This window comes from Eurytemora carolleeae, unplaced genomic scaffold (assembly GCF_000591075.1).
Source record: "Eurytemora carolleeae unplaced genomic scaffold, Eaff_2.0 scaffold1210, whole genome shotgun sequence".
Lineage (NCBI taxonomy): Eukaryota > Metazoa > Arthropoda > Copepoda > Calanoida > Temoridae > Eurytemora > Eurytemora carolleeae.
The window spans coordinates 1-106165 of record NW_019397111.1 but is presented as its reverse complement, the minus strand read 5'-3'; the positions used below and the strand labels follow the sequence as shown (position 1 = coordinate 106165).

General features: G+C 32.4%; 13 protein-coding genes across 22 annotated transcripts; 4 read left to right on the top strand and 9 right to left on the bottom strand.

The window, feature by feature from the left end:
- Nucleotides 1-560: 560 nt before the first annotated feature.
- Nucleotides 561-2935, top strand: LOC111711947 (uncharacterized). The gene is made up of 4 exons (XM_023486433.1): nucleotides 561-672; nucleotides 957-1020; nucleotides 1651-1697; nucleotides 2340-2935. The coding sequence occupies exons 3-4, from the start codon at nucleotides 1693-1695 to the stop codon at nucleotides 2866-2868; spliced, it is 534 nt and encodes a 177-aa protein (XP_023342201.1). The 5' UTR covers nucleotides 561-672; nucleotides 957-1020; nucleotides 1651-1692; the 3' UTR covers nucleotides 2869-2935.
- A 4763-nt stretch (nucleotides 2936-7698) lies between these two features.
- On the bottom strand, nucleotides 7699-24339 carry LOC111711942 (O-phosphoseryl-tRNA(Sec) selenium transferase). Of its 7 annotated transcripts, XR_002767350.1 has the most exons (19): nucleotides 24255-24339; nucleotides 23647-23741; nucleotides 23011-23138; nucleotides 22507-22555; nucleotides 21714-21763; nucleotides 20240-20298; nucleotides 19970-20034; nucleotides 19434-19528; nucleotides 18399-18494; nucleotides 18053-18129; nucleotides 17016-17104; nucleotides 16547-16640; nucleotides 14747-14913; nucleotides 12989-13108; nucleotides 11729-11813; nucleotides 10263-10358; nucleotides 8634-9310; nucleotides 8350-8392; nucleotides 7699-8071 (listed from the first exon to the last, which is right to left on the bottom strand). XR_002767350.1 is itself a non-coding variant. In XM_023486424.1 (17 exons), the coding sequence occupies exons 1-17, from the start codon at nucleotides 24295-24297 to the stop codon at nucleotides 9228-9230; spliced, it is 1491 nt and encodes a 496-aa protein (XP_023342192.1). In that variant the 5' UTR covers nucleotides 24298-24339; the 3' UTR covers nucleotides 7699-9227. The 7 variants fall into 7 exon arrangements, 2 of the variants coding, with proteins under 2 accessions (XP_023342192.1, XP_023342194.1); XR_002767346.1 differs by having other exon boundaries at nucleotides 8300-9310; XR_002767349.1 differs by having other exon boundaries at nucleotides 7699-7896; nucleotides 8300-9310.
- On the bottom strand, nucleotides 24303-29238 carry LOC111711946 (acylphosphatase-2). The gene is made up of 4 exons (XM_023486432.1): nucleotides 28902-29238; nucleotides 26483-26562; nucleotides 25903-25979; nucleotides 24303-24960 (listed from the first exon to the last, which is right to left on the bottom strand). The coding sequence occupies exons 1-4, from the start codon at nucleotides 28992-28994 to the stop codon at nucleotides 24869-24871; spliced, it is 342 nt and encodes a 113-aa protein (XP_023342200.1). The 5' UTR covers nucleotides 28995-29238; the 3' UTR covers nucleotides 24303-24868.
- A 238-nt stretch (nucleotides 29239-29476) lies between these two features.
- LOC111711943 (geranylgeranyl transferase type-1 subunit beta) lies at nucleotides 29477-55744 on the bottom strand. Its single transcript, XM_023486427.1, has 15 exons — nucleotides 55740-55744; nucleotides 50902-50906; nucleotides 37351-37357; nucleotides 36577-36663; nucleotides 35730-35777; nucleotides 35419-35461; nucleotides 35072-35134; nucleotides 32844-32953; nucleotides 32238-32287; nucleotides 31901-31939; nucleotides 31142-31218; nucleotides 30881-30939; nucleotides 30413-30616; nucleotides 30259-30351; nucleotides 29477-30023 (listed from the first exon to the last, which is right to left on the bottom strand). The coding sequence occupies exons 4-15, from the start codon at nucleotides 36653-36655 to the stop codon at nucleotides 29845-29847; spliced, it is 1044 nt and encodes a 347-aa protein (XP_023342195.1). The 5' UTR covers nucleotides 36656-36663; nucleotides 37351-37357; nucleotides 50902-50906; nucleotides 55740-55744; the 3' UTR covers nucleotides 29477-29844.
- Nucleotides 38311-43628, bottom strand: LOC111711945 (U8 snoRNA-decapping enzyme). 2 transcript variants are annotated; one of them, XM_023486431.1, is made up of 9 exons: nucleotides 43181-43270; nucleotides 42986-43063; nucleotides 41792-41851; nucleotides 41352-41437; nucleotides 40552-40643; nucleotides 39862-39947; nucleotides 39362-39448; nucleotides 39058-39106; nucleotides 38311-38542 (listed from the first exon to the last, which is right to left on the bottom strand). In XM_023486431.1, the coding sequence occupies exons 3-9, from the start codon at nucleotides 41800-41802 to the stop codon at nucleotides 38504-38506; spliced, it is 450 nt and encodes a 149-aa protein (XP_023342199.1). In that variant the 5' UTR covers nucleotides 41803-41851; nucleotides 42986-43063; nucleotides 43181-43270; the 3' UTR covers nucleotides 38311-38503. The 2 variants fall into 2 exon arrangements, with proteins under 2 accessions (XP_023342199.1, XP_023342198.1); XM_023486430.1 differs by lacking the exon at nucleotides 42986-43063 and having other exon boundaries at nucleotides 43181-43628.
- On the bottom strand, nucleotides 45530-51491 carry LOC111711944 (uncharacterized). Its single transcript, XM_023486428.1, has 8 exons — nucleotides 51381-51491; nucleotides 49485-49610; nucleotides 48837-48933; nucleotides 48484-48555; nucleotides 47688-47815; nucleotides 47014-47155; nucleotides 46144-46284; nucleotides 45530-45724 (listed from the first exon to the last, which is right to left on the bottom strand). The coding sequence occupies exons 1-8, from the start codon at nucleotides 51470-51472 to the stop codon at nucleotides 45671-45673; spliced, it is 852 nt and encodes a 283-aa protein (XP_023342196.1). The 5' UTR covers nucleotides 51473-51491; the 3' UTR covers nucleotides 45530-45670.
- Nucleotides 51483-59698, bottom strand: LOC111711936 (segment polarity protein dishevelled homolog DVL-3). Its single transcript, XM_023486419.1, has 14 exons — nucleotides 59598-59698; nucleotides 59167-59225; nucleotides 58522-58734; nucleotides 56882-57010; nucleotides 56629-56764; nucleotides 56177-56281; nucleotides 55647-55731; nucleotides 55131-55265; nucleotides 54452-54544; nucleotides 53540-53626; nucleotides 52798-52882; nucleotides 52340-52406; nucleotides 51562-51734; nucleotides 51483-51487 (listed from the first exon to the last, which is right to left on the bottom strand). The coding sequence occupies exons 2-14, from the start codon at nucleotides 59222-59224 to the stop codon at nucleotides 51483-51485; spliced, it is 1371 nt and encodes a 456-aa protein (XP_023342187.1). The 5' UTR covers nucleotide 59225; nucleotides 59598-59698.
- Nucleotides 59699-60216: 518 nt separating this feature from the next.
- Nucleotides 60217-64173, top strand: LOC111711935 (F-box only protein 9). The gene is made up of 7 exons (XM_023486418.1): nucleotides 60217-60421; nucleotides 61344-61396; nucleotides 61466-61524; nucleotides 62129-62202; nucleotides 62670-62760; nucleotides 62972-63035; nucleotides 63972-64173. Exons 1-7 carry the CDS (start codon nucleotides 60419-60421, stop codon nucleotides 64171-64173), a joined length of 546 nt encoding a protein of 181 aa, XP_023342186.1. The 5' UTR covers nucleotides 60217-60418.
- Nucleotides 64174-65334: 1161 nt separating this feature from the next.
- On the top strand, nucleotides 65335-74686 carry LOC111711937 (F-box only protein 9). 3 transcript variants are annotated; one of them, XR_002767345.1, is made up of 10 exons: nucleotides 65335-65438; nucleotides 65891-66011; nucleotides 66533-66568; nucleotides 67039-67091; nucleotides 67678-67774; nucleotides 68737-68828; nucleotides 70189-70234; nucleotides 71560-71696; nucleotides 73738-73842; nucleotides 74412-74686. XR_002767345.1 is itself a non-coding variant. In XM_023486420.1 (9 exons), exons 3-9 carry the CDS (start codon nucleotides 66533-66535, stop codon nucleotides 73790-73792), a joined length of 516 nt encoding a protein of 171 aa, XP_023342188.1. In that variant the 5' UTR covers nucleotides 65335-65438; nucleotides 65891-66011; the 3' UTR covers nucleotides 73793-74686. The 3 variants fall into 3 exon arrangements, 1 of the variants encoding a protein (XP_023342188.1); XR_002767344.1 differs by having other exon boundaries at nucleotides 74343-74686; XM_023486420.1 differs by having other exon boundaries at nucleotides 73738-74686.
- A 1967-nt stretch (nucleotides 74687-76653) lies between these two features.
- Nucleotides 76654-80681, bottom strand: LOC111711938 (superoxide dismutase [Cu-Zn]). The gene is made up of 6 exons (XM_023486421.1): nucleotides 80580-80681; nucleotides 79994-80154; nucleotides 79403-79457; nucleotides 78623-78737; nucleotides 77680-77810; nucleotides 76654-76871 (listed from the first exon to the last, which is right to left on the bottom strand). The coding sequence occupies exons 1-6, from the start codon at nucleotides 80582-80584 to the stop codon at nucleotides 76709-76711; spliced, it is 630 nt and encodes a 209-aa protein (XP_023342189.1). The 5' UTR covers nucleotides 80585-80681; the 3' UTR covers nucleotides 76654-76708.
- Nucleotides 80682-81494: 813 nt separating this feature from the next.
- LOC111711934 (extensin-1) lies at nucleotides 81495-81869 on the bottom strand. Its single transcript, XM_023486417.1, has one exon. The coding sequence runs from the start codon at nucleotides 81867-81869 to the stop codon at nucleotides 81495-81497; it is 375 nt and encodes a 124-aa protein (XP_023342185.1).
- Nucleotides 81870-85448: 3579 nt separating this feature from the next.
- LOC111711939 (uncharacterized) lies at nucleotides 85449-89952 on the bottom strand. Its single transcript, XM_023486422.1, has 8 exons — nucleotides 89911-89952; nucleotides 89566-89588; nucleotides 89016-89060; nucleotides 87611-87661; nucleotides 86865-86901; nucleotides 86430-86539; nucleotides 86236-86344; nucleotides 85449-85657 (listed from the first exon to the last, which is right to left on the bottom strand). Exons 1-8 carry the CDS (start codon nucleotides 89945-89947, stop codon nucleotides 85578-85580), a joined length of 492 nt encoding a protein of 163 aa, XP_023342190.1. The 5' UTR covers nucleotides 89948-89952; the 3' UTR covers nucleotides 85449-85577.
- A 14331-nt stretch (nucleotides 89953-104283) lies between these two features.
- Nucleotides 104284-106142, top strand: LOC111711941 (uncharacterized). Its single transcript, XM_023486423.1, has 4 exons — nucleotides 104284-104681; nucleotides 104879-104954; nucleotides 105067-105240; nucleotides 105401-106142. The coding sequence occupies exons 1-4, from the start codon at nucleotides 104287-104289 to the stop codon at nucleotides 106028-106030; spliced, it is 1275 nt and encodes a 424-aa protein (XP_023342191.1). The 5' UTR covers nucleotides 104284-104286; the 3' UTR covers nucleotides 106031-106142.
- The last annotated feature ends 23 nt before the right edge of the window (nucleotides 106143-106165 follow it).

Sequence of the window (106165 nt, the reverse complement as noted above, 5' to 3'; positions counted from 1 at the left end):
TCATATCTCGGGCAATATTGAAAGCACAAAAAAGGCAGACCACATTTTGGAAATGGCAGGACAAGGGAAATTTTGTGATTATTATCTCTAGAAATTTACTTCTAAAATTAGGTTGACAAATAAACACAGCAAATTATATCAAAAATCAAGACGACATTTAAGTCGTCCTGCATAATGTCATGTTTCGTGGGACACCCTGTATATCGGATCGTCGTGTATGTATCAATTCAATGAAGACGACTTTATATTTCGATTTTGATTTCTAACAATATTCCAATCTACAGAGACACATAAACAAGGATAAGTGGTCAATTAACAATTTCTTTAGCTTTGTTAACGTGTAAAATGGGAATTTGAAAAACGCTTGTCAGGAATCAAAGCATATTATTAAAAAGTCGTCTTCATTGTATTGATATGAAAGGCGCCGATCACTGTACACACATGTATTGTATCCCGAAGATTGCTGTCGCAATAATCATAATGTTGATACAATAAAATTTTAATTAAATTTTTGAGTTGAAGAATTTTTTACTTAGATATTTAGATTTTAAAGATAGATAGAAATATAAACAGATAGATAGATAGGTATAGAGACAGATTTAAGTTGAAACTTGGTTTTAAATGATTTCATTTTTTAGAACCTCAACAAAATCCTCCTGTGTTAAACGGCAGGTAAGCAAACACTTTCATTCTAGAAACATAAATCAAAATCAGAAGCGCATTCAGGAGGAAGGGGGGGGGGCAAGGGGGGCTCAGTTAAATGGATTGTTTTCAGGGTTTTTAATCCCAAGAGGGTGCTCAGCCCCCCTAAAGAAAAAAAATAAGCCCCCCCCCATGGACAAATTCCTGAATACGCCCCTGATTAAGATTCTGCTTATTTTATTTAGAAAACTTTTCTCCCGGATACAACTTTATTTTGTCTCCCTGATGAAATTTTTTCCAAATGTATTTTCTAGACTAAGTGAACCTGTTCCACCTGGAGAACCAGGCGACGAGCTACCACTTCCAGAGAATAACCAGGTATAGCCAACAACAACCACCCCTCCAGTAACTAATGTTTGTAATGGAAGTAAGTTTTATGCAATTGTGCGTAATTCCGCGCAACTGTGCTTGCAAATACGAAAAAATTGTGTGCAGGTTATTGCGAAAATAATTTTTACTTCTGTTTTCAACAAATTTTGTGTGTACCAATTATATTTTTGATTTTTGATAATTGACCAATCTGATTCTTCGGCAACATATAACCTTTCATATTTCTAGTTCATGGCATATTAATTTTTATTTTTTCTCACCCCCAGCATATTGATTTTCATTTTTTCTAGTGCCCCACATATTCATTTTCATTTTTTCTAGCATATTAATTTTAACCAACTGAAGATCTAATTCTCCTTATTTAACCCCCTGCACTGTCATATTAATTTTCATTTTTTCATAGCCGCTGACAAAGTGATTCTCCTTATTTCTAATTCTAGCCCCTGGCATATTAATTTCCATTATTTCCACCAACTGACAAATTAATTTTCGTTATTACCAGCGATTACCAGCGCCTGAAATATCAATTTTTGTTATTTTATGACACAGCACTGACAAATTAATTTCATAATTTCTAGCACTTGGCTTATCATCTTATTAATATCATGTATCGTTTAGAATAATGGCGAACTAAGAGGAAACACCAGTACTGAACGTCATATGAGGTAAACTTAATAATAAAAAAATTATATTTGTACAAAACTTTGTAAAAGTAAAGCTGTCATAAATACCGCGATATTTTGACCATTACCTTTTTTCAAAACCTGCTGATAAAAATTCCGGGAAATACTGAATAATTCTTGCAAAATATTAATCAAATCACAATAAGTTGTGTATCAGTTTAAAGGATTAACCCTCAAACTGATCCAGAATTACAGTAATTGCCCTCCTAACTTCAATTGATCCTTTAGTCTCTAATGGTAGTTTTTTTTCTCTAAAACCTTAAATAAATTTTCTTAATTTCCCCCATAATCTTTGTTGTATAAACCCGCAAGCTACATTCACATTTAGTTTTGTTGAGACACAGGTTTAAAGGGTATTGCTGTGAATCAGACACTTTATTTATTTTTGTCATCTAGTTACTCTAAATTTTAGAAAACGCTATTTTATATTAAATCATAGTAAACAGATATATATAGTTCCATAACATCTCCCACCAAAACAAACTTATGAAAATTCAATAGATGTTTTAGTTTTGTGCTATTCTTTAGGTTATAAAGACTGTGTTTGCTTGAACCTTGTATAATTAGTTCTATAAAACCGTAATAATATTTTTTAATCCTATAAGCTAAAGATAATATTTCTAGGAAAAAAATCTGTTTGGATTACAGCGCCTCCTCTTGCTCCAGCAGCGACAGGAATCAATCCTGCTTTGGATCCTCCTGGAGTAAAGATCAAAAATCTACAAAGTGGATCCAAGTACTCTTTAAAAACTCTCTAAACTCCCCGCAATCTGAAGTGGACAGAAAATGCATGGAAGAAGATTTGATAAACAAGGAGAATGAGGAGTTTATCAGAAACCATAGCGATGAAGGACGTCTGCAGTTCAGATACAAAGGACCTGTACAGACACAACCCTTGAGACGCCATCTTGGATTCAGAAGAAAGGGAAACAGAAAAGGTTCAATGTGTACACACACCCTCATCTCTACAGAGAACGGGTGTTTAATGGTGGATCAGAACTCGGAAAGATTGCCGCCTCAACAATCAAGAGTTAGTTACAACAAAACTTCAATCAGAAGGGTGATCTCCAATCCCCTGGAGTATCAAACATTTATTAACAGAAAAAGGCCTCTGTTTAGAAGTTCTGTATCCTACGCACCAAATATTGAATGAATGTCAGTTTTGCTACTTTTGATATTGTTTACTACGTCAACAAAGTGATTCTGGAAATTTTCTAAAATTATATTGTTTTTCATTGTATATTACTTTTACTTTTATGTACTACTTGCAGCCAAAGGTTTAATAGTATACTTTTATTGGGAAATGTGTGTGTGGGGGGGGGGGGGCAAATCTTAAAGGAAAATATCATATTTTGTTAGAAGAATACAAGAATTTCATTAGATATAAGATAAATTAATGTCGTCAATGCTGTGATAAAATTGTTTGTTTTGTATCATTGCAAATAAATTTTTCCCTCATGCTTTAAAATAACAAATTGCTTGCATCAAATGAAAACGGGTATATTTATAGCTGTTATCAATCTTTACTAAAGTGATAAAAAAGCTCTGAAATAGCTGTAAAGACGACTATATGACAATACTTAAGTGCAGTTGACATTGTTACAAAGCAAATTGTTTCACTAATTAAGTGAAATGGGTCTTTTTACACAATTTCTGTGTCGCATGTTCATTGGAATATTTAAAGTCGATCATAACTTGAGTCTAAAAGTCGTCTTCCTATTCCAGAGATTTCTGGTTATTACTGTATATAATACAAATATAATTGTTTAATAAGAAGCAGAACATACTTGCTCAATTTGAGTTTTGAAAACATAATGTACTCGCTTCTAACAATTTTTATTTATCCCTATATCACTGGAACCTGATCGTGTAAAAGATTAATAGTTACCATTTTGGCCGTCTGAAGATCTAGTAGAATTTAAATCTGATAATATCAAATGTCTCTACATCGGTTTTAATTTCCAAATCCTTGTAAACAGCTGAAAAAACCTCTTCTTAAATATATATATATATAAATATAAATGTAAATGTATATATTTTTTCCTCGTAACTAATCAATCATGAACCGTTTCTGTTGTATTGTGATAAATGAATATATTTAGTGTACCTGTCCTTCAAATACAGTTTAAATAAATGTTTAAAATTTAATAATATTGTTATTATTTTCATTGTTGTAATTATTGTAATTATTGTAATTATTGTTTGTTGAATTCACTTTTGCATACAAATATAGTTTTGTTAACCCATAAAGAACTATTGATAAGCTGGTTTTATAACAAAACAAAGTCTCTTTTTTAAAATAAAACTGGAAGACACTGCAAATTAAAGACAAAGACAACACTACTTGTACAATTTTGTGACCTTGTAGCTCCTCTAGTTTTGAATTTACGAACAATTGTAAGAAAAACCTTATTTATACCTGTATTAGTTCTCCTAACAGCTCTACAGCTAGAGTAGTTCTGATTAAAAACTTAAAGGATTTCAATCTCACGTAAAATCTTACTTGAGGAATGAGGAGTTATAATCATTTTGCGTTATTCATTCAGCAGTATGCTTTTCCGATTTTATATAAAATGGATCAAATTGATCATATCGTGATTTGTAAAAAATGTAAAAGATTAGTTATGTTGACTTACAGGAGCCTATACTTTGCTTGTAACACAAGTAAATTAATTAAATTCTTATTGATTACAAAAATTAATTTACTAAGAAATAATTGTAATTTCTTTATATCTTATTTTTCGTTAGTTTTCCCGATATGGGGCTTATTCTGTAATAAATCAGGGTTGTTGCAAGATTTCTTATGTGCAGGGTAAAACCAACTAGGTTGTATAGTTGGTTCAAAATGAGCCTTCATGAGACGACTTGACCACCCTTTCACCACATTACCAACCCTATGATTAAGGTTTCCAGCGAAAAGGAAAAGTCGTTTCATATTTCATTTCATATTTTTATTCAACTACAAAGCACGAGATAATACAAATAAAAAAACACAATTTACTATGTAGTTTGGACCCGCCTAACCAGAGTAGGTTGTTTTAATTGGTTGGCCCACTATAAACGAATGAGAATTGCAGATAAAAACAATGTACATTGTACATTTTAAACATAAGAATGATAATAAATCAGGTAAAAGGTAAGGAGGAGGTGAGGGAGTATAAAGAAAAGGGAGGATACTCAGCGTAAGGGTTGGAACAGAGGGTAACATAAGTTATTAGAATCATGTTTATGAACTACAGGGTGAAGAAGATAGTAAAGACTAAGTTTATCCACATGATACACAGTTTTTTTTTTTACAGATATAATTTGCATAACTATCTAAATAGATCTTGGCGACTTTTCTTTTGAACGATTTTGCAGATTTAGTTTCTTTAAGCTCTAATNAATCCGGAATATAACTAGACAATCTGGGTCCAATGTTCACAAAAAAGTCATTAAAACCCTCTGCTATTTCAGCAGATCCCACAAAACTTTTTTCATCATCAGTGAAAATATCAGGAACTGAATGACTTTTTTTCTTAGAAGATATAATAGAGTTCAGTAAAGACCAGGTCTTTTTGATGTCTTTTGAGTATTCTGTAAATTTTGAAGAAAAATAACTAGTCTTGGCCTTTTTTATTGTTGTGCGATAAACAGAATTATATTTTCTAAAAGTTTCTAAATTGTTTGTAGTTGGATTCAGGATTTTTTTCTTAAATAATTTTTCTTTTTGTTTTCTTGACACTAGCAAGGCGGATGTGAACCAAGGGTTAACAGAATTTTTATTTTTGTTTGGTTTATATTTGATAAATGGAAAGCTTTCTTCATAAATATTATTTAAAGTGTTAGAAAATTCAGAAAAGGCTGTAGAAGGATCTTCGCGAAACTTTTTTTTTTTTTTGACCATTTCGCTTCATTTTCGGTATACGAAAATTTTTGCTTTTTTCGTGAAGTTTTGCTTCAATCTGTTTCGCGAACAAATGCGAAATTGCAAAAAAATACGAAAATCGCGCGAAAAAATAATACGAAAATTTGGCAATAAAATTAAGGTGTTAAAATTTTAGCTTTGAAAGTTGCGAAAATTCATCAAAAGAGACGAAATTTTGAGAATAAAAGACTCATTTTTAAAAAGGGATTTATCCGCGAGCCCAATTGATGGATTAACACAAAATATAGATACAGATTTAAGAACGACTAGGAGACGTCAGACAATTCATAGATTTACTTGAAAATACTTTCTCTACCGTTAAGATATTTCTTAATCCTTAAAACACAACATAAAATCTACTATGGGAAGAACAAAAATAATTTGGAATATTATAAATTCACCCTGTTTTTACATGATTATGATTATGACATAATCAGAGCAGAGAATTCCACAAGTTCTTAAGAGCAATTAATTGTTGCAGCTAAAATTTTCACATTTCGAGAAAGAGTTTATTTTATGAAAAGGGTAAATGGCTGTAAAGATGTGTCTATAATGTCTCCGAAAGATGAACAGTGAAGACGGACAAGTTTACTATGTTTGTATACTGCAATTTTCTTGTTTTACTAAGTACAACCGTATGCAGTCAAAACATAAACAAACAAAATGTGAACATAGCAGACGAAACTCTTACATATTACAGCTTTCTCAGTAGGTATCACTATACTATTTCAAAGTATTAACTGAAAAGTCGATATCGAATTCGTCACTGAATTCCCATGTTTAATGGGACACCCTGTAAATTAAGATTGAATTCAATTGAGCCAAAATCTCTATTCGAGAAGGTTGAAGAGTATTTGCACTGGACGTGAAAAAATTAAAAGCAAAATTAAATCATAAATAGTAAATTGCAAAAAGAAAAAAGGCAAAATTTCAGTTGACCTAGGGATTAGATCCTTCACTTCTCATGTCTATTAATTAATATAGGGTTAGCTACATAGGCGACTTGAAAGTCGACTGAACGGAATTGAATTCCAAAGTGAATAAATACTAAAGTGGACCAAACTCATAGTTGGATGACGACATTTTATGTCCCAAGTATTTAGAAATATGTATATATATATATATATAAATTGGTCTGTATACGGAGTGTACAGTACAACAGAAACTGGACTCCCTTTGTTTACAAACACTGACTTAGAATTTGAATTTAACTTAATTAAATATAGATTAACGTAAATTAAGATTTCAGAAGTGAATTTTAGCCATTTTACTGCACAATAAATAATTTCAGACAGCACAATAATCCCTGCATGCATAATCTGTATAACAAGGAATGCAGAATTTGTGAAATCGAAAAATAAAGATCTTCGAAATATATCTCTTGGTCTTTACTTTTTTGACAGATTTAAGAGTAGTTGAGAACTAGACATAGCTTTAATGATATTAAGAGAGGCGTATTCAGGTTATTTTTTCCAAGAGGGGTTTACATTTATTTTTCTTTTTAGGGGGGGGGGGGGCAAAAAAAAACTAAGCAGTTTTAAAGATAAATTCTTATAGAATTAGAATTGCAAGCCTGACAGGCAAAATCAATGAATTTATTAAGCGACTATATAGTATTTGCATATAAAACACAAACAAACATTTGAAAATTTTCAATTTTTGATTATGAAAATTTTGAAGTTCTAGCTGAAGACGACATATACATGGGTCCTTAGTCTATTTTTTCTAGTCTTTACTTTCCAAATGAAATATTTTCATGCAAGTATTTCCAAACCAAATAAAACCTTATGGCCCAACCTGTCGTCATTGCCTTAGTCTGTTCCACTTTAGTATTTATTCACTTTGATTGAATTCAAGGTTCCACTATCTATTACATGTTTATTTCATTGTCTAATCGATCATAATAAAAAACGACTTCATTTTAAAGCAACAGATAAAATGTAATCTTAAAAAAGTCAGATTTAATAAATTTAAGTTCGTCATTAAGAGTCTCATTCTTTTAGGGTAACCCTGTGGAAAAGGAAATTCACAGAACATCCCCTTTATTAGTCTTTTTTATCTATCCTTCAAACCTACTGAATTCACCAACTGTATATTCAATAATAAAGAACATGAATTAAACTTGTATAACAAGACAATAACAAGATATGTAGAAACAATATGATCAATTACTTCAAGCGCACTGGGGTTTAATAATGATCTCTTAGTAAAGTCAAATGCAAATAATTGTTCTAAATATTTCACAAAACATCTACAATCTTTCTTAGTGTCCAACTGAACTTGATCGTTATTTTTGTATGACTTTATGGACTATAATATAAAAGACTCTTGTTCTTAACATTTACAAAATGTAGTCTTAAATGTAGTCATCGATTGCGTTCAAAATTCACAGTTTTCCCAAGAAGACCAAATTGAGGTATTTACGGGATTGAACGTAATTTCAAGTGACCTTAAATTAAAAGATGAGCATGACCCACTTTACCACCTTTTATGATTAAAATGTAGAAGATATAGTCTTTCTTCCTCTTTGAAAAGTGTTTATCTAAGACCATTTTCTCCATATTGTTTCAAATTAAGAAATACGCAATATTCATTAAAAATAATCAGTTTTTCAAAAGGAGACGATGGATATCTCTTACACCCATATAAAACAAAGCTTTACAAGTTAATATATTACCATTGTGAATCGGCCGTGCCCCTTTAGAGATGAGAGTCATGTGAAATTACGTCTCTAGTCCTTATATCAGCTATATAAGCGATCAGGATTCAGCTGTTTAAATATTGAATGTGATTAAATGCATATCATTTAAAAAAATCTAACAACAATTTCAATTTCTGACTTAGAACCAAACTTTTCAGAGAATACAAAAATGACATAATACAAAAATCTTTGTTTTAACTAACGATACATATAAATCCGAAAAAGTGTTGGCACAGGTTCTGGACATAAATAGAAAAAGAGAAAACCATTTATAAGTCTAAATTCTGATATGCATGGTTTTAAACTGTACTACGACCAGAAAGTAATATATGAGTTGAGCACGATAGATAAATATTAATAAAAACTAAAAAATTAAACTTAGCTTATCGTTAAGAGTTCTCTGCCATTATTTATGATAATTTTAATACATATTTTCTTATAATTTTTCTCTTTTAAACTAGCTAGCAAAAATCAATAAGATAAATGGAAAATTTCCAAAAAATGAATTATGTAATTTTAGCTTCTTTGAAGCATAAAATAATCTTAGGTACTCCACACAACTTTAAATTTTCTGACTGGAAATACGAATTTATAGGAAGGAGTTTGATTAAAAATAAACCCGTGATAAGTTTATGGGTTTATTGAACAAACGCAATAATAGGTTCTATTCTAGATATTATACCTAATGAATTTCTCAAGTCTTTGGTAAGTGCGGTCGAAATCAATTTTTCCTGGAATAAACATCGAATAGAAATAAAAACGACACCAATCGAGTTCTAATTTGATTCGAATGAATATCAAACAACCCTTTCATATTCACGAACACACTTAACTGATACGCCGTTTTGGGGTTAAATGTACCACTAATACTCAGTTTTGTTTGCATGTCTTCCTTACAAACTGTTTAAAGCATCAGCTCTCCTGTTATTTGTTCTAAGTTATCTAATCCGTTATTATGATTAGCTGTCGTCACCTCCTCATCAGGACCTTAACAGACAAATTTGATTTAAATTATCATTTAAAATGTATTATATTGCTGCTATTTCAGTTTCATTTGGAACCCTTTCATTTAAGATACAAAGCGTACCATCTCATATTAGATTATCTCCAAGATTTAACGCTGAAATACGTACATAATACTCGAAAAAACTGGTGTTTTTTGCGTGCAAAATTTTATATAAAGTTTATACCATTTTGTAAGATGATTCAATCTTTTTAAATTTTCTGATTATAGTTCCAAAATTCGCAATTTAGAGCCATAAACGATCCGAAATTATGTGGGACACCCTGTGTGTGTAAAATATTTTCTTATATAGCGAAGGCGACAAAAATCGAAACAGCGGAAACTTTCTAGAAACAATGACGTTACTGAGCGGAGAGAGGTTGTCTGAAAACCTTCTAGAACCTTCTCTAGGCGAAGTGATTTCACCTATAGCTTCTAGTTTAAATGCCATACACACACATTGATTTCTCTAGAACCTTCTCTTAGCGGAGTAATGTTTACATAGTGTGGTTTCTAATTAAGATGCAGTACGCCTTAATTTCTCTAGAACCTTCTCTAAGCGGAGTAATATTTACCTAGTGTGGTTTCTGATTAAGATGCAGTACGCCTTGATTTCTCTAGAACCGTGGAGTAATGTTCCCCTAGTGTGGTTTCTAGTTAAGATGCAGTACGCCTTGATTTCTCTAGAACCGTGGAGTAATGTTCCCCTAGTTTTGTTTTGTATCATNAGTTTAGATGCAGTACACCTCGACTTCTTTAGAACCTTCTCTAGGCGGAGTAATATTTACCTAGTGTGGTTTCTAGTTTAGATGCCGTAAACATTGATTTCTCTAGAACCTTCTCTAGGCGGAGTAATATTTACCTAATTAGGTTTCTAGTTTAGATGCCGTACACCTCGACTTCTTTAGAACCTTCTCTAGGCGAAGTAATATTTACCTAGTGTGGTTTCTAGTTTAGATGCCGTACACCTTGATTTCTCTAGAACCTTCTCTAGACGTTTTATAAAAGAATCAATATCCTCTGGATCCATTCCTAAAAAAACGTTTAATTTGGTTGTTTTAACATAAAATAACAGTTTTTCCCAATCTCAGATAAAATTATAAAATTTAATTGGATTAATATTCTAATATAATTTATATGTCTCTTGAAGATACAAACTGAAAACTAAGTGACAAATTATAAATAGTCTTCATTTTACGCGACATTCCTTCTCAAATCTAAAAACATCATATTTCACTTAGTCTGGGCTTTCCAAAATGTGATCTGCCCTTTTTTCTATTTCTTTACACTTCTTCCTTCTCAAAAATCGATGACAACGCCCGTTATTAGATTTTTTTTTTTTAAAGACACCCAGAAGCTTTCTGAGACATGAAAAATTAAATAATGTCAAGGAAGTTAAAGTGATCCTATATTTTTAGAGTTACATGACCGATTCACGATGATACGCTTTAATTTTTTATCTCAGCTACAATATGGAGAAATGGCATTTTTCTAACTTAAACAGAACGTTTCTGTTTATGTATCCAGTTTAAAGTACAAATTCTTTATTCATTAGTTTTCAAAGAAACGATGATTTCTCTTTTTTTATTTTTCGCTTCAGAATCAAACAAAGAATGTAAGAACTAATGCACAGTAATATTCTTCAAAGAATTGTAAAAATATTTTATATAACGCAATAACTTTGATTAATTTTTTTGGGTGAATTTGAAATTCAACAGATATCTTAAAAACAGATTGTCTATATTAACAGATATTACCGTTATAATAATAATACTATATTTATATATATATATAAACCATAGAAATAAAAATTGTTATTAATATGTTTATTTATGTTTTATTTTTATGTTCTTGGCACTACAGCTTGTTCTCACTGAACCTCCTAGTGTTAGGGTTTCCAAATTTTTGTTCAATCTCTTTCGCGAAAATTTCGTTCAGGCAATAAAAAAGTGAACGAAAAGGAAAATTTTCGTTCATTTTCGCGAAATATGTTTGAAATTTTCGCAAACTTCGCAACAATTTTCGACCTTTCTTTCAAAATTGCATTCTTTTTGCAAAATTTTCAACAACCCATTTTCGCGAAAATTTTTTTACTAACAATTTTGATAAAATATTAAGAATTTTAGAATTTTTGTTAAAAAACTTTTTGGTTAAGAACTGTTTACTTTATGTCAAAGTTGAAAACTAAATTTGCTTATTTTTACATCCCTTACACAATACAATAGTAGTCGTTACAGAAATATTTAAATAAAAATTTAATCTCAGAGATTATTTACCATAGATTCACATTAAACATGATACTCAGTAATTTTTAAATAGTCATGTTCAGTTGAACACCCTAGAAGACACAGACCCCCCCCCCCCTCCCACCAATTTATTAAATGATTGATCAAAATATTTACCAATAGCTGCTGCTGCAGTAAGATAAGCATTAAAAGGTCGACCAGTGTGTCCACCCCACCCTTCAAACCTGTACCCCTCGATATCCTGATATAAACAATCCATCAATCAAACATGTACCCCTTGATATCCTGATATATCCAATCCATCAATCAAACATTAACCCCTTGATATCCGGATATAAACAATCCATCAATCAAACCCTAGATGTCCTGATATATATATAATCCATCACTCAAACCTGTACCTCTCGATATCCTGATAAATACAATATATCAATCAAACCTGAAACCCTTGATATTCTGATATAAACAATCCATCAATCAAACCCCTACCCCTTGATATCATGATATATACAATCCATTTATCAAACCTGTACCCCACGATATCCTGATATGTACAATCCACCAATCAAGCCTGTATCCTAATATGAACAATTTATCATTCAAACCTGTACCCCTCGATATCCTGATATATACAATCCATCAATTAAATTTACCCTTTAAATAACTTGATATAAACAATCCATCAATCGAACCTGTACCCCTCCATATCCTGATATAAATACAAAACATTATACAATCCATCAATAAAACAACCAATAAATAATTAATGCATCTAATGGACCAATTAATAATTGACTCCAATTTAAGCAAAACGCAAATCATTTTCAAATAGTTCTAACATTTCTCAAATTAATCCATAAAAGTAACGTTCAATCTTTTGAATATTATTGTACAATCTTTCAACTAATCTTTGAATCAATCATTTAACTAAGAATTCAATCAATCAGTCAATCAATCATTTAATTAATCATTTTCAATCGTTCAATCAATTATCAATCAATCATTTAATCAATCATTTAATCAATAAGTTAATCAATCATTTTATCAATCATTTAATAAATCATTTAATAAATCATTTAATCATGCACTTAATCAATCGTTCAAAGAACCTTACAATCAATCAGTCAATCAATCATTTAATCAATCATTAAATCAACCATTAAATCAATCATTTAATCAATAATTTAATCAAACATTTAATCAATCATATAATCAATCGTTTAATCAATCGTTCAATTAATCATTCAATCAATCGATCAATCAATCATTCAATCATGCATACAATCAGTTGTTTAATTAATCATAAAATCATTCGTTCAATTCATCATTTAATCAATTACTCAATCAAATTAAATCCTTCAGCAACATTATTAAAAAGCTCAAACCTTGATCTTATTAATAAAATAAAATATTCACCTTAGAGGTCATTGTGACAACTCTGGTGCCTGAGACTCCGCGAGTAAACAGCATAGAACCCAGATGAGTGGCAGCCTTTCCCTCACTCCCAACAGTTAGAGCGATAGATATAGTGTTATTCTAAACAAATATAGTGTTATTCTAAACAAATATATTGTTATTCTTAACAGATATGACGTTATTCTAAACAGCTATGTGTTATTTTTTTTTACAGATATAGTGTTATTTTTAACAGATATGGTGTTTTATCTAAACAGATATAGTGTTATTATAAACAAATATAATGTTATTCTAAACAGATATAGTGTTATTCTAAACAGATATGGTGTTATTCTTAACAGATAAGGTGTTATTCTTAACAGATAGAAACAAATGCAGTGTTACTATAAACAGATAACGTGTTTTTATAAACAGTTATAGTGTTTTTATAAACAGATGTGGTGTCATTCTAAGCAGCTATGGTGTTATTCTAAACAAATAGAAAGCTATTCTAAGCGGCTATGGAGTTATTCTGAGTAGAAAAAGAATATTAAAATATTTTCAATCCGTGCTTAGGATCCATTTAAATTTGATGCAGATCCGGATCCGGATCCTGGATCCGTACTGGAAAATAATGGATCCGGATCCAGGTCATTTCTTTAAGATTTACTAAATATTTTTTAGCAAAAAAATAATTTTCAAATTTTTGTAACAACAATAGTTAGGTTGAAAGTGTAATAGTCATTTAATTTAGTTGGTATTTTCCTTGCATTTTAATGTTATGACTTCGATTTATTTGGATCACCCTGTAATTGTCCTATAGTTTTAAAAATTACTGTCAAGAAAAAAGAATTAGAATTGTTAAAAATTTTAGGGTACCGTTCTTAATCTGACATTCCACTTTTATAAATAGAGGACCACATGAAAATACGTCATACTGGTCCTTTAAGTAACAAAAAAACGACTTTAAGAAATGATCTTTGAAAAGTGGAGTACATGGCCTGTACAATTAGTANCTGTAACATATGAATTGATCTTTGAAAAGTGGAGTACATGGCCTGTACAATTAGTAAAAGATTAGCGTGTCTTCATCACTCTATATACTATAACCTCGTTAGGTTTAGCGGAGAGAGATCGTATAACATGAAACATTTTCAGTAACAATAATAGTTGAAGTAGAAAAGAAAAGGTCAGAGGGTATAAACATGATTAAAGGAGCTTTCAGGGGAAAACGGAATAAGAAAGTTTAAAGGCAGGGATGTATATTTCCCTTAAAAATCATTCCCCCTCTTTTTTTACAAAATCATTAATTTTCCCTGCAAGTTAAAAATGGGTTTTTATATGTAGCATAAAAAACATTGAAAACTGTTCGCTCTCAAACACCAAACCTTTATATGAATGGTAAATAAAACTTGGCAAAAAGAAAAGGAAACTTTAAGATTTATTTTTCGTAAAAGAATTGAAAAAAAAAAATATTTCGGAAAAGAAAAAAAAATTACAATTTATGGATTCATTCATATGGATCCGTTTTATTACGGTACGGATCTAGTGTCCAGTACTTAATGAATCCAGACTGCTATGAAAGTTATAATTTTTTAAAACTGGATCGAAAGTGTCGCATCGCCTTTGTCTTTGGTTTTAATTAACTTCTATATGTTTGTAGCCCTAGACATAAGCATAATTTAGAAGTATTTGGCTTAAATGTTTAAGAAGTAAAAATTCTCATTAATTTTAGCGTGTGAGCTAGCCACCTTTAGATGACTGTGTAAGTGTACTCACCTTGGTCTTGAGAAGGTGTAGTCCAAACCTCTCAGCAATCCTCTCCATCCTTTCCTGGAGCAGGAGGAAGTTGTTCTTCCTGGTGGCGAGGAGGGTCTTGAACCCAGCAGCTCCCAGTCCCAGGAGGGTTATAAATATATCCAGGCTAGGGGTCCCTGATCCACGACCTAAATACAATAAATGGGGGATACAGTCAGTATCCAATAATCGTTCAAACGGCTAAACAAATTGGGCATAAAATTGTATAAATCGAAATTACTTTTCTTGCTAAATAATGATTCGATACCATTTCCCCTGTTATTATTACAAAACATAATAAAACATAAACATTATAAACTTTGTGTGCTGGGTTGTCCCCCCCCACCCCCCCTATGATCCTTTCTTCTTCTTTTCCTCTCTAATCTTCAATACCTTTTCCTCTATCTACTCCTTTTCTTCCTGTTCCTTTAATTTTAAATAGTTTTTGATTTATTTTGTTTTATTTAAATTTAACATGTATGAATCGCTGCAGAAGGGCCTCTAATTCAAAACAACCAACAATGGTTAGAGAGGCCCTAGCTAAATTTGTACCTAAAAACCGGAATTAAGGATATTACCCACCATAATACTGGCACAATTTATATTGAAAAACAGGAATTAAGGATATTACCCACCATAATACTGGCAAAATTTGTATTGAAAAACAGGAATTAAGGATATTACCCACCATAATACTGGCACAATTTGTACCTAAAACAGGAAAACATACATTTTTTTTTCAAAAATAAAACGAGGAAAATGCGGAGAAAATGTTGTTTTATTTTTTATTGTTTACATTTTGAAAATACATACTTAGAGTTGATTACTAGGCTGACCTCGATCGAAATCACAAGAAAAAAGCTCCAAAAATAAAGGCGTGACCACTGACACAAATTTTCAGGGGGGGGGCCCCCCCTGAAAATTTGTGTCATTTTCTGGGAAACGCGCTTATTTCCCTTTATACTTCTGAATGAATGACCAGGAAGGATAGAAGTTAATATTACCTGGTTATTTCCAGTAAATATATCTAGTTAGGCTTTTCTTGTAAAAAAGTAGTTAAGTGTCCTATTTTTCATATTAATAATCTCCCATAAAGTTGGGTTAATACAATATATGTTCAAAAATCAAAAATGTACGAAACATAACAAATTTTCCATTTTTGAAACGCTCTTGACCCAGCAAATTCAAAAATGCAAAATTTTCTAAACCTGTGTGTATTTGAGAAAATATGAAAATTCACGATAAATGAGTCTTTAAAGTTTTCCATACTTTATGAACAAATGAAAATGAGACGTGAAAAATCGAAAAAATGAAAAATCCGGGAAATCGATTTTCGACTTACGCTCAAATAATTGGTTGTAACAAAAAAGTATGAGGCCTAGAAAGAAAATTTTCACATCATGAAATAACTAAAATATAGAGCTTTCGAATGACACCTTGATCGTAAAAATTGAACGAAAATTGTTTCCTCATTTACTAATACCCCTACTGCACAGTTTTTTTGAGACACCCTGTAGTTGAGAGAATTATTTTTGAAAAACCTGTGCTTCCGTTAGACCTAGTTTAAAACCAATGACTGGAAGAAGGTCTAAATGTAGATTTAGTCTGGCTTAGAAAAATTAAGGAATTCAGGCATAACTGTGGACTCAGGCAGTAGGTATAAAGCCCAGCCTAACGTAACAGGCAAGTAGGGTCATAACAATTTGAACAGCAAAAGGCAAAAACAAGATACCCCCCCCCCCGATGTCCGACTTTTAAAAAAAGTTCCAAGGCAAGAGTTACCTGGATAGGTTTGTCCGACCTCAGCTATTATCTTCCGGTCAAACCCTGCTATAATAGCTCCTCCCACCGGCACAAGATAATTCTTATCTGTACTCTAAAAATATCTAATATATCTTATCTATAAAGCAGAGTGTCAAAATGTAGATGTCTGTATGTACAGGGTCTACCAAAATGTATATGTCTGAATGTACGAAGTCTACCAAAAAAACGCTCTTAAAGGAACAAAGTCAATTTTTACATTAGCCATATCTAGTGCGAGGGGGGGGGGGGGATATATATATTTTTAGTGTTTTACTTATCTTAAACATTTTAATTGATTAATTTGGGCTTAACATTAGGAATCCGTAAAAAAATTGTAGATTTGCGAAAATATATCATTTTGTGAGAATAGTTTTCTAGAAAATATATCATTTTGTGAGAATAGTTTTCTAGAAAATCCCCAGAAACGTCACCAATTAAAAATGTTTACCTGGACGAATAGATCCAGCCGGCCAACCCTGGCAGCCTCGTCGATAAGAAAACAGCATTTACTGCTCTGAACTCCGTAGGCGTTATTCACTTCAAATTATTTAAAAATTATTAAACATCGTTAACATGAAATTCATTCTTGATCTTTATATTTTTTTTTCTAAAAAATAAGCTGATAAGAATTTTCCAAAGGTGGAATTTTTCAGAATAATAAAATGTTTGATGATCAATTACCATGATTCAACAAATATCTAAATATCTATACCTTATTATCAAGAATATTCTGATTGGTATCAAAATAAGACCAAATCAAATGATTACTTTTCTAGAAAATTCATCAGGGGTGGATTTACTAAGAGTTGATCCCCCCCCCCCCCAATTTTTAAAGTCAGTTTGGTAGCGCACGGTCGCACCCAGATTTTATGAGCAACCTTTTTTAACGAGAATTCATCTTTTCAAATTTTTTCTTCCCTGTTTTAATTTTCTTGGATTCTCTTCCCAATTACTACTTCCCAGGAATTAAATCCTTTCCCTTCTTTATGGGGAATACAAATGAAACTAAATTGAATTTTCTTCCCTCTTGCTTTTTCTTTTTTATTTGAGCTTCCGCTCTCCTCTTCACACTTTTCCTTTATCCTGTTTTCTAAAATTTACCCCCCCCCACTTCCCCCTTTGATCTAAGACAGAGGCAACAACAACATTTTAAATTTGCAGTTTTTTATTCTAACCGTACCATTATCTCAATCACCTGATAAACATTTGTAGATTTTTTAATGTAAGATTCGGCATTTCTTATTTAATTCAGAGAAAACAATACAAAAATGTACGTAATTGTACACCAAGTGTACAATAGTAACATTTCTTAATTTTTTCATTAAATCTTTTTATAAATAAAGTTCTTTATCCCTGAATTAATAGAATCGGAATTTATATGCGTTTCTTGTTGCTACCTCAAAAGAACTGAAGAATCCATTCTGAGGCGTACACAGGCGTACAAAGTCCTCTTGTGTACGCCCCTGAATCCATTTAGTGACTTACCTAGGTGCGGGATATTATTCTCTTTGCAGATTTTCCCGATTTCAGGTAGATCGTCATGAGCTCTCGGGGCAAAACAGCTGTTACGGGGTAATAATTGTAATGTCAGCTAAACTATAAAACATTTCCTTTTCAATCATCTTGAAAAGCGAGAAAAAAGTTCGGAAAATATTTCAATTTCATTGAACTCAAAATTTAATTTAATTTGTCTTCGTTAGACCGAACCTTGGTCCATGCTTTTTTAAAATGTTCATAAACCAAATAAATAAGAAAAAGGTGGGGAAAATTGCTCTTGCATTATGAAAATTTCATAGATTTAAAATTTATAAATTTTAGTTTATTACTCTTCCTTGTTGTCGAGAAAATACATATAATATTTTCAGCTCCAAGTTCATCAACTTTCAATTTTAAAGCGTGCAGGTCAGTCTGAAGCTCGTCATCCAACCTGGACCATCAGACAACAATATGGACCAATCATACAACAATATGGACCAATCATACAACAATATGGACCAATTATACAACAATATGGACCAATCATACAACATTATGGACCAATTATACAACAATAAGAACCAATCATACAAAAATATTTAACGTAATAATCTTACAACAATATATACCTTCTCAAATACTTAATTGAACAGCAAAACAAACAAAAAATTATAAATTTATTAAGTGGCTTGGTCGCCCTATATATTTTCATATAAGATAACGAGCTTGATGATTAGATATTCAATGAAAGAAAAATGAGAGATAAAACTTTTAAGTAAGAAATCAGCAACAACTATGGATAAGGGCAAAAATGCATAACAATACATACAACAATATGTACCACAATATGGAGTATGGACCAACCAAATAACAATCATACAACATTATGGAACAATCACATAATAATATGGACCAATCAAACAACATGGACCACTAATACAACAACATAGATCAATCAAACAACAACATGGACCAATCAAACAACAATATGGACCAATCATACATTAATATGGACCGATCATACAACATGGACCAATCATACATTAATATGGACCAATCATGCAAAAACATCGACCAAATACTAACCTAAACTGTGGATCATCGTCCATCATTCAACTATTTGGACCAAATACTAAACTAAACCCTGAACCAACATACAACATGGACCAAAAACTAAAAACTAAGCCTTGGAACACCACACAACTATATTAACCTTAATACAAAACTGGAATATGGACAACCTTACTGTGATAATATGGACCAAATACAAAACTAAACACTGGACCCTCATACAGCAATTCTAAACTAAAAAATAATCTAAATCAAATAAACCAGAAAGTAAAGAATAGGCATCCAAAATGTTAAAATATTTGTTTGTCCAAACTGTTTCCTTTTAAGCTGAAGTATGACTGGAGTGCAACCTGCAGTTAGTATACTCTTGAAACAAGACTTCTGATCAATCCTAGACCAGAGAACATACCTAGCCTACAATTAATCAGATAGTTAGCAAATAAACCAAATTGGACAAAGGATATAACCACTAACTAGTCTCCTGGAGTATTTAATAACTCTTGTGATAATAGAGATAAATGGTGTTAACTATGTCCATAAAATCTTTCAACCCATAAGGTGCAGGAGGCGTAAATACGGAGGGGGGAGGAGGCTGGTATGGTTTAAAAGTTTTGGGGCACCCTTCCCCCCCTTTTTACGCCCCCGATGAAGGAAAAAAATTTGAACATTATTTCTGTCCTAGAGTCTCTAATCTTATTCTAATATTTATCTCTGATATCGCTTACAGTCCCAGTCCCAATTTTATTTAAATGTTTTGACGTCGTTTTTAAATCCTACGACGAATCTAAGTTATATTTTTATACTGAAATCTGTCTTGTCTTAAGATAAGAAAAATTATAAAACTAATATTTTTACCTTTGGTCTTTTCTTTCTAAAATACAACATACAAAGAGTTAGAGCCATCCCGGTAGCTGTTGGAACTAAAATTTATTTTTCTAAATAATGACAAAGACAACAACAACGACGATGACGACGACAACGACGACAACAACAACAACAAGAACAATAATAATCAGATTAAAATCTGATAATACTGATAATATAATAATAATGATAATAATTATGACGACGACGACAACAACAATAACAAAAACAACAACAACAACAATCATATTAAAATCTAACCTAAAAAGCACTGTTTGACCCTACTAACTCCTCCAAGTTTTAAAGTATCCAGCAACATACTAAACAAAACTTCTTTCAAAACTTTTTCCCCAGTTTTATTAAAACCAAATCAAATATAAAATGTAGAGATTTTCCAACAGCACAGCATCCAAGTTTCAGAATTACGGAGTTTCAAGTTCACGACAAAATTTTGCCATGTTGCCATATTAGAGCAGTTTAGATTTGCCAACCTAAACTATAATTTGACCAATAAACTATATTTTTGAGATTCTTATTCGCAGAGTTTGGTCTTCTTGGAAAAAATAAATTTTCTGGGAAAAAGTATCAAAATAAGGTGAAAAAAGTCTGAAAGTGGAATTTCCATTTTTCTAAAAATCTTAAAAAAATATAAATGAAATTAGAGCCTTGAGTTGCTGTATGGTTAGAATTTTTTTTTGGCCAAGCAGGGGTTAGATGGGAAATGGAATTAAGTTGTTATTGAACTTTCATAACCTTTATCTAAGAAAAGAAAACATTATTGTTTCCACAGAAATAACCAAATTGAAAAATAAGCTGAGTTCTCTATTTGTATTCTCTGTATAAATGAAATCATTCATTTGGAAACGTCGCCCCGGAGATCGAAACTTTTGTGTGGTTATTGTTAATCTTAAAAGCTTGATCTCGCTATCCAATAAGAATCAATGCTTTATGACCATCACGGGATGACGAAGAGAAATTAAATTTATCCGTAAGTCTGCATGAGACGGAGAGTAATACTTGATCACGAAAAACTTTAATCTGTTTAGCTAATATCTAATTTCGAAAATAATTAACTTTTTTTAAATAACAAAATTATTGACAATTCTTTTCTTTTTATTCGTTTACTTGGTTTTCTTGGTTATGAAAATCTGAACAGTGTCGTAGGACGCTGATGTTTTTGCATGCAAACTCAAAAATATGTATTGTAACTGCAAAATTCAGTTTTATAAAAATCCGAGCAAAACTGCGCTAACCTTTTGTTGGAAAATGAATGGAATAAATCATAATAAGTAATGTACAATGAAATTATATTGAAAGACATTAAATCATTCATTATTTGAACATAATATAAAAGATGTGAAGTTCAATAATGGAATGCATCTGGATATATTTTACTAAATAATTATAAATGAATAATGTCAGTAATTAAAACTTTTCATAGGAAATTATAATTGATCGTTGAGGTAATTGTTTTGTTCGGATAAAAGTGTTTTTTTTTTTTAACTAGGAATTAATTCCTGACAACTTGTTAAAAAGAAGTGTGGAGGATTAACAAGAGAGAACAGCCACCTTTTATTTAAATAGCCGGTGTAAATGTTTTCCCCATCCTTTCTCTATTTAAGGCGTGGTTTTAATCTCTAATATCACACGTTGTTTAGAATTCCCACAACCCGCACTTCCCCTGAAAGATTCTAGTTGTGCCCATTAACAATTAGCATGTCAACATTAAAAATACCTGTTTGTGAGCTTGTTAATGATGCTTGATCCTGCTGCCTTGGGCTGGACCTGATAAACATCAAATTCAAACTGTAAAGGTGACGACGACATAATTTCAAGTGAACCACCATTTTAAGAGTTACAGACTTGTTTCACAACATTAACCATTTAAGTTTTATTTAAGTAACTATGAGAAATATATACAATAGTTAAAAAAAAAATACAATAAAGAATTAACAAGTTATAAAAAGAAAAGCAAAACTATCTTTACTTTTATTTTGCTACGAAAAAGATTAAACTTTTAAAGGTTCCAATGTGTACTATGTGTACTGTACTGGGTACCATTGTGTACTGTGTAGCCGGAATGTAACTCAGAACTCTAAAAATGGCGAGTTACGTGAGATCACGTCAATGCTAAAGAAGAGTTACATGAAATCACGTCAACACTAAATCTCTGAAAATGATGAGCTCCGTGAGAATACGTCAATAGTAAATAAAAAAAAGTTTTCCTAAAATTGATGGCCATTAGCCATACCGAAAAACAAGAGTTGAGGGACTCTCAAAATTAAAATATATCTTTTTAAATTAAAGCTTTTTAAAAAAAATCAGCCTTTCTTCCTCCTAACTTTTAAGGACTTTTTTAAAAATTACTTTTTAAAGATTTTTTCATTCTTTTTAGTGAATACTTGATTTTTAAAATGAGAAGAATAGTGTTTTATTAATTTTCAATTCAAGATGATTTTGTAAAAATAAATATAATAAGAAAAAAAAATTAAATAGCAGATTTTTTTTCTAAATTATAAAGTGTTTACCTCACAAATGTCACCTGATCTACCAATACCATGACCAAGACCAAAATGTCTAAAATTCAAAGGAATCAAGTCCTTGCCACAAAACCCCAATTTTCTAATCCCTATACCCTTGCAACCTGATGAAACCTGATGAAACTTAGATTATTTGAGCTAACAAAATTGTTTGAAATAACTATAGGTCTTCAACATTGAGGTGCAAAGATATAGGGATTAGAAAATTTGAGTTGGTGGCAAAGACTTAAATCTTCTAAGTAAGTTTTTGTTGTTTTTATCTTGAAATTATTTGCAATTAATTAATAAAAAGAAGATAAATTATTGAAAATTTGTCCTTTTTTCTTGTCACAACCAGTGATAATAAAAATTTTAATTATTAGTTGTGTGTTGAAAACATGCAAGGTTTCTCATCTTTCTCAAAAAAAACTTAACCTGGGACCAACTTTCTGAATAGAACACAACCGTAATTCGACCTTGCCTTGCATTCATTAAATCTGGTTCCTGGTTTACCTTCTCCTGACTATACCCGAGTATATTCTTGCCTCCCTCTCCCCAACCCCACAGTTGGAGGGGAAGTTGTTACTGTCCATACTAGACAACTCTAGCAGAGTTTGCTCTATATCCTGATCACTCCAACCCTGAATAGTCAAAAGAATTTAAATAAAATTTACATAATTCTTGCTTTTAAAATATTTGCGTTTGTTGCAGATTAATCCGTAAACCTTTCTATTGCGTTCATGATAAAAATAAAACTTTGCTAATTTTTTCCTTTTTAATTTTAGAGTTTACAAAAAAAATCTAGAGTTTTGGTGGCTCTTTAGTTTTTACCCCTAAATATCTAAATTTTACTAAAAATCACGCTGTTTTTTCAATAATCAAAAATCATTCATATTCCCCAATAAGCTATATAATGCAGGAAAAAACGTACTTATCTATAAATCACATAGTTAGGATTATATTGAAAACCCAAATAAAAAAATTATTACTTTCTTTGAGGATTATTGTACACTTAAATCTTTTAAAAATTGATTTCTTTTGAGTTTAAAAATTTGGGGAATAAAATTTTTAAAAATTTTGGGGGAAGGGGAAGTAAAAAAATTGGAATAATAAACACCCCTAAATCTTTTATGTGAATAGAGAACAAACCTTGTCCGGGAGTTTGCCTTGCTGAAGCAAGGTGGCAAGCTTTCCCTGTCGTACACTGCTTGCTTCAAGTCCTTGCTTGGCATAGGTCGAACCAACTAAATATAAATAAAAGAATTAGAAGGATAAACCACCATAAATATTATTATTATTAAAAGACAGTCCGTTATTCAATGAAATTAGGGCGGACACTCCCGTCCACCAAGTGTATCAATGGCTATGATCCACATTATCCCGATCTGCCACTGCTGGGCTTCTTTGGTTTAAAACTGGTCGGTCCGCTCGGAACAAAACCATTTCTGGTGTTCTTCAGGTTAAAAGTTTTCTGCTTTTCAGCACGGTGGTATTTGGTAATGTACATACTTCGCCCCCCCCCCTTCTTAAAGCAAGCTGAAAACCGGCTCTTACCAGATTTTCCTTAATCAGACAAACACTGTCCAATAAAATAACACAATAATAAAAATAATAATAATGATAATAATCGCGTGGTCAACCCTTAATCCATAGTGAAGGTGCTAAGAAAGCATACATTTTTTGAAACGCTTAATATTCCAGTTTTGATCAAAATATAGTAAAAAATGAAATTGACAAAACAAATACCGACATTTTACCTAGATTCGATGCTAGCTCAGTAAATTTTTCATTTCCCGCCATTTTTATCTGAAATACGAATGAATAAAAAAATTATGATTAATAACTTCAAAATATAATAACTTTTGCAGATCCGGAACTTTAGTACTACATTATTTTTTTTCCTTTTTTTCCTTTTTAAACTCTGCTAACGTCGACCAAACTGTTCCATCAGAGAAAATCTCGTGGCTTGAAATTTTAAAATAACAATGGTTAGGTTGAAATAAGAAGAGGCTTTGTGTAACCGTCAAATTTCTCATTATGGAATTGAACCCGGTCATTAAGGGTCTGTTGTTGTAATTTAAGTGATAACCATGCCATGATTCACAACTGTACCCTTTAAACCTTTATCTGATTTTCGTCCTTGTAACAGCAAGAAAATTCGAACAATGTAAACCACTGAGAAGTAGAATCTGCAAGTCATTTATTTAGACAAACCACTACGAAGTGCTTATCGTACGATAATAATTTACTTTTATGGATGCAACATTTCCTTCTCTTGTCCATAGAAAACTGTTATGAAGAGACGGAAAGGGTTGCTTGAAATTAAATCTTGTCCTTTTATGCATTTTTTTTTCAACGGACAAAAGCTAAGCTATTTTAAGATTTTGAATTCTTGGAACGAGTACTTATCAATGTTTTGTTCATTACAGAACACAGCTTTGTCTATCCTGGAGTTTGGCGAGCCTTCAATGGAAGTTAATATCATCGTTATTATTATTATCAAGGTTTAAAAAAGTGTTCAATCATATTTTGTACCCAGTTCGCAGTTTGCACCCTTCTTCAGAAGTGTTAATCTGCACTTTTTGTTTTTAATTCATCTCAAGTTGAAACTTATGTGTTGTGAATCTCGGGATCAAGCATGCACCCTTAACTTTAAAGAAGATAAGATTGGATCGAGATCAACCGTTCAAAAGTTCCAACCTCTTCGAATCTTTGATTTTTATACTCGTCAAAACCATGAAACACAAATTTTAAGGACTTTTCTTGGGTTTTAATGGCGAATTTTCAAGACGTTTAACGAGAACACAATACACACAAACGGACAAACTAGCTAGGCAAATCAAATCAATGTCCTATGTCCATACTTAAGACTTGAATTGACTATACTAAATCAAGTCCGAAATTAATGAATTTGAGCCACGTCTCAAATCCGCCAAAAACCGGTTTTAATTGAGCGCCGGCTTAAATCTTATGGCATTGAATACGATTTTAAGTGGAACCAACCGTATTTGAGCCACGTTTCAAATTTAAGCCGCGGCTCAAATTCTTCAATTCGGCCTCAGGTTTACAATTTGTAATACTCAACTTGATCAAATAAGTGTTTTGACTTGGTAACTTGGTGCAAAATCCAATCCACAAAAAGAAGATGACATATGTAAAATTCACTTTAGCAAACACATTTCATTTTTATTTTAATTTTAGTTTTTGCCCGGTAAATTAAATCTGACTTTTAAGGACTTCCACGCTCAAACCAAAGTCCCAATTCTAATTTTTCTTTTCCTCAAAGTTTACGTTTCATGAATGGTACAATATTGAATCTCAGTGAGTGAATTTAGAAATTAATGTCAACCCGAAATGAAAAAAATATTTAGTATTGAAATGATGAAATTTGGAAAATAACTCTTCCTTGATTTTTCAACCAATCCTTCATTTGTTCAATACACTCCTCCTCCCCCTCAAGCTCACCGGTAACTGTCAATTCTCTTAATAAAAAATGTCTTAAAATAGGGAGAATAAACCTTTATAGACGAAAATAATTCCCCCCAACCAGCGAAATATTCCTGGAATTTTCTTTATCCCGAAAGTTTAAAAGGAAAATAAATTTAAAAAAAATTGTTTTCTTTATTTTAACTACTCGTCATATCTCCCATGGCAAAAAATGTTAATTCTAGAAAAAAATATGTTTGTGGAAATAAATCGAAAAACGCATTCCGGCTGTTTGTTTGATAACACAGAAATGATCGTCTGTGATTGTAAAAAACAACATTTATTCTAATATAAGATATTAAATATTAGAGATTTTATTAATATTGGGAAAGTTTTTCAATACAGTAAAAAAGTTTCATTTTTACTATTTGAGAATAGAATAATAAATATTTTACATCAATCAATAATCAATATGAACAGTTTATACCTCGTGTTTTTAATAATCAATATGAACAGTTTATACCTCGTGTTTTTAATAATCAATATGAACAGTTTATACCTCGTGTTTTTAATCCATCCTTTCAGTTTAAGAGATTTAGCTTTCTTCTCGGTATATTTCCGAAAGAAAACTCCTTGAACCTTAAACAAATCAACGAATAGTGTAAAACCTGTGGTTAGTTTAATCTGAAGATAACTTGTTAATCCTACAAATATTAAATCTACAGATTCCCCCCCAGCTATCCTACCAGCTGTATCCGGTACATGTGTATGGTGACATAATAACTGTACAGAACTCTTGTGTACATTACTATCTTGGTGTACTTAAGTAGATCAATCAGTATCATGGGTAAGGTAGTCATACAATTCTAGCTTCTGTACCTTCCTACGTCATAACCCGGTACAGGGCACAAAGTTGACACTGGTCCTAGAACTGTCTTGGGATAAGATCTGTTGTAGGCGAGTATACGCATAATTGTGATTGGCATTTCTTTGGCGGTCTGAGAATTCTCCACCAATAGTTTTAATCAGTGACGTCAGAGGGTACAGATCTTCCCCCCGTACCGTATCGACCTTTCATTCGTGCGCGAGCCTCGTAGCGATACCCTATTCCAGTACCCATGATCAGTATGGTGGAGCCAACCATCACTGGAGATGGGTTAAATATTTTTAAAGAATATATTTTTATTTTTGCGTTTTGTTCGCTCGCGAAAAATACGAAATTTTCGCGAAATAGAAAATGAGAAAATTTCGCAAATAAAAGAAAAATTTCGCGAAAAAATACGAAAATTTCACGAAAAAATGCGAAAATTTCGCAATAAAATAATGCGAAAATTTCACGAAAAAATAAGGCGAAAATTAAATTTTCTTGTAATTGGCTGGCTCATAATCACGGTTGAACATATGTATTGTGGACGGACAGACAGAAACATAAAACAGATAGCTAGTGAAATCAAAGTGAAATCAAAATCTCTTTATCAAACATTTATATACAAGTATATATATATATAAGTAAAGGAAGATAAATTATTTGTATGACATAATAAAACTTCAAATATTGAGCTATCAGAGAAGAGAATTCCACAAGTTCTTTTAAGCAATCAACTGTTGCAGCTATAAAACTCATGGTTTTATCGAAATTTTTGCATTTCTCGAAAATATTTTTTGCATTTCGCATTTTTGCTTTATCACAAAAAAAATTTTGCGAAAAAGTGCGACCGAAAATTTTCGTATTTTTTCGCAAACGTTTCGTTCGCTGGAAAGTAAAACGTCCTAATATCAACCCATTAGTAGCAATATATGACCTATACAATAATCTCAAAATTTATCAAACTTATCAACTCATTACACACTGGTTAAAACCGTGGACATGGAAGAAAATAGAATTGCTTAAAACTCTTGTATCAGATAGGATAATTATAGGACGATTAAGAACCGAAAAAATTCTGTTGCAAGCTCTTCTTCTTAAGGAGCGGAATAATGTTTATTTTTCACTAGAACAATAGAGATGTATAAATTATATTATTTAAAGACTTTTGCAGTAATATATAAAATTTTTCTAAGAAAATAACCAAAACACACAAAAAAAATTATACAAAAATGTTAACTTGTCATTTTACTCTCCAAGATAATCACAAAATAACTCAAAAACCGGAGCAGTGTTCATACCAAACCATATATGTTTTGAAATCTTTTTCCATGGGTTTACAGTTTAGCTTGAACACTGCTCCGATAAAGGAAATATTTACTAATTAAAAATTTTAAAATTTGAAGCAAAAAGTAAAATTTTGGCGTGGAAATCATATCCTTAAAAATGTAAAAACAATGTTAAATTTTTTTAATTCTTTTATTTACGTTTTTATCATTATGTCTCAAAAGTGGCAAATTTTTAACTGTAAAGACAAAAAAGTCGGATGTCCACAAAAAGGGCTTTTAATTCCTTGTTTTAAATACTTACGGAAATCCAAAATTAAGAACCTATTTTTAATATCAAATTTATTTTTTTTGGTCATAACCTTTAATTTCCCTAAGAGGGAACTAATTAAAATATTTTGAATTTGGTTGAGCCATTTGTTTGATATAGAGGCGCAAACATTGAATAAAAGTATGATTCTAATTCAGAAATAATCACCTTCATAAAAAAGCAAATTCAACGTTTTTTATCAAGATCGCGAAATATGGATATTGGATAGCACCCATCATTTTTGCAAAGTATTATTTATTTATTTAAAACACTAAATTCAACATAAAATATTAAAAATTTAACAAATCATAAGGCAAACTTATTTTAAAAATGGATTAAGTAGTTTTTTCTCTCTCTTTCATAAAAAAGAATATATGTATAATAAATTAACAAACAAATTGACATTAATGAGGGGTTTGAGGCTCGTTTTTTAATATCTATATCAACATGCTTTGATTAAAATGAAAAAAATGACCCCACAAAAAGCATGATTTTTCAAAGTATAAACTAATCCCACCTTTCCAAACACTTCAAATTGAAGATGTATCAATCTGGACATTTTACTATTCAATCTTTTTCTGAAACATTTCTCATTAAACATTCTAAACATGACGTTAAGTTTAAAGTACAAAATGAAGATATTCTTATCAAAAGAAATCGTTTTGAGAATTAATAATTAACATAATTATAAAATATGCGTCAAGTTAAAGGGAATGTAAGCGTAATTTCAAGTGACCCTTTATGGCAGTGCACGGTTCAGAACAGTATCATTAAAAACTTTGCCTGATCAAGTATTAAAGTTGATGGCAATGTTAATAATGTAAAAAAATTGACTGCAACAGTGAATTGCGCATTTCTATTTACTAAAGCAGGAAAACATATAGAAACTAATAAAATAAAAGATTTTTAAAGCTAGAAAATCTAACAAAATCTTTCAAATTATTGGTGATATAAAGGTTTCAAGAGCGAGCTCCATCGGGTGTTTCCATCTTAGCACAGGGGTCAATTGTAACTAGGCATACAGTTTTGTTAAGCTAATTTCATAATTTTAATCTTTACTTCAAATTTAATCTTTAAACTTAAAAGTTTCACTTTACCGTCAATACTTTATTTTGTCATGAAAAATCAAACTGTACCGAATACAAAATATAATTGTACTTTGTGTAAATAAATTGGTTTACAACCAGGTGTTTTTAATAGTTAAGTAATTTGAAGTTTTCTCATCCTTTGCTTTTTCAATAAAACCTATATTTAATAATTGATAATGTTTGATATGTAATGAATGTATTGATAATTGGGGTCCTAGAAATCCAAAACTGATAAAGACTTGTTCTTGAGAGGGGGGGAGGGGGGCAAAAACTTTAAAAATGAAATAAAATCAGTGTCAATAAAGAAACTTACATAAATTACAAAAACCCATTTTAATCGAAATGCTAGATGAAAAAACATTATATTTTAAATCAAGATTTCCATTGTTTGTGCAATGAGAGTAAATGTTGTTTAGCTCTGAGTGTGATATTAAGAGCAGGATCTACAGGGTTGAGAGAAGGGAGAAGAGGGGGTTCTGCTAGAGAGAGTCCAGAGAGTCCTAAGTAGGTGTGGAGAAGGTCGGGGGACATATCCGTCCCCTTAGCAAACCCTGAACAGTGAACAGTTAACATTACAGATTTTCAATCTTTGAATTATTTCCTTAAAGTTCCAAATTTCCTAAGTTGGTTAAAAACAAACAGAAATGAAAACAATCAAAGAAAAAAGAATATCCATTTAAAAAAAAATTAGTGAAGAGAGGGCGTGGAAATAAAATATAGTCTAAAAAAGATATAGAAATTTAAGGTGTGAACCAACAATCAAGAAAATTTTACAGTAAGTGTTACCTCCAGTAATAGGATCCTGGGTGGTAAGAACAAAGTTCTTGATTTCACTCCAATCTATGTAATTTGAACCTTCTAGAATTTTCAGGGCAGCACCTAGAATTACATTTCAAGAAAATATTTTAGTAATTTCTCCGAAATTTATAAATCAGCCTACCTAACCAAAATGTGTAACAGGTGTCCTCTGCTTTATTTGGACGGCCTTGGAACCCGCTTATCTGGCGGTTAACACACCAGCGCTTCAGTCCAGCAATCTTGGACTGTGGAAGACGATCCAAGGAGTCGAGCAGAGAAAGCGCGGCAACTGCGCAGTAGGTAGAACCACCATGTGCTTCTAACCACGGACCTTGACCAATTCCGCCTGAAAAGGGTTTCCTTAAATTTCCTTTATTATTTCAGAATAAAACATTAATTCCTATAAAAAAAAAGAAAAAGAGTTTTAAAATGGTTGACAAAATAAATTCTCACAGAATGTTTAATCGCTACAATGGGTTCTTGGCTAAAACAGCTACTTTACCAGTAAATATTATTGCAGGCGATATAAATATAATGAAATATGGTTTGAAATGATTATTTTTGCTTATTTTCTGATACAGATCAGTACAAAATTATTTATATTTTTTACCTTCATACGATATGCTTTCAGATATATATTTAGTTGCTCTATCTACATCTACGCCAGTTCTAAACCATCAATAATAACAAAATTTTAATTTGCAAATTTAAAAATTTTAAAAAGTGCATTTTTTACGAACTCCACTTTTAATCATCAATCTTTTACTAGCTGTAGCATGTAGAAGTAATTTTAAAGTTGGGTTTATCCAATCCTCATAAAATAATTTTACGTAAAGAAAATATAAAAAGTAAAAAAATCTGCGGGATCAACCTTAAGTCTATTAATGATGAAATTGCAGCAGCGCAATAAAGAAATCTCATATCATTCTCTCCTCCTTCCGCGGCATCCTGTCAGAAAACATGTTTTATTTCATACCTCTTTAACCCTATCACGATTTGGGTGATTCCCTTCTCCCCCGGTGGTTTTTCCTAAATAACTTTAAAACGGCTTACACAAGAACGCTGAAAGGGTAGGGTGGGAGTTTAAATAAAAATCAGGAATTATCCATTTAAACTTTTTTATTAAATATTTAAAAAAAATGTAATAACATTGTAATATTTGTCAAAAGTAAAAATAATCATTTCTGAAAATTGTTCCGACCTACTTTTTGATTTTTTAAATCCTCCCTTGGACCTTAACCATTGAAGATAGAGGTCTAATTTTATTTTTATGAGCAGTCCATGAAAAGTTAGAACTACACTTCCCTTTCTCAAAACCATATGGGAAGGGGGGGGGGGGGTTCTCCCCATTTATATAAGACAATAATAAACCTATCAGGATAGGGTTAACTAAATCATGAGACTAGAGTTTCCATTTATTCCGGATCAATTTGGATCCGTCAAGGTCTTACTTCCTGAAGCTGTCAAGAATTATAAATCAGGAGACCTAATGTAATCTTAAGATCGTAATACTTAAAGAGGTTCAGGTCGTCTTTACAGTCTATTTTTTGTCGGTTACCCTGATGAATATTTTATATGACAACAGAGTCTTGATTAAAATATAATTTCAAATATTTTCAAACATATTTTCCTTAAAGCTTCCATCAGGTAATTGAAGAACACTGATACCCTAAAAAAATATTTTGCAGCTGATCATTTCACGATATAAATATTATAGAGAAAATTCTTCTAATGTAAGAAAGTTATATTTTAGGGGACTTGTACAAAATTAATCTGTATCTGACAATTGTTTTCTCTGAGATAATTAATAATTTTAGTTAAAAATTAATTAATTTTTTCAATTCAGCAAAAATAATTCTAGTAACTAGGCAGGAGTTATTTTTAACCTGTTAGGAAAGAACAGTAAATAGATAAAAGATTAGTTTTAAACTGACTTGTAAATTATCTCAGAATAGTAAAATGTTTACCTTGGCTATATTTTCTCTATCAATTCGAGAAAGGTCGTCTCCAAGAATAACTGAACCCAAAAAATAATTAAATATTCCAGAGGGCAGATTTTGTGAATAACTAGAAGCAGTTGAAACAGGTGTATTGGGAAAGTGGTTTAAATATAAATACCAAGTGTACTTAAAAATAATCTAAATCTCCTAATCATTCTTATGCCCACCACTTTAACATTAAAAAATAAAAAATAAAAACAATAAATTCAAGATATAATTAAAGATTTTTTTTCATGAAAAACAAAACTATTTTGATCCCATGATGAAGTTAAGACCGGAATATTACCGTTTAGGAGCGAATACAGGAAATTGTCTGGAGGAGAGGGGGGGGGGCTTAACCTTTAAAAATTTTCCCGAGGAGGGGGGAATGGGGTTTGCCCGTACAGCCCCCCCTTTCCAAGCCCCATGCCCAGGTTTCCAAGAGAAGAAATAAACGAATAAACCGTACTTGGTCAAAGAAGTCTACAAGACTAGAAAATAATTATCACACTTTAGACATTAAACACAAACAGTGGTAAGAGAGTAGAATCTACAGAACTGACATTCTAAGTTTTATATTTGTTATTTTTTTCCCTAGAATCGCCAAGGCAGTGTAGGTCATTGGAATGTGGGCGAAGTCATGAATATGTGTCGGAGAATATCCAGGTTCTAGTTTCAGAGTACTTGATCCACGGAAACCACACCTACATTCATTTTATTGTAAAACCACACCTACATTCATTTTATCATTAAACCACACCTACATTCATTTTATCATTAAACCACACCTACATTAATTTTATCAGTAAACCACATCTGCATTAATTTTATCATCAAACCACACCTACATTCATTTTTATCATAAAACCACACCTACATTAACTGTCTCAAAAAACCACACCTACATTCATTTGACCGTTAAACCACACCTACATTCATTTTATCATTAACCACACCTACGTTCATTTTATCATAAAACCACACCTACATTCATTTGATCGTTAAACCACACCTACATTCATTTTATCATTAAACCCCACCTACATTCATTTTATCATAAACCACACCTACATTCATTTTATCATACAAATTTTCATTTTTTATAGTTAACATTGAATAATAAACGCATTTAATTTATAAAAATCTCAAAATCAGTTTAAGAATTGTAACAAAAGTTCCAGTCATAATTATGTATTCATGTTTAACTTTTTAAAACTGTGACAAGTAGAAGTCGTACTTAGCCACGTTGAAAATTTCATCGAGAAACTGTTTTAAACCTGAGAAGCAGTTGTAAGGATCCATTTAATTTTGATGCAGATCCTGATCCTGATCCTGGATCCGAACTGGAAAAAATGGATCCGAATCCAAATCGGGATCCGGATCCCGGTCATTTCTTTAAGATTACTGAATTTTTTTTAACATACAATAATTTTCAAATTTGTTGTCTTAATTTTTTTTCGTTTTTTTATCCTAAAACTTGATGAACCATTCAGAAATGAGGAAAGTTTTATAATATCTCTTTTTCCAAAAGTTAAGATTTGGGGTTTAGGAGTAAAAAAGTTTTTTTTTTGCAGTTTTTGGTTGATATTTTACGGTGGATCCGCATATTTTTGTGGATCCGGATCCAGGAAACCAAAATCTTGCGGATCCGCATCCTAAGCACTGCTGAATCTTTACTCTAACAGATAAAATACATCTTTACAATTTAACAAATTAGCTTGTTGAAGTGAAATTTGCTTTGGTTTGATCCGACCTATCATTGTTCTTAGAATACATACATAGTACACCTTTGGAGTTAAATCTTACAAATTGTGATGAGTGAAAATATGTAAAAACAATTATTTAAAAAACAAAATTGAAATTTTCCAGGTTTATTCATTTTTATTTTAGAATGCGTTTCATAATCATCAAGTATGTTTAGTTCAGGTTTAACGTTAATCTATCTATCTATATTTAGATTGTTTGTTCGTATCCATTAAACGTCTAAAGAGCCCATTTATTTTGTGGTAACTCACAAAAACACATGAAAAAAATGTTTACATTATCTTTAAAAATGTACTAACAGAAAAATCCGCAAACATTTGTTTAATTGGTAAGCGAAGAAAAAATGGCGACTTGACTTTTTTGTGTTAGCTCACATGACCCCAAATAAGGTTTGTGTCCGGTCAAACTTTCTAAAAAAAGAAAAAAACGAAACACACTACAATTTTTGGTAAATCCAATTTTCCATATCTGGTCTATATTTTATAATCAATTTTCTTAAATTTTTGTTTCCAATATCATCGTTAAAGCATGCTGAGTCTAAAACTAAAGAATGCGCGAAATTAAGTTAAGGCTTAAAAGTTCTGTAAAATAATGAGTTACTACTTAAATATTAAACTTTCTCAATTTAACCTTGAACGGAAATTTGAATTTCTCGGGAAAAAATCTCAACCATCGCTCATCAGCTGTTTTAGTTAATTTAAAAAATCCGAAAACAAAACATATTTCCAGTTACAATCGTTTTTTGGGTATATATGCAAAAATTAAATTATCTAAATCGTGAAATTTCTTCAACAAGGTTTTCACTTTTAAATATATCGCAAAGTAGAATGCCGCTCTCTCAGCTAAATGATAATAGATTAATAAACAAATAGGGAAAATGCAGGATTTCAAGATTTTAACCCTGGGGTTAAATTTTAACTCGTCGATTTTTGCGAGTTAAATATTTAACCCCAGGGTTAAAATTCAGGTTTAAATTAAGTGAGAAGTGGTATTTAAGCTGAAACTTAAACTTTAAGTCGGAACTTTTCATTCTTTAGTTTTAGACTCTGGTTTCCTACCTGCTCTTCTTATCTGTATCAATGTTGATTAGATTATTGTAAACCCAGGTAATTATATCCTCTCTAAACCAGTTTTAGGTTTATTTATGATGGCAATGGTCGAGTGACTTGTCGACTTAGACAGATAAGGACTTTTCAAAATTAATTAATTAACATCCCTTCGGAAATTATCATGCAATAACTTTGAAATCTTAATAACTATAGAGTTTGTGGTAGGACTAAGTGATGAGGGGGAGGGGGGGGGGGATTAAATCCCTATTTGAGAATTAAGCAAATAAATGGAAGTAAATTCGCACAAGAATGTAGAATTGGGAGTGAAGCCAAAACATTAAAGTAAGACTGATTTCCTCATGTCCTCTAACAAATTCAGTCTACCCAGAACATCCAGACCTAAAAAATTGTGCAAATCTTAAGAAATAAAACATCAAAATTGTATTAACTGTTTACAAATTTACTTTTACTGAAATACTGTTGAATAACAAAATTGTTAGAAAAGGAAGTTCCATTTTTACTCTTCACCTAATTGCCTGACATATTTTGAGGAAACCCATGGGTACCCCTGGGGTGAATTTTTAGATTTTCCCCCAATTCCACGAGCAAAGTATTTGCATTTTTAGATTATTATCATTATGGTGCAAGTTTATAAATGATTATCTACCTGAAACTGCAAAAAATGCTATAGTGATTCTCTGATTATCAGCTGATCCTAAAATATCAGAAATTAGTCTTAATTTAAGTTCATGGTTTAGTTGAATGAGTTAAGGAAGTATATGCTCTATATATTAATTTATTCTTCGTAATTGTAAAACTCAATTTTTGTCGCGGATTTTTTTTAAATTAGTGCATTTTTAGATATATTAAATGTCGACCATTTATTCCTGGCAAATTTTTAATTTCTAACCATTTTTTAAGCCGTTTTGACGTTTATTTGCTACAGACAACAGACAGACAAGCCATATGAATTTATGAAAGGCCAATTATTAAACAAATGTTAAATAAAATACGGCGAATTCAAGAAAATTTTTTATTTCTGATTAAGTTAAGTGTTTTAAAATAATATATTGACTTTTAGGGATGCCCTACTCCCCCTCCCCAAAGTTGAAGTGAATTTACTAAAAAAGAATTAGGTGAGGTCTTATGGCTGGAGTTTTATCATTTAATCGGAATTAATTTAAAAAAAAAATAGTAAGCATTTTACGGTCTTTAGTATCATATTATTCACAACTCCTTAGAGATTTCTCAGAACAGAACTAGCAATTAATCACTTCAAGTGAACAGATTAAGATAAATGCACACTTCCAAAAGCTATAGGAGAAATATAATTTAGATGAAGGGGGGGGGGGGGTTGAATTAAAAAATATATAAAATTCCTGAATAAAGTTTTAAATCATTACAATTAATGACATTTCTTATAAAAAATAATCTTTTAGGGTTTCAACATAATGTTCAATTCTTAATTCAGACAAAAATTTAATAATTCCTCAATCTGGTTTATTGTTTTCAACCTGATGATCCCGGGAGTATTTTTAAGGTTCTAAGTAAAAATTTTGCATGCTTGTCAATCAATAGATCATCTTCCGCCATTTTTTTCTGAAAAATAATCATAATCATTTATCATATAAAACGAACGGCAACATTTCTAGGATATTTTTCTAGGTTTCCCTCGTCAAAGATTAACATAATTCTCACAATTAAGAAGTAATTTTTCCATTAAAAAATCTAAATTAAAGGTTTTCGAATAGTATACATCGAGATTTCAGAGAAGCAACAATTGGCTCTGGTTCGGCGCTACTAAAAGTACCCAGAGATTTAGGGTGAGAGAGAGAAAATGGCCAACTAGAAAAACTTTAATGGAAAAGAAATAAATGGAACTTCAAGAAACATGGAAGGGCTGCAGAAATCTTTTAACGCTGTATTAACCTGGAGAATGGAGGTTTTTACCTACTTAGATACAGATTTTGCTACTGGCAGCTTTTAATATACTTCCAAATAATAAGCTGGAGTCAGAATTTAAAGAATTTAAGCTGCGGCTTAAATTTAAGCCGCGGCTCAAATATGGTAGGTTCCACTTAAAATTGTATTAATATTTTCAAGATTTAAGCCGGCGCTCAATTGAAACCGGTTTTGGGGGCGCGGCTTAAATTCATTTAATTCGGACACTGGTTAGCTGTTGTTAAGTATCCGAACTCGTCGGAAAGATGTTAATTCTATCGATTGAATCTGGTTCAATGTGTAAGGGAGCTCAGAACAGTCAGGTTCTTATAAACTCTTTCCAGTTTCTTTTGGCTGAATAGAACCCTGTGTGGAATAACATTGCAGTACACCCTACATGTAAAATAAGAAAATAATAGTGCAGAAAAGGAGGGGGTTCTCTACACTTCTCTTTCCCTCCCTCTTGCCAGACACAAGGAAAATATAGAAACAGGAACTATGTAAATCCTGGATACAGACGGGAACAGAACTCGCTAAACCTTGGATAGAGACAAGAACTCTGTAAACCCTTGATAGAGACAAGAACTCTGTAAACCCTTGATAGAGACGGGAACTCTGTAAACCCAGGATAGAGACGGGAACTCTGTAAACTCTTGATAGAGACGGGAACTCTGTAAACCCTTGATAGAGACGGAAACTCTGTAAACCCAGGATAGAGACAAGAACTCTGTAAACCCTTGATAGAGACAAGAACTCTGTAAACCCTTGATAGAGACGGGAACTCTGTAAACCCAGGATAGAGACAGGAACTCTGTAAACCTTTGATAGAGACGGAAACTTTGTAAACCTGGGATAGAGACGGGAGCTCTGGGAACCTTGGATATAGATCAGAACTCTGCAATCATCGAATTAGAATCTTGATGGGTGTGCACCATGCACTATGATACCAGTTTATACTCTGCCGGCTGCAAGGAAAAGATAGATGTAAACGAGGTTGTATTCTGAAGCACTGTGTCGGAGATGAAAGAATCAAAATTTTCTTATCCTATTTGTCATTATTATGGCGAAATGCTGACAATGAATATCCTCAGAGTTTTCAAACCCTGCTTAGTACAGAGAATTTTTTTTCCTGAACCCTCAATCAGTTGAGTCAGACATTCCAGCTGGCAAAACTGAAAACTGCTGATCACTGCTCTTATAAAAATTTTGTTAAAAATTTGTAATTTAAAAATAAATTGTACAAAAAAGGTTTTGAACCAGATATTTTTGGTTCTTTAATTTTAACCATTCAATACAACTCACTCTGATCTATTGCTTGGATATATTTATTTCATTAAATGCAAGTGTGCCTGAAAAAATGTTAAATAAAAGGGGGGGGGGGGCCGTTTTAACTTTTTAGGTCTGTTTATATCAGTGTCAGATAATAAGTTGAGGTGTTCAGAGGTTCAAGGGTTCAGGGTGTAGGGGTTCAAGGGTATAGGGATTCAGGCTTACTACTGGCTAACACTCTGTACTGAGCCTCAGTGCTTCTCCAACTTCCTAAATAATAATCGAAATAGATAAAAATTAAACTCTTTAAATTATGAACATTCAAAAACCTTCCCTGGGGTAATGTAAGGTCACACACATTTTTCCCCCGATCAGTTCAGGCGTTTTTACGTTTATTGGATTTATTGGATAGAAAACAGAAAAACAAGCAAAGTATAATTACTTATCCCCATGGACAAAACGTTACCTATAAAACCTTCAAAGAATTTTTTAGAAAGGAGGCGAGCTACATCCAAAAACAAACGAATATATGTTATTTCATTAAACTTTAAATAGCAGAAAACATAAAAATTATTGAATTGGAGCTATGTCGCTGAACTACCTTCCGCCAGTTTAAATCTTGAATTACTAATTAAAAGTAAAAGATTCATGAGGATTTGAATTGGTGACTCAGGATTTAAACCAGCAGTGGGTAGCTCAGCGACCTCTCCAGAAATTGAACAAAAGATCTGTCTGAACTCGAGACATTGAAGGCTAAGCCGAATTTAGGTTTAGTTGAAAAGTACCTCAGAGGAAAGAACGTTTTTCTCTACCAGACATTTAAGAAGCTGTTCTCTATTTTGATATTTTTATTTTATCATGTTCATTTAGTTAAAGGGTATCTTTACGTAATTTCAAGAGACCTCCATTTAAAACTTCGGCTGGACAAAAATTAATAAAACATTTTAGTTTTGTTTTTCTTTCAGAAAATTGATAATTGCCAAGTATGGTTTCTTTGTAAAATTTACTTTAGACAAGGTTAAGTTTTGTAAAAATAATGTAAAAAATATTGAATAAAGTATTTTCATAGAATCAAATAAAATATTATTCCTGGAGTTTCCAGAAAAGTTATTCTTAAGAAATTGAGGAAATCCACTACGCTGACCTCTCTTGTTTTGATAACTGTACAACGGAACTCTGAAATCAAAAATACACATTGAAAATGTCGATTGGGAATACGACAAAAAACATTGTACCCCAATCAACCCCCAAGTATGTTTTGAAACAAGCAGCCCCCTACCCTCCCGAAAATAAATTTAGATTAAGATTTTAGACTGTGGAGATATTTAGGAGTTATGTGCAGTATTGTACAATAATAAATATTTTAGCAGAATAATTAATACAAATCAAGGTTTTCATTAATTTTAGAATTATAAACCCCTCATTTTTTATTGGAAAATATCTACTCCATGATCATTTATCACAGCAACTCGGATAAAAAATTTGTAATATAAAGATCCAAAATATCTTGTTCCTGTTTACTCAGACAACGGTTTAAAGGGTAAAATAAAATTACGTAGAAAGTTCCTTCAAGATCAAACAAACTGTACCTGATATGCCCTAAAATCTCAACACCGAACTCGGGTGCTTTTTCTCCCTCTTTTTCCATCATAAGAAATTGTTCTCTGCTCACCTCCTAAATACAAAAAATGTCCCAAAATCTTAGACGGTCTGCTGGAAAAAAATAAATTTTTTTTAGCTACCAGGATCTCGACTAGACCTGGTACCTGGTGACAAATCCAGCGAAATCAAAAGACAAATTTTTTTTTAACAAGTTATGTATGATTGATAAAAGGATGAAAAAACGTGTACAATTAATATACTTNTATAAAAAAAATAAACATTTGAAATTTCGTCTGTTCCAATAAACCATGCATAGATCTTTATCTGTCTAACAGATGTGTAACAGAGTTTGTATCTATATTATTTCCAATATTAAACGAACAACCGCAAATATTTTACCAATTCCTGAAATTATCAAAACAATTATGTTGGGTGACCTTCTAAATGTATGGACTTGGTTTAACTCTCCCCTCCCCCCTTCACGTGATAAACTTTCAGTATTTTGTGAAACACCCAGCACCTCCTGTAAAAAGACATTGTTTTATTTAAAAGTCGTCTTTTATGAAATACATTTTTCAGTTGCTAAGAGAGAAACAATTCTTCAAAATATATAAAAATTTTCTCTCTTTAACTGAATAGTCCAGAATTTTGAAAACCCATAAAACTGAAAACGATACCTTACAGAAGAAGTGATTAAGAATCCTTCCTTGAGCTGAGTACCAGGCCCCCACCCAATCTGATTCAAGGAGTCCCAGATCCATCCCTACTTCTTCCTGTAACACCAACGTTTAAATCGTCAATGTATAAAAAAGGAAACAAAATTTTCTTGGGTTTCTTTCTGGGACTGTAGACGTAATTTTCAGTTACCCTTTATTTTTAGAGTGGCATTTCCGATTCACAACAGTACCCTTAAACACTTTGTCTGGTCAAGTATGAATATGATATCTATTAGCCATGTTTTAGATTATAAAAACTGATTATTTTGCATTGTGGTTCTCTACAAAGTGACTTGCGCATTTCTTCTATAGGAATAAATATGCAAAACTTAACACTTCTAAAGCTTTAAAATCCACGTTATCTTCCATCTTATTGATCAGATGAAGGGTCAGATAAATTGTAAAAATTTAAAAACAAATAAAAGTAAAAAATGACAAAGCCACATTTCCATTTAAACGTTCGGTCGGGGTGAACATAATGATAAACAAAAGGGAACCCATTTTATTTTATTTTTATGATCTTGGAGGGATTTTAGAGACAAGGATCTCAAAAATCTTTTATTATTTATTAATTATAGGTTGGAGGGGTTCAAGGGTATAGGGATTCAGGCTTACTACTGGCTAACACTCTGTACTGAGCCTCAGTGCTTCTCCAACTTCCTAAATAATAATCACACTTCCAAAAGCTATAGGAGAAATATAATTTAGATGAAGGGGGGGGGGGGTGACCTATATGGAAAATAATATAAATGGAGTTAAACCTTCCTGAACCTCCCTGTTTAACCCTGTCTCTGCATTTTCTCCAGGATCCAGGATTCCCCCCGGAAATCCAAGTTTTCCATCAAACCTAAACAAAATATTTAATTGTTCTTAAAGCCGATTTAATTATGCTGGTTATTGATACAGCTGGGTGTATGTTATAAAGTAGGTCGGGTTTTCATCCTTGTTAGTTAGTGCGCGATTTGATTTTTAAGAATATATCATCTAGGAGTGCAGGGTCAAGCGGAACAGAACATTTAAAAAAATTATTTTATTTTCTACATCTAAACTAGCTTTAACATATTATTTATTTCGGTAATACATGCAATAAAGTAATATTTTAATTGGGTTGTTACATAAGGTAAAATTGTTTCATGAAATTATACGAAAATATCCATTGAAAACTAAGCCAGGATTAAAAATAAATCCTTTGGTTCCTTACCTCATATGCATATTTACCAAAGCTCTGATTTTATGTTTTTCCCACAGTTTTGCTTCAGTCCTAATCACAAGAAGATTTAGATAGTTAAAATATAGAGAGTATAGACAGGTTTTATTAGCGTTACAAGTATTCGTACTATCATCTTGATAATTAGCGTAAGAGTATAGACTGTAGATAAAAAAGCAGATCAGCACCCAAATTAGGTGGTTATTTATTTGAAGTACTGATGTTTGAACTATTGGTCGTTTGAACGTTTGAGTTTTGTAATTTTGAGATTGGTATGATCCATCAAAGAATGGTTTGAATGAACAATAAAATATTCCAAATTATTATAATATATTCAAATGAACAAAAAATAGTTCGAAAGAACGTAAAAATAGTTCAAATGAACCAAAATAAATTTAATAGAGATAGTTCAAAAACAAAAATATTTCATATGAACCCAAAAATAGTTCAAACGTGTGTATTAATTAGGGTTAAGTTAGAACCAAAAAATAGTTTAAACGTGTGTATTAATTAGGGTTAGGTTAGAACCAAAAAATAGTTCAAACCTGGGTATTAATTAGGGTTAGGTTAGGCTATGATAATTTCTGGACCGAGCACTCCAGCGAGTACGATCAAATAAACATAAAAAATAGTTCAAATGAACCAATAATTGATTAACGTTTATTTCTATATGCTTCAAAAGGCGAGCATCTTAAATAATGAACCAATAATTATATTTAAAATTTATGTATTATTTTTGGGTTTAGGATAGGTTATGACAATTTCTGGGCTAGCGCTGCGGCTTTAACAGGTTATAGGGGGCCGAGCGAAGCGGTTACAAGTTCAAATGAACAGAAAATAGTTGAAGTGCACCAAAGATTGGTCTAATTTTTTTAGTTCTTGTAAACTTTATTTATTTAGACTCATTTATTTATTTAAATTTTTTAAAGCTTTATTCATAATCATTTAAATTATTTTTTGTTCATTTAAACTATTTCATGTTCATTTGAAGTATTTTTGTTTTACGATTATTTCAATAGAACTTTTTTGTTTGTTGTTTGAACTACTCACGTGGTACCACGTTCAGTAGCTTAAACGAACAATTATAGTTCAAATGCACAATAGTTCAAGCGGCGGTAGTTCAAACAAGATAACATCCCCAAATTACTTTCAATTTGCTGAGATCACCCATGTATAATAATTATTTACTCGGCAATCCTAAGCAAGGTGCTCAGTTCTTTTGCCTGTCCTGGTCACAGCGCTCGGCCCAGATACTGTCAACCCAACCTATCTCTCGGTAATTAACATGAACAGTTTAAATGATTCATTTAATAAAAATCGTTCACTAGGACAGACCCAATTAAAGTCTGCGGATGTATTATAATGAGTGTATGTTCAGGTAACCTGGAGAATATCATAACGTGAGCTGCTTGTCTTTCCTCAGCAGAAATCTTATAATTCTTGTCTACAGGTTTAAAACTAGTCAAATCCATGAATTCAACGTTAAAAGTCTTCTAGGACTTTGCTTAATGAGTGATTAAAAACTTTTGATTAACTTGATGATAAAATTGAGAATTGCCAATACCGACAACAAGGAGTTTAGAACGCGGCAATGGAGCGTAAAAATGTTTTTTTTAAAAACGACATTCAAAATGATCGTTTTTTCAGCAGACGTAGGTCCATGGATGGTGTATTTTTGGACCTACGCCCACCCCCTCTACTGCCCATCCGACCTACAAGCACGTGGTTTTAACAGCTGTGATAGGTCCGATGCACTGTAGGTCGGATAGGCACGTTAAAAACAGCATATTGGTGCATCCGACCTACTTTAAGCTGTCGCTTCGACACGACGTTTATAGATATGAATGTTTCGAAGGAACATCGGACGAGGGGGGGAGTCCAGAGTTTCTCAAATAGTAATCACCGCCACCCAAATCTGTTTCGCGGCAAGCGCGCTCCTCAATTGGTAATCTCCACCATCAATTGAGGAGCGCGCTTGCCGCAAAACAGATTTGGGTGGCGGTGATTACTATTTGAGAAACTCTGGACTCCCCCCCTCATCGGACATGCATACCACTCTTTATATGAGGGTCACTTGAAATTACGCATGTATTCCATTTATGTATAATTACATCGTATGATAAAAAATACTTTAAATAATTCGCACTTTTGCCCTTAGCTAAAGGTTTCATTAAACAAGTTTTAATCAGAGCTGAAAACTTTAGAATGGGATATCCTTCATCCCGATCTCTTAATTAATCTGGAGATTAATAACAAGAGAAGAACAAGCCTTAATCTGCAAATTAATAAAAAGAGGAGATCAAGCAATGATCTTGTTATCCACCATTCTAAAGTTTTCAGCTCTGATTAAAACTTGTTTAATGAAATAAATAGGAAGTGTGTATATTATCGAATGTATGAACATGGTTAAAAAGGTATAATTTTTTTTTTAAAGGGGGTTTTTAGGGGGGGGGGTCGAACAACATTTTAGTTTTGCGTGCTGACGCACGCAAAATGTGCCCCCCCCCCCCCTACACAAATGCTTTCGTACGCCTCTGGTATGAAGTATCATAGGACGGATGTAATACAATCACAATTCGGTTCTTGGAAAGGACTTTGCACATATAATGTCATACCTGAGAATGATTATTTGGTCTTCTACTCAGAACGGAACGTAACGATACTAAAAAAAGGAACGAGAACGGAACGATTTAGCTGAAGGCCCTCGTTCTAGAACGGAACGATTTAAAAAAAGTCGGAACGTGCCCAGCCCTAATACAAATTTTAATATGCAATAAATACAACAATATCTATATGGAGCAACTACTGGAGAAAAAGAATATCTTTAAAAAAATCAATAATCCGTACAAAGCTTTTGAATTGCATTTCTTAGCTCTAAAATTTCAAAAATGCATTATTTTGCTAATTTGTAAAATTTTTAATGCTTGTAAATCTTTCACTGAGTGAAAAAAATTTCAGGACTCGAGCATAAAAACCTGATATTAATAATTTATTAAAATTTTGGATAGGTTATCATCTCTATTAGCAATGATATTGGGGTTTAAAGTATAGCCATTTACAGCAATTTTTTAATGTAATCGAATAACGCATCTTACTCTCTCTGAAATTTAACGACAACATAAAAAGAAATTTTAAGGACGGAAATGCCGTAGGACCGGAGAAACAGTACACCATATTCTCGATTGAACAGATGAATGAAAGAATGAATAACAACCAACCCAATATAATTCTAGATTAAGAAAAGGATTTAATCCAATTTCATTTTGACAAGATTTTTTTGTTGAAAATTTTCATGCAAAAATTATTAATTTGTCAAAATCAATGAAAATAGCATTTTTCCGGGGAGAATAAAAACCTAAAAATTTGCACAATTTGAAATAAAATCCGTACAATTTATGGGTAAAAAAGTAAGTTCATTCGTTCAAGAAAAATGATCGGTTTTTAAAAGTTTATTACGTAAAAATAATTAGTTTAGTATAAAAAGTTCAGTTCATAAAACTGAAATATTGTTCGTGAAGTAAAAAACTAACATAATCGATACGATCAAGATCATTCGAACGCTTTAAAATCGTTCGTTAAAAAAAACGATAATTTTTTTATTTCTCTGAACAATCTATTTCGTTCATCCATCGTTATGTTCGTTTTCAAATGTTCGTTCGTTCAAAAAACGATGTCCATCTATGCAAGTGAGTTGATAGCAACCGATCGTGCTCCATTTCTGATGTGCAATGATTAGTTTACATCTATTTTATTTCATCACTCAAGGTAAGAATTCACTAACATTAAATATCTAAGCGAGAAAGCATGAACAATGGAGAAGATAAAACAATCTGATGTGCATTAAAAAAAGTTATTTTTAGTTGCGCACTCACTTCATACTTTCAGGGCCTGTATATACTTAATCTTGTCTTGAATTATCGTGCTCATCTGAAAAAAAGGTTTTGTTATTATTCATATTATTTTGCTGTCCTTTTTATTCGTATTCTAGATTTCAAATATTAGATCAAGTTAAAATATATCTAATCTCTTCAATGCTTGATCTTGATATCCAATGCGGGGAATTTTAATTTGAGGAGAAATGCTTAATCTCTCAGGTAAAGTTATCAGGGGTAAGAGGAATTAAAATAATCCGTAGATCTGCAAATATGGAGATCAATGCTTGATTCACTACCACACAATAGTTCTAACTTCCATGCTTAATTTGCCCCAACATTTGGTAGATTTCCACACCCGTGTTCTTCAAGTTTTTCCTCAAAATTTGCAGTTTTTACAATACTTTATTTCTCCTTAACTTAAAAATGAAATTAATCTGGAAGAAACCCTGACTGATATCAATGAACCACTACCTGTTGCTCCTGGACCAGATAACTCTCCTTCATCTTGAGAACTAGGTTCTGCTTCTCAGCTCCGAGTAGGTCGGGTAGGTTCACACTAAGACTGGAGAAGGAGTCAACCAGGCACTCAGATTCTAGCTCGGAGATGTACTTCTAAACAAACCAATATAATTCAAACAAAATTGAAAACATGAACTCAAACTTTCCAATTCCATTATCTTTGAAAACTGATGGTGTAGACATATGCTAATTTTAAACATAGATTATTTGATCTATAAATTTTTGTCCTACCAATAAGAATTTTTGAATTTTTGTTGCGACATTACAACGAGATAGATTTTTTTTCTGATTTACTAACCAGCTACATATCAAGTTTTGCGTTATTAATACGCAATTGCGAATGGAAACCCTAGGTCATTCATAATGCATGGTTTAAAAAAACAGAATTCATAGTTTGAAATATCAGACGTCTACGTCATCGGGTTGCAAAAATAGAGTGATTAGAAAATCCAAGTTTGCGAGGAAAACTCGACTTTATGTTCTTCTTATATTAGCCATTTAAATGATATTGCGTTTAGAAGGACTGTGCTTATTGTTTTTTTAACAACTATGTACATATTTTCAAAATATTAAACCTATACAAACGATAAGAAAAATGATACCCAAAATTAGATTTTGCCTCCAGTTTAAAAAAATCTTGCAAGTTATACATATTTTAAATAAAATAATTTGTTAGGTTTTTAAGCGGGGCCTTTCGATAAGGGGACTAAAACTTATTATTTACTTTTGATTCAATGAAAAAACGTGATTTCTCCAAGAAACGGCGAAAGGGAATTAAGTTGTTTAAGATATTGGTAGTTCAGACAGGTTTCCCACACAAACCTTGTAGTTCTCCTGTAGAGTCTGATGAAGAGTCTTCCCGTGTTCTTCAAGTTTATCAAGAAGTTGATTGAATTTAGGAACTGCTGAGCCAAACTTGGGACTCACAATTTTCTTCTTATTCTTCTTGACGCCTTTCTGGGATCTGATAAGACAAAAATATGATTTTTGGGATTGAAATTTGGATTCTAAGAGTAAAGCTTCTCTAACTTTGACCTGAGTTGGGAGAGAATGAAACCTGAGAGTACAGCAGCTGCTCTAATATAAACCTGAGTAGGGAGAGAAAGGATCCTGAGAGTACAGCTACTCTAATTTTAACCTGAGTTGGGAGAGAATGGATCCTGAGAGTACAACTGCTCTAATATTAACCAGAGTAGGGAGAGAATGAAACCCGAGAGTACATCAGCTGGTCTAATATTAACCTGAGTAGGGAGAGAATTGATCCTGAGAGTGAGAGTACAGCTACTCTAATATTAACCTGAGTAGGGAGAGAATAGATCCTGAGAGTACAGCTGCTCTAATATTAACCAGAGCAGGGAGAGAATGAAACCCGAGAGTACATCGCTCTAATATTAACCTGAGTAGGGAGAGAATAGATCCTGAGAGTACAGCTACTCTAATATTAACCTGAGTTGGGAGAGAATTGATCCTGAGAGTAAAGCTACTCTAATATTAACCTGAGTAGGGAGAGAATGGATCCTGAGAGTACAACTGCAAGGCAGAAGGACTCAATATTGAACTGTTGGAGTTCTAGCACTCGCCATCTTTCTCCCAAATAAGTCTCAGTCAACAATACCTCCTTTCCCTGGAATATCAATTCATAACTGTATTTTTTGTTAAGAGGAGATTAATCCAAAAATTTAGTTTTCCCCCTTCAAATCATTTATTAACTATTAATTACTACTTAACTGGGAGATTAAGGGAGGATAATTAAATTGAGGGGAAAACCACTTAGCCGAGGGCCTCCAAGACCTTTTTGGGGTTCTAAACCTCACGAGCGTTTTCCCCTCAATTTAATTATCCTCATGAAAACTCCCGGTTAAGTAGTAATTTATCGTTTAATCTCCTGTTCAACGAAATAACCAACCGTGGGGGATAAAATAATAATGAAATCAATAAAACTTTCAATTATGATTTTAATTCTCTTATTTCTTACTAATGCATATGGAAGAATATTTAATTTCTTGATCTAAATCTTGAATTAAATCTGTATGGATCACAGAGGAAGGATCAGTAATTATCCTCCCTGTAAATAGGGAGGATAAGTAATTATCCTCCCTGGAATTAAAAAAGGAGGGAATTTAAGGTTGGTTATTTCGTTGAACAGGAGATTAAATAAACAATTCATACAGAAAATGTAGAACCCAATGGAATTAAAACCCATCCATTGGTGATTATCCAGACCAAGACTTCCAAACATTTGATTTGTTTTAGCTTAATTTTATTAGATAATAATTATCTTTGTTAAATTACCAAGAGTTCTTGATAGGAGGTGAACTGTTCCAGAAGAACATTGAGAATATCCACAGTTGATTCATCCTCAGTCTAAACATATTTTTAGATTTCAGTGAACATTTTTATGAATTATCCCACAGGGCAGGGGGCGATGATTTTTAAAGATCTAGAAAAAAATTCAAAATAAACATCAATAGACAAGTTTTTTCCTTTTTTATACTTTTTACCCAAAAAATTGAAATGATCAGTTTTCAGGCAAAAAAAACAAAGGTCTTATAAGACATGTGGAAATTCAGCCAGTAATTCTTAAACTGAAGGATCAATAAAATTCTCACGAGAATCCCTTTAAATAGAAGAAATACTTGCAATACCTGTGATACAGAGTATATATGAATGCTGTATACTGCAGAGAGAAAAGATTTTGCTACAGACACTTGAAGGCTTGGTAGATAGCAACTTAATCTGGATCTGTGCATAAATTAATCACGTGTCTGTGCTATTTAATATTAAATAAAAAGAATAAAAAAGGGGCTTTGCACTGAACTATTTCTTAAAAGACTAAGATTGATTCAGTCAGTTTGGACCTTTTAACCAGTGGCCGAATTTAAAGAATTTGAGCGGCGGTTTAAATTTAAGCCGCGGCTTAAATATGGTTGGTTCCACTTAAAATTGTATCATATGTTTCAAGATTTAAGCCTGCGCTTAATTTAAACCGGGTTTTGGCAGATTTAAACCGCGGCTTAAATTCTTTAAATTCCATCTCAGATTCTTTTTATTGAGTTTGTTTGTGTTACATTGTGTAAAATGTTTACTTTGACATAACATACAATTTAAAACGAAAATGGACAAATCGTCTTTGGTCGATGTCTTACTTTGCCAGGGTTTAATTTCTTGTCAAGTCCCTTTAAAGTCCTGAACATTTAAAACACGATCCCCATTTCTAATGGTAGGACACAATTGTTCATTATCAGGGAAAGTTTGAATAATACTTTTATTTACTTCAAGTAGAAATGGTCTACCTATAGGGAGCTTGAGGGGTGCTCATCAAAACCTCTTCCTCCAGTTTCTGACTGCATGATTTATGCTGCTCTTCCATCTGAGAGAGAAGAGTCGAAATATCCATCTCATTTTCCACATTCTTAGAACTAAATAAAATCAAAAATTATTCCTCGACTATCTTATATGTAATGAAGTACAAAATAATTCAATTCCTACTTATATTCGATTTAAAGCGTCTTGTAGGACTGAAAAGAAACGGTGAACAGAAGAAACATTTTTAGCAGTGAACACAAACACATTTAAAAGAGATTGAATCAGATAATTTCAGATCTTGATCAGGATTTTAACTGAATTCAAAATGTGTGCTATGATTCCAGAGCTGAGATTTAAAAAGTTAAGCCTGACCTTCGTAAGCTCAAGGATTTGTGGAGTCTCAAGTCTTTGGCTGGATTCTGATTGGTACAGATTCGACCAATAAGAGATGCATTCGAAACTCTCAGATGTAAGGCATTAAAGTAAACTAGATCATAAAGTTAAACTACAGATCATGTTTCGTCATACAAATATCTAGGTATAAATTAAGAGCTAAGCCTCTTCATATATAGTGACATACTGATTCATTGTCTGATTTTCACCATCTAAGAAGATCCTCAGTACATCTACATCATTCATTGTTTCCTGCCTGAGCTTGAGTTCCTGTAATTTGGCCTCTAGAGTAGAAGTTTCCAGGTCTATTGCATTTCTGAGTGGCAGCATTTTTTTACAGTGCAGAGCAAGGAGTATTTTGTTGTCGGATCCGTCTGAGCTCACTGGGCAAATTGTGATCCTCTCTCCTGTCTCTGCTACTGTGTTGGCTGCTCTAAATTCATCTCTATTCCCAAGACCAACATCATACACCTGAGCCGTGTTACTATGTCTGATCCTCGACTATTTGACAGGAATTTCGCCCGGGACCACCATTTCCTCAGGACTGCTAGTATTTTAAGTGATACCAGCTTCTGTATAGAGCCTTGTATCTCTAATTAATGCCTGAAATGCAGCAGTTTCAAAGTTATGTCTTCAATTTAGTGATTTCGTCTATATTCTTGATATTCAAGGTCACTGGATTGTCTTTATTCCAAAGCGTGAAGGCTTTGACTAGAGGGCGTCCTACAAATGTCTCTTTAGGAACCTTAATTTTGCTGCTGCGACGAACAGTTTAATAGGTTTCCAGCCGAGTTCTGTGTACACTATCCTGTTTGTACAAGAAAATGGTATTTTTAAGATTGTGCCCAGCTTGGTCTGAATATGGCTTTCAAAGCTGTCAGATTTGTTTAGTCACCGGGATGACTTCGGCACCGTATAATATTGCTGGCAGAGCTACACTTGTCCACAGAGCTGATGCTGTCTCGACTTTATCTAGGTTTTCTGGGTTGGTCTTTAGAGTTACATCTTTACAAGTGCTCTTGCTCTTTTATCATTAATTTATTCCCTCTCCTGTCGCTGTTCTTGCTGGTGAGATGTATTGGTTTACTACCAAGTATTTCCTCTCCTGTCGCTGTTCTTGCTGGTGAGATGTATTGGTTTACTACCAAGTATTCCCTCTCCTGTCGCTGTTCTTGCTGGTGAGATGTATTGGTTTACTACCAAGTATTTATAATATGCTAAATGTTCTATTATGTCTGACTAATTGACTTCACGATCTTCCAGTCATTATCTTGCGTGATGATGTTAGTCTTTATGGCTAATACCTTCACCCTGAAGTCCCCACACCAAGATTTAAGGATTGATTTTAGGATCTTTAGTTCTTGTGTTGTTTACTTATAAAATCTCAGCTCTAGATAAAGCATTGTTCTTATTCTTTTGCAGACCTCTGAATTGATTTTATTTCTATCCCAAACAAAAGTTTACTCTCTGCATTATGTAAAATGAATTACCTGGGAGAATCGTCGCTAAAATGTTGCTGGACATCATCTGTGAGGTTTATGGCAGAAACTATACCTCGTAGAATCTGTTGACGCAGGCGCATATACTCAACTTCAAGCTAATCAATAACAATTGTTTATTATTTAACAGACGAATAATCCAACCAACCAACCAACCAACCAACCAACCAACCAACCAACCAACCACCCAACCAACCAACCACCCAACCAACCACCCAACCAACCAACCACCCAACCAACCACCCAACCGCCCAACCAACCTGAACTGTACTGGCTAGACTAGGACTAGAACTAGTAAGAGTTGTAACACTTGGAGCTCTTCCATAACCCAGATCTCGGAATCCACTGCAAACCAATCAGACAATATAAATATAACACACAAATTTTTTTTTTTGAGTTTCTCATAAAACCGTTTAAAAAACGTATTAAGTTCCACTGAGCTTAATTTGCACGGAACTGGTAAGTTCAGTATGTTAATGTAAATTTGGCCTTAAATGGGGATGATTGGGTCGCAATCGAGAGCTTAAGTGATTAGCTTTCAGCATATACCCCCTTTCATTTTTCCTTTACACTCCCTTTAATTAAATACAAAATTCAAGGTTCTATCCACACGTGACCTAACATGCTTATTTAAAACCCCCACCCCCCTTCCCCTGCTAATTCAAAGAGAAAATTTCCCTACAGTTGGACTCAGAAAACTGTAGAATCCAAAGACGACGTCTAGTTACGATTTCAAAAAGTTTAATTACATGAAACATAGCAGTTGTGTAATGTACACACATCGAATTCACTTAATAAGTTTTTTTTAACTATTTGCTTTTTAATAACATCAAAACACAAAAGATTGCTAAAAAGTCGTCTTTCTATTCCACCGTTTAAAAGGCCTTACAGTATTTTCCTAATTTTTTTGCAATCATTTTTTGCTCAGAGAATTTAAAATGTCGTCTTTCCTGATGGAAGGTGGAGGCTGGGGCATCTCTAGTCCCCGTACTGCAGCAGTGTGTGCAACCCAAGCACCTAAACCATAATATTTTCTAAAAATGTATTAAAAACGCTTAAGACTTAAGTGACCCTCCTTGCAAAGCTGGCAATGCCCGATTCACAACAGTCCCGTTTACAGCTTTTTCTGATCAAGTATGAAATAGATTTTAATGTTTATATTTTTAAATACTGATTATTTTTAATTGTGATCTCTCTACTAAAGTGACTTGCGCATTTCTACTGCAGGAACAACTAAATGAATTATTAAATACGACATTATCTTCCAGATTATTGATAAAATAAAGGTTTCAAATTCATTTTGAATCGATCATTGCTATCTTAGCATGGAGGGCAACTTGAAATGAAGTTAGCGCCCCTTTAGACAATACAAATAAGTTTAGAATCCCGGGGACAGTCCGTAGCTAACCTGGATCAATTGGTCTGACTGGTTCAGTTTTAGGAACTTCAAAGTAATCCTTTGGATTTGCATCCCAACATTTCGCGACAACCAACTAAACATAATATATTCATCCACTATATCAATTAGATACAGGGTTACTCACAAAGGATGAGACTTTAAAGACGACATGAAACCCTTATAATAAAATGATTCTAAGGTTAAATGAAGTCTTCTGTTATAAAAAAAAATCTTTTCATACTTTATGGGTAACCAAGTGATCAAAATTATTTTGTGAAATTATTTTGTCATTTTTGTCATTTTAAGGTTTCCTGCAATTGTAAACATGATTTAACTTTTAAATAGTTACATTTTTATAGTTTTAGATCGTCATAAGGTCTCATTCTTTGTGAATAACACTGGAATTAGTGAAGATATCCGTATTATCAACGTTAAAAGAGAGGAGGGTCTCAAATACTAGGAAATAATCACAATATGTTTCAAAGTTTATTTTTGCATCATTCCCAGTCTCAGGAAATTATATTTTCACAGAAACTATCCTCAAAACAAATAAAGGAAGAAAAATATTTTGGCGGACAAAATAAAATTTTTACGGAAATACAGAACAAATTATCAATTGTAATTAATTATTAATTAAAATCCTTCTATATTGGGAACACTTCTTGTTGTTAAAGAAAAGGGATTAATTTTTCCATGAACAAATAATACGCCCTCACGAGTAAATAAAATGAAATACATTGTTTAAAAATACCTTAATAGGTCCAGGTTTTTGAACAACATCCCTCAGTACTCGAACTGCCTCATCATTGCTCATATTTTCAAAATTTATGTCGTGAACCTAGAAACCAAAAACCATTTTTCACAAAAATATGACATTAACAAAGGATTGTTCAATGCCAATTATTTCTAAAATTCATGAAATACTGCAAAATCACAAATATCGACTTTAATCATTATATTTTTAATCTAAACTAATCTTTTGATCTGCATTCTTATTTTATTAATTAACATGACTTTCTTGCAAAAATTGTTAGCTTTTAATCGTTGCTCTGAAAGTCGGCCATTTTTAATCTTTTTAAAACTTTGGCGGGTTTTTTATTCTGAATGGTCGAATTTTTAACAAATATATTTTACAGGAGTTTTTTTTTCATATGTGATGTTCCATTAACCTTCACTGGGGGTATGTGAAGTACCACAAAAAATTTGGGCCCGATCGGTTTAGTCCTGTTGACGTTTACAAACAAACAGAATAAATGCCGCGGAATTAAAGACGACTTTAAAAACATCGTTTCCAAATAACAAGACGATGTAGGTAGGGCTGTCAATCGTTTTGGATAGTTTTGAGAAAAAAATCAATAGAACTTTTAAGTATTATGTCAAAGTTTGCTTTATTAAACTTTGCAATATCTTTCTCCTAAGAATAATGAAAATGGAATAACGATCCAAAAACGATCCAAAAGCGATCGTTGCAATACGTTCGTTTTTGCATCGTTTTTAAACCTTTTTTCTTTCTTTTATTGCCATGTATCTTCGGTCAGGGTCAACATTTGACATAAGAAAGGCAGATGTTTAGTATAAAAAAAATGAATTACATTGTGACGAATTTTGATCCTAAAAGACAAAAACGAGCGATAAACGAACCAACTGAAAGCACATCACTAACCTGTAGGATCATATCTCCAGGTTCAATTCTTCCATCTAAAGCTACTGCACCTCCCTTCATAATACTTCCAACATAGATACCACCGTCTCCACCCTGCAACAACGTATATACAAATAGAATATGGAATACGAAAACGACTTCACACTCAAGTTGTGATTTTAAATAGTCAAATGAACCTGAAACAATTATCTGTACAGATTTTTGAACAGACCCGTTTCAGTTGATAAGCTGATGTTCAAGCTACCATGGTTTAACTACTCCCATTTCTTTTTGTTTAGTTTTTAGATTACTCCAAGAACATACGATTTCTGAAAGTGAAACATTGTCTAACTAGTCCACAGTTGATCTGTTGGTTATTTTCTACGAATGTTTCCTTTTAAAACTAATTAGCATGGGACAGTTGGGACTACATAATAACCTTCTCGAAACTTCCATCCTGAAGTACAAAATTTGAGATTAACCTTTTGCACTAACTCTCAAACAAATAATAGTTCAAGTGGAAAAATTATTTTTGAGAGGATAGATTTATTTTTGCTTTAAATGCTTGTCTCTGTCAATCCGGTCTAATCATTTCATGATCCGAACCCAATAATTTTACGGTCTAGTAATTATACTGTATTGAATTGACTCGTACCGGCAGGTCCAGGCTACCCAGAGTGTAGTCAATCCGCAGATGTACCTGATTAGATTGTCCAACAATAGAGATGCCGAGGAAGTTGACGGTGTCCATGTTCAAGGTGACCGTGATGATGTTCAAGCTCAAGGTGGAGTCCGTCACACTGGAGATAGAACTTGCTCGGGACAGGTGGGTCGGCTGTAACAGATTTTATAAAATAACACTCAGGTTTGAAGTGTAAACAAACAACATGTTTTAAAGTTTAAACAAACAACAGGTTCGAGTGGAAACAAACAACAGGTTCAAGTGTAAACAAACAACAGGTTCAAGTGTAAACAATCAACAGGTTCAAGTGTAAACAAAAAATATGTTTAATTGTAAAACAACAATAGATTTAATTGTAAACAAACAGATGTTCGTGTAAACATTTGACAGGTTTGAAGTGTAAACAAACAACTGTGGTTTTCATGGGTGGCATATCCCTCAGGTTTACAGTTTGGCGCATTAGTATTGGATTTTTGAGATTCAATGAACAACGACCGGCACTTCAGCAGTTATATAATAAATATTAAAATGTACCTTTTTGTGTTTTAATCTTTTCTGTTTCCGCATCCGGTTTGCATGCTGCCGTGATACAGATGTTGCCTCGGTTGAAGTGGTAAATCTGGAAACAATCAATCAATCAAACGTGTAGACTTATAATTAAATTGATCAATTTTAACTCGTAGATCAAGCAATAAATTAATCAATTAAACTAGCAGATAAATTCATAAATAATTAAGTCACTCAATCAATCGTTCAATTTTTCAATGTAATAATTAGACAGTATGTACCAAAAGAAGATTTACTTTGAAAACTTTTCAAAAAGAACCTAAAAAATCTGAACACAGTTTATTGCAAAATTACAAAATATCCAATTTACTTCAGAAGAACTATGAATCAAAATTTAAGGAACAGTTCATTGCTATCTTGTCCAAATGCCAGAAAAGCTGCTATTTTTATTTGATGATACAAGATATACAAGAATTAATAACTACCAATCCAATTATCAACTTATCTACATTTTGCTGAACTGAAATTTAATTTTTCAAACAGTTTGTAAAACGAACCTAGATGAAGCCATGGATTCATTATCCTCGGTATCAAAATAAGAACTGTCAATCTCGGAGGACAATATTGAAGACGCATCATTTCGGAATACTCCACCTTCAGCCCTGAAATATTAAAAAATAGTTTAAAAAAACCATAAAATGATAATATTAAATTAATATTATCTAAAAAAAGTACTCCTAAAAAACTAAGATTTTAAATTCAGAGGGTTATTGATCTACTTAAACTAAGACCAAACAAAGAATTTATCACGTTAGTTCTCAAAGTTAGCTTTTAGTTTGATTATGTTAATAATGAACTTACACTTCGATATGGGTTTAAATCATACCCAGGGGAAGTACTTTCATGAAAATGCATCTTAAAATTTTTTCTCTCTCTCATCTAATGCCCATCCNATCAAATAACATATGCAAAATACTTCCAATTACATAGCCTTAACGCCTGGTGTCACCTGAGTCTATGTGAGCGACCGTTGAGTGGCATTCTATGCTCGTATTTCCTGCGACCGATCTGACTCACGGAGGTTATACTAGATTCAGTGTCATCAAATGTATCTGTTCTCAGTTGAGAACTCTCAATGTCTGTTCCTGAATCATAGATATATTGGTTTATTTAATTAATAAATCTTTTTGAATTTCGACAATGTTAATATTAGTTTTCATAGTTTTTTTATAGTTATTAGGGGGGGCGGTTAAATACAATACCTGTATCGTCTGGCCATCCTACGTCTATAGGTATAGGAGGACCTCCATGGAAGGAAGGAGGCCTGGTTTCTCCTACTCCAGGTCCTCGTTCAACACCAGGAGGAATACTCTCAGTACCACACTGGGAACCTAGAGAGAGAATCATTCATAAACATCAGAAATATAAACTTCGCTAGACTGTTTGATTGTATCCAATAAACGTCAAAACGGCTGAACCGATCGGGCAAACATTTTTTCGAGGCAACTCACATGACACTAAGGGAGGTTCATGGATGCTCAGAATTGCAAATATGTGTCTCTAAAAAAGTTGATGCTCACAGATAGTTACAATTAAAAGTTAATTAAATAAGAGGAGTGCCTTAAAAACTTTTTTTTTTATTAATTCTACAACTAGATTATTGAAGATGACAAATTAATTAAATAAAAATAATTATTTAATTAAATGACTGTCAATTACATCATAACATTTAAGATAATTATCCTTTAAATCTTAAAAAGATTAGTTCATTTTTAAACAAATCAACACACAACCAATTTAGAAAACAAATAAAAAAAGGTTTTGAGTTTTTATCTCATCAATCAAGTTGCATCAGAAATTATATTCTCAACATCAAGTAGAGCACAAGATGATTTAGAGAAGGTAAGGCTGACGGATTTAAAACTTTTAGGAAGGTAAATTCGGGAGGAGTTGGGGGATTTAACAATTTTAGGAAGGTAAAGTAGGTAGGAGTGTGGGATTCAACAATTTTAGGAAGGTAAAGTAGGTAGGAGTGGGGTATTCAACAATTCTAGGAAGGTAAAGCAGGGATGAGAAGGGGGATTTAACAGTCTTAGGAAGGTAAAGTAGGGAGAAGTGGGTAATTTAACAGTCTTAGGAAGGTAAAGTAGGGATGAATGGGGGGATTTAACAATTTTCGGAAGGTATAGCAGGGAGGAGTAGGGGGGTTTAACCATTTTAGGAAGGTATAGTAGGGAGGAGTTGGGGATTTAACCATTCTAGGAGGGTAAAGTAGAGAGGAGTAGGGGGATTTAACCATTTTAGGAAGGTAAAGCAGGGAGGAGTGGGGGGATTCAACCATGTTAGGAAGGTAAAGTAGGGAAGAGTAGGGGGATTTAACCATTTTAGGAAGGTAAAGCAGGGAGGAGTAGGGGAATTAAACCATATCAGGAAGGTAAAGCAGGGAGGAGTAGGGGAATTAAACCATATCAGGAAGGTAAAGCAGGGAGGAGTGGGGGGATTTAACCATTTTAGGAAGGTAAAGCAGGGAGGAGTAGGGGGATTAAACCTTATCAGGAAGGTAAAGCAGGGAGGAGTGGGGGGATTTAATCATGTTAGGAAGGTAAAGCAGGGAGGAGTGGGTAATTTAACAGTCTTAGGAAGGTATAGCAAGGATGATTGGGGTAATTTAAAAATTATCGGAAGGTAAAGTAGGAAGGAATGTGGGATTTAAGAATTTTCGGAAGGTAAAGCAGGGAAGAGTAGGGGGATTTAACCATATCAGGAAGGTAAAGTAGGGAGGAGTGGGGGGATTTAACCATTTAAGGAAGGTAAAGAAGGGTGGAGTAGGGGGGTTTAACCATTTTAGGAAGGTAAAACAGCGAGGGATTAAACAACTTAAGAGAAGGGCGGAGTTGCTGACCTGAATCTGAGAGAATACTAGTATCCGCCGAAACAAGCCAACTGACAACCCGGCCATTAAAGCAGGGCAGAGGACATTCCTCCTCTATAATCTCCTCCTTCACAACACCGAAGTCGTCGTCCATCGACTTGAAGAAGAACTTGTAGTTGGGACGGTTGAGAACATTCTTGAAGTCTGCGAGGGTTACTTTGTCCGGTCCAACGGGGAGTTTTACTACAGATCGTTTTTCATTGAGCATTAAAATCAATATCAAGGAAAATATCAAGAAAATAAGATAATGTTGGGTGAAACTTAAAATTAAAAGTGCAATCATCGATTCACAATAGTTGACTCTTGTTAACATAGGTGACCGCAAAACGGTCGTTTATCCTAAGTTTTATTCTCTGGTATTAAAAAGGGCAATGGGCATTGCCAGTTTGAAGAAAATCTCATCAGTAAAAAGAAACCGTTAAGAATTATGAATTAGGATGGCGATCTTTAAATACATTCATTTACTAAGAAAAGACATTTATAATAGAAAAAATCCTCAAAAAAAGGACAAAACTGGAAATTAAGAGACGGAACTTAATAAAAATTTATTTTTTATCAAAAAATTCAAAAGAATAAGACGAAAATATGCTTTGCATTTTAAGATGAAATAAATCCCTAGATACGGTGTATCTTCGTCATCTATATGGTAGATCACCTTGGTTTCTTCAACCATCCTGCAAAAAAAACATAAAAGATATGAATAATCTTTAAAAATAACCAACCTCATTAAAACCTTAATTTGTCAGAGACTATAATACGGAAAAAAGGCGTGTTATTAAATTAGATGTTTTGCTGGGAAACTATTAAAAAAATGTGGGGGGGGGGGGAAATCTTGACAATTGATCTCCACTTTTCATTCTGTTTTTAAAATCTTAAAATATACACTATACAGTATACAGTTTGCACCCTGTGAACAAAAATTTAGAATTAGTCTAAGTTTACAAGTCACATTTAACAAATATGCTTTCTTTGATTAAATCAGAACTTAAAATAATTTTAAAAACAGAAGTGCAAAAAAAATCCTCTTTATTAAATCTTTTAGTTACCTAATGGATGTATAATTAGCAAGAGCAATAACTAAATCTGGTTTGTAATATTTCAAACGTTTACTGAACTCATTCTTTGTAAGCTATTCTGAAATAAAAGTGAATTACTATTTATCAAGTGTATATATTACATAAAAATAAAACCAGGGGTATACATTTTCAATACTTAAGGATGTGGAATCTGTAAGAGGCCCCAATGTGGACCCCCCTAAACCTACTGACCTCTGACCTACTGCTTTTACAATTTTGGTTGTAAGAGCCTTTATCATGATTATAGTCGAAATTTTAAGAATATGTGCATAACTGGTTAAAATTTGTCTAATTATATAATAATTAAAATCCACCCAACTTTTTATCTTAGTTTAATTCAACTAATTTCCAGAATAACTTTAGAGTGGTACAGATGATGTAGCACCTCAAGATATTTTGAGAGAGACTTTCGGCTTTGGGTTTGAGTTTTTAAATATGTTTAAAATCATAAGTGGTATTTAGTGTGTTTTAAAGTGATTTAATCTTTTTATTTGATTTCTAACTTTTCAAAGAGATTAAAAGTTTCGGATTCTGTTTCAATATTTTGGGTCGTCTTCTTCACGTATACGCCTTAACCGGTTTCAATTTGTAAAGGTTACGCAACTTGTGAAACCAGAAACTCGCTAGCTGCTACTTACAGCTGTTCTGTTACATGAGTAAAGTTATTTCTCAAATGGCTGCAGTGCGAAGAGCTGTCAATTTGTGCTTGGTGATCAGATATTCTGATCGTGATTAAATAAGTGTTACATTCTCTGAGTGTTGAACTGCTGAGAAGTCAAGATTAAGAAAAAATGGTAATTATTATTATTTGAAATTTTTTCACTAGGACAGACCCAAAAAGAATAATTTTGCTGAAAATTAAATGGTTATGTACAAGATTTTATAGGAGAGGGGGTCCAAAAATCGTATAGAACGGACCCGGATATTCTTACAATTTGACAAATCGTTACTTTGACCCTCGGAAAAAGCAAAAAACTAACTAAAAACGACCCATAAACGAACCTGTGAATTGTTTAAAAGATCATTTTGTATAGTTTTCCAATTTTTATTAAGGATTAAAATATAGTACTGTTTAATAAAAGCAATCCTTAAAATATGGCAGTTTTGAAATCTTAAATGTTTTTATTTAAACAATTAGCAACCCTAAGCATAAATTAATAAATACAATATAGTATAATTATAAGTTATGAGAATCTCTTATTCAGATGTCTGATTTTCTTCTTAAACTTTTTGTTGATTTCCCAACATATGAAATCAAATTTTTGTCGTACAAATAAGAATACATTTGACTAGTTGGGGACCATGATTAATTTCAGCGTTTCGGATCCGGATCCGGTCGGATCCGTATCATTTGGTCGGATCCGGATCCGTATCAGGAAACGTTGATATGGATCCGGGTAGCGCCAAAAATTAACCAAAACCATGGAATAAATAAATCAAAATGGTTCGTAAATGTATTATTTACATGACGAAAATTTTGTTACATTTCGGAATATATAATAAAAATAGTTTATAAATTATAACCTTGCATAACATTTAATAGGGAAAATCCGATTCACAGAATCAAAAGTTACCCCGGATCCGTATCAGAGTCAGGATCCGGATCCATCATCACGGATGCGGATCCGCGGATCCGGATCCGCATCAAAATGATACGGATCCGAAACACTGATTAATTTGATAGTTCGATCTCTGTAATAATAAAATATATTTAAGACTGATTTGAAGGAAGAAAGCGGAGAGAAGTTTCCGGATTTAGAATCCTTCAGGTTGGATACAATTTTTTTGGCACATTCTCCATCTTAAACATTTTCCATTATGTTTTTTCTTTTTTTCAGAGCTGAATGGAGACGGGAGCTTGGCGACAGAAGTGGAGAATCTCCAGCCTCTGACAGGGGTAAAATTATTCATGTTTCCTGATATGCACACTGCAAACCTCCAATGTATAATTATGCAAGGGTGTATATTTTCTTAAAAGCATTCCCAATTGTTTTTAGTATCATGCACTCAATTCGGGAATGCAAATGATATTTAGGGGAGATGAATATAATTTTGGGTGAGCAGTGCTGAAAGTATAAAATTCAATGGACAGAACGGCCAACTTTTTTTTATCATGTACCCTCTTAGATTTTCTTAAATACCTCCCCCTCCCTCCTCCCCCCTCTATTGCTGCATTGTGCATGGCAAACTGTAACAGAATCTTATAAACATTTAGTAAGTCCCCAAGCCGCTTTTAAGTCCAAGGAAGAGTGAAAAATTATCATTTTCTCCTGAAGACAACCCAACTTGATAAAATTTCTATAAAAAACTTCCTTCACATGATAGTGAAAATAAATTAATGTTACATATTAAAATAATACACAGTACACACCCATCTAAGATCGAGGCGAAACCCATTTAAAAACAAAATGGTGAAAATATTGTGTATCGATACTGGGGCTTCACATTGGGAAAATATTTTTACTTATATAAAAAAAAACTTTGCGCTAATTTTTTTTTAGAATTCGACCCAATTGCTGCCCCTCTTCCAGTGGCCGACGAAGAGAATAATGTTGAAGAAGATATACATACAAAGGTGAATGATTTAAGATACAAAGAAAATATATTTGGTCTCAAATCAATAATTCAGAATTTGACCCTGCATTAAGATAAATTACTCCCCATTATGTTAAGAAAAGTTTCTCTTTATATGAGTCCGGCGTTGCCCGTGGAAAAAAAATTATAAAATAGATTTTTTTAAAAATTTGAAAAAAATTTTAAATTAATTTTTAAGCCTATAACACTCCACGGCCACCCACACAAGTGCTCAGAAAAAAATTCAGCCCATTCGGTCCAGCCGTTTGGCCGGCTGTACACAACATATATATGAATGTCTTGTTTTATTTTGTAGATAATTATTAGATAATTTATTAGATAATTTAGATAAAGATCCTTATAGTAATAATTATAATGAAATAATAAATCACTTGTTAAAGATAATTAATAAATTAGTTTTTCTTCTTACATGTTAATAACTGTTATAATTTCTCCCTGTATATATAGGCTCGGGAATATTTCCTTGAAGGTGTCCGACTCGAGGAGCGGGGAAAACTGTATGACGCGGTTAAATTCTACAAGAAAGCTGTAGCACTAGGCAATCCAATCAATTGAGTGTGGTAGCTCAGTTACTAAACGTAATTTCAAGTTATCCTTTCAAAGAGTGGCACGTCCGAACCGAATATAAACCTTATCTTCAACCCTCTATCTGAACAATTAGGAGGATGCTATTGTCGTGTTTTATCTTTTGTTGCATTTTCGTCACTGCAGATTGATTGATTGATTGATTGATTGGATTAACTTGTTAGTGCCTGACATTGAAAATGAGACCTTCTTATATACCGGTAGACAAGCATGTGATAATAAGAACAGGTAGGCAAGTAGTAAATCGGAACTGATCTGAAAACTTTGTATGCCCTCAATACCGATCGGTTAATCTGGACATCCATAGTGGACCCTTTCGATTGCTGTATATTTATAATCCGTTCTTTTTCCCTCTATTGGGATAATCCTACCGGGTTCAGACCAATCAGAGTTCTCTGATTAAAAGGCACAAAATTAAAGATCTTCCGGCTTCTGATTGGCTGTTTGGATTTCTACATACTGCAATAATCCACTCTTAATGGTTGAATTTTAAAAACTATACCGGACATAAGCTAAAGATTGATATAATCTTAAGATTAAAAAAGAGGAGATAAAGTTTTGATCGCGGTATCATCAATCCTTAAGTTTTCAGCTCTGTATTCTCAATGTCTTCAGAAAGAAAAATTTTTAGTCATCCCTGTCTTGAATTAAGTTTAATGGCTTATTTAATGTTTTTAAAAATGAAAGAAACAAGTATCAGTTTCAATTGATCACGAATATATGGAAACAGGCAGCATTAATTCCGTACAGTCGTCTCTGAAGTTTTTATTCTATTTGGGTAACCCTGTATCTGTATATAAAAATGAGGATTAAATTGTTATTTTTTTTTGTATTTTCTTTAGTATGGCAATTCTAGGTAATAAACAGAGTTAATTTTGAAATAAAAATAAAAACATAACATATCCTGAAAACTAAAGTTAAAATGTAAATATAACAGTGCACTTTAAGTTATAAGCTAAACGGTTTTGTTTTGAGTGTTTTGATGGCTCAATCTTCTGAACCATATAGCTATGATTTCAAGGATGCATTGTATAAAGATTAAAAGATGTAAAAGATACAAATACATATTAAAAGAAGTTTTGCACCAAATCATTTTTTAAATTGGACTTTTCAAACAATATATTGATCTTCAAGATGGGATTTTTCACTCCTGTGATATTGTAGAAATGTTGAGGCTACTGGACAGAATATGGAGGGTGTAGAGGATAATCATGAAGCTGAACATGGAAACCTTGTTGATGAATTCTCTAGAATCAATCTTGATAATCATTCTCTCATACAGACGGAGTCATCACAGGTTGGGCGTCAAAAGAATTTATGCTCTACACTTTCAAACAATTTGGAATATATACAGTGTGACCCATAAAGCTGTGGAATAGAGAGACGCCATTTAAGCTATCTTCTGCGTACTTAATTTAAAGCAATTAGTTTTAGCAGAGTCTAAAACTGCAGTATGCGTGAAATTTAAGTTATAGCTTAAAAGTTCTAAAAAATAATGAATTTAGTGTTGAAGGAAATTTAATCCCGGATTATTATTATATCATAAAATTGGGTTTTATGTATAAGCATACGCTGTATCATTTTTAAGACATTCGTGATCGATTCATCGAAAATGATGCAAAACTGCAAGGTTTTCCCGGGTCAAATATTGAACTCGTCGATTTCGATGAGTGAAATATTTAAATTATTATAAAAATAAGGTTTTATTACTATTTGCGCAATGCGCATATTCCCAAATATCCCTGGTTTTCGGATAATCAATACGTAAAATGAAAAGGAAAATGAAAGAAAAAGTACATCGGAAGGAAAAACTAATTAATAAATTCAAATGTTCAAGTTTTCATACTGCGTCTTCATCAAGGGAGGAAAGGCACATTGCATCCGATATTTGTCTGAACTGCAAAGAATGTCAAAAACTCAACTTCAATTAGTTTAAGAAAGAGAGCGGACAAGTGGATATCTGTTGCCCCTGTTACCCATCATAAAAAATGAATAAATAAATAAATGTGAATTCTACGCTTCAAACTTTTTATTTTAATTTATGTGATGTCATGGCATTTTATATAGGATATTCTCATAGCCCTGGCATTTCCAAAAAGTGGTCTGTCTTTTTTTCTGCTTTCAATATTACCGGAGATAATAAGAATTTTGTTCAGATTTCAATTTTGTTTAATAAAACCAAAATTATCGAAACCTGAACGAAATTCTTCATATCTCGGGCAATATTAAAAGCACAAAAAAAAACATTTTGGAAATGCCAGGGTTGGGGGTATTTTGTGATTGTTATCTCTAAATTTTACTTCAAAAATTAGGTTGAAAAATAAATGCAGCAAATTATATGAAAATTCCCAGACTACATTTAAGTCATCTTGCTACTGTCATGTTTCGTGGGACACACTGTAAATAATTTATAATTTACTTTGTTTGGATTTAAAATGACGCTGATGCTCAAGTTTTTGACTTAATTTGCGGTCCGGACGAGGAACGGGTACGATATGCCATCCCTCCCTCCTTCATTTAACACCCTACCTTGAATAAATGTTGATAAAATGACTTGTTCAGTTCTCTAGAGAGCTGTTCAGCTGTGTGTAGAGGCTTCTATTTAGCTGCTAGGGATCAGGAGATTTGGAGGTAGAAAATTTGTCAAAATCGAGGGAACAAATTAAATAACAATTTTTAATTTATTTTTTAGTCTCTAAAAACGATTTTTTTTCTTGACGAATCGGGGAGGGGGGGGGGGGGGGATGGTTCCTTTGAATTTTAGTTTCACTTTTCCCTAATGTTCCCAGTTGATTCATCTAAAAATACATAGAAAGCCTAAAATGTTAATTAACTTTTAAAAAATTATTATATAAGTCGAATGAATATAAAGAACGATTTAATTTTTTTTTAAACGTTTGAATTTCGAGAAAAGTTGAAGTAATGAATTAGTTTATCAAATTAAATTACTCTCAAGAAATCACGAGAATTGAATTATAAAACAATTACAATTGTCTGACGATCCTACGTTATCTTGGCTAATAGTTTCAATAGATAAACATATGATATTGATGAAATTATTTTATAACTTTTAATGTGGTTAGGTTGGTTTGTGTAAGAGTGTGGGGAGGGGGTATATTGAGTTGTACTTCAAACCAAACTATTTGGAGAGATCTCTACATTTCAAAACCAAGAGCTAACTTCAATGGTTGCTACATTAGCAAGGTGGTTTTTATTCTATTAAAGGGAGTTATCGCGAAAAATGAAAGGGGGTATAGGCTTATGTCGAAAAATATTCGATGGTGATCGCTACTTATCTTCTATCTTTTTTGTCTATAAGGAGAAAATTGTTAACAAGGACTTAAGCGAAGAACGTAGCGTTCACACAAATTCAGAAAGTTGCAATATTCGACTCGGATCGTAAAATAATGTATTTAATTCCAAGCAAATAAAATCGTGATAACAAGTTGTAAGCGAAATATTAATTTGAAAATACATAATCAAAAATATTATGAAATATCAACTTAAATCAATTGCGTCGAAATCAACATTAATTACCTAAAGATATTCTCAACATTTTTCTAAAAAGTAAATATATATTCTTTGTTGTCTGCTTGTTTTTTTTGTTGTATCTATTAAACGTCAAAATGGCTGAAGCGATCCAGCCCAATTTTTTTTGGGACCTTACAAGATCCCAGGGAAGGTTTCTGGGTGACTAAAAAACTAAAATTAAAAAATTATTATAGATGACATATATCAGAGAAGGCGAAAGAGGATTTCAGGTTAGTCAATTAGAAAAAAAAATTACCGTATATAAAAAAAAATAACGTCTTATTAAATAAATGGGCTATGGACCGAAATTTTAAAAAGAAGGGAGGTGGCGTTGTATTTAATAAAAAGAAAGGGAGGTGGGTGTAATTATTTGTAAAAATTAAAAGAGGGGGGGTTTTATTTGTAAAAAGAAAGTGAGGTGACGTCATAACTTCGTAAAAAGAAAGAGAGGGGGAGTAAAAAGATAGGAAGGGGTGTTTTTATTTTAAAACCGGAAGGGAGTGGGGTGTAATACTTTGTAAAAAAAGGGAGGTGATGTTATAATTGTTAAAAGAAAAAGAGGAAGGGCGTTTAAATTTGTATAAAGAAAGGGAGTGGGGTGTTATAATTTGTAAAAAGAAAGGAGGGGTCGATAAGGTAAAAAGTAAGGGAATGTGAGGGATAATTTGTAAAATATTGTTTTGAATTTAATTTTTTTTAGGATTCTGCCACTTACAAAGCCTGGCATGTTGTCGAATATTACAGATTTATCAGGTTAACAATTATTACTGTTGGCTTGATGGTTCTTGTTCTTTCAATTTCATTAAAGGGGGTGGTTCGTGAAATAGAACAAAAGGTAAAGAATGAACTCAAATTAGATCCTGGATCTCTCTTTTTTCATTAGTTGATTATGGTGGGAAAATCATTTCCAAGAGAGTTGTTATATTCTTGATTCAGAATGTCTTCTCAAGTTTGAATCATGGATAGAAGGACTTCCCTAAAAGCCGATTTGATTTGATTTGATTTGATTTGATTTGATTTAATTTGATTTGATTTGATTTGATTTGATTTGATTTGATTTGATTTGATTTAATACGCTTATTTTCGATTAATGAACTGAAACGAGGGATCTTTAAAAGGAAAATATTAGTCGCGTTTTCTTGACCTGTTGTTATGCAATAATTTTTAAAAAGTCGTCTTCTTTGTTTGAAATCCACCAAAACAATGTATTGGTCTGTACAGGGAAACTTTGTATAGGGTTGGTTTCAAACTCCAAATTGAAACTTTGATTGGGAATGATTCTATACCTCCTTATATTATATTTCCCAGAAGAAATACTTCTTACATTGATATATTCTAGATTTTTCCCTGGAGGTAGAGCAATGATGGTTTTATCAGCAGATGATCCAGGACTGATTGTAAAACTAATGAATAACAGGAATATCTGCTATGTACAGGTTCAAATTCATTTATACTTCTAACAGTGCTATTCTAATTAAACCGAAACAATATTAGTTGATTTAATACTCGGAAGTTGTTGTCGTTGTAGCCATCGAATTATAGTAGCCTACATAGACATGGAAATAAGGAAGGTATTCTTGGCCACCAACTGAATGGGATGAGGTTTTCACACCAGAGAAGTAAATTACAACTGTCTCATGGACTCGCATACTTCATCGAATCTACTCAATTACTACATTACCCATGGCCTATTTGAGTGTTGGCAGGTTTGCATGTTATGTCATCCAACGTTATGACCTCAATCAACGACTGTAATTTAATACCATCGGTAGGAATGTAGAAGTCGTCTTTGACATTAGAATAGTTTGCGGTGTTCATTATAAGTGACCTAAAAGCCAATTTTTTATGAAACAGTAATCACAAAATAGCCGAGTCCTGTCATAATTACCGGAAATCTGAATTAATTAAGTTTAGAATTGGACATTTTTTTTTGGTTTTATTTTATAAATAAAAATATTAACAAAATATTGGTCAAGTTAGTTTGTTGTATTGATTGCCGCAAACTATTTTCAAGGTCAATATTTTATTTTTAAGTCTTCAATCAATTAATACTATTCTAGTTTATTTAGAATAGCATCAACAGCATTAAGAGAGGAGGGGGGCGATTTTTAGTGGCTTTCAAGCTTATTAAAACTTTTTATTTAGTTGATGAAATAAACAAGTAAATCCCAAAAAGCTAGCGCAATTAACACATTCAAAATCATGCATGTACTGTATTGTACTTATTGAACTCTAAACTGAACCGTACTGCAGGTATTTTGGTGTACTGCATTGTACTATGTCCTCTATTGTGCTGTACTGCATTGTACTGTTTGCTCAATTGAACTCTGTACCGTATTCTTAAGCCCTTCATTTTATTTTTATGTACTGTATTGTACTGTATTGTATTGTTCTGTAGGGTGCTATGTTTGGAGAGTACAGGATAGTTGACGATGTACTGTTCTGTATATTAAACAAGAGTAAACCCAAGAAACCTGCTCAAAAATTCAGGAAATATATTCTATTCTCAATTGAAGTTATTGCGGAAAATTAAAAACAGGTCGAAAATGTCTATCACATCGTTTAAAAAAAAAAACTTCCAAGATTTCAAAACTTTATTTTTCAGGGTGGCCAAATTGAACGGATTGTACGTGTTTTTTTTTACAATAAAAAATGTATGGATTGTACGGTTAATGTCTGAAATTTTACGGATTCTCATGACCGTCAGTCCGGAAAACATTATTTTTTTTCAATTTTGACTTAATTAAAAGCTAATTTTGTCGTCAAAATGAAGTTCTACTTATTATCTTTATTCCGAATTATGTTAGATTGTTGTTTTAATTTACAATCAAAACTCAATCTTTTATCTTTTCGAGAATATGTTCCAGAAATACATGATGTCCCACCAAAAAAAAACTTTGCTGTAGGGGTATTTACTATTATTATTATTAAAGGACAACCCATCATTCAATGAAATAGGGGTCGGCGCTCCTAGCCGCCGAAAGGTTTCCATGGTCTGACCGAACTGGTCACCCTAGGGAGAAGACTTACACTAGGCGATCTGCCCAAGACAGCTTCATTTCTGGAGACTCTAAAAACCAGGCTGTCCGCCCAAGACAGCTCCATTTCTGGAGACTCTCTAAAAGTTATGCGGTCTGTCCAAGACAGCTCCATTTCTGGAGACTCTAAAAACTAGGCAATCTGCCCAAGACAGCTCCATTTCTGGAGAATCTCCAAAAAACTAGGCGGTCTGCCCAAGACAGCTCCATTTCTGGAGACTCTCCAAAAAACTAGGCGGTCTGCCCAAGACAGCTTCATTTTTGGAGACTCTCCAAAAAACTAGGCGGTCTGCCCAAGACAGCTCCATTTCTGGAGACTCTCTAAAAACCAAGCAATCCGCTCAGTACGGCACCGTCACCAGCTTTCATTATTTGGTACTGAGGAAACAATTTTCCTTAAATTAAAATCAAGGTGTCATTGAAACGCTAAAATTTCCTGTTATTTCCAGGTTTACATTTTTTCTGTCTATGTCTCATAAATTTTTTTTTGTTACAACCACTTGGTCATTTTATTTTGCTAAGATTTAGATGAAATATTTATATGATAACGCGAGCTGTTGAATGTACTGATGGATAAAAATAGCTAATTTTTCCGACTGAACAAAGTTTGCATGAAATATGGCGAAACCATATCTTTCTTTTGATCATTATTAAAATGTCAATTTTATGTTTAGATTGCTCGAGCTCAAAAATAATCATCGATTATATAAAATTTTAGCCTAAATTAGTTCAAGAAAATATGTATTTTTTTTTCCTAATTTTAAAACAATTGAATTTGTCTTGAGTTTGTGTAGAATAATATTATGGTTCAGAAGAAAACGAAGAGACTCCATGGTTTACCACGATGTTCCTGATCAGGTTAATTCATTTATTTATTTCATTCATTTCAATTCATTGATGCCGTTCATTGATGCATTTCATTGATGCAGTTCGTCGGTGCAGTTCATTGTTGCAGTTCATTTTTGCATTTCATTGATGCAGTTCATCGATGCAGTTCACTGATGCAGTTCATTCATGCAGGTCATTGATGTAGTCCATTGATGCAGTTCATTGATGCATTTCATTGATGCAGTTCATCGATGCAGTTCATCGATGCAGTTCATTTTTTTATAAATTTCTAGAAAGTATTTGTTACATTATCTTTATTTTTAATTTGTAATAATTTTGGTCATTTTCTGTTGGACTGATGAGGATATGAAATATATCGAAATTAATTTCCAACCCCGAGTTTTTCTACCTGGAGAGTGAAATCTTTTTTGGCCAGTTTGGACAATTTACATTTACACATTTCTAAAGGGGTACAGCAGGTTCCCACAGCCTTCTCTCACACTTAGATAAGAAGATTTGAAGAACATTCCTAAACTGGTTCATCAGTTTCTTCACTGAGATCAGTTTACTAAACTTACACTAGACATTCGTATAGCCGGCCAAACGGCTGGACCGATTGGGCTGAACATTTTTTTTAACACTGAGGGTTGGCTAGAGGGTGTTATAGACCAAAATGATTTCAAAATTATTTTTTTTTTCAAAAAATTTTCATAATTTTCCAAGGGCAACGCCGGGCACTTTAGCTAGTATTATTTATTTCTGGAAGCGATACAGAGCTCAGACCCGTGAACTGAAGAACAATTTCTCAGTCACGGGTTGGATTAATATTAAAATTGATTTTTAATAATGAGCTTTAATAGGCTTAATGTATAAAATTTGCCAAGCATACATGAAAATTTGATCCAGGTGTGCGAAGTGCTGACATATTATAACAATATATAATGAATTGATGTAACACTTTCAAAGTTGATTAGACCCGAGAATATGATAGCTCTAGAATTGGATGATCTTAACCAGCTGTTACACAACTAGAAATAACAGGATGAGAATAGAGGAGATATTCACATTTCGAAATTAATAATTCACACTAACTACATATATTCATTTTTTTAACAGGATGTATCCCGGATTTGGATAAGCATCACAATAAAATGTGTCTGCTCTGTGGGTTTCCCTGTATTAAGATATTAATATTTACACTGTAAAATATTGAATTTACACTGAAAAACATTTTATTTAATTTATAAAAATCTTGATTTAATCTGTAAAATATTGAAGATTTTATCAAAACTCGTCTTAACAAATGTAAAATATACTTATAAAGTTGTCTTCAATAGTAAGCATTAATAATTAAGGAGTTTCTACTGGAGTTCTACATCAAGGGCCCAAGGTTCCAGAAGTTGTTCTGGAGAAACTACAAGATCCTCAGCAAGTATTCTAACGGGAGTGAGCAGTTGGATATTGTTAACTTGAACGAGAAGGAGTTCCCGAGGTAAGAAGGCACTCAGGAGTATTTAATTTCTATGGAAACCTTTCTCTCTATCTAGTCTCCCTCTTCTCTCGTCTCTCTCACTCTCACACACTCTCACACTTACATTCTCACTGACTCTCTCAATCTCCCACTCTCTCTATCTCTCAATCTTTCGCTCTCCCAATCTCTCACTATTTCGCTCTCCCAATCTCTCTCGGTCTCTCGGTCTCGTGCTGAATTGGGGAAGAGTGGAATGTATGCCATATAGAGGTAGTAGTGCTGTTAGGGGAGATGGATATGATTTAACTTGACAATTTTATAAAAAGATTATATACAAACATACACTTTATTCATCTCTAACACACTCCACCCTCAGAATTTGATTTTCATTCGTGAGATTTTCTGAGAGAAAAATTGTTTCTGTTAAATTGAATTGAACAATAACATAGCAATTAGCCTAGTCCAAAGAAGGCTTGTGAAATAAATATCCCGGGGGCCGAAATTTATGAAATGGAGAGGTCGTTGAACAACTTTTCACCGGTTCAAATCCATGTACATCTTTAAGTTTGAATGGGTTATTCAAGTTCTGAATCGGCGGTAGATAGTTCAGCGACCTAGTTCAAGTTGATAAAATTCGGTTCCTGAATGTTAATCTCTCTGTTCTGGTTATATAACAAGCTAATCAAATATTAAATTGATAAATCATCTCTTCTGGAACTTTTTGTGTTAAGTCATGGATTCATGACTTTCAAAATTCAAACAAAGACAATATAATTCTTGTCATTTGTCTACACAAATTTCTAGAACGGCCAACATTAAATCAGGGGTTTACAATTTCTATTTTATATGAAATGATTTTCTTGCAAGTCCCATTTTTTCTACAGGGTTTGTAATATTTTAAAGTTTCAGGTTGCTTCTCATTCTTTGTGGTGGGTAATCCTGCATTGTACCACTTCAGTCCTAAGTTCGATTTCTTTGTCCGGTTCTAGCTATGATTTAGCTGCGACTTCCTAGCTTAGCTATGATTTTCTATTCGTTAGTCCAAAATCAGAGCAAGATCAAAGATCTGAAGTCGGAGCTAAATCATAGCTAAATATCAGCTGATGGAAATCACATCTAAGGTTGGATTTAGCTTCGACTTCACAGCTAAATCACAGAAAATGGGAACAAACTATTCGCCATTTTTAGGCATTCACCATAATTTTGGGCACAAATAAGCAGACATTAAAACTACTAAAATTGAAAAACATAAGAATAGAGACCAGAAATAATATGCCAAGATGCATAGTTCAGAAAAATGAATATTTCTAAGATTTTTAAAAAAACCTTAAAAATAATATTTTTTCAAAAAAGATATTTTTTACCTTTTAACGAATGAATTAAAAAATATTTTCTAAAAAATACATTTTAAAATAAAAAATCAAAATTTTCTTAAGAATATTTATTTTTATTTTGAATACTAAAAAAAGTTTTTTCTAAACAAAAAATAAACCTTTTTATCAGATATTTCCTTTTATATTGTATCAAATCGCTATTTGGTAAAAAGGGAGGTTGCAATCTTAAATATCATCATTCAAAAGAAATAATGTGTTTCTTATTTATTGTAGTTTCTGGTTCTTCCACTGAAATGTCTTTAATTGAATAGAATTCTGAGTGCAGGGGCGAATACAGGGGGGGGGCGGAGGACATTCGCCCCCCCCCCTGAATTTGGAATTTTTTGTTCCTATTTTCAGAATAGCTTCTCAATAGCATGCTTAAGGGAAAGAAACCCTAGTGCAAAACAGGAAAAATATCTGTCATAATAAACTATAATGTGTGAAAAGTTAAAAATCTAGTTTTTTAGTCTTCAGTCATTAATTTTGACTCTTTTGGGGTTTTTTAAGTTAAAAAAATGTTCGCCTTCGGCGCAATTTTTTGTTCCTAAGAAATCTTGCCCCCCCCCCCCTCACTTAAATCCTGTATCCGCCCCTGCCTGAGTGACATATTATATCATAAGAACGAACGAAGACGACCGTCATAATGTTTCCTGGTTATCTCTGAAGTTACAAAATGTCTTTTTCAGGTTGGTGTTCAGTCCAGTCCGTAGTTATCATTTCGAATCCTACTCCCCACTCTAGCAGCCCATTTCTCTCTCATGATCATATTCACTGATGGATATAGTTGTGAGGTTTGTTATGGTCTTCAAGAATTTGAGATTTTCACAATATTTAAAAAGGCTTTCTCTCAGTTTTTTATATTAAAATTTTATTAACGAAACAAATCGTTTTGATCAACCGCTGTGGTTGCCATCTATGTCTGCAGACAGTGCTTAGGATCCGGATCAGCAACATTTATCTTTCTGGTTCCGGATCCACAAATCGGACAAAATATTGCGGATCCGGGTCCGTCGGATCTTCAATATTTTGGCATCCTGGATCCGGATCCAAGGCGCAAAATATTGACCAAACATTTTTTAAAAAATATTTTTGCTCTCAAACTCCAACTCTGAACTTTTGAAAAAAGGGAAATTGTTAAAATTGTCCTAACCTCTTAATGGTTCAATTAGTTTTAGCATAAAAACACCGATGGAAAAAAGAAGAAACATAATTCAAAAGTTTTTCTTTTGTTAAAAAAAATATACCCGATAAACATCGGGTAGAGAGAAAGTACCTAAATTTATTACTAAAGATACTATTACTAATGATAGTTTTGCGAATTTGTGTTGATAATTTTCTACGTTAAAGTTTTGATTGTTAGTAGGCATAATGGTAAACGTATTCTCCGTTCATTCCTAATCTTCTGTTATCAGTTAAAATGTTGCTTTATGTAATAAAAGCAATCATGTGGAAAATAGCAGTATGTAAACATAGTCGATTTTCATGGAGCCACCAGAAAGTCAAAAGTTTTTGAAAGTGTTTATTGGAATTTGTGATGCTATCGTTTAATCAAATCATAACTGAAATTTTTCTTTGTCCTGATCATATGCAAATTGATATTAATTGATATAATTTGAAATAAATTTTTGAATTAAATCGTATTTATATTTTACGATTAAGTAGACTTTAAAACCTTGTATTAAATTCTAAGTCAAGCTTGTAAAGAATCAAATCATTCAATTTTTTTATCCAAGACGTAAAAAAACCGATCGTAATATAGAGAGGAACGAACTTTTCTTGAAATTAATTTAGTGTTGAGAGATAAAAGGTGACGGTGATAATGGTATGTAAATTGTAAACATTCTGTGAATTGTAAAGAAACGCTTAATTATTAAAAAATATTAACCATTTCTGATTTTTTTGAAAAACCGACCCGCCGTTTGACTCTCCTCCACCCTATCATATGCATAAAATATTTTTGTTGCAAAATAATTTAACAATTTTGAAGTTAATTTAACTGGATTTTACAAAAAAATAGTTTTGCAAACATGCATTTTTTGCAGATTCTAAAAGTAAAGAATAAGAGGCTTTCCAATCATGCATCATTTGTCATATTTGGACATCAAACATGGGATTAAGAGGGAGCGTATTCTAGTTTTCAAGTACCCCAGCAGGTATAGGGTTAAGATAACCCATGCACTTTTGTTACTTAAGCTACAGATCTAAAAGTTACATTTTTGAAAAGCCTTTGAAAAATTTATTTAAAAATAGGTTTCTTTACAGGGTGAATAAAGAAATTTCAATTGATATTTTTCCTTAATACCGGTTTTTTAGTGGAGTGAACAACGACCGCTAGGGGATAAACTAAAAAAAAATCGGCGCGCCAAAAATTCAACCCACTAAGCTAAACCTCCACTACGCCCCTCACTATTTCTCCTCTATTGGAGAACTATGTTCCAGCATCCTTGGATGAAAGTAGTTTTCAGAAATCCACCTATGTTTGCTTATAGGATTTTTGTGGTTAATTGTGGGTAATGTGTCAATTGTAAAAAACCATTCTATAAATTGTTAACAAACACTCTATCTCCTCCATTATACAAAGACATTGGAGAACCATGGTCCATGATCCTTGGATGAAAGAGGTTTTTCAAAATCCACCTATGGTTACCTACAGGAGACCTCCTAATCTCATGGATAAACTCATCCAAGCCAGAATTCCAGATCCTCCTAGAATGAGGCAAGAGACAAATACCTGGAATGAAATATTGTGGTTTAAATTGCCCAACTTGTCCCTGTAAGACCAGAAATGTAGTTTACTGTATGACATATGAAAAAGGTAAACAACAATATAAAGGACAGACAACAAGATATTTAGATGAAAGAGTGAGAGAACGTATTGATTACATTAGAAATCTTTACACAAACCAGCTTGCAGGAGAACATTTTAACCTTCCTGCACATGAACTTCACCCTGTAAAAGTTAGCGTACTAGAGAAGGTTTTGGACCTTGGGAGAGAATTACTTTAAGTACGAGAATCAACATACATCAGAGACTTATTGGCCAACTAAGAGAAATGAACAGAAGAAACTAGTTCTTATTCAATTTTAATCTAATTCAGTATATTTTTTTTAAAAGAATATTGTGAGGTTTGGAGCGTTTGTAACACCAAATGTTTATTCTAGATATCATTTAAATTATCAGTGTATTAAGTCAATATGTATGTTGACTAATATTTAAAGTTTACTTTTGAAAGGGATTGAAAAAAACTGTTTCTTTTTCTCAAACAAACAAAATCATAGTTCGTGAAGTAACTTCTTAAAGGACTGTCCTCAATGCTACAATGTTTTAAAGTAATAATAATAATTTGTATCTTTTGATGCTTTACATATGGCAGCACTGGTGAAGATTTTCCTTTATTCTGAATTTAAGCAACCTTTGATGACCTAGACACTTTATATAAGGATAAACTATGAATTATTCTAGATAAAATTGTCAAATTTGAAATACTCAAGGAATAGTTGATTTATTGAGTTGCAAAAAATACAAAGATTTATTTTACAGTTTGAGACGAATGTACAATGTCTATAAAATTGTTCCGTCCCATCTCAGGTTAAGAAAATCGTTTTTTAGAGGTAAATTTTTATTAAAAATTCGTGACAAATTATATAAAAATTCCGTCAGTTATTGAGTTGAATGATTCCACAGACGAGACGAGACCCAGCATTTCCGGTCTTCTTGCTTTCTTCGTTACCGCCGAGCCCTAAATCGTCCTCCCCGGCGTGTATGACGATGGCTCGTCCGGCAATATCGTTCTTTGCACCGTCACCCAGAGTAATAAGCCTTTAACAAACATATTTAGTTGATCCTTAAATATAGAATAAAGCTCTTCTCTTATATATATAATTAAATATTTCTACATTACAAATGTTGATCATATTCATTGAAGAAAATATAGGTACTGCCAAGGATGTAATGCAATGAAAGATATTTCAGAAGTGTACGCATCTTTTGTACTGCAGTGTACTACTACTGTATTTGGGCGGTAATGTAAACACAAGACGGATGTTACAGCCTGACATGGGATCCATCTTTCACATAAACAAAATCAATGAAATATTCTGGTCATAGAAACTATTATGTGAATTATCAAAATTATCAAATTTAATGCTTTTAACCTCCTCGGATACTAAACGAACTCTGATGCATCAATTCTTGTTTACAAATTCCGCCCAAAGAGAACTGGTTTTAATATGTACGCAGAGTATACACGACCGCAATTAACTTTCCTTGCATTACACCCTTGGGTACTGCATTGCATATCACCATGGTACAAGTTTTCTTAAAAGGCTCCAAAATAAGTTTGAGGCAAATAAAATAGTGACTATTTAAAACAAACATGAACATTCAAATTACCTGTCAACAATATATATATTTGAAACAAACTTGAACATTAAAGTTACCTGTCTACAATATATATATTTAATACAAACTTGAACATTAAAGTTACCTGTCTACAATATATATATTTGAAACAAACTTGAACATTAAAGTTACCTGTCTACAATATATATATTTGATACAAACTTGAACATTAAAGTTACCTGTCTACAATATATATATTTGATACAAACTTGAACATTGAAGTTACCTGTCTACAATATATATATTTGTCGGTCCGTATTCATGAGCAATTATATTTCCAAGATCCCCAGCATGTCTTTGTTGGTCTTTAGGTCCACTGTGCTCAGCCATATCAGGGTTAAAGTGTCCCTTAGCATCCTAGAAATATCAATGGTTAAAGTGTCCCTTAGCATCCTAGAAATATCAATGGTTAAAGTGTCCTTTGGTACCTATAGAAATATCAAGATTAAAGTATCCCCTGTAACCTAGAAATATCAAGGTTATCCCTTAACATCCAAGAAATAAGAGTTAAATTGTTCCTTAGTATCTTAAAAAATATCAGAGTTAAATTGTCCCTTAGTATCCAAGAAATATCAGGATTAAAGTATCTCTGAGCATCCTAGAAATATTAGGGTGCTATTGTCTGAGTATCCTAGAGATATTAGTGATATATTGTCTGAGCATCCTAGAAATATTGGAATTGTATTGTCTGAGCATCATAGAAATATTAGGGATTTATTGTCTGAGCATCCTAGAAATATTAGAATTTTATTGTCTGAGCATCCTAGAAATAATAGAATTGTATTGTCTGAGCATCCTAGAAATAATAGAATTGTATTGTTTGAGCACCCTAGAAATATTAAAATTTTATTGTCTGAGCACCATAGAAATATTAGGGTTGAATCGTCTGTGAGCATCCTAGATATATTATGGTTGAATTGTCCCTTAGCATCCTAGAAATAATAAGGTTGAATTGTCCCTTAGCATCCTAGAAATATCCGGATTAAAGTGTTCATATATTCTACCTTACACTGATAACTAAGAGGTATATATCCTACCTTACTGTGATTACCAAAATATATTTTCTACCTTACACTGATCACGAAGAGATATATCTCTTACATTGCAATGATTACCAAGAGATATATATCCTACCTTTCACTGATCACCAAGAGATATATATATCCTACCTTACACTGATCACCAAGTGCTCCCTCCATATGAACATGAAAGCCATGAAGACCAGGTTTAAGACCGCTCACTTGACCGGAAATTATTACTCCAGCGTAGGGACGATTTACAGAACTAAGAGAAATAAAGATATCTAGATATATATTGAATCATGAAAGAATTATACTTTTAAAACTTCATTTATTTAGAGGAATGTTTTTTCAAGAATTACACCCACTTATTCGAAAATATGCTAAGTTTAATATATAATAAAAGTGTATCCTCTAAAAGTTTGTTTTCATTAAAGTAAGCAAATTCTATTTTCTAGCAGAAGTAAATAGTCTAAAAGAACGTTAACGAAAAATAAACGTTGCTTTATTTAGGCTTATATATTCTCTCAGAGACAAAACTATACACAATTTCTTTTAAAAAAACTGATAAAATATTTAATTTTGATAAACCCAAGATTTCAAAGATATTTGTAAATCCTCAAATAAGGCAGTAATCCGGGAATATCTTTTTAACGAATAATAACAATGCCTAACTTAATTTTCTTTTTTCTTTGATGTACAGACATATTACAGTTCTTGGAAAAGCCTTGGACCAATAACAATTTTAGATCGTATTTTTAATTAAAGGGAACAATCACTTTAAAGAGTAATAGCCTGATATAAATAAATCTCTTTACAGAAAACTAACCTGATATAAATAAATCCCTTTACAGAAAACTAACCTGATATAAATAAATCCCTTTACAAAAACTAACCTGATATAAATAAATCCCTTTAAAGAAAACTAACCTGATATAAAGGGTTCCTGATACACCATCATCTGAACCAGGCACAAGTTTGACAACTTCAAAAATACTATTAGTTCCATTTATATTCTATATACTTTCCTTATCAGGGTGTTTGTTTGTAACCAATAAACGTCAAAACGGCTAAACAGATCGGGCCCAAATATTGTGTGGGACCTCACATGACCCACGGGAAGGTTTATGGAACATAAAAATTGGAAATATTGGGATTTTTTTTAAATGGGCCATTTTGAAATGAACAATTTACCAAACTTTTGAAAAAAAATTTAGAATGGCCGACTTCTATTAAAGGCTAAACTTATTTACTGGCCGCCTTAAAAGCCTAGTTTCAGGAAACTTACAGATCGGAATATGATTTTAAAAATGTTTTTAAAGTTCTGGTTGCAAATCTAAATCTTGAGCAGAAAATAAATGATAACTTTTGAATTTCAGAAAACCGCGTTGGACAAAGAATATTTTAAAGATTAAACATATGGAGTTCTCTGCCTTTGATAATCAGTCAAAGGTTTAAAGGGCACTCCGTTCTTTGCAAGGAGAGTGAATTGAAATATAGCGTACAGTCCGTTTAATATACCTGCTCTTCTTGGAGGACCAAAAAATACAGCGGAGGTTGGTTCCGGGACAGAAACAGATAAATCTTCAGTAAAAACTCTTGCAGAGGCGGGCTCTGAATTGGCGGAGTAGGGGGAGGCGGAGACGACGGAGGAAAGAAGAACTGCAATGGCGAAGGGAGACCTATAGATATAATTAAAGTTTTTTTTCATTAACATTCTTTATCTTTACACGTGAAAGTATGAAGTGCTTAGGATCCGGATCCAAGGGGGAAATTTTCAACCAAAAAAAAGTTTGCTTAAAAACCCAAATCTGAACAGAAAGAGATTGCGAAAATTTTCCGTAACTCAGAACAAGTTTTAGCAAAAGCATAATTGGAACATTTTTTTTATTTTTCAAAAAAATCGCTAAACCTTAATAAATGTTTATGACCTGGACTTTTTTTAATTTTCTTTAGGGTCTAACCAAGATCCGGATTCGCATCAAAATGAACTGGATCCAAAGCACTGCGTACATCACACACTAATTCCCAAAATTAGCAGACATTTGGCATTATCAAACATTGTTCAGAACCCGGAATATTGGTTAAAATAATCTATTTTACTTACCACATACTGCTGACTACTTGTGTTGTGTAGAGCCTACGTGTTCCCTATCCTAGGTTCAAAATTCAACTGACTAGCAAACTGGAAACCGAGATTTGACGTTACATCATGAAACCACATTTGTTGGTCATTGTGTAAGCTGGATACAGGGGGTTCTTAAATAAGAAATACAAATTTTCCGTTTTTTATACACCTTCTCACTAAAATCTCCTAAACGGTTTAAGACCTTAGAGCTACAGAGCGTCCCATATGATAATGGATTATCTCAAAGCTTTAACACCAAAATGCGCACATAAAACTTTTTAAAAAACCTATTATTTACTGCATGCAAATTTTTAAATGAGCCTTACACGATTTTTTCGAATGACTCAATTTTTGAAAATTTTCTGATCAGTCACGTTGGGACACCCTGTACAAAACTTATGAAACTTAAATTGCAATACCCAATCCTGCTTACGCAAATGTAAACTGCTTACATACACTTCACAATATGTACAGGGCATTCAATACTATATTGGATTGTACGATGTACATAACTTTTAAACAAAACAGATTTTTAAGAACGGGGGATATCTACGATATTGGTTAAAAATTCATTAATTGATATTAGTGTTCTAGAAAAGGATATGGGCAATGAATTGTTTTTTTTTTTAATTTAAGGTTTTTGGACCACAAAACATCTAAAAAGTTTTACTTTTCATAATTTTTTATCAGAAATTCAATCCTTTAATATTTCAAACAATGAATTCTGGAAATGCAATAAGCCAATGTTTGAAAGGTTGTAAGATATAGAACTTTGAAAATTATAGTATAACTAGGTTGTTAAAATAGTTAAACATATAAATCTAAGTTTGTTGGAAATGAATTAATTCTTATTTGATGAAAAAGACAGTAGAAGTTTTTCAGTTGACTCTTCGTTTAAATCAGTGGCATACTGGCATACTGGCATACTGGCATAATGGCATAATGGCATACTGGTATACTGGCATACCGGCATACTGGGATACTGGCATAATGGCATACTGGTATACTGGCATACTGGTATACTGGGATACTGGCATAATGGCATATTGACATACTGGCATACTGGCATACTGGCATACTGGCATATTGGGATACTGGCATACTGGCATACTGGGATACTGGCATACTGGCATACTGGCATACTGGCATGCTGGCATACTGGTATACTGGCATACTGGCATACTGGTATACTGGTATATTGGCATACTGGCATACTGGCATACTGGCATACTGGCATACTGTCATAATGGCATACTGGTATACTGGCATACTGGCATACTAGCATACTGGCATGTCATGTCACAATTAATAAGTATTACTCATAAACGTTTTGTCTAATCGTATATGTATGAGAAATCCATAATTTTCTCACAGAATAACTGAGGATACATATGATGAGATGTGTGATATCGAAACTATAGTACAAGAAACAGCACAGAGCTTCATTAAAAGAGATCCCGAATATGATGGAAATCCAGAGATAATGTTCGAATGGTGCGAAAACTGGGAAACTCAACTGCTGAACGATGACTGGAAAACAATCCCAAATAAAGAGATAAACAAAATGATTATTTCATGTATCACAGGAGCAGCTAGAAGAGAGATAATACCGTTTTTGCAACTGGGCGCTATATAAAATCTCAGAACAGAATAATAGGCTTGATAGCAATAGGTAAAAGCACGGCTCGCTTATAGATATATGAATGGATAAAAGTTTTCTATAGCATTACAATTTACAAAATTATTTAGTGGAATTTGAAAAAATACCTAATTATTACTGTGATACGCACTGAACAAGTTTAGTTCTGAATGGAATTGCAGACGTAATTTCGAGTTACCCTTTATCAAGGAGTGCCATGTACCATTCACATAGGTATAAACCTTTGATCAAAGAGTGGCATGTACCATTCACATAGGTATAAACCTTTTTCTGAGTCACATTTAGTGATATATTTAGACTTCTTAGAATTTTTCACGATGTCTGTTTAAGCGTAAATGTGCAAGCCATTTTTATAGGTGACTCTCTTTGAAATTTTTACAACAGTCCCTTTTTCTTTCTTTCTCTTTTGAGTGATACTTTGGGCTTGAAATGAATTGAGTCTTTGCCCCAAATTCTGATTTTTGAATTAATAATTTTAAATTAATGTTTCAATTTTAAGTTAATGTTGCAATTTTAAATTGATGTTGAATTTCAAATTAATATTGCAATTTTAAATAAATGTTGCCAATTTTTATTAATGTTGCAATTTTAAGTTAATGTTGCAATTTTAAAGGGAGTGACCGGCTATGTTAGGTAGTTGAACTGAGTATGCAGTGTTGTGGAAAAAAAATAATTTAAAAAAAACTAATTCTGCAAACGTATCCACCCCCAAAGTAGGAATTTTGAACGTCGAATTTGCGCTCAAACTCTGTATTTTCAGATCTTTAAAAAGTTTAATATGTCTCAAATGAATCCGAAAGAAGCTTTCCACAACACTGCATACTCAGTTCAACTACCTTACATAGCCGGTCACTCCCTTTAAGTTAATGTTTCAATTTTAAGATAATGTTGCAATTTTTATTTAATATCAATTTTTTTTCAAATTTTTTTTAGTTTTTTTAGAAATAAAGTTCTAAAGTTTGGCTCGAAAAAGTTCTCTGGAAAAAAGTCTAAAAACTAAAAGATCTTTAGAAAGAATTTAGAGAATTTATTTTTTAAGAATTTTTTTCTTGTTCCAATTTCATACTAAAAAAGTCCTGGTATCCAAAACCCAGGACTTTATTTCCAGTGACATTTTTTCTTAGGACTTCAGGAAATTGGGACTTTTACTATAGTTTTTTTTTCTACTTGATTTCAGAAACTTTCTTCCCGTGACACTATTCAATTATTTAGAAAATTCAATACGGGACACATGCGCGCCGGAAGACATACTTAAGTTTAAAAGTCGTCTATACACATTTCACAGTTTTATGGGTACCACTATATACGATACTTAAATTTATATTTTGTTTGTACGTCAATTAGCAATTTTTTAATAAAAAAATTTCTTTTTGCACTCTAAAATACGAAATAAAAAAGTTGCTGAATTGGTAACAATAGTTGAATGGCTGCCGAATTAGCGATAAAAAATCGCTTATATTCAACAAAAGATTGCTTATAGTTGGTAGCCATCCAACTTTTGCTACCAAATAAGAGATTTTTTTGATTGCGTTATTTAGAGTTTTATTTTCAAGCCTTAATTGAATAAACTTTACCATGCAAATATTGTTGTTTTACATAATCTAGTAATATAACTGGGTAAGCTTAATAGCTTTGTTAAGATTTCAAAAATGGAAAAATTGTTTTCTTTTTCTTGTTTTAAACTTATGAGAAGGATGAAGGAAGAATAATCCTTGAGCAAAATCAAAAGTTTGATTTCAACTTGAAAAAGTTTTACGAAAGATAAAAGTTTCTAGTTTTTTCCCAACAAACAAAATCAAATGTACAGTGTGTTCCAATTTTTACATGCTAGAAAGGTACCTGGAGAGTTAACCACAAAGGATGAGACTGCTTTGACGAGTTAAAACTCTTTAAATATGGCGCCCAGAATGTTAAATAATTGGGTTACTGTCACGGATACAGTCTTTTCAATAACTATATTAAATGGTTTTGCAAAAAAAAAAATTCAAGTTTACAAGAACAGGAAACCATGAATATAAGAAAAAAAACTGAGCAAATTCCGAACAATTGTCTTTGAACTTCTGAAGTCACATATTTTGTTGACAACCCTGCAGTGTACAAAAGGAATTAATGCTTATGCTAATTAATAATTGTAGCCACCAATGTGCAAACTTTAAAACTAATGCAATAGAGAGCACAGACAACTGTCAAATGTGTGACAAAATATCTGCTGCAGGGTAACATAGGGCTGGGCACGTTCCAACTTTTGTTAGCCGTTTCGTTAATAGTTAGTTCCAGCTGTTCGTTTCCTTAACGGCATTTTCCATTGTTTTTTTTAAATTACCCTTTTTACTAACGGCGTAGATGGAAAATTTTCAACAATCGTTATTAACTCTAGCCCTTAATAGAACCGTTATTACAAAATTAGCCGCGTTAACGGCTCAAAGCGGTCAAACAATTTTCGCTAACGGTTAAGTGTCGTTAACGGTATATTACAGTATTGACAGCGTTAACGGCGAGCAAAATTTCATTAACGGTTCATGAACACAGAAGACGACATTTAAAAACATCAAAACACGAAAATTGTTATATTTTCATAAAGGAATTTCATGCAATTTTAATGGGAAAATAACGAAATTTAACGTTTTTAACTTTTTCTTTAAAGTTCTAAATCGTAATTTTTTTTCTTCAAAAACGGCTGATCCGTTTTTTCAACGATTTAAAAATTAAAGGTTTTTTTGCCGTTCGTTTACGAACTCTTCCGTTAATTTTCGAAAACCTCCGTGTCGTTAACGGAACTTTGCCCAGCCCTAATCAATCAATAACTATGGGGAAATAATTAAAGGACGATGTGAAATCATCTTTAATCTTTGATCCAAATTTTCTTTGTAATTAGAAATTGTAGCTTTTAAAATTGCAGAGATTATAGTTTTGTCGAATGGTTTTGGTCTCATAAGGGAATCCATTGCATGGGCGGTTTTTAACAGTTTCCAAAAGTACATATGCAATAATGCAAATACATATCTATTCTATTTCTGTTGAATCATTTTGCATGTGATATATTTTTAAAATCAATTTTTCAAGGGATTTGTTTAAAAAACAAACATCAAAAATAGAGAAATATTTTCAAAATTATTATGCTTATCAAGATCTACATCAGAGTTGCATTTTTCGTTAGCCTTCTTTTATTTCACTCAACGAAAAACATACAAATATAGAAATATACTTATTAATAAATACATGTATGAGATAGCTTTCATAAGAAAAATTACATTAAAATTAGTAAGTTCTACTTTTTTATATTTTAACAAAATAATACTCGAGTTAATTTTTTGAACTTATTTGTTTCCTCCCCCTGCCCCTCCTCGAAGTAAACCAGGATTAGGTTTTAACCCTCCAGCGAACAGATCTCCTAAACCTAAACATTTTTAATGAAAAAATCTAAGAAATCTAAATTTCAAGAAATATTAAGGATAATACAAATATGTATTCAAACCACAAATATTTAAAACAATTATAAATTAACTATGATAATACCAATAATATTTTTATTATTTAGTTATAGCATTTTCTATTATCATAACAATAACTAGATATATCTCCAGGACGTTGAATTAAATTTTTTCTTTTTTTAATTAATTTATCTTAGTAACTTTTTATAAACCATTAACTGGAACTATTCATGTGACCCTAAAATTAAAATAGTAAATACCCACAAAGGATGAGACTTTATAGACAACTTTACGGCATTTATTGAGTTAAATTTTTATACATTCATGCTTCATTGCATTTCAGGGGGAGAAAGTTCCAAACCGTGCTTATGTTCCAAACCGGGGTCAAATCACGGTTTGGAACTTTCTTCCCCTGCAGTTCAAACAAAAAAATTTTTCTTTACAAAACAATTTAGTAAACCATTTAAAGACTACTGAAGATTGAAGGCAGAGGTGAAATCTAGCATTCAGATACGCATGTGGAAAGAGATTTGGTTCGCTGTACCTGCAGGAGACCCTCTCCCCCGACCCTTGCCGCCAGGAGGTGCACCTAGTAGGGCAGCTAGTCCAGGAGGACCGAGTTTACCCGCCACACCCTTTTCTGCTTTACAGGACTAAAATACGCAATCATTAAAACCAGATATATGGTAAACGGATATGTAAATAATAAAGAAAGATATATATTTATTATTTTTCCACCTGTTCTGAATGATTTTGTGCTGATCTTTTGGTTTGTTTGTTTGTTGGGTTGGGAGCAGCAAATCTTACTTTTTCCACATCAACCCAACCGTGGGGGGTGGAGACCTTTCCTAAATACTTCTTCTTTATTTGATAGCTATTTTGTACAAGTTGTACATAAACGTACATAAACTGTACAAATTAGATTCTATTGGTCTCGAAATTATTTTGAACACAGATAGAGATACAGACACAGTTAGTCGAAACACAGATAAAAATACATATACAGATATAAAAAAGCCTCGATCGATGAAGATGAAAATAAAGATATCCGAAAAATTAAATTTTAGATTTGATTTTTTTGCTAGCTCTTCGGTTGTTTTTTCTTTTTTTTTCTTATCATTGTTTTTATTTTAGAAAAATGTTTGTGTTTTTATTAATTCTTTGTATTGTAACCTGAAACAATTGGTGCACTTTTATCCACAGTAATTTGCTGAAGAAATATTATTTAAACAATTAATTATTGTATTATATCATTGGTGATCACTGTTGTTCTCCCATATTCTCATTTTAAGGTTGTGTGAGTTTAGGATCAAGATCTTTAGAACTTGTACGTACACTACTTGCAAACTATAACCTGCCCGGAATTTGTTGTATAAATCTGTAGAAACCTGTAGAAACCATGGGAACCTGTAGAAACCTGTAGAAACCTGTAGAAACCTGTAGATACCTTGGGAACCTGTAGAAACCTTGCGAACCTGTAGAAACCTATAGAAACCTGTAGAAATCTGTAGAAACCTGTAAAAACCTGTAGAAACCTGTAGAAACCTGTAGAAACCTGTAGAAACCTTGGGAACCTGTAGAAACCTGTAGAAACCTTGGGAACCTGTAGAAACCTGTAGAAACCTTGGGAACCTGACGAAACTTGGGGTAAGGGTGAAAAAAACATGAGATAAGGGCGGAGAAACTTTGTGCGGAATGTACATTTGATATCCACAAAAATGGTTCTCATTTTCCCCGGGAAATTGAAATTTCCCTTCAGTGTTAAATTTAAACAGGTTAATATTTAAGATTAAATAGCTGCAACTCATTATTTTTCAGAACTTTTCAGCTGTAACTTAAATTTCGCGCATTCTTTAGTTTTAGACTCTGAAACTAATAAAACCAAAACTTGGATTTAAGAATATTTTAAATAATCTTTCCTTTGCTAGCCCTTCATCTCTAGTTTGCAATGCAGTCAGTACATTCTTCCTCTAAAAATACAGATAAAGAAAAATAAATAATATTTATTGCTACATTTCCAGACAGGAGATAAAAATCAGAGGGATATAGCATTCAAAAGATAAAAGTCAGAGGGATATAGCATTCAAAAGATAAAAATCAGAGGGATATAGCATTCAAAAGATAAAAGTCAGAGGGATATAGCATTCAAAAGATAAAAATCAGAGGGATATAGCATTCAAAAGATAAAAATCAGAGGGATAAAGCATTCAAAAAATAAAAATCAGAGGGATAACGCATTCAAAAGATAAAAAAATAAAAAAATTCTTAAAGGACCATTTACACGTATTGTTATTGTTTTCTTCAATACACCCCATTTTACATATTATGTCCTTGAATCAACCTTCTTTGATGGTAGATACAAAAACGACGATATATCTTTCTAAATGCTGCTCATGTTATAGGTATAGAGGGTACTGCTGAAGTTAAGCCATGCACCACGCTCGCTGCAACTTTTTTGTCGGTGTTAGGTGGCCGGATCAAATAAACTTAAAAAGCGTAAACTTAAAATAAAAATAATTTGCTAAGATTCATGCGCATAACACCCTTTTTCAAACAAATTTTCAAATGTAAATGATGAAAATTCGCTAAATTTGTTCGACATAATTTTTAACATTAAAAAAAAATATGTATACAATTTTCAGAGGGAAAAAGTTAAAAAAAAAACTTAATATGAGTGTCAATAATGTTTTCCTTCCCCTTTCCTTCATGGTTTGTTTTGAGCTTAGGAGGGGGGGGGGAGGGGGTTAATTTGTTGAGTTTGTTTTCTAGTTTTTACATGATGTAATGATAAAATATGTCAATATTGACATTCTTATTTTGACGTCAAGTGGATTTGTAAGCATGAAAAAGTTTCTTTCATGCACAATAATTTTTAAATCTAGAAAAATTTTATATTTTGTCATAAACCTTTCAACTTGAAAAGAAGAGTCAATAAATTTTACAAGAATTTCTGGAAAAGAAGTTTGACCTAGGAGCAAACTTGTAATTACTTGTATGTTTTGTTGCCATCAATCTATTTGTATACAATACTATTTTCCTTATAGTTTCTATTAATACATTAAGCTTTTTTTTCTTGCAGCCTTGCTTTATAATGGAATATTTTGCGTATATTTCTTGTTTTAAATTTAGATTTCCAACATTTTTCGAAAATCAACACTTTTTGTAACTTTTTTTTTTTAAAAAAGGCGAAAAAATTTGATCTCTTTCACTAACTTCTCAAAATTTTAAATAAAATAACGAAATTCGAATGAGACACTGAACCCTTGCCCTTCCAGGGGGGGGGGGGGATTTATAGCCATTTGATCTATATTTAATCTATATTTCCTGAATTTCTTCTTCTGGACTCCATTGCGGTTTTTCAGTGTTTGCCTGCAAGATAAAAATGAATTATACACGCTACAGTATTATTGTAGTTTTGAGCTGTTAAGTTTTTAAGAAACTTATAAATTTAAAATAATATTAATACAAACAAAGGGATCGAGTCTTTGCCACAGACTCAAATGTTCTAATTTATAAACCTTTTCAACCTGATGGTGGAAACCATTGATATTTCAAGTTTAGATTATTAAATCTGGCTGAATTCATAGTTTGTAATATTTAAGGTTTACAACATCAGGTTGCAAAGATATCAGAAAAATTGAGTTTGTTGCAAAAACTCAATTCCTTTACTCAGAGGCCGTATTTAAAGAATTTGAGCTGCGACTCAAATATGGTTGGTTTCACTTGGTATTCATTGTTTTAAGTTTTCAGCCGGCGCTCAATTGAAACTGGTTTTTGGGGGATTTTAGACGCCACTCAAATTCATTAAATTCGGATTCAGGACTTATTTCCTGAATTTAAAAAAAAGCAAAACATAAATGTAAAACATAAGCACCTTATTAAACCCCGGAGTTCCCACTAATTAGCTTTAAATGGTAAATTTTTCCATTTAAAGGAATTGTTTCCAAATTTGAGTTCTATTTTTTGCAAACTAAAGATTCAAATGAAACAAACATTTTTTATTAATTTGTATAGAATTTATTGCGTTTTTAAAAAGTTATTGAAACTAGAATATGGTAAACGATTAATAGTTTTATTTGTATAAAAGTTTACTATATAATCAATAATATTCGTAAGATATATTAGAATTGGATATTAGGGCGAAATGTCAATTTTTAGATAGAACTTCTTCTTAAACTTCATAATCCAGAATTGTTAATTTTTTAGTTAAAACTTATTCCTAAGGCAGGGCCAATACTTCCTTTCATAGTTAGCATTATTTTTTTCTGAAAAAAGTTTGGAATTGAACCATGTACATTGTACAATGTATAGTAGAGATGGGAGCGTTCGACTTTTTTATAATTTAGTTCGTTCATCGTTCGTGAATGACCTATTTCGTTCGTTTTTTCTTCAATCTTTCAAAAAAATATCGATTTTGTTTGTTCTTAAAACTATCGTTCTTAATCTCGCTAAAAAATCATTTAAACGATTTCAAATTGTTCTTTTGTTCGTTTTCAAAAAACGATGGTTTTTTTCATTTCTCTGAACGATCCAAGTCATTTTTCCATCGTTCGTTTTTTTGTTCTGAACGACACTATTTTTCGCAAAATTTTGTTCGTTCTCAAAATGTTTGTTCATTCACTAAACGATGCCCATTTCTAAGCGTACATAGATTCATTCAGCTTACATTGTGGGCATAAAACGTGCTGGTTCCACTACACAGGGGGTAAACTAGAACGGCTGGTAGTCTAGTAAATGCCGGTCTAATCCACCAATTAGACTGGTGTAATTTCAATACAGTACAATTTCTACCTACACCATAAGATGCCGTGCCAGTACAACAGAAAATTAATGAATACACTGTAGTTTACTGTGTGTGACAGATTCCATTATAAAATATCACCTTATTTTCTTAAATCAATATAAAATTCAAAAAATGCATATAATCTCAACTGTTGATATAAAACTCGGGATTCAGGAGTACTTTGTACATTATACAATATAAATTTTTCAACATTTTAGATTACCCTCGTAAAAATTGTAAAAGTATAATGCAACTATATAGACTTTCATACTTAACCCTTTTCTAGGGGGGGGGGGGGGGGGGGGGGGGGGTCCCAGGAACTCAATAACGTTTTTTTGAACTTAACTTAAAAGTATTGGTCTGAAGCTGTTCATTTTTTTTACTTTTCTAACTCACACAGTCACCTTTAAAGCCAATTCGCACATTTTCAGTTTTTCCCGGGTTTCTTCACAATTTGGCTCAGTTACTGGATTTTGCAATGCAAATTTGGATTAGTGAAAGTCAATTTTTTTTATTCGCAGATAATTGAAGTAGAGATCAAAATATTATCAAATGTTATAGATTTGTGTCACAATAAGAAAATATCCCCCCCTCCCCCAAAAAATATATTTACACCATTGTTGGTATCTTTTTTGTTTCAATTAGAGAAACGATTTGAGTACCTGAGAGTAAAATACACATTTTGTTCCTTTTTTTCAGTCGTTCAGTAAAAATTGTAATACGGTTGATTTTAAAATGATCATTAATTTTCCTTCTATTTCGTTCATATCTCTAATTAAGCGATCGTCCAATTAAATCGTTTGTTCAGTGAGATCATTAATGTTCAGCAAAATCGTTTGTTCAATAAAGTTGTTAAAAAAACGAAAGTTTTTAAAAGGTCATTCGAAAATGACGTTCTTTTAGTAAAAAACGATAGTTTTGTAAAAAGCTATATTTTTTTTTCAAAAGTTTGTTAAAAATTGTTCGTTAAGAAAAAATCAATTATTGTTCCTTTTTACTTCAAATTTATAAATCGTTTATAAACGGTCTGACTGATCAATAAAATGCGAACGATCATCACCGTTTTTTAATCTATCGATTGTATTTTCTCTGAACGATCCAATTTTTTCAACCAATTCTGAATTGGAGCTTAAAACCTTTGGAGATCACTGTAAAGACTAACTAAAGTTTTTGTATTTGCGAATTATTTACATTAAAATTTACAGATCTTCACAATGATAAAGTTATTAGAATCTTTTAACAGATAGAAAAAGAAATAAAAAAAAGTGAATATGAAGAGGACACCTGTTTATCTCCTGATTGCATAACATCACTAGAATGAAATATTTAGAAATGACGGATCTGAGGGAACTGCAGAGAAAGCCAAGTATATCTAAAGTATTCATATATGTGATGATGTAAGGGATTTAAACAGTCTACACATATCCCCTCCTTCAGGACATAAATAGTGGGTAAAAACAAACAGACAAACAGAGATAAGTACTTGGTAAAAGAAAACCCCCTCTCCTCTTCCTTTAGGACATATAAATATGGATAAAAAAAAAAAATAATAAATGGAAAGCTAGGATTACGAAACCCAAGGGTGTAATGCAAGGTAAGTTCAATGCGGTCGTGTATACTCTGCGTACACATTGAAACCAGTTCGTTTAGTATCCGAGGTGGTTAAAAGCATTAAATTTTGATAATTGTGATAATTCACATAATAGTTTCCTATGACCAGTATATTTCATTGATTTTTTATGTGAAAGATGGATCCTATGGCAGGCTTTGACATCTGTCTTGTGTTTACATTACCGCCCAGAGACAGTACACTGCAGTACAAAAGATGTGTACACTTCTGAAATAACTTTCCTTGCATTACATCCTTGACGAAACCTAAACTATTTCTTAATTATGCTAATTTTTTAACCTTCAAACCATGCGCATGCAGAAAATGCTTTTTTTTCAGAGGATAATTGCATATTTTTGCGGTTCCTTGCGCACCGAGAGAGTGGTGATTTTTTTAATGAAAATATTGCTTTTTGTGCGCAATTGATGGTCCGTTGGGGATTTCTTGACAAGTCTGTGTTTTTGAGTGTTTGAGTTTTTAAAATACCAATTAAAGTTCTACCTATATAACGAAAACTATAACTATTGATTTAATATAATATCATTAAACGTTGATAAAAGCCCATATTACTTGGATGGAAAAATATACTTAAAATTTTTTTCCAGAGCAAGAACGCATTGCAATTTTCGTAGTCAATTGCATGTGTCCGATAACTAATCTGGCTGTTTAAAGTAATAGGCCATAACTTTTTCTAAATAAAGACGACTTTTCCAGCCAAATTAGTTTATTTCTTCATCTATTCTCCCAATAAATAATATTTCCTGCAATGGATATGCTGTATTATATCAACTGATGTAATAAATGTAATTTATCATGGAATTGTAATTCTATTTTATATTCATGGCGTGTCAATATTGAGGTATAAATATGAAAGTAAATATATTTTATATATTATATACGATATCTAATCCAGAGGGAATCATGAAATGTGAGAGATGGTTTATACAGTTATGATACAGTGTGTCACAGAAAAAATGACAGTTAATTAAAGTTAAAAGCAGGTAAATTACAATTCAATAGGACACTCGTTCAAGCAGTTTTAGTCACAGTCTGTCTTAAGTAGAACTTTATACTATTTTATATATTTTAAAGGGAGTGTTCGCAAAAAATGAAAGGGCGTATAGGCTTAATGCGATAAAAAAGCGCTTTTTATCGCTACTAATCTTACTTCTATCTGTTGCGTCTATAAGGAGAAAATTGTTAAAGACGTCTCACACCGAATAACTTAGCGGCCATACAAATTGAGAAAATTTTGTGCATGTCATATTTGAGTTTGCAAAGATTATATGTGTGTTTGTGATAATTCAATGTGTTTGCAAGATATCATTTTTGTGTATATCTTGTATGTTCATGTGTCTTGCAATATTTAATTTGTTATTTCGATGGTCTATTTGTGATAAATAAAGCTTAATGTGTGGTTGCGATATTTCATTTTTTGTGTATGTTTGCGATATTTGTGTGTGCTTGCGATATTTGTGTTTGTTTGCGATATTCGTGTTTGTTTGCGATATTTGTGTGTGTTTGCGATGTTTGTTTGTGTGTGTGTGTGTTCGATGGTTCTGGATCCTCGTAAAATAGTCGAGTAAGGATTCTCCAGTCGGACTGTATCCACAGAGCCCGGAACATTGTTCAAAAATCGAAGTGAAGTTATGATTTTGTAAACTAGAAATATTTTATGAGTAGAACAATTTCTGGATCATATCAAAATGATCAATTTTTCTTCAAATATTGTAAAAGCCCATGTAGATTAGCAAAACAATTTATTTTTATGGTTTTAATGTTTACATAACCTCCCAACCAGCCCCTACACCAGGAGTAACGTAAACAAACAAACATGATTAAAAACAGATTTAATAAAACAATTTCATTAGTTCCGATTAAATTAATAATCCGATAATAATAATTGTTTAATTGTGAATTTGCAGAATACATCTATTTGGGCTAAAAAATAGCAAAAATACTTTTGTAATCCTCAGGAGAAAAATCAAGTTTTATTCAATGTTTAAAGTTTTTGTGTTTACCGTCATAACCTAGATTTTAGCTTAGACTAAAATTACTTATAAAAACGGAAATGAATTCCTGTATTTGATGAAGCTCGTGCAAAATTGCAGTTAGGGTCGACTAGACATTAACCCCATGTTGTTTTGATTTTATTAAAGATAACGTCACAAATATTTATTTCCCAGAAAAACCAATAAAATCAACAGTTGTATACAAAAATATAAAACCTGCATTAGAATTAATAGTCCACTCGTCAAAATAATGATTTTTTGCTAAACTCTGAAAGCAGAGGGTTTGGAGGAGGCTAAATTTTAAGGTCACTACATTTTGAAATTTAAAGCATTCTTAAAGAGTTGATTGTTTTTGGAAATACACAACATATCAGAATGAAAGGTAAGCTGAAGTAAATTGCAGGTTCACCCCACTCTAATAGTTGTTTGATCCGAGCCGGCACAACATGTAGTGTAAATGCATTCAGTCGTACGGTCCAGTCTAGACTACCCGGTGTAAAGTCGACCCCGCAAGTTTTATGTCACAAATGTAGCCTGGCAAGATCACAGTGGGTAATAGATTGAAATCTCTTATGTTTTCATTCATAACTCCTTTTGTCAAAAAGAAGAATAGAAAATGTTTGATATCTAGAATTTAACCGGATAAATTTGCTTTTACATTCGTGTGCAAAAAATCAAAAGTACAGAAACAAAAAGTTGCAATGTCGCGTAAAGTTGTCCTTCTCCTTCTGCATTTCTAGTTTACAGTGAACTAGAAACACAAGTTTAGTTTACAGTGAACTAGAAACACAAGTCTAGTTTACAGTGAACTAGAAACACAAGTTTAGTTTACAGTGAACTATAGAAACGCTGAAAGATGGCCGGATCTGAAAAAGTGATATTTCTAATCTTTCAAAGAAAGGTCACTTCAAGGTTATAATGCAAGGAAAGTTAATTGCAGTTGCGTATACTCTGCGTACATATTGAACCAGTCCAGTGTTAATGTAATGCCGCAAATATATATATTTTTTAATTGAATATTTTTATGGAGCTCTTTAAAATTGTTTCCTCATATTTATGGCTAGATTGATTGATTTTATTTCTAATGTCAATTCGAAAGTTTAATTGACTTTCATTGTGATTTCAATTAATCATCTATTTAATAAAGAAGAGAGGCTTGTAATGCAAGGAAAGTTAATTGCAGTTGCGTACACTCTGCGCACATATTGAAACCAGTTCTCTCTGGGCGAAATTTGTAAACAAGAATAGATGCATCAGTGTTCGTCTAGTATCCGAGAAGGATAAAAGCATTAAATTTTGATAATTTTGATAATGCACATAATAGTTTCATTGATTTTTTTATGTTGAAAATGGATCCCATGTCAGGCTTCGACATCCGTCTTGTGTTTACATTACCGCCTAGCGACATTACACTCCAGTACAAAAGATGCGTACACACCTCTGAAATAACTTTCCTTGCATTACAACCTTGGGTCTCTTGAAGTTTCACAGGCAATATCCAGGAAACAAAAAAGAGTATTTTAATTCATAAATTACATTTTCGAATTTAGGATTTACATTTTATAGAAACTAATTATTGACGATTTCTTCATATTTGCTTCATATTTACAATTTAGAAATTCCATTTAACTGCTGTCAAAGGGCAAATAACTTTGTTTTCTTATTTTTCAGAAAATTACAAAATTCGTGATTGTGTTAATTGCAGAGGTACCCGCCGTTGTCCTGCACTTGGCCATACTGTTTTAATTTGTGTGGTAACTTATATTGAAATTGTCCATTGCTCATGGCTGTTGTCCTTTAGCCTTGTTTTTTATTCAAAAACTCGTCAAGAACTTTACAAAAGACGACCTCTAAGCTTAAAATATATTTAGATATGCCACCTATGCTATGGTCTCAAAGTAGGAGCATTTTTTTTTGTTAAATCTCTTAAGCATTGCAGGTTGACCGGCTACCTTCCTGAAAGCCGACCTGCTACTTTAAATTAGAAGGCGTTTTCCATGAAACGTTACAGAAACTTTATATTGCTACTTCTACCAAGTATTTAAATTCTATTTATCTAGAATTTAGAGGATTTACCTCCGTTTCCTTTCATTATTGCAAAAGTTGAAGCTCTCAAGAGAGGAAGTATAAAGTACTTCCGTCTTTAAACACAACTATACACAACTTCAGTCAGGCATTAAACTTCTATCTGATAAAAAAATGGCTGAAGACAGTTTGACTCAACACAAATTTTGATGAAATATAATTTCAAAATAATCGTATTTTTGTATAATTTTTGCTTTTAATTGTTTAAACTGAGTTTTGTCATTAACAATATCAAAATTCGACAGAATTTGAAAAAACTGGATTTAATAAAATTTTCAAATGATTTTATTAATTTTTTTAAAAATTCAATTAAATGTAAAATAAGAGGAATCTGAAAAGTAAACAAAAAGTGTTTTGAAATATTTTCAAAAAAATAAGTTTGATTGTTTGAAAGCTAGAAAGATTTAAAATAAAACAAAAAAGATTAGTTTTGTAAAAATTCCGTCTGCAAGGTGCACTGAGTTTAATTTATATTTAGTGTAGGCAGTAACTAGCACTGAACACTGGGTTATAGACTTTGCAGGTTTTAATAACAAACAAACACCAGCCACTGTTCTACAGGGTGTCCACAAGAACATGAAAATTGAGAGGCATCTTGTAAATGTCGTCTTTGATCCATAAAAGTTGTGTTTAAGCTTTTCAAAAACATTTGTAGAAAAAATAATGTTTTTAAGACAACTATTCTTCAACAAAATTATTCAAATATTTTAATTTTTAAAGCAAAAAAAAGGCAGATCTTCACATTTTTCTATTGTTTCAAGAATTGAATCAACTCGTAATTGTCGTAAAACATGTTAAACAAGAAATGCCGCAATATACATTGAATAAGAATACGGGTACATGGTTTTCTTTACAAATCCAATTTTTTTTATTGAAATAAGTGTCATATTTTGAATTTATATTTGCCCATTTAACTTTTTAATTTATAATTTGTAAGATTTAGGCACCTAAATTTTCATAAATACATTTATCTAACCCCCACTGTATAACGTAAAATCAGCATTTAGAATTAGTTAAATTGGATACTTTGATGCATATTTTTACATATGCATGTATTGAGAAAATTGTAAAAAACGTTCGTCGTGTACAGAGCAGAATCCAGCAGAAAATTTGAATAAACGGATTTGTGACTTCTGATAGATGGACAGAGACAAGAGATAATAGGAAGCCAAGTGGACAGTGTAACATTAGGATTTCTATCCACTGTTTAGAAGAAGAAAATAATCAAAATTATTTGAAAAAAGAATGACGACAAATGACAATAAGGAATAAAGTAATTATTTAGTTTAGTGTTAACAATGAAACATAATTAAGTATAATTAGGAATATAATAATCAACAACAAGTAGAACCATCATAATTTATCAGGACTCAAGGTTTTTTTTCCATTTAAAGGGACTATGGACGTAATTTCAAGATTCAGAACGGTACCCTTTAAAGCTGATCGAGCATTATAGAGATATCCATGTGTGCAATTTTAAAAATTGATTTTATATTCGTGGTTTCTCCTTCAAAAAGGCTCGCGGCTTTCTGCTACAGGTGCAATGGCGGATCTTTAAGCCATGAAAACAATAATATCTGCAGTTGTAAATAAAGCATGTCCTTTCTAAATGGATGGTCACGTAATATTTGGTAATCTTGAAGGTTTTCAATCAGAACTCCTTTTACTGAATGGCTATTCACCAAGACAAAGATATTTGAAATTTGTATTTTATAGACAAATAAATTAGCTTTTTTATACTTTTGCGTAAAATCAAACCTAGAGGAGATATGACGTCACAATAATGTAATTTTAAATAGATAAAAAATTACAATCAGGGGGAGAATCAAAAACCGTGGCAATGTTTTCCAATTAATAAAATTGGTTAAAAGATTAAAGTTTTACTGAATAAATATTACAGAGACGAATATTTAAGATAATTTGGTACGTAGTTTGTACTACGCAGATTTCCAAAAATGTATTTTATTCGTAACATTTGTGAAAGATTTAGAAAAATATGACTGCACTATGTTTTCTAAATGAATTTTACTAGATGATGCTTTTTAATATCTACTTAAAAATAATTTCAAAGAAGACTCCAGAGACGACTGTACGGAATTTTACTGTCTCTATTTTATTTTTAATTACCTGCACCTGTGAATTTGTTTCATTCGTTGCCCAATTAAATCTATATATAAAGTTATAATCTCTGTTAGTCTGATTGTTTGTATGTCTGATCCTAACTCCCGAACCCCTTGACCTGATCTCATCTAATTTTTGCTTTTTTATATAATATATCCAGGGGAATGGTTTAAAAATTTGCCAAAAAAAATGGATATTAATGGGTTTAGGGCAAAGCAAATTTAAATCTGAAGTTAGAACACTTGTCTGATTATTGAGGTGATTTTGGAAAAGTTAGATTTTCAGCTTATACTTTTATAAGGAAAGGGGAGACGTGGGGAAGGGGGGGGGAGTTGAAATAGTAAAGACTAATAATTATTTTACATAAAGTTTACATTATGCACATCAATCATATATTTAGATACAATATTTTAATATGACCATTAATGGCATTTTCTTTTTTTTGTGGAACCCTAGCAGAATAAAGCCTGCACTATGCTTCTTAAATATTTAATGAATTGTAAATTCAAAACTCTACTTCATTTTTTTGCTTCTTTTTTTTATCTATTTTTTCTTTCTCTGCTTATTTTCCTCTTTTTTATTTATTTTCTTTTTGATTCTCTTCTTCTTATTTCTCTTCTTCATATTTCTATTCTTCTTATTTCTCTTCTTCTTATTTCTCTTCTTCTTATTTCTCTTCTTTTTCTTTTTCTTTTTCTTAATTCTCTTCTTTTTATTTCTCTTCCTCTTATTTCTCCTCTTCTTATTTCTCTTCTTCTTATTTCGCTTCATTTTATTTCTCTTCTTCTTATTTTTCTTTTTCTTATTTCTCTTCTTTTTATTTCTCTTCTTCTTATTTCTCCTCTTCTTATTTCTCTTCTTCTTATTTCGCTTCTTTTTATTTCTCTTCTTCTTATTTTTCTTTTTCTGATTTCTCTTCTTTTTATTTCTCCTCTTCTTATTTTTCTTTTTCTTATTTCTCTTCTTTTTATTTCTCTTCTTTTTATTTCTCTTTTTATTATTTCTCTTCTTTACTTTTATTCCTTTTTTACTATTTGTTTGTTGTCGAGTTAAATTCAAGATTTTTAATCTACGTTCTTGATGATTACAAAACTTGAATTTAAACCTTAAACAAACAAAAAGTAAAAATCACAAAAAAACAAATTGTCATGCATGATACCTCAAAACAGTTGCATACACATAGATAAATACCAATTTGAGGGGGATAATAAACTTAAAATTTAAGCTCAAATATTTTTATGATAAACCAAAAATTGACAACAAGAAAAAAACAGAAAAGAATTACATATAATTGGCACATATATTGGCCGGCGTAGTACAAACAGACACGTTTATACAATAAACAGAAAAGAATTACATATAATTGGTACATATTGGCGTAGCACAAACAGAAACGTTTATTCAATAAATAGAAAACAATTATGTTTAATGTATTCAGTAATTCACAATTGTTTTCTATAATAAATAGTAAATATACATTATGTTGAAAATCTAACTGATTACACGCAACAAACTATTTTATACCTACAGTGATAACCAAAAAAATATGGAATATCAAGACAACAATAAAATTGAAGTTTTAAAGCAAATAACTTCACTAAAAAGTAATTAAATCCATTATTACATGAAATGGGTCTGTTTTCGCTGCAAAATTGCTCTGCTTTCTGTTCATTGGACTGTTAACACTCCTGTATGCCGACATGCCGAGTCCATTAGCGCCTGATCCAATCAGGGTTAAGTCGTCTGTTTTGTGTCTTTTCTGAACCAATAGACATTGCATGGCGGTAACATCTATCTTTCTATCAATCTCATCATCCAATTAGAGCTAAATCCTTAAATCGGCGCTAAGCAGTAAATGGAAATATTTACTTCTACTAAAACTAGAGTGTTAAAAGTCATAGCTTGAGTCTAAAAGGGTCCTTCCTAGTCTATCGTGGATTTCAGATATTTGCATATAAATCAAATAGTTTTAATAATAAAGACTTACACCGTCAAACTTCTTTCTTTAAAATAATCCTATAAAGTAACTAAAACTATATTAATATCCGCCTTTCGAATGTTTATGAAACTGTCCCTTGAAACAGTATTGTTTACTATAGTTATGTTATTAGTCTAAAAGTAAAATCTTGTGAGGAAAACCACAAGAGAATTATTAAAGATAACTTTTACGCACTTTTACCCTAAACTTAAGTTTTTAGATTTATGCTTACCTTTCTTCTGCTTGTTTTTTTTCAAGATTTGAAAAGATTTCATTGTTGTAAACTTTGATGATTCATGAAATTTTGTCCTGGCTCTTCGACTTTTTCATCAGAGTGTTTTTACAAAATTTTGAAAATCTTGTCAAACCATCAATGAATTGTTTTAACTGAAGAATTAGCATTTATGCAACTTTCATCTCTGCAAAACCGATTTAAATCACATCAAATTAATTATATCTAATAATCAGTTAGTCAGTAAAAACTATATATATACTCCTGATACAAATTGCAGAATGTAATCTAGAAAACAAGTAGAATTACTCTATTCAGGAATCTCACTTATTTACAAATTAAATGTTTTACACAATAAACTGGGAAGACGAAAACAGTATTGTGATATTTGTTTTACCAATATCTTTATTTCTTGGAATCAGACTTAATAAATAGAGAGCCATGATGTTATCTAATTATATTTTTTGTTCACTTTTTAGTTTAGTGACACATAACTTTAAATCTAAATGTATAATTTTAAAAGAGTATATTCTATTGTAGCTACCCCCTCCCCCCTATAATCCTTGGGCCAGATATATCTAACCCTACCTCTGCCCCGCATACCTACCCTACCTATCCGCACTGACCCATTGTTTCTGTCGCTAACCGAACCCTGCGCTTATAGTTAGAATACCAGAGAAGGGTGGGTGTTTAAATCTCCAGGGCGGAGATTTTGGCTAGGATTAAAATCAGTTGGGGACGTACCGGTCCTCTTTAAGAGAGGAAGGAGAAATGCCAAATCCAACTCCCCGTGGTGTTTTGAGGGAAGATCTGAGTCCGGAGAAACAGTCAATCTTAGGAACAGACACTTCAGACGTTTTCCTAGCCATGGGTTCAACAAGGATCGCAGGAAATCCGAACCTGTGGATCGACGGCTGTGTGAAGCCCCGGGATACAACAAAGATCACAGAGACTCATGGGAACCCAACCCCGTGGAGATCTGGATGGAGAAGAGCACAAGGAACTCGAACCTTTGGAAACTTATAGTAGCAGTATATCTACATCACGTGGATTTAACGGTTCTGTCAATATTCCAGAAAGCTGTGACTTTCGATCACAATTTCTCCTATTAAACATCATTTTTCAGCCTTCTTTCTTAAATACTTTTTTGCCGGCATATACGTTTTGAATAAAAAGTATAAAACAAACAAATCCGTAAGTTTAGAAATTGGTAAATTAAAAAACAAAACGCGTATGATTTTAAATAGAAGAAACCGAATGTCTCTAACTCTCGTTAGTCCGGGGTGACATATCACCCCGGATTAACCAGAGTGCGCAGCATTCGGTTTATTCTATTTGAAATCAAACGTATTTTGGTCTATAATTCAACAATCTTTTACCTTATAGATTTGTTTATTCTATACTTTTTCATTCAAAATGCATATGCCAACAAAAAAGTATTCAAAAAAAGGCTAACAAATTATGTTTAATGGGTAAAATTTTTATTGAAAGTCACAGCTTTCTGGAATATTGACAGAACCGTTAAATCCACGTGATATATCATTCCTTTTATTCAAAATTGTTTACAATAGAATACAATTTGACAGAATTTAAAGGACTCATAAAAACAAACTTGTATTTTTCATCTGAATGCTACAAATGGGGTCGAAAATAAAGGCAATTACTAATCTAAATCACAGAGTGTATGTTTGTTAACAAATATTATATTTAAAGACACTATCTTTATAAGTCCTTGATTGTCCCGCATTTATTCGCGTATGAACAATTTTATTATTGACTGAATATTATTGAATATTTACTAGCTGAAGTGCCAGGCGTTTGCCGTGAAATCTAATCGATTTTTTGTAAGTAAAAAAAATTTCAATTTTGGAACATACAAATATATCTATATGAGCGAAGAGCTTTATTATATGTTAAGGTAAAATGAAAGGCGGTATAGGCTAAAACCTAGAAATCTTGAATGTCTACTAAGCCTGGATATCTCTAAACCTTGGATATCTATACATCTTTTGAAGCTTTCTTGATATTTGTCGTGGACCTTTCCCGTAGAAGTTATGAACAGTGAGCGTACACCCCGAAGTTCTTCTTCAATCCTTGAGTAGTCCGATAGATCCTCATAACTCTTGTTTAAGGAAGATTTCAACTCCAAGTACTTCAATCCATCTATGATCGACATGCTGAAATAGGATATGTTTGTTAAGATTACATATATACTTTTGTAGTTAGCTCATAAGGAAGTAGATTTTTAAGTGTAATGGGTAAAATATTTCTGCAATTAAAGGTTACAAAATAATTATAGATTTATCACTGAGATTACAATGGTTTAACTAGTTACATTGAATATTAACAAGTAGTATGCAACATTGCATGATCATGTAATAGCATGATGGGTTTACATTTGTTAGTTGTGTTTTTAAAATATCGGATTAAAACAAAATTTTTTGGAAAAAGAAAGAAAATAATTGGCGTGAACATTTGTTAACTGGTTAAGGTTTGAAGAGAGCAGAGGTCTTCTGACTATTTGTTAGTTAGATTTTATGTCAGATATAAGTGCAAAAATTGACTTTATGTTGTACAGAAGAATAAACTAAAATATTTTACTTAAAGATAATTCGTTGCGTGTGCATTTGTTAAATGGTTAAAGTTTTTTTTTTAAAAGAACAATTAATTATTGGTTAGGATTTATGTCAGACATAAGTGAAAAAATTGAATTTATGTCAGACAGAAGGATAGAACTAAAAGAAGGATAGAACTAACATAATTTACTTAAGGATAATTCCTTGCGTGTGCATTTGTTAAATGGTTAAAGTTTTAAAAAGCAATTAATTATTAGTTAGAATTTATGTCAGACATAAGTGAAAAAGAATTGAATTTATGTCAGACAGAAGGATACCCCATAGGGGGAAAAGAGTAAAGAAGGTATACCTGGTATTGTTAGAGTTGGCCAAAATGGAGTGAGGGGGGCTAATGTGAAATGGTTGTATTTATAGCGCTTGGCGCGCGGTAGTAATTATTGGAGATGGAGAGGGAGGGGTTAAATATACATGAAAGGGGACAAAAGTTCAACAAGTAGGTATTGTTTTAGAAATCATGTTGTTAAAAAAAAAAAATTAATATTGCACGAAGGGGGGGATTATGTAAACAGAGAAATTCGAAGAAGGGGAATAATAGAAATTATTAATGTATAGAGTTTAAGTGCCTAGTTTTTATTGAAAGGAATCGGTTATTTTTATTGTAAGAAAATAAAGAAGAAATTCTTTTGTTTAAAATAAATGTGGGGATTATTAATTTTGTATGAAAAACAAAATTATGTTACTTGACGATTCACAAAGAGTAGTGTTGATCGGTTCAGTCGTTATTACGCTCATAGGACACAGACAAACAGACAGACAAACAACGAAGGTGTAATTTTTAAAGACAAATAGAAAAAGAGATAAATAATAAATAAAAATTGTAGTAGAAGGGGAAGGTTTTAGCTTCAAAGTAGAGTGTGGTAAGGTAATAGTGTTGAAATGAAGATGAAAGCGAGAGTCAAGGTGAATGTGGGTTGTGTGTTTGTTAGAGAGCGGAGAGTACAAAAGTTTAAAGAATACACAGAAACGGTGGTTGAGCGTAAAACCGGTTTCCGTGGTAGACACATGAGTTATGTGAGCGGGGTTAAACATGCAGTATGTAAAGTAGCACGAGGCTGGACAGAGGTACGTAAAACATTGAACACGTTGNACGGAGTGAAATAAATAAGTACTTACTAATATACGAATATTTTAGATTGGAGATGTGGAACGAAGATTCCCAGTATGATGAGCCGGGAGACTTCGATGAAAACAGCGTAGATATGACAGTTGGGCATGTTAATGCAGTGCAAAAAGTACAAATATCTAATAATATCCAGATAAATGTGAAAGTCACTCCAATAATCGAAAGAACAGTTGGGTTTAGTTATAATTCTACGGTGGCGGAGGATACAGAGAAGCTGTTGGTGACAAGGAGCGATGATGACACAGTAGCTGATAACATAACGGAGAGGATTAAGGAGATCGTTACCAGTGTAGTATCCAAGGAGGTTGAAGACGAGACTGGAGGGAGTGGAAGCAGTACAGCGTATATCGTGGTGATTGTAATCGCCGGGTTATTGATTATTATCATAATTTGCATCTGGTTACGTTACAGGTAAGATTGAGAAAGGTAAAAAGAAGAAGGAAAAAAAGGATGGAGGCAAAATGGTTAGATTTTAAGAGAGAATTTTTGTATTCTAATAGGGGTAGAATGGAATAAGAGGGAAGTGAACAAGGTTAAGGGTGAACATGAGAGAAAGAAAGGAATGGAATGTGGACAGAATATTAAAGTTATAAATTATTAATATGCAGGAATACTCTGCGCTGTGGTGAGAGATACCGGAAGGACGCTGAAAAGAGTGATTGGTTTCAGCGAAAATTTCGGAAGGTAATATTTAAAATATATATGAGACATTAGACAGGAACATGTTGGTGTAAAGGGGAATATTAAGAGGAGGGGTAATGAAAATGCTAAATGTTTAATGATTATAAATTTTTAGGATGGAGAGGATAAGGTAGAGCGGAAGATTGAAATAAAGGTTGTTGGGAGAGAGGGTTTGACAGAGGCAGGTGGGGAGTCAGGTTATTTTACTCCAGTTGCGAGTAGGCCTACAGAGGGGGATCAGGACATCTCAAACTTAGGACGGGGACTGAGTGCAGCTAATGAACTGAAGGTAAGAGGGGAGCTATAAATGGTTATAAACGGAAAAGGGCCGGATGGGCGGATGGGTAATTAACATAAAGATTGTGGGGGGGGGGGGTATTAAAAAAAAACAAATGAAAACGTGAGGGTTTTGCAATATAATTTGCAATAAAAGAAATATTATTGTTTAGGATTGTACGGGGTTGATGAACTGGAATTATTCCAGTGCCGAGTTCGAGGATAGTTTGTATGAAGATGTACAAGGGCCAGATGAAGGTGATGGAACGGGTGACGGAAGGCGTAAAGAGACCACGGAGGAGCATGACGATCAGAGAGGACATGATATAAACGGAGTTTTAGTGGGAGGTGATAGACTGAATCATGCAGATCATGGGAAAAGAGAGGATGGTGGCGGGGAAGTACAAAAAACGAATGTCAAGGCTGGGATTGAGAAGTCGACATATAGATATGAGAATGTCATTGAGCTACCCATAGTACCTATGCCATTGGGGAGGCTCAATAAGGAAGGACAGGACCGGTACAGATTTAAAGAGATGCGGAAAAATGGTATAAACGATGATGCAAGCTCAGAGTTACAGAAGAGGTTTGTTGAGGGAGTAGAAGAAGCTATTGCTAATGTGGACGCAGCTTATGGGGACGGTGAGGAGAGGTTGGTTCAAGCTCTGGAAGATCTTGAGGGCAAGGTATTGGCAGAGAAAGTTGAGGAGGAGGAGTTAATGCTGCGAGTACATCAATTTTATGATGCAACACCCAGACGGAGTGCTCGGTTGGCCAAAAAAAGGTTGGAGCCGAAGGAGTAGGGGAGTGGATTGGAGAGATAATTATAAGAGGAAAGAAAATTAATACACCATGTGATACGTTTAGTAGACCGAGGTTAATGAGTATAAATGTTTTGTGTGTTGTTAAGCTTGTGAGTAAAAATTGAAATAAAAGGT

What these genes read in the sequence shown, in the direction of transcription:
- LOC111711935 (XM_023486418.1), top strand. An exon ending in CCGGATTTAGAATCCTTCAG is followed by an intron (nt 61,397 to 61,465) that starts GTTGGATACAAT and finishes TCTTTTTTTCAG; the next exon opens with AGCTGAATGGAGACGGGAGC. An exon ending in AAGAAGATATACATACAAAG is followed by an intron (nt 62,203 to 62,669) that starts GTGAATGATTTA and finishes CTGTATATATAG; the next exon opens with GCTCGGGAATATTTCCTTGA.
- LOC111711941 (XM_023486423.1), top strand. Translation starts at nt 104,287, where the DNA reads ATGTGGAACGAAGATTCCCAGTATGATGAGCCGGGAGACTTCGATGAA. An exon ending in TTCAGCGAAAATTTCGGAAG is followed by an intron (nt 104,955 to 105,066) that starts GTAATATTTAAA and finishes ATAAATTTTTAG; the next exon opens with GATGGAGAGGATAAGGTAGA. An exon ending in GTGCAGCTAATGAACTGAAG is followed by an intron (nt 105,241 to 105,400) that starts GTAAGAGGGGAG and finishes ATTATTGTTTAG; the next exon opens with GATTGTACGGGGTTGATGAA.
- LOC111711937 (XM_023486420.1), top strand. Translation starts at nt 66,533, where the DNA reads ATGACATATATCAGAGAAGGCGAAAGAGGATTTCAG. An exon ending in AAACCTGCTCAAAAATTCAG is followed by an intron (nt 68,829 to 70,188) that starts GAAATATATTCT and finishes ATTATGGTTCAG; the next exon opens with AAGAAAACGAAGAGACTCCA. An exon ending in AACGAGAAGGAGTTCCCGAG is followed by an intron (nt 71,697 to 73,737) that starts GTAAGAAGGCAC and finishes TGTCTTTTTCAG; the next exon opens with GTTGGTGTTCAGTCCAGTCC.
- LOC111711944 (XM_023486428.1), bottom strand. Translation starts at nt 51,472, where the DNA reads ATGCGCCTGCGTCAACAGATTCTACGAGGTATAGTTTCTGCCATAAAC. An exon ending in ATATATACTCTGTATCACAG is followed by an intron (nt 48,556 to 48,836) that starts GTATTGCAAGTA and finishes AAATATGTTTAG; the next exon opens with ACTGAGGATGAATCAACTGT. An exon ending in CCTCCTATCAAGAACTCTTG is followed by an intron (nt 47,816 to 48,483) that starts GTAATTTAACAA and finishes TTGATATTCCAG; the next exon opens with GGAAAGGAGGTATTGTTGAC.
- LOC111711939 (XM_023486422.1), bottom strand. Translation starts at nt 89,947, where the DNA reads ATGCTAACTATGAAAGGAAGTATTGGCCCTGCCTTAG. An exon ending in GAACTCCGGGGTTTAATAAG is followed by an intron (nt 89,061 to 89,565) that starts GTGCTTATGTTT and finishes TTTATCTTGCAG; the next exon opens with GCAAACACTGAAAAACCGCA. An exon ending in AAGTGCACCAATTGTTTCAG is followed by an intron (nt 86,540 to 86,864) that starts GTTACAATACAA and finishes AGAAGTATTTAG; the next exon opens with GAAAGGTCTCCACCCCCCAC.
- LOC111711942 (XM_023486424.1), bottom strand. Translation starts at nt 24,297, where the DNA reads ATGGCGGGAAATGAAAAATTTACTGAGCTAGCATCGAATCTAG. An exon ending in TGTATTTTCTCGACAACAAG is followed by an intron (nt 18,130 to 18,398) that starts GAAGAGTAATAA and finishes ACCCCGTAACAG; the next exon opens with CTGTTTTGCCCCGAGAGCTC. An exon ending in TTGTCACAATGACCTCTAAG is followed by an intron (nt 11,814 to 12,988) that starts GTGAATATTTTA and finishes TGTTTATATCAG; the next exon opens with GATATCGAGGGGTACAGGTT.
- LOC111711945 (XM_023486430.1), bottom strand. Translation starts at nt 43,269, where the DNA reads ATGGATTTGACTAGTTTTAAACCTGTAGACAAGAATTATAAGATTTCT. An exon ending in CACGTTATGATATTCTCCAG is followed by an intron (nt 41,852 to 43,180) that starts GTTACCTGAACA and finishes TCTTGTGATTAG; the next exon opens with GACTGAAGCAAAACTGTGGG. An exon ending in TTGGTAAATATGCATATGAG is followed by an intron (nt 41,438 to 41,791) that starts GTAAGGAACCAA and finishes TATTTTGTTTAG; the next exon opens with GTTTGATGGAAAACTTGGAT.
- LOC111711946 (XM_023486432.1), bottom strand. Translation starts at nt 28,994, where the DNA reads ATGTTTAGAATGTTTAATGAGAAATGTTTCAGAAAAAGATTGAATAGT. An exon ending in AATTTGAAGTGTTTGGAAAG is followed by an intron (nt 26,563 to 28,901) that starts GTGGGATTAGTT and finishes GATTTGTTTAAG; the next exon opens with GTTCAAGGAGTTTTCTTTCG. An exon ending in GGATTGGTTGAAAAATCAAG is followed by an intron (nt 24,961 to 25,902) that starts GAAGAGTTATTT and finishes CTTCCATTGAAG; the next exon opens with GCTCGCCAAACTCCAGGATA.
- LOC111711934 (XM_023486417.1), bottom strand. Translation starts at nt 81,869, where the DNA reads ATGCCAGTATACCAGTATGCCATTATGACAGTATGCCAGTATGCCAGT.
- LOC111711943 (XM_023486427.1), bottom strand. Translation starts at nt 36,655, where the DNA reads ATGGCGGAAGATGATCTATTGATTGACAAGCATGCAAAATTTTTACTT. An exon ending in AATTTGTTAGAGGACATGAG is followed by an intron (nt 35,135 to 35,418) that starts GAAATCAGTCTT and finishes AAACTGGTTTAG; the next exon opens with AGAGGATATAATTACCTGGG. An exon ending in TGAAAGCATATCGTATGAAG is followed by an intron (nt 30,617 to 30,880) that starts GTAAAAAATATA and finishes AACCCTTTTCAG; the next exon opens with GCGGAATTGGTCAAGGTCCG.
- LOC111711938 (XM_023486421.1), bottom strand. An exon ending in TGGTCCTCCAAGAAGAGCAG is followed by an intron (nt 79,458 to 79,993) that starts GTATATTAAACG and finishes GTATTTTTGAAG; the next exon opens with TTGTCAAACTTGTGCCTGGT. An exon ending in TCAGGAACCCTTTATATCAG is followed by an intron (nt 78,738 to 79,402) that starts GTTAGTTTTCTT and finishes TATTTCTCTTAG; the next exon opens with TTCTGTAAATCGTCCCTACG.
- LOC111711936 (XM_023486419.1), bottom strand. Translation starts at nt 59,224, where the DNA reads ATGGTTGAAGAAACCAAGGTGATCTACCATATAGATGACGAAGATACA. An exon ending in AAAGATTAAAACACAAAAAG is followed by an intron (nt 55,266 to 55,646) that starts GTACATTTTAAT and finishes AATCTGTTACAG; the next exon opens with CCGACCCACCTGTCCCGAGC. An exon ending in AGTCAGACCAATTGATCCAG is followed by an intron (nt 52,407 to 52,797) that starts GTTAGCTACGGA and finishes ATTATGGTTTAG; the next exon opens with GTGCTTGGGTTGCACACACT.